Source organism: Microcaecilia unicolor, chromosome 1, assembly GCF_901765095.1.
Source record: "Microcaecilia unicolor chromosome 1, aMicUni1.1, whole genome shotgun sequence".
NCBI lineage: Eukaryota > Metazoa > Chordata > Amphibia > Gymnophiona > Siphonopidae > Microcaecilia > Microcaecilia unicolor.
In genome coordinates, this window is record NC_044031.1 from 449,782,277 (window position 1) to 449,924,360 (window position 142,084).

The 142,084-nt window shown below is 46.3% G+C and overlaps 1 protein-coding gene across 1 annotated transcript; it reads right to left on the reverse strand.

Annotated features, from left to right (window-relative positions):
• Positions 1-24,133: 24,133 nt before the first annotated feature.
• On the reverse strand, positions 24,134-120,377 carry LOC115476426 (cytochrome b5). Its single transcript, XM_030212800.1, has 5 exons — positions 120,137-120,377; positions 67,787-67,915; positions 45,473-45,502; positions 29,342-29,376; positions 24,134-26,222 (listed from the first exon to the last, which is right to left on the reverse strand). The coding sequence occupies exons 1-5, from the start codon at positions 120,260-120,262 to the stop codon at positions 26,144-26,146; spliced, it is 399 nt and encodes a 132-aa protein (XP_030068660.1). The 5' UTR covers positions 120,263-120,377; the 3' UTR covers positions 24,134-26,143.
• Positions 120,378-142,084: the final 21,707 nt, after the last annotated feature.

Genomic DNA, 142,084 nt, shown 5'->3' on the forward strand with positions numbered 1-142,084 from the left:
ACCTCTTTAACATTGCTTTTGACTCGTAACCACTTGTAACCACTCGCCTCCACCTACCCTCCTCTCTTCCTTCCCGTTCACATTAATTGATTTGATTTGCTTATTTTATTTATTTTTTGTCTATTAGATTGTAAGCTCTTTGAGCAGGGACTGTCTTTCTTCTATGTTTGTACAGCGCTGCGTATGCCTTGTAGCGCTATAGAAATGCTAAATAGTAGTAGTAGTAGTAGTAGCACTGTGTAGATGCTACATGGTTAGCGCAAGCAAATTTTTAGTGTGAGCTAAAAACGCTAGTGCACCTTTGTAAACAGGGCCCTTAATGCTGAACAGGTGAGCAACAGTTGTTGCCATTGATTGACTTTTAATGTATCAACTGTAGCCCCAGCCAAACAGTTTGAAAGGTTCTTTATTTAAAAAAATAATAATTTGTTTAGGATTAAAGAATATGAAAAAGTTAAGCAGAATGGGAATGCAGCTGTGTCCTTTACAGTGTAGCTGACCTACTTGTCCTTGTATGCATGCATGCATGAAGATTTGGGAAGAAAATGAGTACTATAGCTTGATTGATTCAATTCTTGTATACCGCTAATATCCCCTTTTCAGGGTTCAGTGCGGTTTACATTCTAGGTGAGACAAAAATAGATGGTGTTAGTGTGAGGTATGAGAAACATTAGAGATCACTGGTGTAATGCATGAGACAAAAAAACATTAAAGAAAAGGATAATGTGCAATAAAATGACCCTGGAGCACCGCCTTCAAACCGTCCCAAAGAATTCCTGGTGAGACCTCCCCATTGTCATTAAAATGAAGATAATCTTTAATATGTTGTTCAATTTGAAATATATGGGACATATCTGTAAGCAGGGACTCATCCAACCGCCACTCTGGGGGGGTTTCTTGGAGGGCCTACCAAGCTAAGTTGCAACCACACCGGGCTATGGTCTGACCACGACCACGTCTCAATCTGGATATTGCAAGTACCATGAGAATGTCCCCTTTCTCCCAATCACAGGTCAATACGTGAGAAAGAGTTATGAACAGGGGAAAAATAAGTATACTCCTTTCGGGTAGGATTAGCCTGTCGCCAGAGGTCTATCATTTGCCATCGCTCTAAGAAGGCCCGAAAACCTCCCGATCCCACCCCACATAATGTACTCCCCGAGTGGAATTATCTAGATTAGGGTCGATCGTCAGATTAAAATCTCCTCCCACCAAAAGAGAGCCATCTTTATGTCGGAGCAGCACCTGGCCTAATTGCTCAAAAAATGCTTTATGGTCAGAGTTAGGCCCATATACATTTAATAGTGTATACCTCTGACCTCCGAGCATTAAAACTATTAAGATATACCGCCCACCTCTGTCCCGGATGACCTTGTCAATTTGCCATGGCTGAGAGTCAGCAAACAGTATCGCCACCCCCCTGGATTTTGTGCCCTCAGAGTTAGATGCAAAATATTGCTGTGGATATTTACGATGACTACATAGTGATTCATGGACTGTCTTCAAGTGAGTCTCCTGAATCATAGCAACATCAATCGTTAAGCGAAGCAACTCCCTAAATAGAAGCTGGTGCTTCATAGAGACATTTAACCCCATACATTCAGGAGCCCCAACCTTATATCATTCATTCAAAAAGAAAAAAGAAATCCATACACCAACTGCCCCATTGACCTTCCCCTCCCTCCCACTCCCAACCCTTGCCAACCAATAAGACCCCTTCCTACTAACAGAAGGGACATGTAGTCGAGAAAGTGAGTCTCCCTCCTCCCGCCCCCAGGCAACACATCAAATATTATAATACAACATCGAAGGTACCCTAAACAGCATAAAGATCTTATAACATTGACATCTAAACAGGGCCCTATTTTTTGGACCCACCAACACGGTTAACTTTAGAAGCCCCACCAAAACTGCAGTTTCAAACCATCATATACCCAAGTAATAAGGTTCCCATCACAAGACCATTCTCAAGATAGTCTCCACTACTCAAGTCAGCTGGCTAGCTGACTTTTAACGCTCCAACCTTTTATTGCCCTTGGCAATCCGCTGCTACTTCAGGTGAGCTGACAGTGAGACAGCGTGGCTTGCTGGGCTGTATGGAAGTTGTATCTCTATCCTCAGCAGGCAAAAGTTGATGTGCTTCCTCCACCGATTTTATTTGGTGCTGACGACCATCTTTATAAAACGCCAGAGCAAAGGGATGTCTCCATCTCTATTGAATGCCTAGCTCACGCAACCGTGCAGTGACCAGCTTCAAATCTGCCCATCTCTTCAAAGTAACTGCAGCCAGATCTTGGAATACTGCAACGTGATAAGAATCCCATTTGAAATTATCAAGCTTGCGACTTGCCTGCATCACCCGCTCTCGCAACTTAAAGTCCTGAAAGCAGGCGATTATATCCTTGGGCAAATTATTGCGCGCCCCACCCAATGCTCTATGGGATCTCACCAAATGTACCTCTTTGGGGTCAATAGGCAAACCAGCTGGTGGTTGGGAGGCGGGGCTAGTGCTGGGCAGACTTATACGGTCTGTGCCGGGGCTGGTGGTTGGGAGGCGGGACTAGTGCTGGGCAGACTTATATGGTCTGTGCCGGGGCTGGTGGTTGGGCAGCGGTGATAGTGCTGGGCAGACTTATACAGTCTGTGCCAGAGCTGGTGGTGGGAGGCAGGGTTGGTGGTTGGGAGGCGGGGATAGGGCTGGACAGACTTATACGGTCTGTGCCCTGAAGAGGACAGTACAAATAAAAAAGTAGCACATATGAATTTATCTTCTTGGGCAGACTGGATGGATCGTGCAGGTCTTTTTCTGCCATCATCTACTATGTTACTATGTTATGATAGCGCCATGGAACCCAGGACATACGCCCAAGCCCGGGAGCATGATCGATTAACAAGAAACAAACCTGCCACTGCAGTTTGAGCTGCCTCTGCTCCAGAAGAAACACTCAGCCACAGGCCGTGTCGAAGAGCACCCCCAAATACTCCAAGGTCTGGGTGAGAATCAGCCGACTTGTCCACATTGATCACCCAGCCCAATGATTGAAGGAAAGACACCATCCAGCTTATTTTCGAAAGAGAAAGACGCCCATAATTCGACCCAAATCGGGAGATGGGCGTCCGTTTCCCATGGGCGCCCAAATCGGTATAATCGAAACCTGATTTTTGGCGTCCTCAACTACAGTCCATCATGGAGACGAACAAAGATCACGGGGGCGTGTCAGAGGCGTGGCAAAGGCTGGACTGGGGCGTGGTTATCGGCCGAGGAGAGATGGGCATCTTTAGCTGATAATCAAAACAAGAAGGGCGTTTTTGACTAGAATTTGGTCCACTTTATTTGGATCCTTTTTTTCAGGTCCAAGTCCCAAAAAAGTGCCCCAACTGCCCAGATGACCACCGGAGGGAATCGGGGATCACCTCCCCTGACTCCCCTAGTGGTCACTAACCCCTCCCACCAAAAAAAAAAACACTTTACAAACATTTTTCCCCAGCCTGTATGCCAGCCTCAAATGCCATACCCACCTCCATGAAAGCAGAATGTGTTCTATCCTCTGACAGGCTTTCCCTGGTTCTGATGTGGGTCTCGGGTGAGTGTGACACCTTTTCTGTTAAGGGCACTGCAGAGTCACATCACCAATGCATCGTGGTGGGTGTAGGGTATTGGGCTCCGTGATTCTACTAGCTTATGTTAAATGCTGACGATTTTGGTAGTTGGTAGGCTCTTCTCCCATGGTGCTTTTCCCTCTGCTTACTGGGTCAGAGTGTGCCCTGTTTTGTTTCCGGTAGTCCATGAGGTAGTGGCCATTTGTGTAAGACACTTTTAGATCCCTTTCATGTGTTAGCCACGTTACAGCACTTAGTTCTTACCTTGAATGTTGCTGAAAGAGGGCATTGTACACCATTCTGCCAGCTCGGACCTACTGCTAATCTCAGTACCAGCGAGACTCATTGCCAGTGGGGCACAACCTCTGATCTGCAGTTAACTGTGAGTAAAGGTGCTGATTCAAATAAAGGACGTTTTCAGCGAGATTAGTCGTCAGGTGTGAACTGATGTGCCAAGGTTATACACCAGCAACAAGTCCTGTCCCTGGAGCACTTTTAGTGGGTACTGCAGTGCACTTCAGGCAGGCAGACCCAGGCTCATCCCCCCCCCCACCCCCACCCGTAACACTTGTGGTGGTAAATTGGAGGCCTCTAAAACCCACTGTACCCATATGTAGTTGCCCCCTTCACCCCTAAGAGCTATGGTAGTGTTGTACATTTGTCCCTCCCATGACCAAATGGCTTGGATTGGGACGTTTCTGAGCTGGGCGTTTTTAGTTTCCATTATCACAAAAAAAAAAAAAAAACCCCGCCCATCTCAGAAGGGACCAAATCCATGGCATTTGGTCCGTCCAAACCGTATTTTCGAAACGAAAGATGGACGTCCATCTTTTTCGATAATACGGTCTGTCCCGCCTCTTCACATACCTGTTTTCGGACATACGACGCCCATGGAGATGGGTGTTCGCGTTCGATTATGCCCTTCCATGCGATCTGTAGCCTGCAAGCTGCCCCAGGCAGAGGCCGCCCGAATCAATCCCTGACTTGAATCCCTTCGCGTCTCAATGCAATGACTTCAGTAACCCCTTAAATTTCTTTAGTGAACACTCTGTACATATGGCACTAGGATAGGGAGATATAAACTACAATATATATGAGGAAGAGTATCTAAAAAGGTTGAACTACAAAGAAAGAAAAAATTCTCTATAAATAAAACTCAGCACAGTGGGCAGATTATAAACAAAAAAAAAATGAAAAATAAGGAGGAAAAAGCCACAAGAAGCTCCCAGTCAAAAGCCACAGGCACAGGCTCATTGACAAAAAACCCCTTAATAAACAATATCAACAAAATAACTTTACCGCTCCAACTTTTCAAAAAATAATAGTATATAACAGCTAGCAATACTTAGCTGTAGAGGCTCTATAGCAGGCAGACTTTTCCTCATTTTTGATTTTTTGTTTATAATTTGCCCACTGCTCTGTTTATAGAAAATTTCAACTAGGGTAGGGAGACCATTCCACAATGTAGACACTAGGCAAAAAAATGCATTTATATGTGGACTCCCAGTGAGCTCCTGACAGCAGAGAAACTTCCACCCTGCAATCTTTAGCAGATCTAAAAGCCCTACGGGGCACATATAACAGCACCAAATCTGCAAGATAAAATGCTTTCCTTTCATACTATGCCCTGTGTGTTAATAACAGCAACTTACAACCCTTTCTTCAAAAGAAAAGAGATTTGACCTCAAAAACCGAGTTGAGTTCTCCCAATTATTTAAAACTATCAACCACTTCAATTGGGATATCCAACAGAATCGGAACAGGGCTGGGTGTTCTTGATGCCCAATAATCCAGCAAGCTCTTTTAGTTAAAATTAAAACCAATGAGCAAATAACCAACCAGAAATGGCAATCATACATGCCTGCAAGGGTCTAAGATTCAAAGTCACAGGCAAGTGTCAGGATTGCGGGAGGTCAAAATTATGGCTGGACATACTTATATTAATATTAAACCAGCTTCTGACCTCTAAGAACTTTCCCCTCCCCTTCAGGAATCAGAGGATGGCAAAATGGAACAAATGGTGTTGAGCTGCCTGCTAGCCCTGTGGTTAATTACTCTTGATCAGCATACCTTTTGTTCCATTTGAGAGCAGGGCTCTCTTTGAGAACAAAGGAGGCCAGACATAGAGGTAGAGAACTGCCCGGGAACGGGGTTAGCGGGAATCCCGCGGAACCCGTGGGATTCCCGCAGGGACGGAAGCAGGTCCTGCGGGGTTCCCGTGGGGACGGAAGCAGTTCTGCAGGGTTCCCGCGGGGACGGAAGCAGGTCCTGCGGGGTTCCCATGGGGATGGAAGGTCTTCCGTTAAGGAGACACAAATGATGATGGAATTCAAAAAGGCTTGGGATGAACACAGAGGATCTCTAATTAGAAAATGGAAGTTATAAAAATCCTAACCTTAAATGGCTGCATGTGTGTGGATGTGTCAAGTGACGCTTAGATGGCAACTCTGGCTGTGATTAACTAGGGCCGATACCAGGCAGACTTGTATGGTCTGTGTCTAATATATGGCAGTCTGGTTTAGGATGGGCTAGAATGGGCTTAGACAGCAACTTCAGTGGCTGGAACATGAGGACAGTGCTGGACAGATTTTTACGGTCTGTATCCCACAAATGAGAAGACGAATAGACTGGAGTGGGCTTCAGCGAGAACTCCAGCAGCTGGAACATAAGTATAGGGCCAGATAGACTTCTATGGTCTATGTTCCAGAAACACGAAAGAAAGTATATAATATTACACTCGTTGATTTAATCATGAATTGATAATGAGTGTGACTATTGGGCAGACTGGATGGACCGTTCAGGTCTTTATTTGCTGTCACTTAATATGTTACAATTAATCCTCTTTGCTCCCGGGCTGATGCGCAGACCTCAGCTCTGACATAGGCAAGAGCATCGGATGTCACCTGACCTACTGGCGCATGCATGTTTTGACCTCTTAGCACACAGTGCCGGAAATCAGAGACAAATCTTACATGTGCACACCAGAGTGTTCTTTTTCAGCTTCCATTCCTTCCTTGCCTACAGTGATGTGGCTCAAATTTAGAGAGAGACTGAGGGAGATGACCAGAATTTTCTTTTATGTACCATTAAATTCTTGCGGAGATGGGTTGGGATGGATTAAATTTTTGCGGGGATGGGTAAGATTCCAGTGGGGACAGGTGGGGATGGGTGAGATTCTAGCAGGGACGGGCGGGGATGGGTAAGATTTCTGTTGCCGTGCAACTCTCTACATAGAGGTTCCATCACTAAGGACTTCAAACAGGAGAACCTGTGAAATTGCTCACCTCTCCTGGCTTCAAAGAAAGTAAACTGGAGTTTGGCTGGGAAGGAAGATAAGTTTTGATCTCTTTCTGTTCTTGAGGTATAAAAGCGGAGCACATGCTCAGGGCACTTCTCTCTCTGTCCAGGGCACTTCTCTGTGTCCAGGGCACTACGTCTCTCTCTTTCTTTCCCTCTGCCCACCACCATCTTGAGCCCCAGAGTACAGGGCTCTGGGGGCTGGCAGCTTCTCTCTTCCTTTCTCTCTGCACACATATACACTTCTTGCAGCACAACCCTGGTGAAGTAGGAAGTACTCCTGTAGCCAGGACCTGCCCACCAGGGGATGTATTATCCTTTCGCACCGAGGATATATCTCCAAATGTTGCCCGGGAGGGAAAGGTTAGGACAGCTGTTGTACTGGGTGATTCGATCATTAGGCATATAGATAGCTGGGTGGCTGGTGGACGTGAGGATCGCCTGGTGACTTGCCTGCCTGGTGCGAAGGTGGCGGACCTCACGCGTCACCTAGATAGGATTTTATATAGTGCTGGGGAGGAGACGGCTGTCTTGGTACATGTGAGTACTAATGACATAGGAAAATGTGGGAGAGAGGTTCTGGAAGCAAAATTTAGGCTCTTAGGTAGAAAGCTGAAATCCAGATCCTCCAGGGTAGCATTTTCTGAAATGCTACCTGTGCCACGCGCAGGGCCCAAGAGACAGGCAGAGCTCCAGAGTTTCAATGCATGGATGAGACGATGGTGCAGGGAGGAGGGCTTTAGATTTGTTAGGAACTGGGCAACATTCTGGGGAAGGGGGAGCCTATTCCGAAAGGATGGGCTCCATCTTAACCAGAGTGGGACCAGGCTGCTGGCATCGGCGTTTAAGAAGGAGATAGAGCAGCTTTTAAACTAGAAATGGGGGGAAGGCCGACAGTCGCTCAAAAGAGCATGGTTCGGGATAAGGTATCTTTCAAAGATATCACCATAACAGGGAAGATAGAGTATCCTGATAGTGAGGTTGCAAAAGAGATTGTAGTAGATCGGGTATCTTTAAATAACAATAAAAATCAGACAAAAGATTGCCAATTAATACTGTCAAGTACTAAGCATGATGTACTTAGGAACAACAAACATAGTTTGAAATGTCTATATGCGAATGCCAGGAGCCTAAGAAATAAGATGGGGGAGTTGGAATATATTGCACTAAATGAAAAATTAGATATAATAGGCATCTCCGAGATCTGGTGGAAGGAGGATAACCAGTGGGACACTGTCATACCGGGGTACAAATTATATCGTAGTGATAGGGTGAATCGGATTGGTGGAGGGGTAGCATTGTATATTAACGAGAGCCTTGAATCAAATAGATTGAAAATTCTGCAGGAAACAAAACACTCCTTGGAATCACTGTGGATTGAAATTCCATGTGCAAAGGGGAAAAGGATAGTGATAGGAGTGTACTACCGTCCGCCTGGCCAGGACGAACAGACGGATGCGGAAATGTTAAAGGAAATCAGGGACGCAAACAAACTGGGCAACACAATAATAATGGGGGATTTCAATTACCCGCATATAGACTGGGTTAATGTAACATCTGTACACGCAAGGGACATAAGATTTCTTGATGAAATCAAGGACAGCTTCATGGAACAGCTAGTTCAGGAGCCGACAAGAGAAGGAAAAATACTAGACTTAGTCCTTAGTGGTGCTCATGATCTAGAGCAGGGGGTAACGATACGAGGGCCGCTTGATAACAGTGATCATAATATGATCGGTTTTGATATTGGCATTGAAGGAAGTGAAACTAGGAAATCAAGTACGCTAGCGTTTAACTATAGAAAAGGTGATTACGACAAAATGAGAAAAATGGTGAAAAAAAGACTGAAAGGAGCAGCTCGCAGAGTAAAAAACTTGCATCAGGCGTGGATGCTGTTTAAAAACACCATCCTGGAGGTTCAGGACAAATATATTCCACGTATTAGAAAAAAGGGAAAAAAGACTAAACGTCAGCCGGCGTGGCTAAACAGTAAGATAAAGGAAATCATTAGAGCCAAAAAACAATCCTTCAGAAAGTGGAGAAGAGAACCAACTGAAAGTAACAGGATAGATCATAAGGAATGCCAAGCCAAATGCAAAGCGGAGATAAGGAGGGCAAAAAAGGACTTTGAGAAGAAATTAGCGTTGGAAGCAAAAATACATAGTAAAATTTTTTTTAGATACATTAAAAGCAGGAAACCAGCCAAAGAGTCGGTTGGGCCGCTGGACGAAAATGGTGTTAAAGGGGCGATCAAGGAGGACAAAGCCGTAGTGGAGAAATTAAATGAATTCTTTGCTTCGGTCTTCACCGAGGAGGATTTGGGGGGGACACCGGTGCCGGAAAGAATATTTGAAGCGGGGGAGTCGGAGAAACTAAACAAATTCTCTGTAACCTTGGAGGATGTAATAGGTCAGTTCAGCAAGCTGAAGAGTAGTAAATCACCGGGACCTGATGGTATTCATCCCAGAGTATTAATAGAACTAAAAAATGAACTTGCGGAGCTACTGTTAGAAATATGCAATCTGTCCCTAAAATCGAGTGTAGTACCGGAAGACTGGAGGGTAGCCAATGTTACTCCGATTTTTAAGAAGGGTTCCAGATGAGATCCGGGAAATTATAGACCGGTGAGTCTGACGTCGGTGCCGGGCAAGATGGTGGAGGCTATTATTAAGAATAAAATTGCAGAGCATATACAAAAACATGGACTGATGAGACAAAGTCAGCACGGATTTAGTGAAGGGAAGTCTTGCCTCACCAATCTAATGCATTTTTTTGAGGGGGTAAGCAAACATGTGGACAATGGGGAGCCGGTTGATATTGTATATCTGGATTTTCAGAAGACGTTTGACAAAGTGCCGCACGAAAGACTCCTGAAGAAATTGCAGAGTCATGGAATCGGAGGTAGGGTATTATTATGGATTAAGAACTGGTTGAAAGATAGGAAGCAGAGAGTAGGATTGCGTGGCCAGTATTCTCAGTGGAGGAGGGTAGTTAGTGGGGTCCCGCAGGGGTCTGTGCTGGGTCCGTTGCTTTTTAATGTATTTATAAATGACCTAGAGATGGGAATAACTAGTGAGGTAATTAAATTCGCCGATGACACAAAATTATTCAGGGTCGTCAAGTCGCAGGAGGAATGTGAACGATTACAGGAGGACCTTGCGAGACTGGGAGAATGGGCGTGCAAGTGGCAGATGAAGTTCAATGTTGACAAGTGCAAAGTGATGCATGTGGGTAAGAGGAACCCGAATTATAGCTACGTCTTGCAAGGTTCCGCGTTAGGAGTTACGGATCAAGAAAGGGATCTGGGTGTCGTCGTCGATGATACGCTGAAACCTTCTGCTCAGTGTGCTGCTGCAGCTAGGAAAGCGAATAGAATGTTGGGTGTTATTAGGAAGGGTATGGAGTCCAGGTGTGCGGATGTTATAATGCCGTTGTATCGCTCCATGGTGCGACCGCACCTGGAGTATTGTGTTCAGTACTGGTCTCCGTATCTCAAAAAAGATATAGTAGAATTGGAAAAGGTACAGCGAAGGGCGACGAAAATGATAGTGGGGATGGGACGACTTTCCTATGAAGAGAGGCTGAGAAGGCTAGGGCTTTTCAGCTTGGAGAAGAGACGGCTGAGGGGAGATATGATAGAAGTGTATAAAATGATGAGTGGAATGGATCGGGTGGATGTGAAGCGACTGTTCACGCTATCCAAAAATACTAGGACTAGAGGGCATGAGTTGAAGCTACAGTGTGGTAAATTTAAAACGAATCGGAGAAAATTTTTCTTCACCCAACGTGTAATTAGACTCTGGAATTCGTTGCCGGAGAACGTGGTACGGGCGGTTAGCTTGACGGAGTTTAAAAAGGGGTTAGATAGAGTCCTAAAGGACAAGTCCATAGACCGCTATTAAATGGACTTGGAAAAATTCCGCATTTTTAGGTATAACTTGTCTGGAATGTTTTTACGTTTGGGGAGCGTGCCAGGTGCCCTTGACCTGGATTGGCCACTGTCGGTGACAGGATGCTGGGCTAGATGGACCTTTGGTCTTTCCCAGTATGGCACTACTTATGTACTTATGTACTTAACCCTAAGGCTTCTCTGTTCCTCTGAACAAACACCCTATCATTTGTATCTCTCTCTAAACACACACCCTTTTACCTGTACTAAGTGCTATGAACCTATACCTATATGCAAACATAATATACTATATATATCCAAACCCGTGTGGATTGTGTATACTTTGAGAACCCACTGCCTCTGCGAACTGGACCCGGGACCAACCCTAGACAACAATTGCTGACAGCAAGATCCTAGCCTCCATCTGTGGTGGCAAATGTGTTAAAAAAAAAGCTGGTTAAACTGGATTTTCAAAAAGAGGAAGGCATCCTTGGCTGAAGATTGGGAATTCAGCTGCCTCTCTCCTTGACGAGGCCTTTGAGGCTTCTGCTGTTGGTGATGTTGGTATCAGCCTCAGATATTGAAATTGATAATGTATCTTTATCAAGGGCTCTAGGGAACGTGAGTGAGGTAACAAGAAAGATAGTAGGAAAAACAGCCAACTGCCTTCCAAAGTAAAAAAAAAAAAAGGTAACGAGAACAACAAAGACTATAGTGACTTGGAATGGGAGCAACTATGCAGGAAGTCTCACACATACTCAGAAAAACTTTTCAAAGTTATTCTGAGCCCTGAGAGAATCAGAACATGTTAGTGCCTTTGGATGACATCACTGCACTTACACAGTTGATTCATCATGCTTCAAGAGGGGAGAAACATCTTGAATGTAGTAAGTTGCAAATCAAAGACAGCATGGTTTTACCAAAGCAATCCTTCCAGGTATCTGTGCCCTGAAGCAAAGGAAGTCAGAGTAGTTGTCAATTAGCTGGGTTTCAATAACAATTATGGCTGTACATCAATTAAAAATTTTAATTACATGATCACATGATCCAGCTTTGAGTGGGGTTGGCGGTTCTGAGTGATGGTGGGAGATGCCCTTGCACAACCTCTGAGTCACTCTTCTTCTGACACAGCTACATGTGCGTTAATTGTGCAGCCCTACTTTTCCTCTTTCTACCACTGTGGTCCCCCTCCCTACATCACTCTCTCTCTTCTTTCCCCGCCCCAGTCCACATATTTCTCTCTTTTTTGTCCAGGGGTTTCTCACTCTCTTTTCCTCTTTTGACCGCTGTAGTTCCCCCTCCATCCCACATCACTCTTTCACTTTCTCGTTTCCTCTTTCCTGCCCCGGCGCCTGTGGTCCACATCTTTTATCATGGGGGTCTCACCCGGAAGTGGCTCCTCACGGCGCAGCACAAGAATAAGCAGCTCCTTCTCCCTGCCTCACCCACCCGAAGCCTCTATAGCAAGCAGATCCACCCCCTCTGACAGAACTTCCTGTTAGAGAGAGAGAGGCTTGCAGCATGCAGAGGAGGGGGCTGCTGGAGCATTGGACAGCTAAGGTCCTGGGGGGGGGGGGGGGGGTAGGAAGGAGAGAAAGACTTGGCCAAGTGCTAAGTTAACTTGTGTTAAAAAATTTTAATACCAGTTCAGACATTTAACTCTGTTTATTAAGCTGCGCGGCAATTCTGACACAGCCCATTCAAAGTGACTGGGCTGTGTCGGGATTAGCGCACGGCTTAGTAAACACGTGGGGGGGGGGGGGGGGGGGAGGGGAGAAGACATACTAATTGCGTTAATGTGTTAAATGTACAGCCCTAATAATTAAAAAAAAAAATACTGGTTACACACTTAGGGTACAGAAATCCAAGGAACAGTTCGCAGTAAGTGGAGGAGTGGCCTAGTGGTTAGGGTGGTGGACTTTGGTCCTGGGGAACTGAGTTCGATTCCCACTTCAGGCTCAGGCAGCTCCTTGTGACTCTGGGCAAGTCACTTAACCCTCCATTGCCCCATGTAAGCCGCATTGAGCCTGCCAAGAGTGGGAAAGCGCGGGGTACAAATGTAACAAAAATAAATAAATAAAAAATAACACCCATACAGCAAGAAAGACATTGGTGTAATTATCTCATAAATTTCAAGGTTGCTGATCACAGCAACGCTAGGGTGCATAAATAATAGAAAGATCAGATTATGCCATTGTGCAGGTCATTGGTGAGCCTTTACCTGGTGTACTGTTCTGCTCTGGAAAAGAGTGCAGGTATTCAGGGACTGGCTACCCAAGTAGTGTGAGGTCTGACTAGGAGTTCTGAGCTGAGATTTAAGAACTAGATACATACACAGTATAAACAAGGAGATGCAGAAAGATATGAAATACCTGAGAGATTTAAGAAAAAGTTAACTTACTCGTAGGATGTGTTCTCAGAGCACAGCACAATATACAAGTCCTCAATGAAGAGCAATGCCATTGGAAAGAGTTTGGCAAAGAAAACGTTTGTAGAGCTTACTAGCAAGACGCTGCATACTGGCCACCTCAGTTCTCTGCAATGCTTTAAAGTTGGTAAAAACCAGCTTCAAGGGGAAGCAGGCAGGTACTGTGAAGACTTATGCCTTGCTGTCCTCCAAGAACACCATCTATACAGTGGGGGAAATAAGTATTTGATCCCTTGCTGATTTTGTAAGTTTGCCCACTGACAAAGACATGAGCAGCCCATAATTGAAGGGTAGGTTATTGGTAACAGTGAGAGATAGCACATCACAAATTAAATCCGGAAAATCACATTGTGGAAAGTATATGAATTTATTTGCATTCTGCAGAGGGAAATAAGTATTTAATCCCTCTGGCAAACAAGACCTAATACTTGGTGGCAAAACCCTTGTTGGCAAGCACAGCGGTCAGACGTCTTCTGTAGTTGATGATGAGGTTTGCACACGTCAGGAGGAATTTTGGTCCACTCCTCTTTGCAGATCATCTCTAAATCATTAAGAGTTCTGGGCTGTCGCTTGGCAACTCGCAGCTTCAGCTCCCTCCATAAGTTTTCAATGGGATTAAGGTCTGGTGACTGGCTAGGCCACTCCATGACCCTAATGTGCTTCTTCCTGAGCTACTCCTTTGTTGCCTTGGCTGTATGTTTTGGGTCATTGTCGTGCTGGAAGACCCAGCCACGACCCATTTTTAAGGCCCTGGCGGAGGGAAGGAGGTTGTCACTCAGAATTGTACGGTACATGGCCCCATCCATTCTCCCATTGATGCGGTGAAGTAGTCCTGTGCCCTTAGCAGAGAAACACCCCCAAAACATAACATTTCCACCTCCATGCTTGACAGTGGGGACGGTGTTCTTTGGGTCATAGGCAGCATTTCTCTTCCTCCAAACACGGCGAGTTGAGTTCATGCCAAAGAGCTCAATTTTTGTCTCATCTGACCACAGCACCTTCTCCCAATCACTCTCGGCATCATCCAGGTGTTCACTGGCAAACTTCAGACGGGCCGTCACATGTGCCTTCCGGAGCAGGGGGACCTTGCGGGCACTGCAGGATTGCAATCCGTTATGTCGTAATGTGTTACCCATGGTTTTCGTGGTGACAGTGGTCCCAGCTGCCTTGAGATCATTGACAAGTTCCCCCCTTGTAGTTGTAGGCTGATTTCTAACCTTCCTCATGATCAAGGATACCCCACGAGGTGAGATTTTGCGTGGAGCCCCAGATCTTTGTCGATTGACAGTCATTTTGTACTTCTTCCATTTTCTTACTATGGCACCAACAGTTGTCTCCTTCTCGCCCAGCGTCTTACTGATGGTTTTGTAGCCCATTCCAGCCTTGTGCAGGTGTATGATCTTGTCCCTGACATCCTTAGACAGCTCCTTGCTCTTGGCCATTTTGTAGAGGTTAGAGTCTGACTGATTCACTGAGTCTGTGGACAGGTGTCTTTCATACAGGTGACCATTGCCGACAGCTGTCTGTCATGCAGGTAACGAGTTGATTTGGAGCATCTACCTGGTCTGTAGGGGCCAGATCTCTTACTGGTTGGTGGGGGATCAAATACTTATTTCCCTCTGCAGAATGCAAATAAATTCATATACTTTCCACAATGTGATTTTCCGGATTTAATTTGTGATGTGCTATCTCTCACTGTTACCAATAACCTACCCTTCAATTATGGGCTGCTCATGTCTTTGTCAGTGGGCAAACTTACAAAATCAGCAAGGGATCAAATACTTATTTCCCCCACTGTAGGTAAGTAACTTTGCTTTCTCTAAGAACACCATTGGGAATTGTTAGCTATACAGAATCCTGGGATAAATGCATGGAAGACTGACACAACAAATGTGAAGTATAAGTGGCTGTATTCTATAGCCACAACAGATTAACCATAGGTGTCCCCCACTCCTGGAATATCTTGTTTCCTATACCTCTTCCAGGAATCAATCGAAAAGCTTAACTAGGTGTAATCTAAGGCAGTGTTTTCCCCAGGCGGCCCTGGAGTATCCACTTGCCAGTCAGGTTTTCAGGATATCCACAATGAAAGATTTGAATATAATGGAGGCAGTGTATGCAAATCAATTTCACGCATATTCATTGTGGTTATCCTGAAAACCTGACTGGCAAGGGGGTACTCCAGGACCAATTGGGAAAAACTGGTTTAAGGGAAAGGGAGCAAAAACTAGAGTGATCCATCACACTTCCCCCCCATAGTCAGGTTATCAGGATTTCCATAATGATTATGCATGAGACAAATCTGAATGCACTGCCTCCACTGTTTGCAAATCTAATGCATGCTCATTCTGGATATCTGAAAAATTGGCTTAGTCTGTCCCAAGAACTGGGTTGAGAACTCCTGCCTTAAGGAAACATTTTACTAATAGAAAAATAATGGAGATGGAGAAACACATCCAATAAGCTCTGTGTAGAATGGGAACAGACCTGGCACAGGAAACCCCACACATCCACAAATACCTTTGCTAGAAAGCTCTAGAAATTTAGAGCTTTAATATACTTTCACTGCACCAGGCTCTGTCAGATATAAGCCATCGGTGAGGCTTTAATACTGGCTTATCCTCTAAGAAATAAGTATTTCATGGAAAAGGGTATTTGATGCAAGGAAAGAGGAATGGGATTCAATATACCGCCTTTCTCTGGTTACAATCAAAGTGGTTTACATATTATATACAGGTACTTATTTTGTATCTGAGGCAATAGAGGATTAAATGACTTGCCCAGTCACAAGGTTTCCCAGGTTCTCAGGCCACTGCACTAACCCCTAGGCTTCTACTGTGCTCTGGAGTGCCCTTCCAGAGCTGGTGGTGGCAGCTGAAATTCTGACACATCAGGACAACCTGAGATAAGCGGTTACAAGAAAAGTAAGCAATTCAGTGAGGGTTGGGATTGCCAAAAATGGGTAATATGTTACTCATCATAGGAGAAACAGGCACTCCTGTACTACCTGGATCATTGTGATAGAGCCAGTGAGGCAGGTTGATGGTGGTGGGGTACCATTTGGAAAGGTCACCCTGACCTAAGAAACCAGACGTTTGGGCACTGTCCATCAGGGCCAACCTTACCATTGAGAGATTTTTTCACAATAACCCTACTTTTCAGCCCCTTCTGACTTTTGTAAATGAGGACCAGTAATGAGTCTCTCTGCACATGCCCTGCATCTTCCACAGTCATTAAAATAGCATGGATATCAGATTGCTGTGGATAAACATGAGCACAGAGTGGTGAAGTACTGAATTTGAGGAGTAGCTTAATGGTTAATGTCATGGACTAAGAACCGAGAGATGCAGGTTCAAATCTCACTTCAGCGCTTTAGAGAGGAGAAGTAGCTTAGTGGTTAGGCCAGTGGGCTGAGACTCTGAGGAACTGGCTTCAATTCCTACTGCAGCTCTTTGCGACTCTGGCCAAGTCACTTAACCTCCATTGCCCCAGGTACAAAACTTAGGTTGTGAGCCCACTAGGGACAGAGGAAGTACCTGCATATTATATATTAACTGAATAATCGATCTACATTTTCATCTATTCATAAGTGTGCAAAAAGGAGAACAAAACCTCTCTTGTAGAAAATATAATTTTTTTTTTAAAGCAGTTATGTACTGTGGCTGGCAGATGGGATATAGTCTTGGCAATATGAACATGGCAGACTGGATGGACCAGCTGGTCTCTCTGCTACTATATCTGTTACGTAGCAGGTTAATTCTCTGCCATTCAACCCCGCTGCAGCAACAAACAGTTGCTGCTGGCCAGGATTAATGTCTAATTACATAGCAAAAATAAATTCATTTTAAGCAGTAAAAGATGGTGACCTTACTGCATCTTTACTTCTTACTGGAAGTTGCCCAGTGAACCATAACCGGAGAATGCAAACTGTATACTTCAGTTTTCTCAAAACCAGATAATTCATGGGTTATAAAAACCAATGCATCTCACTCTTGCTATCCAATAAATCAGACCTTGTGTGGTTTTCAGACTGTCCATTCCAGATTCTCATATATGGGGGCAATTTTTATGCAGTGTTTAAGGCCCACACATGCACAGTACTTGTGGGTCATTTCAAGGCACATTTTCAAAAGAGAAACACTGTACAGTGCTTCCCTTTGAAAATCTAGCCTGCAGAGAATAGTAAGATCATAATGTATCAGCAAGCATTTACAGCTGCCTCGGGGATTCAAAATGAAAGCTGCCTATGGACTTTTCCTTTCCTGACTTCTTTGCCCCTCCCCCCCACTGCATGGGTAGTTCCATCTGCTGACAGGGAAAGGATAATTTAAAGCTCAGAACCAACCATACCATGTAATTTGTTTGAGGATCTTGTACAGTCATTATCATCTACAAGGAGACTTAAGAACTTGAGGAAGCATACTAAGCATTAACACGGATTTTTTTCCAACACTTTAATTGGGGGGGGGGGGGGGGGGGGAGGGAGGTATTTTGGGAGGAAACAGCAGAGAATAGGGGAAAGATAATTTGAAAAAGCGAAGATACTCTGATTGTTCTCACAAGTGGGTCAACGTCCGCATTGGCTCAGGAAACGGCAAATTTTCCCCCAGCAAAAATAAAAGCTTTGCCAGAGTCTTCTGGTGCGTGAGCAGAGCGCAACGTGCATGCGCGGACAACTTCCCACCCGTCGCGCGAGTATGTCCTCTCAGTTAAATCAAAAAGCAAACAAATTAACAACAACTCCAAAGGGGAGGTGGGCGGGTTTGTGAGAACAATCAGCCTGCTGTCCTCGGAGAATACCTGCTACAGGTAAGTATCTTCGCTTTCTCCGAGGACAAGCAGGCTGCTTGTTCTCACATATGGGGTATCCCTAACATCCAGGCTCACTCAAAACAATGAACATTGGTCAATTGGGCCTCGCAACGGCGAGGACATAACATAGATTGACCTGAAACCATAAACAACTAACTGAGAATGCAGCCTGGAACAGAACAAAAATGGGTCCTGGGGGTGGAGTTGGATTCTAAACCTCAAACAAATTCTGCAGCACTGACTACCCAAACCGACTGTCACGTTAGGTATCCTGCTGAAGGCAGTAGTGAGATGTGAATGCGTGGACTGATGACCACGTTGCAGCCTTTCAAATCTCTTCAATAGAGGCTGACTTTAAGTGAGCCACTGACGCAGCCATGGCTCTAACATTATGAGCCGTGACATGGCCCTCTAGAGTCAGTCCAGCTTGGGCATAAGTGAAGGAAATGCAATCTGCAAGCCAACTGGAGATTGTGCGTTTTCCGATGGCGACTCCCCTCCTGTTGGGATCGAAAGAAACAAACAATTAGGCGGACTGTCTGAAGGGCTTCATCCGCTCCACGTAAAATGCTCTCTTGCAGTCCAAGGTATGCAAACTGCTTTCGCCAGGGCGGGTATGAGGACAGGGAAAGAATGTTGGCAAGATAATTGACTGGTTCAGATGGAACTCCTTCACCACCTTCGGCAGGAACTTAGGGTGCGTGCAGAGGACTACTCTGTTGTGATGGAACTTGATATAGGGTGCATGCATTACCACGGTCTGAAGCTCACTGACCCTACGAGCTGAAGTAATAGCCAACAAGAAAACGACCTTCCAGGTCAAGTACTTCAGATGGCAAGAATTCAGTGGCTCAAAAGGAGCTTTCTTCAGCTGGGTGAGAATGACGTTGAGATCCCATGACACTGGAGGAGGTTTTACAGGTGGCTTTGTCAAAAGCAAACCTCTCATGAAGCGAACAACTAAAGGCTGTCCAGAGATAGGTTTACCCTCTACACGGCGATGATAAGCACTAATCGCACTAAGGTGAACTCTTACGGAGTTGGTCTTGAGACCAGACTCTAATAAGTGTAGAAGGTATTCAAGCAGGGTCTGTGTAGGACAAGAAAGAGGATCTAGGGCCTTGCTGTCACACCAGATAGCAAACCTCCTCCATTTGAAAGAGTAACACCTCTTTGTGGAATCTTTCCTAGAAGCAAGCAAAACTCGGGAGACACCCTCTGAAAGACCCAAGGAGGCAAATTCTAAGCTCTCAAACATCCAGGCCGTGAAAGCCAGAGACTGGAGGTTGAGATGCAGAAGCGACCCCTCGTTCTGGGTGATGAGGGTTGGAAAACACTCCAATCTCCACGGTTCCTCGGAGGACAACTCCAGAAGAAGAGGGAACCAAATCTGGTGCAGCCAGAAGGGAGCAATCAGAATCATGGTTCCACAGTCTTGCTTGAGTTTCAGCAAAGTCTTCCCTACTAGAGGTATGGGAGGATACGCATACAGGATGCCTGTTCCCCAAAGCAGGAGAAAGGCAACTGATGCTAGTCTGTCATGGGCCTGAAGCCTAGAACAGAACTGAGGGACCTTGTGATTGATCTGAGTGACAAAAAGATCCACCGAGGGGGTGGCCCACGCTAGGAAGATCTTGCGGGCGACACCCATGTCCAGTGACCACTCGTGAGGTTGCATTATTCTGCTCAGCCTGTCGGTCAGACTGTTGTTTACACCTGCCAGATAAGTGGCTTGCAGAAACATGCCGTGACTGTGCGCCCAAAGCCACATCTGGACGGCTTCCTGACACAGAGGGCGAAATCCGGTGCCCCCCTGCTTGTTGGTGTAATACATGGCAACCTGATTGTCTGTCTGAATCAATATGATTTGGTTGGACAGTAGATCTCTGAAAGCCTTTAGAGCGTTCCAGATCGCTCGCAATTCCAGAAGATTGATCTGAAGACCTTTTTCCTGAAAGGACCAGGCTCCTCGAGTGTGAAGGCCATCTACATGAGCTCCCCACCCCAGGAGGGATGCATCCATCGTCAGCACTTTTTGTGGCTGAGGAATTTGGAATGGACATCTCAAGGTCAAATTGGATCGAATCGTGCACCACTGCAGAGAATTCTGGAAGTCAGTGGACAGTTGGATGACATTCTCTAGACTCCCCGCAGCTTGATACCACTGGGAAGCTAGGGTCCATTGAGCTGATCTCATGTGTAGGCGAGCCATGGGAGTCACATGAACTGTGGAGGCCATGTGCCCCAGAAGTCTCAACATCTGACGAGCCGTGATCTGTTGAGACGTTCGAACTAAGGACACCAGGGACAGGAGGTTGTCTGCCCTTGCCTCGGGAAGGAAGATAAGCTCGAGCTGTCTTTGTGTTCAGAGCTCCAATAAATTCCAACTTTTAAACTGGGGTGAGATGGGACTTGGAGCAACTGATCACAAACCCCAGTAGTTCTAGCACCTGAATAGTCATTTGCATGGACTGTAGAGCGCCTGCCTTTGAGGTGCTTTTCACCAGCCAATCGTCGAGATAAGGGAACACATGCACTTCCAGTCTGCATACCGATGCTGCGACTGCCGCTAGGCACTTTGTGAACACTCTGAGCGCAGACGCCAGACCAAAGGGCAGTACACAGTACTGAAAGTGCTGAGTTCCCAGCCGAAATCGAAGATACTTCCTGTGAGCTGGGAGTATAGAAATGTGTGTGTAAGCATCCTTTAAGTCCAGAGAGCATACCCAATCGTTTTTTTGAACCATGGGAAGAAGGGTGCCCAGGGAAACCATCCTGAACTTTTCTTGAAGAAATTGTTCAGGGCCCTCAGGTCTAGGATGGGACACATCCCTCCTGTCTTTTTCTGCATAAGGAAGTACCTGGAATAGAATCCCAGCCCTTCTTCCCCTGGTGGAACGGGTTCGACCGCTTGGGCCTTCAGAAGGGCGGAGAGTTCCTCTGCAAGTATCTGCTTGTGCTGGGAGCTCTAAGAATGAGCTCCTGGTGGGCAATTTGGAGGTTTGGATTCCAGATTGAGGGTGTATCCTAACCGGACTATTTGAAGGACCCACCGGTCGGAGGTTATGCGAGGCCACCTTTGGTTAAAAAATATCAACCTCCCCCCAACCGGCAAGTCGTCCGGTACTGACACTTTTACAGAGGCTATGCTTAACTGGAGCCAGTCAAAAGCTCGTTCCCTGCTTTTGCTGGGGAGCAGCACGGGCCTTAGATGCATGCTGTTGACGAGAACGAGCACGCTGGGGCTGAGCCTGGGAAGGCTGTCGAGAAGCAGGAGTGTACCTACGCCTAGGATAGGAATAGAGAGCATTCCTCTTACCCCAAAAATACCTCCTAGATGAGGAGGTAGTAGCAGACGCCCGGTGGGAGAGAGAAGGGAGAGAGAATCCATAGCATCATTATGCGTCTTGATCTGATCAACAAGATCCTCTAATTTTTCACCAGAAAGGTTGTCCCCCCGGCAAGGAACATCCGCCATTCGCTGCTGGACCGAATGATCCAGTTCAGAAACACAAAGCCATGAGAGTCTACGCATTACTATACCTTGAGCAGCGATCCTGGATGCTACATCAAAAGTGTCAAACATACCCCTGGCCAGAAATTTTCGACATGCTTTCTGCTGCCTGACCACCTGGCGAAAAAGCTTGCTTGCTCCGGAGGGAGTGGATCAACCAAGCTAGACAGGTGCCTTATTGAGTCCTACAAGTGAACGCTCGTAAAGAGCTGGTATGATTGGATCTTGGCAGTGAGCATAGTGGCCTATGTCTTCCTCCCAAAAGAATCAAGAGTCCTAGCTCCTCTGCCTGGGGGCACCGAAGCATAGTCTCTAGTACTCCTGGCTCTCTTGAGGGCGGAATCTACCACCATAGAATTGTGGGGTAACTGAGACCTCCATCAATCCAGGTTCACCGTGGATCTGATACTGGGATTCAGTTTTCTTCAGGACCACAGGGCCAGGCAGAGGGGGCGACCAGTTTCGCATAAGGACTTCCTTCAGTACCTTATGTAGAGGGACTGTCACCTCTTTAGGTGGTGAAGAATAATCCAGGACCTCGAGCACCTCAGTCCTGGGCTCATCCTCAATCTCCACAGGGAAGGGAATAGCCGTAGCCATTTCCCGGACAAAAGAAGAAAAAGACAGACTCTCCGGTGGAGATAGTCTCCTCTCTGGTAGAGGGTAAGGTTCAGAGGGAATCCCATAGGGTTTTTCAGAAAGTACCTGGGATCTTCCTCTGACTCCCATGAATGCTCCTGCTCAGTATCAGACCTCTGCTAAGGTACTTCGACACTAGACCTGCCTCGACGCCGAGGAACGATGTCCTCGATGGCGATTTTGAGAGGCCGACGCCTGTGTGGACTGCGGCGAAGCTCCCTCCACTGACGTTGAAGGGGAGTCGACCTGGGTGGCAGCCGACACCGATGCTGTAGGCGGCATCGTGGTCGGGGACCTCACCGCAGAAGGGCCAGACACCACTGCTGCAGACGGTACAGAAGGCGCAAGCACCCCTGACACCAAAGCTAACTGACGTAGCAGTCCCTCCAGAAGTTCTGGAAACAAGGACCGGATGCGTTCGTCGAGAGCCGCCATCGGAGAAGGCTGCGGGGTCGGTGGAACAGGCGGTGTCAGAATCTGTGGAGGCTCGGGAGCAGGTACCAGGCTGCTAGGAGACCGGCGCATCGGCACCTCCTGTATCGAGGGGGAGCGATCCTCTCGGCGCTGACGCTTCTCGGGTGCCGACTCTCTTGATGCCCTGGAGCTCCCGGCACTGTGTGTCGAAGGAGAACGATGACTGTGCTTCTTTGCCTTCACTCGACGCCTGTCATCGAGACTCCTTGGTACCGATAAGGAGGACGTGGTAATCCTCATGTCTCCTCAGGGCCGGGTCCGAAGAAGCTCGGTCCCGGGGGGCCTGCATAACAGGATGCCTCGAGGCAGGTGGAGACCCACTCGATGCCTCACTGCTCCCAGCAGGAGTTGGTCTCTGAGCAGCCATTACCTCTCCTTTCGATGTTGATGCCGACGTCGAAGGACCGGACCGAGCCCCAAAATGTTTTTCTCGTTGGGCTTCTCGAGACGCTTGGGCTCGTTTCTTCATACGAAGACACAAAAAGCGGCTGGGCTATGGTCGGGCCCAAGGCACTGGATACACCAGGCGTGGGTATCTGTACCAGAGATGGTCCGGTTGCACCGAGTACAATGTTTGAAGCCGCTGGGTGTCTTCGATGACTTGGAAGGGAAAATGGCTTTGGCAAAATCAAAATACGCAATTGTGCCTGATAAAAGAAAAAGGGCACAAAAAATAAGGGAATAACCCGACCGGCTCCGACGAAAAAACAAAGGAAACTAGAAAGGGAATAAAACTAAAATACACTATGGGTAACTTTTTTTTTTTTTTTTAATGACAATAATAAAATAAAATAAAGAAAAAATTAGGAGAAAAAACTCAAAAGACACTTTCCTGGGCCTGAGAGGCGCGCAGAAAAAAACCACCATACCTCAACGCAGAGAAATGAAAACTGAGACACGCTTGTGTGACGGGTGGGAAGTCGTCCGCGCTCGCGCACCAGAAGACTCTGGCAAAACTTTTATTTTTGCTGGGGTAAAATTTGCTGTTTCCTGGGCCGACCAGGACGTTGACCCACTTGTGAGAACAAGAAGCCTGATTGTCCTTGGAGAAAAAGGAATTCCCTTTTATGTATGTTGCAGAAATTGAAATTACTTCTCCCATACTGATACAGAAGAAGGCATACCTTCAAAAGCTAATAAAAAATGTATTAAAGTTAATCCAATAAAAAGGTATCATCTTATTTTCTATATTTTGTTTTAATTTCTATTTAGTACTTTAAAAGAGGACTACCATGGCTACCACACCCATATAAAATGATCTGCACCATTTTTGCAGGGCTTATTTTCTCTTGACCCCGATCTGATCTGGTTCATTTTCAAATTCAGTGTGTTTTTTTCACCAGTTTCCAACCCTCCATTCTAAATTTGATCTTGTTCAATTTTGGAGAGTGATACTGCCTACAGATATTCTCAACTCTTTATAATTCTTTTCTAATTTTCCCATGGTGTTGGAAAGAAAAACAAATAAAAGGATAAAATATAAAAGTATAACAATTTTTATTTTGAACAAATTTCATTGATTGGTATGTTCTATAAAAGTGTTAAAGAAAAAACCCCCAAAACGTTTGTGTGGGTTATAGACTAAAACATATATGCCAATCATACAGCCAATAAAAAGCTGTCATAAAATCTGACATGATATATCAGGTTCTACCGAAACTATTACTACACCAAGCAAAAAACTGCTGCCTCACGAAGAAGTGGTCCTGGGCACTATTGTAAGGATGTAGTCTATGGCAAACTGTGCTGTGGTTAAGCAACTGTCCATGGGGTTAACAGGTTTTCTAAGGCAACCAACTGCAACAAAAGCAATTTAATCCAGGATGAGAGGGGCACAGCAAGCTTAGGTAGAAACAAATATCAAGATGCTGAGAAATAAAAATGACCTTTTTGAAAGCTCCAGGAAATGGAGGGTTGTTAAATCCTACCATTTTAGTATCAAATTTCAGCATGCTTCTACTGTCAGAGGTGACAAGCTGGATCCTGCAGGTGAAAACCTCATGACAAGCTCACAGTTGGGTTTGAGGAAGACAAAAATCATATGGATTGTACAGAAATCTTGATACTTGTCCATGGTAGCAGAGCTAGTCACAGTAAAACTCAGCTCTAGCAAAGATATTGTATGGAAAGGAAACTTCTGCATAGAATAGGGATGTACAACAATAGTCAAGGGCTTTATACTGGTCTGGTTTTAAGACAACATAAGACAGAAACATACCATTTGGTTTAACCTAATTTGCTTAACAAGTTATTGTGAAAGTCTTGACTGCAGTCCCAGAGGCCCCAAATTGTACTCTCCTACTGAAAAAACTCTTTTTTGGGGGAGGGGGAGGAGGGAAGGGACGAGGGAAAGGCAAGAACCAGAGATCTTAGAAGCATGTTTCAAAATAAACTGAGACTAAATTTCTCTCCTATTGTTGAGGCATGGTAATTATTAGTGCATTCTGTTTTGTCTAACTGGCTGTCTTGATCACGTCACAGGGAATGCATCCAGAAAGCTGGACGGCAGCCAAGTCTATACAAGAGTCTCACTTGCTTTGTCAGAGCAAAGGCACAGGTATTGCAGATGTTTGTAGGATGGGGCTGGGGGGATTTTGCAATCATGGACACGGAACTCATTTCAAGAACTCAGATGACCCAATGCAGGTGAACCCTGTGGTACAGCACTGACACAGCAGTTAAAGCACTGAGTTCATCTAGGAGTCAGGGACTTTGCTACCTTGGCCTGTATTCCACTTTCCATTACTGAGAATGTTGAATAAGTCACGTACCCTCTTTTTGACTATACTCAGAACTGAGGTTGTAAACTCTTTAAAGCAGTGAATCCTCTTGTATAGCACTAACAGGTGCAATATAAGTGGTAAATAACTCTTAATAGGATTATGCCCTTCTCCTATCCCTATCATTAGCATCAAAGGCATTTAGAAAATACAGATTTCAGATAGACTCATACAAATTAAGTGCTCTTAAAAGAAAGAACACACAAGGAGACACATAAGTACTGTACAAACACCCTTTTCACATCAGATTACATGTGCATAAACCAAAAAGAGTGATTCAAATGGCTCAAACAGGAAAGGCAAAAAAGAAAGAAAGAAAAAAAAAAAGAAGAAAACCTGACAAACCACACTGAACATGATCTTTAAAGGCTTAAAAGCAATGATCTCTACAAAAACCTTTTGGTCTAGTGCCTATCCCCTTTCTATGACGAAGATCTACAATCTGGAAAAGGACTAGTTAGTAGGCAGTGCTACTTCCAGCAAGGGAAACACAGTGGACTAAAAGGTTTTACACCTGGCTTACGTACAAATGAAAAAAATGCGTTAAAGATTCACTTTAGCATACATTGTATAAAGTCCAGCTTTTTTCTGTGACCAAAAAGACTGGATATTTGCTTTATCATTGAAAGCACGATGGTGATTCTGTTTCAAAGGAATCCATGCGTCACTGGTAGGCTCGATCAGTCCCTCTTTATGTGGCTTCTTCATACTTATTCTGCCATGTACAATCGATACATTAGGGCCACAATGATGGCTGATATTCCTGGAATTACCCAATTGGTCCACCAGCTGCAAACCAAATCACAGCAAGGAAAAATTATTTCTCAGGGGGAAAGAAGTAGGATACTGCAATTTCATTGCTGTTTCAAAGTAAAATATTTTACAGTCAGGTAGGCTGGAAAGTATTCAAAGGATCTCTCTATGGAAAAACTACCCATCATCCTTTAAGGATCAGCCTAATTGTCAGTCCCTGTAGTTTTGGTTGTTGGTTTCATGGGCAACAATATGAGTAAACCACCTAGATCACCTCTCGCATTCCTCCGCTAACTTCTCCATCCTAACACATTTACTCCAGTAACTCATATATGATCCTCCTTTATGACTGAAAGACGGGTGTTTGGAGGCTGGCAGTCTATCTGCAGTGCCTCCCATACCCCAGCTCTTTCTGGCACAATGACATGGTATTTGTGATCAACTAGACTTCTGAAAGAAGAAAAAAAACCCTTATACTTCACATCTGGCAAGTACTGAAGATGAAATAATGATGGTATACAGTAGTGTATGCATCAGAGAAAAGCAAATATACAAAAAAGCTGTGTGTTTCGTGCCAAAATAGCTGCTGAAAGAGCAAGAACAACAGAAATTGTAAACAAGGATTATGAAATAGGACTAAAATGCGAGCAGACTGGGGATCGGGGACAGTAGAACACCTTTTGAGGGGTTGGGGGCTCAAACAATCAGACCTCAATCACTCGTGCTCCCTAGTTGCTTATGATATAAGGTGCAAACGTTGGTCGGGTTGAGACCCCAGTGGCCACCCTGTTCCACTGCCAATGGAGCATTCAAATCCAATAAGGAATCCGAGGCTTGTGATCCAAAGTATCTGCTTCAACCCCTAGAAAGCCTAAACAGAACAACACTTATACAAATGGTTTATTAAAATTTTCTATACCACTAGGCTTGGATTATGTAGTCAGAAGATAAAGATGGAGGGGGGAGACATTAAATAAACACAGCTTGTATCAAGCACAAGAACTGCTATTTACAAATTTGATACCAGTGACAGACATAATATTTAATTCAAGTCTTGAAAAGTAAAATGCAAGTTAATGGCCTGTCAGACTAACTTCAGATAGTCTCTCCATACTTTTAAAAATCAACTCCAAGAATCATGAGACTACTGCCAATGATAAACCAAGGGTATTCAGCCTATCTAGAGCTGTGCCAGTGAAATACATGAAGCTGATTAGAAGCTTTTCCTTTTAGAAATACTAAAATTGAAAACTCCAGTATAAAGACCCTTGCAGCTGCTTAACAATATGCATTTGTTCCACAACTCACACAGTTTTTAGACTTCTTACTGCACACAGATTTGGCTCACTATCAAGAATTATTAATTTACAACTTCAAGACATGGAGTTTGACTCTAAGATTAAATTTTAACAGCACCATTATCCACCAAAGTCAGAATAATGGTTGGTCACACAGCCCTCCTAAAAAAGGGCTCATTTCACCCAACTTCATACACGATTTCTCCTGTCTGACTGGAGCACCTTTTTAAGAAATCTTCAATCTATTGAGAGTTTCCTACTTACTCGGTGGAAGGACATTGGCCTCTCTAGCATTGTTTTAAAATGGTTTTCCTCTGATCTTTCTGATCATACTTTTGCAATTCACAGTTTGTTTTCATCATCACCTACACAGCCCTTTAAATGTGGGGTCTCCCAGTGCTCCAAATTATCCCCACTTTTGTTTAATATTTTTATAAGTCCTCTAGCCACTTTGATTCAAGATTTTAATTTGTTTTTTCATTTATGCTGACATACTCCTTATTTTTCTCACCTCACCAGTTTCTCTTGACATCAGTCCTCTACAATTTGTCTCCATTCGGTGTCCCATTGGCTTACTACTCACAAATTGGTCCTTAATCCTTCCAAAACAACTGCCTGCTGGTTTACAGGATCTCACTCTAAACCTTCACTTACATCTCTATTGTTCAATTTGCAGACTCATTTCATTATCTGGGAGTGATATTTGATTCTCAGCTCATTTTTGAAAAACAAGATTTCTCAGGTTATCAGGTCAGGCTTTTTTTTTTTTTTTTTAATTACCTTGAGACGCCTTCGGTCTATTCGTAATTTCCCCGATTTCTCCACTTTACATACTCTACTTCACGCATTTCTTCTCTCTCGTACGGACTATTGTAACTCGGTTTACATGGTATACCTAAACACCTTCTCCACCAACCACAGACCCTACAAATTTCTGTAGCCCATTTTCTCTGTAATGCCTGACCAAAGATGTGATTATGTTTCTCTACTTCTTCTTAGAATATATTGGCTGTCAATTTCCACACCTGGTTCAAGGCCCTTTGCTCGACTCACAAAATGCTTCATATGGTAATGCCTTTGTACCTCTCCCTCTATTTTATCATCACTTACACACATAACCACATGCTTCGTGGTTCTCCCCTCAGTAACAAAAAAAGGCACATTATGAATCTACTAGAACTTCTGTTTTTCTCCTTGCCTCAAAACTGTGGAATGATTTGCCCCCCAAAACCTATAGCGTTCATGTCTCAAATTTAGAGGTCCTTTTACAAAGGCACGCTAGCATTTTTAGAGCGCTAAAAAACGCTAGTGTACCTTTGTAAAAGGACCCCTTAAATCTTTATTAAAGACCCATTTTTTACAATTGGCATATGGTAGCGTGGTTTTGGCTAATGGTTAAGATGGAATAGATCAGTGTTTCCCAAGTCCGGTCCTGGAGTACCCCTTGCCACTCAGGTTTTCAGGATATCCACAATGACTATGGATAAACTTGGATTTGCATATACTGCCTCCATTATATGGAGATCTCTTTCATGCATATTCATTGTGCATATCCTTAAAACCTGAATGGCAAGGGGTACTCCAGGACTGGACTTGGGAAACACTGAAACAGATGACTAATAAATGTGTTGGTTCCCCCCCCCCCCCCCCCCCCTCTCCTTTCTTGCTGCTCTTTTTGTTATCTCCAACAAGTAGCATAGCAGGTGTGATTATATTCTGTCCTATCATTACTTGGCATTCCTCTTCCAATTTTACTGTATTTCTTTTTTAATCGATTTCATTGTGAATCGCTTTGGCCTGCTTTTGCAGAAAAAGTAATAAATCAAATTTTTAATAAACAAAAAGAAACAAACATACCTGGAATTATTTTCAACAGAAGAAACATTTGAGTCCTGAAATCACAAAAAAAAAAAAAAAAAGTTTTGAACCATTTTGTTTACATTTTTTTCTCAGCTACATTATTCAATACCTAGTTTGCAATAGCAAGTTTGGTGTTCTGTGATGGTATAACAAAAATCAACAGAAATAAAAAATGCTTACTGAGCTCCACCTTAACCTGAGAATTCCTCCATAAAAACAATGATCATATTAAAAGTGACAGAAAAAACGAAGGTCCACTTATACTCCACAGTGCGAAGTGCATATAGTATTACAGGAATGGCCCAGCAAAATGAGATATTTTTCTTACATTACTGGCAAAAGACGAAGTTGGAAGCGGAAGGAAGCTCAGCAGACAAAAGACAGGACTCGACATGGCACCCTGTTTTGGCACTGAGTGCCTGCCTCAGGAGTCTTATTTGACAGAATCCAAAACGAATGCTGTACCGCTACCAGTAAAACCATCTGGGGGGTCTTCCTCTTCCTGAGCATTCCCTTCAGCCCACATTCTTACTAAACCTCTTTTCACACTGGAGGCCTGTCCATCTATATAAATAAATCCCACCTTGAACGTTCTGAAACTCCCTCCAACTGTGGCAGTGAAGTCCTGAACTGCTGTAGTCCTCCTGGCTATTCGGACTACTCACCACCGCCCTCAGCCACGCCCCTTCTGCGACCTACACCACGCCCCAACTGGACATAAAAAGCACCATGAACGTTCTGAACCACACTTTGAAGCTTCAAAAGTTCGTATGTTCGAAGCTCTGTAACCACTTTTAACCACAGTACATCTGGGCGCCGCCATGATCTGAAACGAGCGTCACAGCTGCAACACACCAATAGGAATACAACAAGGGAGGAGCGTCTGAGGCGAAGGCGTCAGTCGCCGTTGCCACGCAACGGAATGCAATCACGCGTCATGCACCTATCAAAGAAAAGAAGGGGCGGACCTACGGCTCACTCAATACGTGCGCCTCCATCGTTCCCATGCACCTATCAAAAAACTGAAAGAAAAGAAGGGGCGGACCTAACACGCGAACGGCTCACTCTCTACGTGCGCCTCCATCGTTGCCAAGCAACAGAATGCAACGACGGATGATGGACCTATCAAACAAAAGAAGGGGCGGACCTACGGCTCACTCAATACGTGCGCCTCCATCGTTCCCATCCACCTATCAAAGAACTCAAAGAAAAGAAGGGGCGGACCTAACACGCGAACGGCTCACTCTATACGTGCGCCTCCATCGTTGCCAAGCAACGGAATACAACGACGGATGATGGACCTATCACAGCCAACTGCTACACAACAAAGGAGGAGCATTAAAGTAAAAGGGGTCACTCCTTCTCTGGGTAACACGAGCCCAACAACGCTGGAAAAGCAACATTGCTTTCCTTTACTTCGTTGGAATAAAGGCTTTCCTTTACTTTGTTGGAATAAAGGTAACGCAAACTTATTTATTAGAAATATATTACGAACTTCTTCCTGTTTTATGTGTCCGCAATTCCCCCTCTGCTATGCCGGAACATTATTTTCTCTGTCCGCAATTCACCCTCTACTTCTTGCTGCTTTCTGTGTCCGCAATTCTTCCTCTGCCGGGACATTAGTACCCACAATAAAGCGTCCTCCGAACGAAAATACTGCTTTCATCTGCTTCTACTCATCTACACTCATCTACACGGACTTACTTTTCAAAAATTAAAACAAGGTATTACCAACTTCTTGATCTTTTCTCTCACCATAATTCCCCCTCTGCTTCACCCTCTTGCTGCTTTCTGTGTCCGCAATTCAGAATAAAGCGTCTAACAAACAAATATACTGCTTTCCTCTGCTTCTACTCATCTGCACTCATTCCCGGTATTTCACCCGCCATTTTGATTATACGTTTCACCATCTACTAATCATTGCACTGCTAAAATGCCCACCGACAACAACAAACGAACCTTTACTTGCTCATCTGCTTGCACGCCTCTACCCTCATTTATTTCTGTTTCTACACCTTTGCTGCTTCACTGTTATTTCCTGCACCATTACTTTCAACCCTGTTATAGGCAGCCATTTTGACCACCACTACCAGTACTGAAACAAATGAATGTCTGCTAAAGTATACATCTGTTAACAATAATAACGTTACTAAACACAACTACATACATTAAAAGAAACTTTTCTGTCAGCTATATATGTGTAAAAAAAACCCTTTAAAAAACAAAACCATACCATGGGGATATATTACATATTCACCATTTTAATGGACACTATCTTATATGTACAATGCAATTATAATACCATTAAACATGTTCAATATGGGAGTTGATTGGTAATTTTTATGTAACTAATGCACATAGATGGTTTCTTTCATTGTTTCTTTTTAGTTTCTTCTCTACAGCAATGCTACAGCTCAAGAAGCCAAAGCTGTACCTCACACCACAACTCTTCACTATGGCAGTTTTTTTCTGTTTCCAATCACACCTATGCACATGAATGCTTTCTTTAATTATTGAATTTCATTTTTTTCAGTACAGCAATGCTACAGCTCAAGAATGTCACACATGTGCCACCAGCTAATTTCACCAATGAAATGCCATGTGACTCAAACACTATGAGCCACTTCCTGCTGGCTGCTGGTCACACCAGGACTGTTTACTATACCAATTTATTTGATTCCAATGGGAGTTATACAAATTAATGGTTTCTATACTTCAGTTTTACTTTCCCCACTGCAGCAATGGTTGTGCAGCACAAGGTGAAACAAGCGCCAGCAGCAAACTTCAGAAACCAAACAGCATGTGACTGTAACAGTATGAGCCACCTTCTCCAGGCTATGGGTCACGCAACAACTGTTCACAATGCTAATTTCTTTATGTTTTTTATGGGAAGTATGGACATAAATGCTTTCTTTAATTTTGTCAGTTTCTGTTACTTCACTACAGCAATGCTACTGAACTACAAGGCCAAACATGTACCATCACCTATGTTCATTAAGAAAATGGAATCTCACTGAAAAACTATGAATCACCTTCTGCTGGCTGTGGGTAACACCTGGACTGTTCAGTATGCCACTTAATTTATCTTTTTTGTGGCAGCTATGGACATGACTGCTTTCTTTAATTGTTCATTTGTAGTTTTTCCATTGCAGCAATGCCAGAGTAGCAGAAGGCAAAACAAGTAGCACCATAACACTTGAAGAACCTAATGCAATGCCACTCACAGTATAATGCAGATGCCGCTGTGTCTGTCCAGGACTTTGGTGCTGCATGCCACAAGCATTGTGTCATTACCTTTACGTGAAATACTAACTCCCCTCCCCATCCCCCCACCTCACCACAGACGTTTGTCTATGCAGCAGTTTTCAAGGTAGGATACAATTTCTCTACAAAACCTAAGGTGTCTTAACACCTACTTACCTTATAGGGAAAATACTCTCACTTCCTCATGAACAAACATCAAGCCTTTCACACTCTCTCTGTCACACATATACACACTCATGCAGGATTCCAGTCCATCCAAATTCAAATTCTTACTCTGTCTCTTACACACACACAAACAGATCCTCGCTATCTTATAGTCTGTCTCATATAGGTTTCACTCTCTCTGTATCTGACACACACTGTCTCTGTCTCACACATAATCACTATCTCTGTCACTTATAGTGTCTGTAGCACATATACTCATTCTCTATCTCTCACACACTCAATCAGTGTCTCACACAAACTTTATATCACTCACATACATACTGTATTCTAACATGTCACTTTAATACATGATAGTCAATAGAAGATAAATTTTATATTCTGAGACAACACACTCTATGAAACCTACATGTGCCTTTCTCCTAAAGAAAGTCCAAACCTACTCCCCTTCCCCCTTTCTGATCTCTCACACACATAATCCTGTATAATATGGATATGTACACACTATTTATCACACGTTCAATTTCTGTTCCCTGCCTCCTTCAACCCGAAAGCACTGCTGAAGCACCCTCTTCACTTTCTAAAACACTCACTCATTCCACTTCACCTCATCGCTCTAAAACACAAACCACACTAAAGGAACTCCAAATAGCACCCCTATAAACATGTAACACAAGCTCAAACCAACATTGACCACGCTCCAAGCTCTCTGCTACCTCCTCCCTGTAAAAATCCATTCACTCTGTTACATTCTCTCTGTGATACGCACACACAGACACTCATGCACCAATCCACTTTAAAATTCTTCTTCACCACCCTGTCTCACTCACACACTCAATATCTGTTTCACACACATTCACTTTCTACCAGTGATATTTACTCATTCTAAACTTTTTACTTCAATATTAAATTGACAGTACGTGATGATTTCAATTCTACCCCCTCCCATTTTTCTCAGAACTACAGACACAGAAAAGAAGCACACTCTCACCAAATAAGCAACATCACAGGAAACGCGTAACACATCTGACTATACTGATACTCTCAACCAGAATATGGATACCAACTGCCGTTACACAGTCTACTAACAGGTATGGAGCTACATGGTGAAAGGTGCACAGGACAGAAGCAGAGACAAACTTATGCACACACATGCATTGGGGGAAATAAATCAGACTAATTGTGATTACCAAATTGAAAATGATTCTGTCTGTCTCACACATAAACACACACTCTGTGTCTTCCCACCTTACATTCTCAGACACACTTTGTCTCTCACACATATTCTTTATCTGACACATACAGTCAGTCTCTCTGACATATATATTCATTGTGTCACACATACTTTTTCACACTCACATACATACTCTCTGCTAAAATTACACTTTCATACATAATTCCCATCAGATACATTTAACATTTTTGCCAAAACCACTGAACACAATCAAACTCTTTTTATTCACTTTGCCCTAAACAAACATCAAGCCTATCATACTCTGTCTCACACACACACACTGATCTATCATCCCACCACCCCCTTGCCAATCTCACACGCAAACACTGATGCACGGTATGGATCCATGGACAATCTCTCTCTCTATCACAAACTCTGTTTCTCACAACCCTCCGCCGCCCTCTGCAATTCTCTGCAACACTCACTTTCTCACACAAACTCTTTTCACCACACCTTATCCCTCCAAAAACAAACGACACCAAACAAATACAGTACAACTATAAACCATGTCACCCTCTTTCTGACACACATTCATAATCAACCTGAAATCCACTTCACCCCTCCTCACACACTTCCCCCCCCCCCCCCAGGTCTGAAAAACAAACACACTCACTATCTATTTAATCTCACTTTCTGTCACTCATATTTACTGCTCCATAGCTATTCCATTTTACATTTTATTCTAATTACATAATTTCAATACTGTCTGCTTCATTTGTTTCAGAACAGCGGACAGAGAGAACTAGGACGGTGGTACCAAATGTCACAAGTAACAGGATACCAACAAGACACCTCACTACACTGACACTGTGAAGCAGACTACGCACATCAACTACTCTCATACACTCTACTAACAGGTATGGAGGTTGGTGGACAACATGAAGCAAATACAAAGGGAGACAAACTGATGGGCACACATGCATTGGGGGAAATAAAACTATTCACACAAACTGTGACCTTTAAGTTCAACATATTTTTCTCTCACTCACACACGAACACATACTCTGTCTTACTATCTTACACTCTCTCTCTCACAACTACTGTCTCTTACACTCTCTCTCACAACCACTCTTTCTCTGGAGCTCACACATTCTGTGTCTTTCAAGATACTTGCTGTCTCTCTCACATACTGTGTGTGTCACATATACAGACTCTATGTCACACATACTGCTACATACTTACCATCAATCATATACATACTCTGTCATAATATTTCACTTTAATACACAATTGACCTCACATGCTAACTTACATTCCCCCCCCCCCCCCTTCATTTCTTTCAGAACACTGGACATACAGCGAGCAGGATACTCAGAAACACAGAATTCCACTGAGCCTTTCATCTACACTTTGTTGTCATCTGAACCATACATACAGCCGACAGATAGCAGACAGTGATTTATAAAACAGGATATCAGAAAAACCATAACCTGCCTGACAGATTGACAGAGAAACAGTGATTCCTCATTCACTCTCTGAAACACAGCATCTATCTCTCAAAGAAAAACTGTGCATCTCACTGTCAACATTATTTCTCATATACAGTTTCATACAGCACTCTCACTGGATATGGATACTACAGAACCAAAAACCTCACAGACTGCCAGTTGTAGTAAATATGCAGATCACACCTATCAAAAAAAAATAACCCCTCCTGAACAGGATACTAAGAAAAAAATAAGAAAAACACTGCCTACTCACACTCAGAAGAAAAACACATGTGAAACTACAGAACACCATGAAATGAAGCAATCAACTATACGAAATATTATAATAACTGAGGAACACCAGACACAACATCAACAAACATCTCACGCACCACAGAAAAGGCATGTACCTCTAAGTGAGGATGAACAAGTACAAGAATATGAAGAAGATACTAAAAGGAAAAGGCGCACTAAACAACATATCAAACAAATATCTCCTCAACAAGTAGCAGAACGTAAACGCAAAAAAGCTGAAGCACAACAAAAGCGGCGTGCAGCTTTAACTGAGGATGAGAAGATACATCAAGCCACTAGAAGCAAAAGTATCAGGATACTAAATATAACAAAATTAACTGCTGAACAAGTGAAAGAACGTAAAGAACACAAAACTGAAGCTCAAAGAAAATGGCGTACCTCTATGAGCCACGACCAAAAGGCACATCTAAGTCAACAAGCAACTGCAAGGAGAAGGTCAAGATTAGAAAATCTATCAGCACTTAGTACTGAACACTTGACAGAACTTAAACAAAAAACAGCAGAAGCTCAAAAAAAAAGGCGTGCGGCTATGAGCCAGAAGGAAAAGGCACATCTAAGTGAACAACCAACTGCAAGGAAAAGGTCAAGACAACAGAATATAACAACAATAAGTAATCAAGATTTTCTACAACTTAAAGATGGAATAACTACACCCTTAACAAAAACATGTGCTACTGTCACTCAGCAGAAAAATGCAGATTTAACTGAACAAGCTACTACAAGCAAAAGGTCCATGAAAACAAATACTACAACATTAACTGATGAGGAACAGACTAACCGTACGAAAAGTAAAACAGAAGCACAACGAAAAAGGCGTGCAGCTTTAAAAAATAAAAAAAAACCACGTCTACATGAGGAAAACACTACAACAGAAATACACACATGCTTACAAAAACAAAAAAAAAAGAACACCAACAAATAGAACAAGAAAAGCATACAAACACAAAAAGAGACTAACAGCTACAGAAAAACCACAAGATTTAGCACACCCAACAGTCACGACACATTCTACAACTTCAAACAAAGGAATTGCAGTAATGGACTGTGTAAATGAGAACAACACTCCATACTACAGTTGTGGTCTAATGAACGCTATATGTATTTTTTGCAAAGCTAAACATTTCAACAATGAAAGACCTTCTGACAACTTCTTTACAAAGTGCTGTAGTAAGGGAAAAGTATATCTTCCACCTATTAGATCTAATGAACTTATACAGCAGCTTCTGTCTGGGGAACATCAATATTCTAAAAATTTCTTTGAAAATATTCGCTCCATTAATAGTTCCTTAGCCTTTGCATCTATGGGAGCTAACATTTCACCTCCACCTGGATATGGCCCTTACTGCTTTAGAATCAATGGCACTATTTACCATAGAACAGGATCACTGCATCCAGACAATGAGAAACAAAGACAGTTTGCTCAATTATATATTCTAGATCCAGACGAAGCAGCTCTTCAGAGACTACAAATCTTACCAAATGCACACATCCATGAAAAATTAATGACACAATTAAGCAACTTTATGGCATCTGAAAATCCTTTTGCTGACGCCTGTAAAATGCTATATGAAGTAGAGAATGAAAGTATAGCAGAAGCACAACGACTAACAATAGAACCACCTAGAATTTCTATGGCCATTGTCCAAGATCGGAAACATGATCCACGCCGATACAATGCACCCAGAGCCAATGAGGTTGCTTTCATTTTTCAAAACACAGAAGGTGAGCCTCCTTTACATCGAGATCTGATAATACACTGCCGAAACACAGAAAAACAAACAAATCAAACTGAAATAATAAGTGTGTTAGATCCAAACCTTGAACCTATGGTATATCCGTTACTATTCCCATATGGAGATCAGAGCTGGGGGATAAATATTCCTTTGTCTGAACAACCTGAATGTCTCAGGAACATGCGCAACAAAGAAAAAAAAACCAGAATTAGAGTAACACAAATGCAGTACTATGGATACCGTTTTGCTATCAGAGAGGATTTCAATCCTTTCCTTTCAGCTGGAAAACTAACCCAACAGTACTTTGTGGATGCCTATATTAAAACTGAGGCCAACAGACTAAATTATATTAGACAAAACCAAAAACTTTTACGAGTTGAAAAATACAAAGGATTAATGGACCACCTTGCCAGTGAAAATACAGATCCACAATTTACTCCAGGACAGCCATTCATTTTACCATCAACATTTTCAGGAAGCCCAAGAAATATGCATCAAAATTATCAAGATGCAATGGCCATAGTTCGGAAATATGGAAAACCAGATCTATTTATTACTATGACATGCAACCCTAAATGGGAAGAAATTACTGAAAACCTACATAAAGGACAAACGTCAGAATTTCGACCAGACTTAGTGGCAAGAGTCTTTCATTTAAAACTCAAACAATTACTACAAGACATATGCAAAGAACACATACTTGGTATCCCTCTTGCAAAAATACATGTCATAGAATTTCAAAAACGTGGATTACCTCATGCACATATTTTACTCATCTTAGCAGAAGAGCACAAGCCTAAAACAACAGAGTTAATTGATAAAATCGTTTGTGCAGAAATACCTGACATACAAAAATTCCCACGTCTCCATTCTATTGTTGCAAAACATATGATACATGGCCCCTGCAATAACACCACCTTAAATTTACCATGCATGGTTTCTGGGAAGTGCTCAAAAGAATTCCCCAAATCCTTTCAAAATGAAACTATTCAAAATTGTGATGGATACCCTAAATACCGTCGAAGAGATAATGGTGTTGGTACACTTTCACATGGAAAAATCATTAATAACAGTTGGGTAGTCCCCTACAACCCTTTCTTACTACTCAAATACAATTCACATATAAATGTAGAAATCTGTGCATCTATTAAAAGTGTCAAATACCTTTTCAAATATGTGTATAAAGGACATGATTGTGCTAATGTCCTCATCACAGAGCACAAAACTTCACAACACGATGAAATTAAAACCTTCACAGACTCAAGATATGTTACTGCTCCTGAAGCTGCATGGCGACTTAATGCATTTGAAATGCATCACCAAACACACACTATCCAGAGATTAGAAGTACACTTGCCAGATGAACAAAGCATTGTTTTCCATCCAAAAAACATTACCATTGCAGTAGAAACAGCTAAAACAAAGGACACTACTTTAACAGCATGGTTTAAACTTAATGCTGAACATCCTCCTGCAAACAGCATTTTATACATTGATATTCCTATGTACTATACCTTCAACAAAAAACAACGACAGTGGAAACAGAGAAAAACTGAAAACAATAAAACAATTGGCAGGATGTATGCAGTTAATTTACCTTCAGATCCCGAACGTTATTGCCTAAGACTAATTCTACTACACCAACCTGGTGCTAAGTGTTTTCAAGACTTAAAAACTGTTCAAAATATTGTCTACAATACATTCCAAGATGCAGCAAAAAAAATGGGACTCATTCATGATGAAGCTGTGTGGGAAAACACATTAGACGACGCTGTCACATGCAGCATGCCCCAACAAATACGTGAAGTTTTTGCATACATTTGTGTTTTTGCAGCACCATGTAATGCTTTACAAATTTATGAAAAATATAAAACTTTTATGCTAGAAGATTTTACACATATGCATGGATGCACACAAGAATGCACTGTTTGTGAACAATTATGCCTTCTTAAAATACAAAGTATTTTTCAAACACATGGCAAAAACCTACAACACTTCGGCTTACCAAAAATAACACAGAAGATTGAAGATCCTACCCTTGCATTCAAAGCTGCAGAAGAAAAGCATAACGCAGAAATAATGCAACAAAACTTAAACCATGACCAACAAGAAGTTTTAAAAACTATACTTTCTGCATGCAATGACAAACAACAATCCAACAACTGCTTTTTCTTAGATGGCCCAGCAGGAACTGGCAAAACTTATACATATAAAACTATCCTCAGTACCATCCGAGGAGAAGGTAAAATCGCACTTCCCGTTGCATCAACAGGAATTGCAGCAAACTTACTTCCTGGAGGACGAACTTATCATTCACAATTTAAATTACCAGTTCCTCTACTTGAAAACTCAACATCAACTATCAGATTGAACTCCAATAATGCTTCAATCCTTAGAGATGCACACATAATAATTTGGGATGAATCTACTATGGCTCCCACAATGGCACTTTCCGCTGTAGATACACTACTTAAAGACATCATGAAGAATGACAAACCATTTGGGGGAAAAGTTCTTCTACTAGGTGGAGATTTCAGACAAACTCTACCAGTCGTACCACATGCTAATCAACACACATTATTGAATCAAGCATTAAATTTAATAAACTATGGAAACAATTTCACATACTTAAATTACACAACAACGTACGCTGTACAGATCCACAATACAACAACTGGCTCATGGATTTAGCTAATGGCAATCTACCATGTCCAAATGGTTTCCAAGATATGATTGAAATACCTGATCAGCACATTTGTTACACAGATATAGTAGAAGCTGTTTTTGGACACTCAATTGCTGCAGACACAGTTGAAAACTTTGCACAAAAGACTATTCTTTGCCCAAAAAATACACATGCAGACAAAATTAATGACGACGTTCTCAATATCTTACAAGGAAACACAATAACTTACTTAAGTACCGATTCCATAAATGACTCAACAGAAGAACAACAACACTTATATCCTGTGGAATTTCTTCATCAACAAACTCCTACTGGGATGCCACCACATAAACTAGATTTAAAAATTGGTGCAATAATTATACTACTCAGAAATTTAAACACAAAAAAAGGATTATGTAATGGAACTCGCCTAATAGTCAAAGACTTGAAAAACAACCTTATCATTAGTCAAGTACTGAGTGGATCAAGTGCTGGCAGTACTGTCTTCATACCACGTATTGACCTGGCACCATCAAACACAGACCTACCATTTATACTATGTAGAAGACAATTCCCTGTGAAATTGGCATTTGCAATGACCATTAACAAGTCACAAGGACAAACTTTTGACAAAGTTGGGATTTTCCTTCCAGAACCAGTATTTACACATGGACAACTCTATGTTGCCTTTTCAAGAGTAAAGAACTCTTCTGATGCAATTGTCAAAGTCATTGACGGACCTCAACAAGGACACCTTTTTCCTGATTGTAACAAAATTTATACAAAAAATATTGTATACAAGGAAATGTTACAAATCTAAGAACTTATTACAAAAACATTTCACAAACTTCCCATGTTCCTTACAAAACTGATATTTACAGATGGACATATGTATATTATGTTTTCAACACTATATATCTGTTCTCTTGCATTTGTAAAAAAACATTTATGTACCAGAACAAAGACACCTTTTACATGATTGTAACAAACATTATACAAAACATATTGTTTACTATGAAATGTAAAAAATGTTACTAAGAATTACAATACAAATACAACTTTTTACAAAAAAAATGCTGTCTTTTTTAAAAACACTTATATTTTTTCATATCAACAGACTAAAATAACAGAAAAACAAACTACATGCTAGCGCCCGTTTCATTTCTTTTCGAAACGGGCCTTTTCCACTAGTTGTATATAATTTGCGTGTTCCCACCACCTATTCTGATCTCATACTCCCCCAGACTGCTCTTACACAGTCCAGGAATTAACGAACTCCATAATCAGAAGGACTCGCTGGGATATAAGAAGATAGTTTATTTCAATCTTACCAATAGCAATACAGGCAAGTCAGGCAGTCATATGATGGAGCAGCATTACATGACACGTCTGTCACCCGCCTTCTCTTGTAGCCTTCCTTCTGTTGTCTGATCTAATACCCCCCTTCTGACTCCCATTTTTATACTATTTTCACCCTATTCATTTCAATGGACCCTAGCTTTGTCACCAGGGTTCTTGGACCTTATCAGTTGATCAAAATGACTTCACATACTATCAAGCTCTAAGTATAAACAAGATATGCTCAGAGCGCATCTTATAGATGACTTTGCATGTTCCCCAAACTTTCCCTAGCCCCCTCCTTTGGATGTTCTCACCCAGGGTGCAGCTGACCCAGTACTATCTCTACATAACCATGGCAATCTTGCTCATGACGTCTTGCAGGTGCCAGTCTCAGGGAGCAAAGCCCCCCTCCCTTGCCAGCTCAGCACTTGCTACAGTGAAATATAACTGTGTCAAAGGTGATCACTGATTCTTACAAGCTAGCTCTCTTTTGTATCAGAGATGATTTTGATTTTAAGAAGCCTAGCTCTTGTTATGAGCTATTGGCCTGTATTTTACTGAGAGCAAGGGCTAGCATAACTCTTCACCATCAAGTAAGACTCCTCAGGCAGACACTTGGTGCCGAAACATGGTGCCATGTCAAGTTCTATGCAGTTTTTGTGAGAAGAGTATTTTGACCATTAAAGCATTGTTGTACTCCTCACTCCAATTTCTTACTTTCTTTCATTATAATATGTAAGCCACCCAGATGATGAGTTTGATTGGTTGGGTAAGCACCTTGAATAAATTTGTAAACTTGGCATAACCACTTCCAAATCTAACAGTTTGATCTCATTTCAACATGAATTTACAGCTCCACATCTTGCTTTTAAAAAAGAGAAGCATTTTAAAATAAGCTTTGGATTGCTCAGTGACCCTGAGAGTTTGGACCAGCATCAGAAAATCCCTAATCCATATCAACGCAGCTGTAAGAGAATGATTTCTTTATCTTGTACTAAATAAAAAATGGGATCAAGGATTGGAGTTTGCTCTTGGTGACTAGCAGCCCAGGCTTAAGTCTCTGAATAGATTCAGTATGTAACACTGAGTTAGGAACATACTCTTAGAAACACGACAGCATATAAGGGCCTATCCAGTCTGCCCATCCTCAGTAAATCACTAACTCCTCCTTTTCCAAAGAGATCCCACATGCCTGTCCCATGCTTTCTTAAATTCAGAGACATTCCTTGTCTCTATGACCTACACTGGGAGGCCATTCCACATCCACCACCCTTTCCATGGAAGAGTATTTTCTTAAGTTACTCCTGAGCCTATTTCTTCTTAACTTCATCCTATGCCCTCTCATCCCAGAGTTTTCCTTTATTTGAAAAAGGATCAGCTCTTGTACATATTATTGCCATAGAGGTATTTAAACGTCTCTATCATATCCCCCCTTTCTCCTGCCTTTCTTCCAGAGTAATCTAGCTCATGGACTTAGCATACGTTTTCAAATTAATTCAAATGGGTGGAGGCTATACAGCTGCATCTAGTGTTCACAATCATTGCCCAGTGCCACAAAAGTTTTCAAAGTTTCAAAACTTTTCATCGTGTATTATATTCTTCAATGTTCTTTAAATATCTTATTTTCTTACATATTTCTATAATTATCCTCAATGGACCTCAGTAGCACAACGTAAACTATATCAGCGTTTCATTTGTCAGAAGACCCGAATGCCCCCGACTCTAGTACGCTGTTGGCTCCTCATTGGTCCCCTCTCCTTCCTGCCTAAATTCATTAATGTTGTTGATTATTTTCACAATAATGTTTTGTAACAACCATGAACTGCTATTACTATAATAATAACTAAGCTTTAGTAGATACTTGATAGCAGTTCAGTGTTCACATAAAGCCCCACTCTCAGTATGACCAACATGCGGCATGTTTCGCAATTACTGCATTGCTGCATCAGGGTCTGTAAACTATAAGCAAGAATACACATTATACTACATAAAATCTGTGTCACATCACAATAATCCCCCAATAACTGCTTACTCTTGGGCATGCCATCTCATACTATCTTTTAACATGGCTGCCACTGCCTTACAACTTAAATAGTACTGCCCCCAATTCTGTCCAATCACTGCCTCCCCTACTGAATCAATCAAAAGCCCTCTAATAGTTTTGTCAGAGCAGGGAACTCCATTCTAATTGGCTGTTAAGACCCCATGGGGCTATAGTATCTAAATTAAATATCCACCGTTGTTCTTTAAAATTAAGGATCCTAGCTACATCCCGACCTTCCCATCCCCCCCTCGACCACATCAATAATTCTCCATCTCAAATCTTTTATAACATGTGCTTTCTCCAACCAACGTTGAACCAGGGGGGCTGAAACTGTGGATTTGTGTTCCGATAATCTATACTTTATGGGGCATGATGAACGGTCCACATAGATTAGGTCACAAGGACAATAGATGGCATAAACTATGTTTTCAGAATCACATGTAGTGTTCCTTCGGGCCAGTATGGGTTTTTGTCTGTTGGGTACTATCCAATCTGTCCCCGTGACAGCTGAGGTGCACCACTGACAACGGGCGCATGTTGTTTGACCTGTCAGCTGTAATGGATACTCATAGTCCAATCGCTTGTAAGATAATATTTCTCCTATAGTTTTGCCCCTCCGGTATGCCACTATGGGATGCTCTTGAAAGCAGGGAGACACAGACAATAATTCCCAATATTTGTGGGTCCGCCTGCCTGAAGTGCACTGCAGTACCCACTAAAACTGCTCTAGGGACCTGCATACTACTGTCATGAAGCTGGATATGATATTTGAGGTTGGCATAGAGGCTGGAAAAAAAATTAAAAAAAATTTTTTTTTTTTGGGGTGGGGGGGGTGGGAGGGTGTTTTTGACCACTGGGGGAGTAAGGGGAGGTCATCCCCGATTCCCTCCTGTGGCCACTGGTCATTTAGGGCACATTTTTGTGGCTTGGTCGTAAAAAAAAAAAAAATGGACCAAGTAAAGTCGTCCAAGTGTTCGTCAAGAACGCCCTTCTTTTTTCCGTTAATCAGCCGAGGATGCCCATGTGTTAAGCATGCCCCAGTCCCGCCTTCACTATGCTTCCGAAATGCCCCCGTGAACTTTGGTTGTCCCTGCGACGGAAAGCAGTTGAGGATGCCCAAAATCAGCTTTCGATTATGCCGATTTGGGCGACCCTGTGAGAAGGACGCCCATCTTCCGATTTGTGACGCAAGATGGGCGCCCTTCTCTTAAGCCTGTATGCTTCATCATTGGCTGGGGGAGGGGGGTAGCACTTTTCTTGTAACCCATGTGAATTCTATCAATATTGCTTGGCAGGTTCATCATGGTACAACCCCCCTCACTGGGAAACAATATTCATTCAAATCTTGTACTGAATGTCAATCTTCTACTGTTATTTATGTAATTTCCTAGTCAGGTTTATGTGGGCAGGACTTCATGTACGATTAGAACCTGACTGATAGAACACAGAAGTAGACTACAGACGCTCACTGCCACCCCCACCCCAACTCTGTTTCCAAATGAAATCAATTTTGAAATGTTATGGTGGCTCATTCTTGAGCATATTCCAGATTCTCCGATTGAGGGGCAGGGGGACCCACGATAAACATCAGAGATAAGTAGAAAAGGTATTGGATTTTTGAATTATGCTCACTGATACCCAGGGGCTTAAGTGATAATCATTGTTAAATAATGGGATGCCATTCAGTTTGTGATATCATTACGTCTTGCTGAGGACATCTCATTTTCCACATTATTATAAGGATTTATCTTTGTGTTGGGTTCCTAAAACAATTTTTCTTAGACAGTTGTTTCAATTGTTAGCAGTTTCACTGAGGCAACCAATACAATTTATTATGAACGTAAGATTACACTGCACAGCTCAGACCATAGTGATTCCCATGCTAGTTGCTTTTAATTGCTTGCACAAACTGGATGAAAAATTTGTAATACATCAACACTTACTATTGGTTTTTGAAGTTTTGGTACATCATCCTGCAAAAAAAAAAAAGAAAAAGACAAAAAAAAGAGACATTTATATTAAACAAAATATATAAACAGAAACAGCCCAGTGATGGGGACCTGAGCTTGATTCTCTGGCCAGGACTCTGCTCCCTGGGCTTTGCTGGGAATGTGGAAAAGACAGTGTTTACAGACTGGGAGAGGGAGGGAGTCCTAGTCACTGCTTAAAGGAGTCATTAGAAGGCAGACTGAGTCCAGGCAGACTGAGTCCACGTTATGTTCCAGAGGGAGTTAGTCAGTTAATACCGGAGTAAATATGCTGTTGCAATCAGACGATTTACTGTCAGTTAATACTGGACTAGATTTTCTGTTGCAATCACTGGACTAAGTGGAAAGGAGATTATAAAGAAAGGGGGAGGGGGAAACTCTCAACTGGTTGTAAATAAAAGCTTGTAATGCCTTAGACCAACAAAACCTAGCTCCAACTGAGCTGGAAACCCAAAAGTGTGGGAGAAAATTTCTGGTTTAAAACAAAAATGGTATTACCTAGCTCCAACTGAGCTGGAAACCCAAAAGTGTGGGAGAAAATTTCTGGTTTAAAACAAAAATGGTATTAAACTGAACTGTGCATGGTCACGCAGAAACCTTGGCTTCCACTCTTGAACATTCAGTGCTTTGAGAGGCACACAAGCATGACACCGAGTAAACAGTCGGGATGCATGTCTATCATGTTCAAGCAGAAGCTGGTCTTGTGTTCCTGGCTGAGAACTGTTGCTGTGATTGCTAGATGAGGGAGGAAACCCCAATTAGTTGTGAATACATACACGGGAGGCTATGGCCCCATACAGACAGATTCCTAACAACCGACAAAAGAAGCTACTCTCCCCATTCTACCACCCCAAAAGATGTGTCAATTAGGTGTTATGAAAGAATAACCTACAAAACAAAAACACAGTTATGAATAGCATAGAAGGAAAACTTAACACTGGTGCTATGCTTGGTGAAACTAATGACCCATCAAGCTCTGCATCCTATTTCCAACAGTGGCCAATCTGGGACTTCAGAAATCCCATCAAATCCTATTACCTGTTGCTCACCTCTAGAAGTGTCAATTCCCAAGTCACATGGCTAAATAACTTAACAGGCTTGTCTTTTAGAACCTTGTCCAAACCTTTGTTACATCCAGTTTTACCAGTAATTTTAACCATATTCTGTGGCAAAAAAAAGTCTGCTGCTTAACTTAGCATCAAGTGAAACAACACTACTTCTGTTTTCATTAGAAGAGCTGGCCAATCATTTGGTCCTACTCTTTACGGGTTTAAACACTTGTGCTGGCCCCATTGAATGGGACAGCCTTTGCTGTATACATATGTAATGGAGTTCTAGTCTATTTGACTTGTGTAGAATGGACCAGGTTCCTGCATTTCTGTGGTCCTCAGTGTTTAGCTTTTATAAGCACCTGTGCTGTTTTCAGTAATGGCAGCCTGCTAATGACACCTGCCCCTGGGCATGCTGGGAGAAGCAGAATTTGCCCTCCTCCCTCTGAGTGATCTCTGAAGAGAAAAATATAAGGAAATGGCAAATGGCTGTTAGAGCTGTCCCTTAAGTAATAATCCAGTGTGCAGAGGGCTTGAACACCACGCTGAAGCAGCCCACAGCTGCTTTTATTCCTCCCAGACATAGAAAGCCAGAGTGTTTTTTAACCTATTGATTGTTAGCTGTTGACTGATTTACCGACTGTTGTAACTGCTGGGGCTGGATTGTGAGTACCTCATTTATCAGTTATTGACCATTCTCCTCTCTGAGAGAGGTTTAAGCAGTGGTGTGCTGGAGCCGGCTCGCAAGAGCCGCTTGTTAAATTTTGACAGCTCTTGCGAGCCGGTTGTTGTTCGGGGCGAGCCGGCTCCATTGCAGGAGGTAAGCATGGCAGGAGGGTGCCATGCTTACCTCCCCTCCCAAACATGCCCAGTGATTGCCCTTCGCCCCCACCGTCTCCTCACGCTCCCATCCATCTTTTTTAAATACCTCCTCGACGTTGAAGCGCCGCGTTAAAGCCCTGCTGCCCAAGCTTTTCCTCCCTGTTTGCTGCAGTTCGCGTGACCTTCGTGCCCTTAGTCCCGCCTTCTGACGTTTGGGAGCGGGAGGGCAGGGGAGGGAGGAGAATCGCTGGGCATGGATGGATAGAGGTGGGCAGAGGAGAGAAGACAATTGCTGGGCATGGATGGGTAGGGGGGCAGGGGAGAGAAGAGAATTGATGGGTATGGATGGATAGAGGAGGACAGGGGAGAGAGAAGAGTTTCAGAACATGGATGGAGGGGAGGGAAGGGAGAGAGAAGAAATGCTGGACATGGAGGGAAGATAGAGGAAGGAGATTAGATGAGGGAAAAGGAAGTGAGGAGAGAAACTGCACATGGATGGAGAAAATAGGCAAAAGCTGGATCCACTGTACAGTCAAGTCTGCGGAGGACCAGAAATGAAGAAGAAAGGCGGAAAGAAAAGAAATAAATGGAAAGGAAGCCCTGGAAACGAAGTCAAGGGAACAGATATAGAGAGCAGCAGAATCAGACACTGGGCCAGCATGATCAGAGAAACAAAGTCACCAGACAACAAAGGTAGAAAAAAAATAATTTTATGTTCATTATAGTGTTTGGAATATGTCCACTTTGAGAATCAGGTGCTGAACATTAAAAGTTTATATTTACTTATTTATGGCATTTTATCCCATATTAAACATGAATTAGATTGGAACCTGGGATCATTTAATTTTTTTTTCCTGGAGAGAGTAATGCATTGCCCCCCCCCCCCCCTGGCTATAACCAGCTCTGCAATTTTTTTTTTTTTTTTTTTTGGGGGGGGGGGGGGGGGTCGCAGAGTTGGATGGGGGGGGGGGCGCAGAGGTGGACCGGGGAGAGAGCCTGTTGTTAAAAATTTACCAGCACACCATTGGGTTTAAGTTACAGACACATTCTGTACGGATAGAGTCCTAATAAACCTTAATACTATTTACAAAGTGTTTTTAATTGATTTGTCATCAATTTTATTATTTGTGAATTTGGATGAAGGATTTGAAATGTAGGAGCACACTATATGTAGCACTACATGCCACTATATAACAATTATATAGAATTAATACATGGCACCTTCCAGCATTTCCATCCTGATATTAAAATGCAGACTTTGGAGGAAGTGACGTCACCACGAGGATATGGCAGCTTGATTCTGAAGGTCCGTCGGAGCGGAATTAAAAAATATGCTACGCCCGTTTAAACCGCACTAGTACCTGGTCCAGTGAAGTCCCAGACTTGCAGAGAGATGGCAGCAAGGAAGAAACTCGACAAATTTAAATTTTCAGCAGAGAAGCGAGGAAGTGATTCAGCTGTGCAGCAGAGGCAGGCAAGGCTCCATTCCAAGATGGCGGACGAAGAATCAGAATCTGAGCCCAACCACGCGGAGGTGCTGGAGAGCGACGCTGAACTTACTAAAAATGATGTCGCTGGCTGGTTTAAGAATTTAACGGCTGATCTGGGAGCAGTGACAAAGGATATTCAAGCAGCGATTTCAGAATTGTGTGGAGAGGTGAGAGATATTGGTAGCCGTCTAGAGCAACTGAAGAGCGGAAGGATGGGGTTGCTGACGAGATGTAAACAATGCAAGCAGAGCTAAAAATGGAACGCCAGAAGCGGGAAGACCTACAACTTGCTATTGAGGATCTAGAAAATAGATCCCAACGTAATCTTCGTTTCAAGGGACTGCCTGAAGAGGCGCAGTTTAAAGACAGTGTGCAGGTGGTGCAGGAGATTTGCACCATTGTTTTGAACACTGAAGAAAACACCCCTGATGCTTCTGAGGGGGTTAACATTACACTGGACAGAGCACATAGGAGTTTGGGGCCCCAGAGAGATGCTGTGCCTCATGACATTATCGCAAGTTTTCATGACTACTTAGTGAAAGAGGCAGTGTGGAAGAAGGCAAGAACCCTGGGGGAGATTTTGTGGAACAATTGTAAAATTCAGATCTTTCAAGATTTAGCCAGAGCCACTCTTCAAAGCCGTAGGGAGCTCCATGAGGTGACCTCCTATTTACAACGGTCTGGACTAAGATATCACTGTCTCTTTCCATTTGGCTTACAGTTTACAGTGGGGTCCCAGACCCACAGGGCTCAGGCACTGGTGGAGGCTTGGAAATTTCTTGCTGAGTTGAGTTGCTTGGATCTCTTGGCTTATGACTGTCACACAGGCACCAATATCATCTGTGAACCGACAATCCACTTGGCAGAAGGTCCGAGGGGGCAGAGGTTGCACTTCACCCAGAAGTCAGATGATTGAGAATCAGGGAACATGAACGATTCTGAGGTTTGAGTGACTTGGACTATGAAGTGGTGCAGCTTGCCGGAGGACTTACTGTGTTGATTCAGCTGGACTATCTGAAACAATTTCAAATGCATGGTATTATTTGAGAAAATTGCTTGTCTTGGGGATGGCTGGGAGTGTGGTTGAGTGATGGAAGGTGTGGATGATATGGACTTATGGTGGATGCTTGATAGAGGTATAGGAATCGCGAGGGGTGTTTAGTGTGCTGATGTGCATTTGCCCCTGCGATGGCGTCCATCATCAAGGATTTAACTGGCTGGTGGGGGGAGGTCAGTTGGTTGGGGGGGTTAAGGAGGGGGAAGGGGGGTTAGGGCTGAGGGTGGGTTCATGGAATGTTAATGGTATGAATGATCCAGGTAAGAGAAGTATTATTTTTCAGGAGCTTAGACACCTTAAATGGATGTGGTCTTGCTTCAAGAAACCCACATAAGGAAAAAAGATGTAATTTTATACAATAGTAGGGATTACAATGTTTGTTATACACATGCTGATCCCCGGGGGAGGAACAAAACAGGGGGCCTGGCAATTTATATCAAATCTGGATTGCCCTTTGTAGAAGAATCTATATTTCAGGATGCTCAGGGGAGGTGTCTTGCTGTCCTCGGTTGGTTGCACGATCAACAAGTTACATTGATTAATTTATATGCCCCAAATGTAGGGCAGGGGGAATTTTTTGAGTCCATAAGGGAGGATCTTTCATATTTTGTTGCTGGAGAATTAGTTCTTGGTGGGGACTTTAATTTAACACTTGCTGTCTTGGACCATTCCAAAGGGGGAGGGGGGACGGTTCTAGCACACAGAAAGAAATTATTACAATTTAAAGAGCTAGACTTGTTGGATGTGTGGAGATTGCAGCACCCTGGGCAAAGATCCTATTCTTTTTACTCTCATGCACAGCAAACATATATGAGGACTGATGCTATTTGGTGTGGTCGGTCAATGTGGGGTCAAGTACAGGATACCGACATTGGGAGCATACATGTTTCTGATCATGCGCCAGTATCAGTTCAACTTAATGGTTTGCAGGGAGAGAGGCACCTTACTTATTGGAGGAGGATTAATGAATCTGTACTGGGTGATGTTAAGATCTGCCAGGAGATACGGGAGGTTATTAAATCCAACTTGAAACTTAATGACATGGGTGCAGTTTCTGATGGCACTTTTTGGGGTGCTTTGAAGGCAGTGGTACGGGGCACCTGATTAAATGGGGAACGTGGAGAAAGAAAGAACGGGGTGTTAAGGAGTTAGGCCTTCGCTCGCAGTTGGTACGCTTAGAAGCACAGTATCAAGAGGGATGGGATACCAAAATTTTATCTCAATTGCTGATCTGTCAGCGTGAACTACAACAGTTTCAGGTGGAACAGATGGAATTCTATAGGTGTATGATCAAACAGAAATTTTTTGAATTTAGCAATAGGGCAAATGTTGGCTTGTCATCTTCGGAGGCATCGGCTTATGTATACTATTACAAAAATTAAGGGGCCTAAAGATGTTCTTTATTTCTGAGACGTGGATATTCAGCAACAATTTGTCCAATTTTATACCAAATTATATTCTAAGGAGGTACAGGTCCCACATTCTATGATTTCAGAGTATATAGCAGGGGCTAGATTGGAGTTAAAAGACAGTGATCGAGAAGGGTTAGAGGGTCTCATAACTGCTGAGGAGATTCAAAGGGTGATAAAAGATCTTAAAGGAAGCAAGGCACCTGGGGGCGATGGGTAAACTGCGAAATGTTATAAGATTTTTGCAGCTGATTTGGTCTCATTTTTGAGGAGGTTAGGGAATGTTTGTTTTGAAGGTAAATCACTTCCACCTAGTATGCAAGAAGCAGGGATCTCAGTGAGTCTAAACCAGGGAAGGACCCTACAGTTTGTGGCTTGTATAGGCTGATATCATTCCTAAATGTTGATGTAAAAATACTGGCAAAGGTTATGGCTATCTGGCTAAGTAGGGTGCTTCCCCAACTTATTCATACTGATCAATCTGGTTTTGTGCCCCGGTGACAGGTGTCGGATAATATACGGAGGACCTTAAATATTATCTGGGCAGCGCAGACCCAGGGGGAGTCTTTAGCCTTATTGACAACAGATGCCGAGAAGGCATTTGATAGGGTGGAATGGCCCTTTCTCTGGGAGGTCTTGCGCAGGATGGGGTTTGGACCTAAATTCCTGGGTTGGTTGCAATGTCTATATGAGGCCACCGTAGCTCACATTAAAATTAATGGGGGTTATTCTCCACAGTTTCAGGTTCTGAGGGGAACACAGCAGGGTTGCCCACTTTTGCCATTATTATTTGCATTATTTATCGAACCTTTTGCTAGCAGGGTTTGGCTTCAACCTGATATATGGGGGCTTTCTGTTGGGGAAGTGGAACTTAAGATAGCGTTGTTTGCTGACGATGTACTGTTTTATGTACATACACCTTACTTAACCTTGCCCATTATAATCTGAGAACTTGTTAATTTTGGGAACCTATCTGGATTTAAAGTTAATTATGATAAATCAGAATTTATGGGAGTTACTATTTCAGAGGCAGAAGAGAGCAGGTTGCTGCTTTCTTTTGCTTTCTGTAGAGCAAGAGTTAGTTTTTGGTATTTCGGTATTCAGATCCCAAGGGATCTCACTAAATTATCTGATTTGAATTATACCCCCTGTTAACACAGCTACGTAGGGATTTGCATGGGTGGAAGGATAGATGGATTTCATGGTGGGGCAGGATTGAGACACTTAAAATGAATCTACCTCAATTGTTGTTTCTGTTCCAGTCTTTTTGCCTATTTTGGTGCCGAAGTCGGAGCTTTTGAGGCTACAGTCAGAAATTTCTGGTTTTGTCTGGGGGGGGGGGGGGGGGGGGTGTCCATCGTGGTTAGATAAGAAGGTGATATGGGGTTCTATAGAAATGGGTGGTAGGGGTATGCCCAATTTGGTGTGGTACTATTGGGCTGTGCAATTAAAGCTTATTTCTATTTGGAGTCATGGGGCTCAATCTCCCACAGTCATACTGGAGCAACAATTTGTGAAGGAATTCTCTCTGGATGCAGTATTATGGGCTTCCCTTTCTGTTCTAGCCTGTAAATGGCTGTCTCTCAACCCATTTGTGTCTCACCTGCTATCCCTGTGGGGTTCTCTAAAGCCTAGGTCGCGGAGCTCTTGTGACTCCTCATCGTTTGTGCATGTGGCTCAGGAGTCAGCTTTTTTTGGTGGGGGCTAGGAAGCCCCTTTTTCTTGCTTGGGTCCAAAGAGGCTTTTTTTATTTTCGGGATTTTTTTGGATGTGGGGGACGTGTGCTCATTTGAGGAGTTGCGGGAGAGTCATGGGTTGTCCCCTGACGTATTTCCATATCTACAGTTAAAGCATTATATGTGCAGTAATGGGTGGTTAAGACAGGATCCAGACGATACAGAGCACTTTGAAAATTTGTGGGGATCCCTGGGGAAGCTAAAGGGGACCATTACTCTTATTTATAGATTCTTTAGAGAGACTTTGTTAAGCATCCTTACATGAAGGTTTGGGAGGAGGATCGGGGATGTGAATTAAGTGTGAATGAATGGAAGGCAGTGTTTGTGGAGATAAAGAAATCCTCTATCTGTATATTGATAAAAGAAAATGCATTTAAAGTTTTGAGTAGGTGGTATTATACACCGGATAGGATCAAAGTTATGTTTCCTGGAGCCATAGACCTTTGTTGGAGATACGGCAAAGAAGTGGGTTCCTTCTTTCATATTTGGTGGACATGTGATCTGGTGCGGGGGTATTGGCAGGCTATTACACAGTGCATTGCTACAGCTTTAGGCATTCTGTGCCCATGTGATCCAAAGTGGTGTTTGCTTGGTTTGGGCAATCGTAGAGGTTTGAAATGGCAGCGTAGGCTTAAACGCCTCTGTTTTGCTGCAGCAAAGTCTGTAACTGCCACCCATTGGAAGAAGGACAATGGCCCTACACTATCTAGTTGGATCCTGAAGTTAAAGTTGATGGGAGAATTAGAGAAATTAACGGATTGTCGGGGGGGGGGGGGGGGGTCAGTTTGATCCCTTGGCGGATGAGTGGTCTCACGTAGATCGATTACTGCAAGGTTCTTGATGAGGAGGGAGGGGGAGAATGGGTGGGGGTGGAGGGGGATATTATGTTAAAATATGTTGTATGCTATCTCCATTGACTATTTGTTTGGTGTTTTACTGTATTGCATTGAAAATGGACAAATTTTCTTTGTTTGTTCTTTCTCTTATTCATTAATAAACATTTATTGTAAAAAAAAAAAATACAGACTTTGGCTAACTTCATCTTTCAGTGCCAACGCCTGTTGCTTGTTAGGCCTCAGACACTGCAAAACATTTTTAAGACTGCCAGTGGATGAAAAGAACAACTATATTACATCATCATAAGGGGAATTCACAAGAAGTTGTAGGCTTTGAGGCTTGTCTTCACCTAAGAAAAGCACTTCTTTACTTGAACAATGACTTCAGTGTTAAAGTGCCCCTTCAACATGGTACCAGTGGGACAATATTGTGGCCGCTCAAGCCACATCTAAGACAAAGTTGTTGTGCATCACAGCAAGGCCAAGGATACATGTTACCAACCCAGCTGCAGCCTGCAATTTCTGCATAAAGCGAATGCTACATACCTGTAGAAGGTATTCTCCGAGGACAGCAGGCTGATTGTTCTCACTGATGGGTGACGTCCACGGCAGCCCCTCCAATCGGAACTTCACTAGCAAAGGCCTTTGCTAGTCCTCGCGCGCCCATGCGCACCGAGCATGCGCGGCCGTCTTCCCGCCCGAACCGGCTCGTGTTCGTCAGTCTCATATGTAGCAAGACAAAGACAAGGGAAGACACAACTCCAAAGGGGAGGCGGGCGGGTTTGTGAGAACAATCAGCCTGCTGTCCTCGGAGAATACCTTCTACAGGTATGTAGCATTCGCTTTCTCCGAGGACAAGCAGGCTGCTTGTTCTCACTGATGGGGTATCCCTAGCCCCCAGGCTCACTCAAAACAACAAACATGGTCAATTGGGCCTCGCAACGGCGAGGACATAACTGAGATTGACCTAACAATTTATCCAACTAACTGAGAGTGTAGCCTGGAACAGAATAAACATGGGCCTAGGGGGGTGGAGTTGGATTCTAAACCCCGAACAGATTCTGAAGCACTGACTGCCCGAACCGACTGTCGCGTCGGGTATCCTGCTGCAGGCAGTAATGAGATGTGAATGTGTGGACAGATGACCACGTCGCAGCTTTGCAGATCTCTTCAATAGTGGCTGACCAAGTGGGCTACCGACGCTGCCATGGCTCTAACATAATGAGCCGTGACATGACCCTCAAGAGCCAGCCCAGTGAAGGAAATGCAATCTGCTAGGCAATTGGATATAGTGCGTTTCCCCACAGCCACTCCCCTCCTGTTGGGATCATAAGAAACAAACAATTGGGCGGACTGTCTGTTGGACTGTGTCTGCTCCAGATAGAAGGCCAATGCTCTTTTGCAGTCCAATGTGTGCAGCTGACGTTCAGCAGGGCAGGAATGAGGACGGGGAAAGAATGTTGGCAAGACAATTGACTGGTTCAGATGGAACTCCGACACAACCTTTGGCAAGAACTCAGGGTGAGTGCGGAGGACTACTCTGTTATGATGAAATTTGGTGTAAGGGGCCTGGGCTACCAGGGCCTGAAGCTCACTGACTCTACGAGCTGAAGTAACTGCCACCAAGAAAATGACCTTCCAGGTCAAGTACTTCAGATGGCAGGAGTTCAGTGGCTCAAAAGGAGGTTTCATCAGCTGGGTGAGAACGACATTGAGATCCCATGACACTGTAGGAGGCTTGACGGGGGGCTTTGACAAAAGCAAACCTCTCATGAAGCGAACAACTAAAGGCTGTCCTGAGATCGGCTTACCTTCCACACGGTAATGGTATTACTACTACTACTACTATTTAGCATTTCTATAGCGCTACAAGGCATACGCAGCGCTGTACAAACATAGAAGAAAGACAGTCCCTGCTCAAAGAGCTTACAATCTAATAGACAAAAAATAAATAAAGTAAGCAAATCAAATCAATTAATGTGAACGGGAAGGAAGAGAGGAGGGTAGGTGGAGGCGAGTGGTTACAAGTGGTTACGAGTCAAAAGCAATGTTAAAGAGGTGGGTTTTCAGTCTAGATTTAAAGGTGGCCAAGGATGGGGCAAGACGTAGGGGCTCAGGAAGTTTATTCCAGGCGTAGGGTGCAGCGAGACAGAAGGCGCGAAGTCTGGAGTTGGCAGTAGTGGAGAAGGGAACAGATAAGAAGGATTTATCCATGGAGCGGAGTGCACGGGAAGGGGTGTAGGGAAGGACGAGTGTGGAGAGATACTGGGGAGCAGCAGAGTGAGTACATTTATAGGTTAGTAGAAGAAGTTTGAACAGGATGCGAAAACGGATAGGGAGCCAGTGAAGGGTCTTGAGGAGAGGGGTAGTATGAGTAAAGCGACCCTGGCGGAAGATGAGACGGGCAGCAGAGTTTTGAACTGACTGGAGAGGGGAGAGGTGACTAAGTGGGAGGCCAGCAAGAAGCAGATTGCAGTAGTCTAAACGAGAGGTGACAAGGGTGTGGATGAGGGTTTTGGTAGAGTGCTCGGAAAGAATGGTATGCACTAATCGCGCTAAGGTGAACCCTTACAGAGTTGGTCTTGAGACCAGACTCAGACAAGTGCAGAAGGTATTCAAGCAGGGTCTGTGTAGGACAAGAGCGAGGATCTAGGGCCTTGCTGTCACACCAGACGGCAAACCTCCTCCACAGAAAGAAGTAAGTCCTCTTAGTGGAATCTTTCCTGGAAGCAAGCAAGATGCGGGAGACACCCTCTGACAGACCCAAAGAGGCAAAGTCTACGCTCTCAACATCCAGGCCGTGAGAGCCAGAGACTGGAGGTTGGGATGCAGAAGCGCCCCTTCGTCCTGTGTGATGAGGGTCGGAAAACACTCCAATCTCCACGGTTCTTCGGAGGACAACTCCAGAAGAAGAGGGAACCAGATCTGACACGGCCAAAAAGGAGCAATCAGAATCATGGTGCCTCGGTCTTGCTTGAGTTTCAACAAAGTCTTCCCCACCAGAGGTATGGGAGGATAAGCATACAGCAGACCCTCCCCCCAGTCCAGGAGGAAGGCATCCGATGCCAGTCTGCTGTGGGCCTGAAGTCTGGAACAGAACTGAGAAACTTTGTGGTTGGCTCGAGATGCAAAGAGATCTACCAAGGGGGTGCCCCACACCTGGAAGATCTGTTGCACTACTCGGGAATTGAGCGACCACTCGTGAGGTTGCATAATCCTGCTCAACCTGTCGGCCAGACTGTTGTTTACGCCTGCCAGATATGTGGCTTGGAGCACCATGCCGTGACGGCGAGCCCAGAGCCACATGCTGACGGCTTCCTGACACAGGAGGCGAGATCCGGTGCCCCCCTGCTTGTTGATGTAATACATGGCAACCTGGTTGTCTGTCTGAATTTGGATAATTTGGTGGGACAGCCGATCTCTGAAAGCCTTCAGAGCGTTCCAGACCGCTCGTAACTCCAGGAGATTGATCTGCAGATCGCGTTCCTGGAGGGACTAACTTCCCTGGGTGTGAAGCCCATCGACATGAGCTCCCCACCCCAGGAGAGACGCATCCGTAGTCAGCACTTTTTGTGGCTGAGGAATTTGGAAAGGACGTCCCAGAGTCAAACTGGACCAAATCGTCTACCAATACAGGGACTTGAGAAAACTCGTGGACAGGTGGATCACGTCTTCTAGATCCCCAGCAGCCTGAAACCACTGGGAAGCTAGGGTCCATTGAGCAGATCGCATGTGAAGGCGGGCCATGGGAGTCACATGAACTGTGGAGGCCATGTGGCCCAGCAATCTCAACATCTGCCGAGCTGTGATCTGATGGGACGCTCGCACCCGCGAGACGAGGGACAACAAGTTGTTGGCTCTCATCTCCGGGAGATAGGCACGAGCAGTCCGAGAATCCAGCAGAGCTCCTATGAATTCGAGTCTCTGCACTGGGAGAAGATGGGACTTTGGATAATTTATCACAAACCCCAGTAGCTCCACGAGGCTAATAGTCATCTGCATGGACTGTAGAGCTCCTGCCTCAGATGTGTTCTTCACCAGCCAATCGTCGAGATATGGGAACATGTGTACCCCCAGTCTGCAAAGTGCCGCTGCTACTACAGCCAAGCACTTCGTGAACACTCTGGGCGCATAGGCGAGCCCAAAGGGTAGCACACAGTACTGGAAGTGACGTGTGCCCAGCTGAAATCGCAGATACTGTCTGTGAGCTGGCAGTATCGGGATGTGCATGTAGGCGTCCTTCAAGTCCAGAGAGCATAGCCAATCGTTTTCCTGAATCATGGGGAGAAGGGTGCCCAGGGAAAGCATCCTGAACTTTTCCTTGACCAGATATTTGTTCAGGGCCCTTACGTCTAGGATGGGACGCATACCCCCTGTTTTCTTTTCCACAAGGAAGTACCTGGAATAGAATCCCAGCCCTTCTTGCCCGGATGGCACGGGCTCGACCGCATTGGCGCTGAGAAGGGCGGAGAGTTCCTCTGCAAGTACCTGCTTGTGCTGGAAGCTGTAAGTGTGAGCTCCCGGTGGACAATTTGGAGGCCAAATTGAGGGTGTATCCTTGCCGGACTATTTGAAGAACCCACTGATCGGAGGTTATGAGAGGCCACCTTTGGTGAAAAACTTTCAACCTCCCTCCGACCGGCAGATCGCCCGGCACTGACACTTGGATGTCGGCTATGCTCTGCTGGAGCCAGTCAAAAGCTCGTCCCTTGCTTTTGCTGGGGAGCCGCAGGGCCTTGCTGAGGCACACGCTGCTGACGAGAGCGCGCGCGCTGGGGTTTAGCCTGGGCTGCAGGCTGTCGAGAAGGAGGATTGTACCTACGCTTACCAGAAGAGTAGGGAACAGTCTTCCTTCCCCCATAAAAACGTCTACCTGTGGAGGTAGAAGCTGAAGGCTGCCGGCGGGAGAACTTGTCGAAAGCGGTATCCCGCTGGTGGAGCTGCTCTACCACCTGTTCGACCTTCTCTCCAAAAATATTGTCCGCACGGCAAGGCGAGTCCGCAATCCGCTGCTGGATCCTATTCTCCAGGTCGGAGGCATGCAGCCATGAGAGTCTGCGCATCACCACACCTTGAGCAGCGGCCCTGGACGCTACATCAAAGGTGTCATACACCCCTCTGGCCAGGAATTTTCTGCACGCCTTCAGCTGCCTGACCACCTCCTGAAATGGCTTGGCTTGCTCAGGAGGGAGCTTGTCCACCAAGCCCGCCAACTGCCGCACATTGTTCCGCATATGTATGCTCGTGTAGAGCTGGTAAGGTAAAATTATGTATAATCATACCTGATAATTTTCTTTCCATTAATCATAGCTGATCAATCCATAGACTGGTGGGTTGTGTCCATCTACCAGCAGGTGGAGATAGAGAGCAAACTTTTGCCTCCCTATATGTGGTCATGTGCTGCCGGAAACTCCTCAGTATGTCGATATCAAAGCTCCATCCGCAGGACTCAGCACTTAGAGAATTACACCCACAAAGGGACACTCTGCCCAGCTCACCACCGCCGAAACGGGGGAGGGGAATTAACCCAGCTCATCCCCACACAAGTGGGGGAGGGGAATCCGTCCAGCTCATCCCCGCGGAGCGGGGGAGGGACACCACACCCGCCGATGCGGGGGGATCTGGCTTATCCTGCAACCGCAACCGCGGGAGGAGCTGACTGACCCTAACACCGCCGAAGCGGGAGGGGTACAAAGCTGCCCTACAGCCGCACGAAGCGGGAGGGAGTGCCGGCAGAATTTTAAGTCTCAATCCAGCCCCGTAAAACGGAGGGGAGAGGAATGCAGCAGCTCACTGTAACACAAACTCGTCTTAACTCTTGAAGAATCCAAGTGAAAAAACTTGAACACGAAGTCTTTCTGAAGTAACTGAAGACTAAACTTGAACCTGAAATGCAACCAGAATAAAAACAGTACAGATATCAGGGAGGGGCTATGGATTGATCAGCTATGATTAATGGAAAGAAAATTATCAGGTATGATTATACATAATTTTACCTTCCATATCATCAAGCTGATCAATCCATAGACTGGTGGGATGTACCGAAGCAGTACTCACCCAGGGCGGGACATTGAAATCCCTGACCTCAACACTGAAGCTCCAAACCGGGCCTCCGCCCGTGCAGCCACAGTCAAACGGTAATGCTTGGAGAATGTATGAGCCGAAGCCCAAGTTGCCGCCTTGCATATCTCTTCCAAGGAGACGGATCCGGCCTCTGCCATCGAGGCCGCCTGAGCTCTCGTGGAGTGAGCCTTCAGCTGGATAGGCGGCACCTTCCCCGCGGCCACATAAGCCGCTGCAATGGCTTCCTTGACCCATCTTGCCACTGTAGGCTTAGCAGCCTGCAGACCCTTACGAGGACCTGCAAACAGGACAAACAGATGATCCGATTTCCGGAAATCATTGGTCACTTCCAAGTATCTGATGATGACTCGTCTCACATCCAGATATTTAAGAGCAGAGTACTCCTCTGGGTAGTCCTCCCTACGAAAGGAAGGGAGACAGAGCTGCTGATTCACATGGAAGCGAGAAACAATCTTGGGCAGGAAGGAAGGCACTGTGCGAATAGTCACTCCTGCCTCAGTGAACTGCAGAAAAGGCTCTCGACATGAGAGCGCCTGGAGCTCGGAAACTCTTCTGGCTGAAGTGATAGCCACCAAAAAGACTGCTTTCAACGTCAGGTCTTTCAGAGATGCCCTCGACAAGGGTTCAAAAGGCGGCTTCTGCAATGCTCTTAGTACCAGGTTGAGATTCCACACAGGCACCACTGAGTGCAGAGGAGGGCGCAGGTGATTAACTCCCTTGAGAAAGCGCACCACATCTGGCTGCGAAGCCAGGGAAGCACCCTTCAGGCGGCCCCTGAAGCAAGCCAGAGCCGCTACCTGGACTTTAAGGGAACTGAGCGACAGGCCTTTCTCCAGACCTTCTTGCAGGAACGCCAACACTGAAGAAATTGGAGCAGTGAAGGGAGAAAGTGAGCCTGCTTCACACCACGCTGCAAAGATACGCCAAACCCTGGCGTAAGCAGTAGAAGTAGAGCGCTTCCTCGCTCTCAGCATAGTGGCGATGACCTTGTCTGAGAAGCCCTTCTTCCTCAGACGCTGCCGCTCAATAGCCAGGCCGTAAGACCAAAGGGGATCCTCCATCACCACGGGACCCTGATGTAACAGGCCCTGCTCCACTGACAGCCGCAGAGGATCGTCGACTGAGAGCCTGATCAAGTCCGCATACCAGGGACGCCTGGGCCAATCCGGACCCACCAGGATTACCCTGCCGGGATGCTTTGCCACCCGGTCTAGCACCCTGCCCAACATGGGCCAGGGCGGGAACACATAGAGAAGCTCTTGTGTCGGCCACTGTTGGAGAAGAGCATCTACTCCCAGGGATCGAGGGTCCCGTCCTCTGCTGAAAAAGCGCGGCACTTGGCAATTGGCCGATGACGCCATCAGATCTAGGCTCGGCTGGCCCCAGCGCTTCGTGATGTCCAAGAACGCCTGAGCAGATAGCTGCCACTCTCCGGGCTCCAAGGTATGGCGACTGAGAAAGTCCGCCTTGACATTCATGACTCCGGCAATGTGGGCTGCTGAAAGCTGCTCCAGGTTCACTTCCGCCCACTGGCAAAGATTCATAGCCTCCTTGGCTAGAGGGGCGCTCTTGGTACCTCCCTGGCGGTTGACATAGGCCACAGCCGTGGCATTGTCCGACGGGACCCGTACAGGCTTCAACACCAGTACCGGGATGAACTCCAAAAGCGCCAACCGAATGGCTCTGAGTTCCAGGAGGTTGATAGACCACTTTGCCTCTGCAGGAGACCAGAGCCCCTGCGCTGTCCTTCCCAAGCAGTGGGCTCCCCAGCCCGACAACGAGGCGTCCGTCGTGACGACAATCCACTCTGGGGTCACTAGAGGCATTCCCGCAGACAACTTGTCCGTCTGCATCCACCAGCTCAGCGCCTTGCGCACTGCTGGGTCCAAGGGAAGGCGCACAGCATAATCCTCCGACATCGGAGTCCAGCGCTGCAGCAAAGAGAGTTGAAGCGGTCTCATATGAGCCCTGGCCCAGGGCACAACTTCCATCGTGGCCGTCATAGAGCCCAACAGCTGCACATAGTCCCAAGCCCGAAGGGGAGAGGCTACTAGGAACTGGTCCACCTGAGCCTGAAGTTTGACAATCCGATTGTCTGGCAGGAACACTCTGCCCACTTGGGTGTCGAATCGAACTCCCAGGTACTCCAGGGACTGAGTCGGGCGCAGCTGGCTCTTCTCCCAGTTGATGATCCATCCCAGGGAGCTCAAAAGAGCAACTACCCGGTCCACAGCTTTGCCGCACTCTGCATAAGAGGGGGCTCGGATCAACCAGTCGTCCAGATAAGGATGGACTTGTACCCCTTCCTTTCGTAGGAAGGCCGCGATGACCACCATTACTTTGGAAAAGGTCCACGGAGCAGTAGCCAACCCGAAAGGGAGGGCTCTGAACTGGAAGTGTCGTCCCAGGACTGCAAAACGCAGAAAGCGTTGATGAGGAGGCCAGATGGGAATATGCAGGTACGCTTCCTTGATGTCCAAGGATGCCAGGAACTCTCCTGCCTTCACTGCCGCTATAACAGAGCGGAGAGTCTCCATGCGAAAGTGCCGCACTTTCAAGGCCCGATTGACCCCTTTGAGGTCGAGGATAGGCCGGACAGAACCTCCTTTCTTTGGTACCACAAAGTAAATGGAGTAACGTCCCTTGCCAAGCTGACTTTCTGGCACCGGAACGACCGCGCCCAGGCGGATCAGATTGTCCAAGGTCTGCTGCACTGCCACAGCTTTGACCGGAGACTTGCAGGGAGAGAGTACAAACCCGTCTTTTAAGGGTCGGCAGAACTCTAGTTTGTAGCCGTCTCTGATGACTTCCAGCACCCACGCGTCTGAAGTTATTGTGGTCCACTCGCCCAGAAACGAGGACAGCCGTCCTCCAATCTGCACTGGGGCGTGGACCAAGACCCCGTCATTGGGTACGAGACCCTGGGGGAGGACCGGAGGGAGCACCTCCGGGACGGCGGTCTCTGCGAAAGGAATGCTGCTTGGGGGAGAAATTCCTCTTGAAGGAAGAGGGGGCAGAGCCCGACTTGCCCGGGCGGTACCGACGGGCTTCCTGCAACCGTCCTCTGGAGGTACCGGGACGAGTACTAGCCCGAGCCCTGACCTCTGGTAATTTCTTGCCCTTAGACGTGCCGAGATCGGTCACGATTTTGTCCAGCTCGACCCCAAAGAGCAGCTTGCCTTTAAAAAGGCAACCTAGCCAGGCGGGATTTAGAGGCGTGGTCAGCAGACCAATGTTTCAGCCAAAGCCACCGCCGCGCAGAGATTGTCTGAGCCATGCCTTTCGCTGAGGCCCTCAAGACATCATACAGCAAGTCTGCCAAATAGGCTAAGCCCGATTCCAGGGCCGGCCAATCAGCCCTCAAGGAATGATCCGAGGGGGAAGCCCGCTGCACCATAGTCAGGCACGCCCTGGCCACATAGGAGCCGCAAACTGAGGCCTGCAAACTTAAAGCAGCCGCCTCAAAGGACGACCTTAAGGCCGCCTCTAATCTTCTGTCTTGGGCGTCCTTTAGGGCCGTGCCACCTTCCACCGGCAACGCCGTTTTCTTAGTCACCGCAGTGATTAAAGAATCCACGGTAGGCCACAGATAGGCCTCACGTTCACTCACAGCCAAAGGATAGAGGCGGGACATAGCCCTAGCCACTTTAAGGCTCGCTTCTGGGACATCCCATTGAGCCGAAATTAAGGTGTGCATGGCATCATGCACGTGGAAGGTTCTAGGCGGGCGCTTCGTCCCCAGCATAATGGCAGAGCCAACAGGGGCTGAGGGAGAGACGTCCTCCGGAGAGGAAATCTTCAAAGTGTCCATGGCCTGTAACAACAGGTTGGGCAAATCCTCTGGGCTAAAAAGCCGCGCTGCAGAGGGGTCATCCGCTCCATCCGAGCGGGGATCCGTCTCCTCCAAGGAATCCGCAAAGGACCGTTGGGAGACCTCAGACACGCTGCCCTCATCTACATCGGAGGAGACAAATTCCTCCAAGGCCTGGGAATCAACCCGAGGGCGTTTACCTCTGGGAACCTCAACCTCTTTACCAGACGAGGGAGCAGGGGCAGCGTTGTGCATGAGGAAGGCCTGATGCAGCAGCAAAACAAACTCGGGGGAGAAACCCCCCAGACTGTGCACTTCCGCAGTCTGGGCAACAGCCCTAGACGCACCCTCAACCGGCGCTCGCAATAGCGGGGGAGAGACATGCTGCGCATCCAAAATGGCGTCCGGCGCGAAACTCCGCGAAGGAGCCGCGCGGGAAGAACGGCTCTTAACTTTAGCCGCTTCTGTGCCGTCGCCCAAATTAAGGGCGTTCATGGCATTAATGTCTCCAACCTCAAGGGCGGCCCAAGAAGAAGCCGTCCGAGCCGCGTGGCCGGCCAAGATGGCGGAGGCGAGGAGCGGGGGATGGGCGTTTATGGCGGGAAAAACCGCCACGCCGGAGGAAGGACCGGGACATTCATCGGTCACGAAACTGTCACCCAACAAGGGCGAATCAGGCTTGAAGACCCCCGCATCCCCTCTAGAAGCGCTCAAGCGACCCGGGGAGCGACCCTTTGCGCCCTCGCCCTCCGACGCCATATGCCACGAGGAGAAGAATCGGGGAACCCCCTGCCCGCTATAAAAAGGTAAAAATTACCTGCTGTCCGCTCCGAGTTGTAACGACCTGGTGTCCCAGTGAGTAGCTGCAATAGACGCTTAAATAAACGTCGAAATAAACGCCTTTAAGGACGTTCAAAAAAATTTTTTTTTTTTTTTTTTTTCTAACGGAGCCAGCGGGAGGGGGGAGAAAAGGAGGGACCTGGCACCACCAGGTTTGCACTTGCTCAAAAGAGCCCTCAACCCCAGGCACTCAACAAAACCTAAAAATTAGGCTTGGAGGCCTAGCCAGAGCTGCTGCTGTGTGTGACCACCACCTGCTGAGATAGAGAACATACTGAGGAGTTTCCGGCAGCACATGACCACATATAGGGAGGCAAAAGTTTGCTCTCTATCTCCACCTGCTGGTAGATGGACACAACCCACCAGTCTATGGATTGATCAGCTTGATGATATGGAAGACTGAATTTTGGCAACGAGCATAGAGGAATGGTAGGCCTTCCTCCCAAAGGAGTCTAAGGTTCTAGAGTCTTTGCCCAGGGGCGCCGAAGCATGCTCTCTAGAACTCTTAGCCTTCTTTAGGGCCAAATCCACAACTCCAGAGTCGTGAGGCAACTGAGTGCGCATCAGCTCTGGGTCCCCATGGATCCGGTACTGGAACTCGATCTTCTTGGGAATGTGGGGATTACTTAAAGGCTTGGTCCAGTTCGCCAGCAATGTCTTTTTTAGGACATGATGCATGGGTACTGTGGACGCTTCCTTAGGTGGAGAAGGATAGTCCAGGAGCTCAAACATTTCAGCCCTGGGCTCGTCCTCCACAACCACCGGGAAGGGGATGGCCGTAGACATCTCCCGGACAAAGGCCGCAAAAGACAGACTCTCGGGAGTGGGATCATAAGGAAGGCCATCAGACTCCTCGTCAGAGAAATATCTGATGTCCTCCTCCTCCTCCCACGAGGCCTCACCATCGGTATCAGAGACAAGTTCACGAACCTGTGTCTGAAGCCGTGCCCGGCTCGACTCCGTGGAACCGATGTCGTCGGGGAGCCTTTCTGGGAGGTGACCGCAGTCGGTACCGCAAGCGGCACCGATGTCGGAGACCTCACCCCGGGCAAGGGGCCAGCCGGCGCCTCACTCGACGGTACCGGAGGGGAAGGGCGCAACAGTGCTCCCAGGATCTCTGGGAGAACGGACCGGAGACTCTCGTGCAGGGCGGCTGTGGAGAAAGACATGGAAGCCGATGCAGGAGTCGAAGTCAGAGTCTGTTCCGGGCTGTCCAAGGTGGAGCGCATCGACACCTCCTGAACAGAGGGTGAGCGGTCCTCCCGGTGCCGATGCCTGCTGGGTGCCGACTCCCTCGGCGACCCAGAGCTCTCGGTACCGACGCGGGAAGGAGACCGGTGTCGATGCTTCTTTGACTTTTTCAAACGAAGCACGTCACCGGAGCTTCACGGTACCGACGAGGAGGACGTAGAATCCAGCTGTCGCTTCCTCGGGGCCAAGGCCGAAGAAGGTCGGTCTCGGGGGGGGGGGGGGAGGGGGCTGTACCGCAGGAGCCCTCAGGGTAGGGGGAGACCCACCCGAAGGCTCACCGCCACTAGCAGGGGAATGGACAGCCCTCACCTGCACTCTAGACGAAGCACCACCGTCCGACATCAGCACTAGTGGAGGTCCCGGTACCACCGACGCCGACGCAGCCTTCCGATGTCTCGGCCTCGACGATGCAGAGGGTCGATGCCTCGATGCAGTCGATACAGTCGCGGCCGAGGGCGGATGCTGTCGACGTTGACGCACTCGATACTCTCGGTGCCGATGCCGACGAAGAGCCCGAGAACAAAACGTTCCACTAGGCCAATCTTGCTACCTGAGTCCTTTTCTGTAAAAGGGCGCAAAGACTACAGGCCTGCGGGCGGTGCCCAGCTCCCAGACACTGAAGACACGACGCGTGCCTATCAGTGAGCAAGATTACCCGGGCGCACTGGGTGCACTTCTTGAAGCCGCTGGGAGACTTCGATGACATGGGCGGAAAAATCACGCCGGCGAAATCAAAACTCGTAATTGCGGTAAGGCACCAAAAAGAGGGGGAGAAAAAAAAAACTCGATCCGAGGCCTCAAAGGGGCCTACCCTGAAAACGAAAGAAAACTTATAGGGGCCAAAAACTAGAAATACGGGGAAGGGAAAAAGACCGTAAGGTCCTTCTCTGAAATCCCTTTTTTTTTTTTCTTTAGAGCGAAAAAGTCAAAAGACGCGCGAGGGTCAACTTAAGGGGCGCGAACGGCGCCAACACGACCGTACCGAGCGCGGACAAAATAAGACTGACGAACACGAGCCGGTTCGGGCGGGAAGACGGCCGCGCATGCGCGGTGCGCATGGGCGCGCGAGGACTAGCAAAGGCCTTTGCTAGTGAAGTTCCGATTGGAGGGGCTGCCGTGGACGTCACCCATCAGTGAGAACAAGCAGCCTGCTTGTCCTCGGAGAAAGAAAGCTAATCTTGGAGGGGAGGTTGGTTGCCGTTTTTGCTTTCATTGGATCTGAAGTGCTGTCCCGGCTCTGCCTGTTTGACTGATCTGCCCGAGGAACACCCTGACCTGCTGGACGGAGTGCCACAGCCCAGGTTGTATAAATGCTGGTGTTGCTGGTCTGGGGCTGAACTAGAAGCCTATTTTAGAGCTTTGTGTGCGTTTGCTTTAGGCTGAATAAAGATAAGACCTTCTGTATCATTATTCTTGCATCTCTTTCATTGTTTTGCTGCTACATAAAATTATCTATTTTTGTAATACCTTTGGGTGTGGAATTAGTTCTGTTATTATTTGGGCATTATGAATTCGGGTCTATAGATAAAGGGAACGTAATTACTTTCTAGATACTACACTGTAATACTAAAAAAACATGCCTGTGTAAAGTTTTTCTGTAATTTATACCAAGTGTCACATTCCCAATTACCTCAAAAAGAGTGTAATCTATGTACGCCACACAGGAGTCTCCCTTGGTAGAAAACAGCTTCAGTACAGTCACAGGTTTACCTATCTCTATATACAGGCTAAAGTTAACACCTTTTAGAGGCCAGAATAACACTCATTCCCCAAGACAGATAAAAGAAAAACATATTTTACGCATTCAAAGTAACATGAACATACCAATCTTCTTGCCATATTTCATGTATCATTAAACACAGGTGCACATATAAAAGGACTTACTGGATGAACTTCTCCGATGATGAACGATTTGGACATATTTCTGGCATCTGTGGAATGACCAATGTCTTCAAATGTCTCTGTAGCATCTCCTCCAGCTTGTTCCCTCAGAACTTCCTCTCCCCCTGGGTGCTGTAATAAGAGTAACAAACATTTATCATGATGGCAATCATTGTAACATTTCTTAGAAATCAAACCCAGATTATACCTAAAATAAAAGAGCAATATGTACCTTGCATCTCACAAGCTTATACTACTGATGCTTGGGGGGAGGGGGAGGAAAGAGGAAAAAGACACAGGATTCAGATATATTCTAATTTTAGATTAAATTTTTTGCCTACATGTGGAAGTATTCTGACTTCTCAATTCATACAAATCAACCTAATTCAGAAACAGAGTAATTCAGGTTTATGTGCAGAAAATACAGATCAGAAATGCAATAATAAACTTGGCAGGGGGAAGGAGACAGACAAAACTCTGCATACTTCCAAAAACAAGTTCACAAAAATAGTGGTCAAAAGGTCAAAAGCCTCCTTGCACAAAGGAACTTAACCACACAGTGTTGGCCTATACAGATTTGGGGGGTGGTGAAAGGGAAGAACAATTTCTGGCCCAAAACAACTTTCTGCTTCCTCAAATACAGACATAAAATAAGTACCGTATTCTCTTTAATAATCTCCCCCATACACACACTTAAGGGCTGGATAACCCCTTTGAGTCTAGCATCCAAATTTTTATTCCCCAATAATCGCACATCTCCAGCCATAACCTTGAGAAGAGGTAAGAAATGTTTAGTCATTGCGGATGGGTCGAGGAGAGAAATGCCTCAGTGTCCCTTCAGTCCTTTTTGTCCACTGCCATGTCAAGTAGTTCTCCTTACAGTTTCTCTGGGGTTTTTGTTTCCTCTGCTGACTACTTCCTCTTCAGTCCCTCACTCCTCCCCTCAACCCTAGGCACAGGAGACTGCTTGAAACTTTAAAACAAATAGTATTGCCACTTAGCAAGCCACAAATCTTTCCCTTAGTGGTGAAGGGGCTTGAAACGTAAGGCCCACAGAATTGAGACTGTCGCTCCACCCCCACCACCTCCTCTGATCCTGCTGGACTTCTGCCTGGCACAACCACAGGATAGCAGTGATTCTGTGAACACAGTGTGGGTAAACAGAAAGGAAAAAAGAAGCATTGCTCTTCAAAGACTGCTCAGCCAGCTCTAAGTGAACAAACCCACAGTGACCCTGCTGTCAGTAATGCTACTGTGAAGTTAGTTCTAAAGTTTACCTGAAACACAAACCTCCCCCTCCTCTTTCAGGAAGGAATCCCCATCCAACACGGCAGAAATCCGGTCAGGATAACAATACAAACATGCCATTCCTTAGCCCAGCAGGGCAATTTACCTCTGTTACTCCTCAAAAGTGATGCTCATAACATGTTTGGAGGTACATATCTGGATATTTATTTTGTCTATTTTTGTTTCCTTTGTCCCCTTCTTCGTCACAAGCTATAGAGTCTTGCCTTATTTATTATCCTTCCTTTGTGAAAGTTATTTATAAAAAAAAAAAACCTGTATCATCAATGTCATGAAATGCTTAGCACCCACCTGGGGTTAACTCCACGGCCATCTAGAAGGTCTGTCCCCAGCACTGCTCAGGCCCGCCTACACCTGGAAACGTGCTCTATACTAGCCAACCCTCCACCCCACGCACTAGGTTCCACTTGCCTCTGGGCGAGTCTCCCACCCACAAGTTATTCCCTGGTGATTTCTAGGACACTGGGGCCACACTCCCAGGGGTCTCCCAGTTTCTAGAAAGCACTCAGACCCAAAACGCAAACCACCAGGATTCTTAGTCAGTCCAGGACAGCAGAGATAATAAACTACATAAGTTTATTATGTAATGAACTATAGGTTCATTATCACAGAACTTGAACTGTGAACAGAAAATGGTGAAATCAGCAAACAATAACAGGTAACTGAATATGGATCAATTATAAAACTATCTAAACATTTCTTTACTACCTGGGTTGTTTCAGGAATAACTGCTCACAAGTCTTGAACAGGGTCTCAGATAGAGATGTTTCTCCTCTGTACCCCGAAGCTGAGACTAAAGAAGAAGTCCAGTACCTTCTGACTAGATTTGAACTACAGGGCCAATCAAAAGCCCAGAGCACCAACTTTGAAAATATCTGGCCAATGGTATTGCAAATTGCCTTTTTTCAAGCTTAAACTGGAAAGAGAAAGTCTTTTTCTGCAACAGCTTAAAACTGAAAACAAATGCCATCTGCTGGCCAATTAGGAGAAACACATGTCATCAGTAAAATACAGTTCACAGGCTTAGAAACTCACTGTTTTGTCACAATCATCCTTTCCCTATCAAGAAGTTTCAACATGGTACTCTTTATCTGTGAAACTTAGGACAATCTCTTCATATCTGTTTTCTGTAAGCATTTTATTTTTTTGAAATTTTTTTATAATAGGTCATTTTAGGATGAAGTTTTTCTATGATCTTCATTTTGTAATTTTGTAAGACTGTATTTGGATCTTATGCTATCTGCTTTGAATCTATATATGGGAGTTGGTAGAATATAAGAACCATTATCATTAACGTTAATACAACTCCTCAAGTGCTTTGTCCAAGACAGCCCAGCAATTTTATAAGCTTCAGAGACTGCTCCATCTCCACAGTAATAATCTGTTCGCACAGAGCAAACAGAAATACAAATTAATCTATTTGATCTCAGCTTTAATTTCCAGTTACTTAGCTTAAATAATGAAAAAGCATGGTTAGAATATAATAACCAACAAGGTATTGTTTCTCTCATTATGTCAATAATTAAAAATTGTTAACATCAGCAGTTTGTTGGCTGTCTTTGCCGCCTTGTGTCGCCAATATCAGGCTTCCTAAAAAAATTGAAGTGCCTCCAATAATAACCCACCCTAGACTTCAGAAAACCCAGAACCTCTTATAATAGCCCGGGCAATTATTAGAGAGAATACGGTAAATAAAAATAGAAGAATTACGATACTGGGTCAGACCAAGAAGTCCCTCTAGCACATCATCCTGCTTCCAACAGTGGCCAATCCAGGTCACAAGTACCTTTTGTAAACTTAGTTATAATAACCACTTTTACCACATCCTCTGCCAATGAGTGTAAAGCTTAACTACACATTTTTTTTCACTATCTCTAACTTGTTTTAAATGTACTACTTAGTAATTTCATGTGTCCCCAAGACTTAGTATTTGTTAACCTTTTCAAAAATTGACTTGCGTTTACCTGTTTCACTCCATTCAGGATTTTATAGAACTCTATCATATCTCCCATCATCCATCTCTTCACCAAGCTGAAGAGACTGTCCAGATCTCAAGGGAACACAAAGTAGCCCTATTAGCATCTTCATTTACAGACTTCTAAAAAAAGGCAGTGAGATCTAGGCTATTAGCAAAGACTAAGGATTATCATCATCTTAGGGTGGTGGACTTTGGTCCTGGGGAACTGAGTTCGATTCCCACTTCACGCATAGCTCCTTGTGACTCTGGGCAAGTCACTTAACCCTCCATTGCCCCAGGTACAAATAAGTACCTGCATATGTAAGCCGCGTTGAGCCTGCCATGAGTGAGAAAGCGCGGGGTACAAATGTAACTAAAAATAAAAAAAAATAAAAAATCTCCACCATTACTTACTTTAAAGAGCATGATAAAATCTCAGATGAAGATATATCCAATATGTATCCCTGAGGTTAAGTACCATGGAATGTTGCTACTTTTTGGAACTCTACTAGGTACTTGCGACCTGGATTGGCCACTGTTGGAAACAGGATACTGGGCTAGATGGACCCTTGGTCTGACCCAGTATAGCAACTCTCAGGTTTTTTATCATTCCACATTTAGGACCTTATATGTCGATGCCATTTGCCAAGAACCTTCCAATTTAAATACTGTCATAGGCAGCAAACTGAAGAAGCCCCTATTGTGAAGAGTGTAAAAGCCTTGATGGAACATACATATCCAACTCCCACTACTCCCGCCCCCCACCTTGAAAACTCAAACTCTCTAAGGTAATTTCTTTAAAAGTTCTAGAGGTAAGGGAGACATATGTGCACATATATATTTGGATTTTGCTCACACTTTTTCAGTAGTAGCTCAAGATAAGTTACATTCTGGCACACTGGGTATTAGATCTATATCTATCTATCTATCTAATATCTATATCTATACACACACGCAGAATTTTTCCAAATTCCTCCTGACACTGCCACGGGAAGTCTCGGTAGCTATTTTACAGAGCAGAGGCACAGGGCAGGATCGAGTGGGGTTTGTTTTTGTCCCTGAAGAGGCCATCAGGGCTTGCTTTTTAATGTAGGCCTGGGGAGGGCCTGCGGGTGGTGGATACCGAATGGGGCCACTACTGGGCTCGGGAGGGGGGCTTTTTTGGTCAGGTGGGAGGGAGGGAGCGGGGGCTGTTTTGGTTTCTGCTGCAACCAAGTGGCCAATTTCAGTTGCAGATTTAGTTTTGGCAGAGACTGAAGATCCTGGTTTTGGTCAGGTTCTACAAGCTGCCTCCTACAAGATCAGCTTCTGGCCACCTATCTCCCCTCAAGACCATACTCCTGGTTTGTACAACCAACTACCATCTCAGGCATGTTTGGGTTGAGGGATAACTCCGCCATCAGGCCACTTCTAGACCAACAGCGCAACCTTTTGATGCACCAAGAGAAAGCGGGCAGATACCCCAAAAGAAGTTTGAAGAAGACTTGCTTGCCAAGGTTCTGGGGGCATAACTCTTTGTTTCACCATAAAGCAAAAGTTTCTCAGTAAAGAATAAGCTCAGCATATGGTGTTTGGCTCACATACATCTAATCACCAAAATGTAATCTCGATTTCCCTTCAATGCAATATTTTAAAAAGACAAAGAGCTAGGAATAAAATCAGTTCACACTACCCTCTAAATTTTTGGTTAAAACTTTTTATGACCAAGGATGGCTGTTTTGTAGTTCTTGCTCTATGTTTTTAAACAGGAGAGGTGTGCTGAAATGTTTTTTTAATCCATCATTTTGGTTGCTGGACTGGACATACTAGTTGTTTTATTATATCAGGAGCAGTGAAACTGTATGTATGGCTTCCAGAAATTGATTTAGGGCCTTTAGTGTGCTAACCATTAGCATGAGCTACTTTTTAGCACACCTTAGTAAACAGGGCCCTTAGTGTGTATAGCCTAAAAAATATTTGCAAAAACACTGTGAGGGTCATCTGAAGGTCTGTTTTAAACTCTGCAAAAAATACACTTTAGTGGAGCAGATTTTTATTCTGCGTATTGGTAAACCTTATTTTGCTATGATGGTAGACCAGGGTAGAAGCATTTAAATGTTAATCCAAAAGGAGCAGCTACATACAAGGTGGCCAACCTTCAGATTGCACTCTCTGAGATATTTTGTTATACATCCTGAAACCTCACTAAAATGGCCTACCTTTACTCTGTGGCTACAATTTGTAATAGTCTTTGCAGGCCTCTTGCCAGACGCATATGGTAATCCTTACTCACACAGGGAGGTGCCCAATATGACATTAACTGATTAACACTTATCTAGTGAAAAAAAAAATTCTTCATTAAAAAAAAAAAAAAAAAAGTCTCTTGTAGCTGTACACAGCCTGCATGACTCAGCAATAAAAACAGATTGAATACCTCACAAACACAAACACGCCAACACAAATGAAAGAGAAATCTAGCGATTAGATAATGGCTTCCACGGCTTTCTTTATATCTTACTCAGACCTGCCCTTGAAATCTGCTATTTTTCACTGTTTCACTAAGCAAAAGTCAAAAGCAACATATTAGTTGGAGACTTAGGAAAAAAAATTATTGAGGATACACCCTATTTTCAGGCAGAAAATATCTTGGTGGAAGCATGAAGACAAGAAGTTCTGGGTACATTCTTACCCAGAGATAAACAGATTATGCATTTTAAAGTTAGCATGAAGGTACATAAATATGAGCCTCTATGTGCTGGGTGCCACCAACGAGATAGCCCTGGGGTCCAAAATCCACCAGGGCCAATAGGGAATTCTTGCAGTGCAGGAGATTGGTGAGTTTGCCCTTTTAACATCTCCCTTCCTGTCAGCATGTGAGCCAATCCCCACTGGCGTATTGATAGGAAGGGAGGCATTTAGTCTTGATGCAGCAGTAACAGTAATCAGCATGTATTTACAATTTAATGCTGTGGTCATCTGCATGTCATTTAGTTTACTACATTGTGAGTTTTTTTTTTTTTTAGCACATGCATCAGAACACTGTGCACTGAACCTTAATGCGTTTTGATAAATGCTATGTTTATTACATTAAGATCTCATGTAAAAAAAAAGGGTAAATCACTTACTCTCTACTATTCTGCAAGCTGGGGTAAAAGGGAAGCATTTAATCTGAGACTGTGATTCTTAACTGTGGGAAGATTTAAATTGTTCAAGCTGTTGATTTTAGAATTTGTCACTTTTTCAGGGTGGGTCTTATTTGTTCATTTGAAAATTTTTAAGTTGAAATATGTATAAACCATCAATGCAGTACATTTACAGGGGAATAAAATGTATCACATTGTAGGGTAAAATGTCAAACTTTGTACAAGGAATTGAGGACCTGCATCGAAGGGAATCATTTTCAGTCCTAAAATAGTCCTGATAAGCTGAATAAATCTTATGTTTGTCCATTATTTAAAAAAAAAGAAAAAAGAAAAAGATAGATATCCTATATAATAATTCTCACCTCCAACAGGATGTGCTTGGGACCATGCCTGCCGGAAGTGGTCTGCTAGGCAGGCAAGCACTGACCTCAGTGACAGACAATTTGGCAAAGCAAAACAATCTGAGTGCTGGCCATTAGGACACAGGGTTGATAGGAGAGTTTTAAAAGACTGAAGGAACCAAAAGTGTTAAATGGGGGGGAGGGGGAGTTCTGAACAACTGAAAGACATGGACATTTGGGAAAGGAAAAACAATCTGAATGCTGGCCATTAGGACACAGGGTAGATAGGAGAGTTTTAAAAGACTGAAGGAAACGAAAGTGTTAAACTAGAGAAGGGGGGGGGGGGGGGAGTTGTGAATGACTGAAAGACATGCAAATTTGGGACAGGAAAACAATCTCAATGCTGGCCATTAGCACACAGGGTACATAGGACAGTTTTAAAAGACTGAAGGAACCAAAATTGTTCAGGGGGGGCAAGTTCTGAATGAATGAAAGAAATGAAAATTTACGACAGGAACACAATCTGAATGCCGGGCATTTGTACACAGGGTAGATAGGACACTTTAAAAAAAAAAAGAAGGACGTGAAAGTATTACATTGGGGGAGGGGTGAGGAGGAAAGCGGTGGGGTATCCGGATACTGGGCGTTAGGGCTACGGGGGTAAATAGACTTTTGAAAGCCTTAAGGAACCCAAAGTGTGGGAAGGATGAGGAAAAGGAGGGGAGGGAACGGGGTGAGGGGCATTAGGAAAAGGGGAGGGGGCCCTGTCACACACTCTCATTCTCACACACACACTGTCACACAGACAGTCTCACTCTGTCACACACCTGCACATTCACTCTGGCTCTCTCTCTCTCAAACATACACACTCCCAGGAAAACCTTGCTAGCGCCCGTTTCATTCGTTCCAGAAACGGGCCTTTTTTTACTAGTTCACTATAAAACTGATGAGTATCTATTCTACCAGAAGAATTCATCTGTCTAGGTCAGGAAGCAGTCACTTGTGAAGACACAACAGGAAACAGCCTAGGCAAGTGCTGTCTACATATTCGTAATATCCTGATAATTCCTTCAGAGTACAAATGGCCATTCCACAGGTATGGCTAGATTCTTAATCAAAAACAGAATTCTTTTAACAAATCTACATTGTTCTAAAACCGTTCATGTTGATTCACATAACATTTTGCTGCACTGCTTCAGTTAATTTACCCTTACAATCTTAAGTAGAGGAGTCTGAAATTTACTGTTACTGGGGTTATTATATGTTTAATAAGTAGGTGCGATTAGCTGTAATTTCTGTACTAATACAATTTCCCAATCTTCTTGAAAGAAATGAACCTACCACGTGCGGTGGAGGGGGGGGGGGGGGGGGGGGGGAGGGAAACGGCTTTAAATTTTTAGCATCTATTTCTGTGATGGTCCCCAATCTGTCTTCAATGACCAGTTTTTGAATGAACTAGAAGCACATAAAACACCTCAATATTAGTTATGTAGAATAGATAATATGCTTGTTGTTTCTTTCATCATCTGTGAAGTTATAATAACCGTTCTAGATTGATACCTCTGATATTTCACCTGTAAATCTCACTCGCTGGGGCAGTCCATACTTGGCATTTCATTTGTACCAGCAGAAGAGAAAAATGACTTGCCCAGCTTCCCTGGTTGTCAGCCCACAGCAAAGCATTGTGCCACACAGTTACCATGCTCATTTACCGCCAATACACCCAGAACCAGGCCCCACATTTTTCCCATACTACTCCTGGAGAAGCAAAGGGTAGGGGTAAAGTGATGCCCAAACCACCCCTTTCCTTCCCTCTTCCTTGTCAAAGACAACACATTTATACACAAGACATATATATACAAGTGTGTGCATGTGGTATTATTTGAAAGAATTCCATGAGTTATGTGCTGAAAGCTTTTCCCATATGTTCTAATAGGAGGGACACGAAATAACACAATAAACGTAAACATGTCAAGTTGGGAAGTGCACATTTATAGTGTGACACAAAGGTTAATTTCCCCTCCCTGTGTCTGAAGGCTCAGGCTCATGATTACAGGAACACCGTGTCTAAATGGGTTAGTTTTGTGCATACCACAATGGCAATGAACCTCACACTCCTAAGCAAGGGTATTAGAGTATTATTATATTCTCTCAAATGTATTGCTAACTCAAGTCTTAAGACTTACATTATACCAGACAGCTTCCTTCTGGAGTTCCATAAAATGTAACATGTATAATCTGCATAGCCAGGTGTGCTTGAAAATTCCTTAAGCTGTGGTTCCTAATACAATGGGAACTATTTCTGTACCTTTCTGCCACATTTTCTTGGTCTCTGACTTGCAGTTTTTCCCAAGTCCTTGGTTTCTGACTGCATTTAGGTTCATCTTTGAGGGACTCAGTGGTGAGAACTGTGAAGTGCATCTCAACAGGGAAGCAAGAGGTGGTGTGCATGTGTGACTGGCCAAGAATGCCTGTGTCTATGGGGAGGCTGTGCCTCTCAGTGGTGTGTTCATTGAGGGCATGAGTGTGTGGAATAGGCAGTGAAGCACGTGGGGTGGGAAGTGTGGATTGTGCATGGTATTCATACACTAAAGGGAGTATGTAAGGAGCCACACTTCTCCTCCCCCCCCCCTCCAAGACAATGCTGCCATAAGAGATCCAGTCATTGATGTGTTCAGCAGTAGCTACACACCCTCTGGTCCTTACCAACCAAATATAAAATAAGATGAACTGTTTCTACCATCTGCTCTTCCTTTGGGTAGTAGGGTTTGGGCTCCCCACCACATCCTAAACTCCTGGTCTCTGCATCAGTCCACATATGCTCAAACTGAAGCAGCCTTGGGTGCTCTCATTTCATGAAAAGAAAATAGCCCACTTTCACTACCAAATCAAACCTATCAGTGATGTACTGGGTACTTAAACACTGGGAAACTTAGGTGGTTCATCTTTCACCGTGGAACTATGCAAAGTGGGATTTGAATTGGCCTTTTACATTTTTTGGCGGGGAGGGGGGAGTCACACACATGTAGATCCCATATTTTGCTACTTGCCTATTCAGCAATGCATCAATTTATTGATTACATTAATGGGATTTTGTAATGCTCTTAAATATAGCCATTGATGCCACATACAAAACCTTAATAAACAAAACGTGACTGTATCTGGGAAAAGGTGACTAAAATAGCAGATCCAAAATGAGAATGGCCCATTTTTCATGATCATGGGACCATAAGCAGTCTGTAAAAGTTACATGTTTGAACTGTAAAATTATTTTTTTCCACATAAAAGGCTGGAGTTGGGCTGTTGTATTACAAATTATTTGCTTTAACAGAATTCATTAAAACCTCAATTTTTGATTCTGGAGACAAATTAATCATAACCTGATTATCCTAAATAGTAGAACTCTTCTCTACAAATCAAGACTTTCCTTTAATAACTTAAAATTCTTTTGCCTTTCCAATATTATCTAATTCTAGCGGCTATATGTTCTGATGATCGTTTAGACTCCTGAAATCTCAAGGACCATGGCCTTAGACTCTTTAGGGTCTCCTCAGTCTTCAACCAGGCAGTGCCTTCAAATGGATGTGAAAGCTACCCCTGGAATGTGGAGGCAGATAAGCAGGTGAATTTTCTAATTAATAATTTTGTGTTCTATACATGGCTGTTTTTGTTTTTATTACCCATATAGATGTTTAACACATATGTTATGTACTCCTGGGGGAATTCAGTCCAACTGTGCAATGAGGATTTGTGCAGAATTCGTCACTTCCTATGTACAATTCTACGCAGACAGCGGCAATGGCTCGACAACTTTGGGACAGTAATCACGCTGGTCTCCCATTTTTGCTATTTGGGGGTTATTCTCGACTTTACTTTCTCTTCTGCACAACACATCTCGTATTTGTCCAAACTCTTTTTTCACTATCTGCCACCTTTTCAACCATGACAATTTCCATGCACTTATTCTTGCATTCTTGACTACTGTAACATAATTTACTCCGGTTTACCTTGTTCTGTTCTTAAAAAAATTCAAACATTACAGAACACAGCTATCAGATTGCTCTGTCATGCCGGTTGTTACGATCACACCTCTCCCTTATTTAAACATCACTGGCTTCCTGTTAACTTCCAAAATACTTATCGCCCTGCTGACATTCAAAGCTTTTTAGGTTGTTTATGCTAGATTATCTCCCACATCTTACCATTCCGTTCACCAGCAAGAGACCTTCGCTCTTTATACCGTCTCTTTCTGCCAGGTCTCAAACTTGCCCAGCAAGAAACCAACCAGACACTATGCCTTCTTCTTTCTCAGATGAGTAAAAAAGTGGAGTCAAAACAACAAAGATGGGAACTGGGTGATTATTTTCCTTTTAAATCAGAAGTGGTAAGTAAAGAAAGACTCAACACAGCTGTGTTTCGGCATAAATATATGCCTGCGTCAGGGGTAGGAAAATGTCTTGCTTTATAACTGTTAAAACGTGCAAATCAAAAACTGGTTCTATGCACTCTTACTTCTTTTGAAACAACGCCAATGATGCACAGCGAGTCAATGAGAGAAAGGTGAATTACATATTCAGGTACTACTACTGTTGACAGCCAACCACACCTCCCTACCTGGAGCTGAACGCAGAAAACAGGGAGGGAGGCTTCGTTGGCTGTCAACAGTAGTGAGGTAGAAAGCATTTCCACAGTTTCTTCCCTGAATAATATCAGAGGACGAGAAGATCAACTTATTTTGATTTCACTGAAAGAGATACTGATGAACTTGAATATGTAATTTACCTTGCTCTCATTTGACAAAGAATGAGTTGACTCGTTGTGCATCATTGATGTTGTTTCAAAAGAAGAGTGCATAGAACCAGTTTTTGACTCGCACATTTTAACAATTATAAAGCAAGACATTTTGCCACCGCTGACGCAGGCGTATACTTGTGTTGGGTCTTTCTTTACTTACTACTGCTGATTGAAAAGGAAAATAAAGAATCACCTGGTTCCCATCTTTGCTGATTGATTCCACTTTTTTGCTCATCTGTGGTTTATTCTATCCGTGGAGGTTTTTTCCTTCTTTGTTTTTTTACCCTTCTTCTTTCTCCTCATATTTGGAACTCTTTGCCTCTTTCCCTTTGTAACGAATCCTCCCTTAAAAACTTTAATACAAATCTGAAAACATGGCTTTTCAGACAAGCCTTTGGAGATTAAGATTAGTCAGAAGTTGTTGCCAGTTGGCTAGGTGAACCAACCCTTGCTCTTGGCTGTGTGCTTTATGCTTTCTTTTGCGTGATTCTTTTATGCTTTTCTCAGCATGAATGTATTTCTTTCTGATTGTTCGGACTTGCCTCTCTTTTCTCTAGCAACTCTAATAAAGTGTAAGTATAACTTGGCCTTCTTCCCTCCCTCCAGCAAGTCGAGAGGAGGTGATTCACTGCTGTACATCAGGCAGCTGTACGGAGGCCTGTGTGGTTCAAAAGCAGCAGCTAGGCCCAGGACAAAAAGGAGGAAGATGTGCAACTCTGCCACCCTCCCTTTGTTGCACCATCTGGGGGGAGTGGGACCTAAAGAAAGCAAGACAGGATGTGCATGTGTGCACATGGGAGGGATGGGGCTAAAGAAAGCTGCTGGAGGTACATGCTATGATTGGGTGAGGTTTGTGTCACAAGGAGGGGGAAGGAGACCTTGTGGCCAGATCAAACTGGGGTCTTGCTGGGAGCTAGGGAGAAAGAAAGCAGGGATGCAGTGAATGCTTGGGGGAGGGGACGGGGAGAAATGTGAGACAGAGAGTTATTAGAACAGTGGTTCCCAAACCTGGTCCCGGAAGCACCCCAGCCAGTCAAGTTTAGGATATCCAGTGCATGCAAATCTCTCTCATGAATATTAATTGTGGATATCCTGCAAACCTGACTGGCTGGGGAGCCTCCAGGACCAGGTTTGGGAACCACTGTACTAGAAGGTAGAAAACAGAGAAGAGGTAGCATAGGAGAAAAAAATGGGAAAATTAGGTTCTTACCTTGGTAATTTTCTTTCCTTTAGTCACAGCAGATGAATCCATTACGAATGGGTTGTGTCCACCTAGCAGCAGGGGGAGATAGAGAACACTGAAAACCATAGTGCCTCTAGGACAGCTAGCTCCATCTGCCTCTCAGTATTTTGAAGCTTCCAAAGCAGTGTTAAACTGCAAAGTAGCATAACATGAACTTTCCTCACAGCAAATGAACGCCCCAGAACAGGAGCAATAACACAAAGGAGGGACGAACTCAACCTCCTGTAGTAGAACAGAACTCCTGAAGACTGTTTTCCAACTTCTCCCAATGAGGGGACATGCCTGCAGGAAAAACTGAACACAAAACAGAGTCAATCAGGGAGGGATCATGGATTCATCTGCTGTGACTAAAGGAAAGAAAATTACCAAGGTAAGAACCTAATTTTCCCTTCCTTGTCATCAGCAGCAGATGAATCCATTACGAATGGGATGTATCAAAGCAATCCCTAGATAGGGCGGGAACAAGCCACATCAGGCGCAAGCACTTGCGCTCCAAAAAGCGTGTCCCTCCTGGCAGCCACATCCAGCCTGTAATAATGGGCAAAAGAGAGCTTAGAAGCCCAAGTAGCTGCACTACATATCTCTTGAAGAGAGAGTGCTCCCGTCTCAGTCCAAGAGGAAGAAATCGCTCTTGTGGAATGTGCCTTAAAGGTGTCAGGCGGAGGCCTGCCAGATAGCAGATATGCAGAAAAAATGGCTTCCTTAAGCCAATGGGCTATAGTGGCTTTAGACGCTGGAGACCCTCTGCGAGGACCTGACAACAATACAAAAAGGTGATCAGAGGTCCTGAAAGCATTAGACATCTGCAGATACTGCAACAGAGCCCTGCGCACATCCAGAAGGTGCAACTGCCCAAAAGATTCTGGAAACTCCTCCCTAGTAAAGGAGGGCAGATAAATAGGCTGGTTTAGGTGAAATGCTGAAACCACTTTAGGCAGGAAGGAAGGCACTGTACATACCGTTACTCCGGACTCTGAGAATTGCAGAAATGGGTCTGGACAGGACAGCGCCTGGAGCTCAGACACCCGTGTCGCCGATATAATGGCCACCAAAAAGACTGTCTTTAGAGTCACATCCTTCTCCGAAGCTTGCCTCAGCGGCTCGAAGGCCGAACACTGAAGAGCCTTCCATACTAGCCCCAGGTTCCAAGCCGGACAAGGGGCCCGCACGGGAGGTCAGAGCCGAAGCACCCCTCTAAGAAACCGTGCAATGTCTGGGTGCGCAGCCAGGGAGAGGCCAGCGACCTTCCCCCCAAAACATGCCAAAGCTGCCACTTGAACATGCAGGGAATTATAGGCCAAGCCTTTTTGTATACCATCCTGCAAAAAGTCAAGAATCGGCAAGACAGAAGCCCGCATGGGTGTGATCGCTTTAGAAACACATCAAGCCTCAAACTGGCACCAGATCCGAGCATAGGCAACGGAAGTGGAGCGCTTGTGGGCCTACAAAAGAGTGGAGATGACCTTGTTAGAATAGCCCTTGTCTCTCAACTGCACCCTCTCAATAGCCATGCCATAAGACCAAAGCGGCATGGATCCTCCATGGTCACCGGGCCCTGCGTCAACAGGTTCGGTACCAGAGGCAAAGGAAGGAAAGCCTCCACCAGCATCCGCCAGAGGTCCGCATACCACAGCCGCCTGGGCCAATCCAGGGCAATGAGGATCACCACTCCTTGATGCAGCCGAATTCGCAGGAGGAGTCGCCCTATTAAGGGCCAAGGAGGGAACACATACAGGAGGCCCGGGGGCCAGGGTTGAGCCAAGGCATCCAACCCCGCCAAGCGAGAATCTCTCTGTCTGCTGAAAAAGGACGGGACTTTGGCACTTGTGCTTGAGGCCATAAGATCCGAAACGGCCGTTACCCATTTGGCACAGATCTGAAGGAACACTTAGTCTGCCAGTTCCCACTCCGCAGGGTCGATTTGATACCTGCTTAGAAAATTGGCTTGCACGTTGCTCTGACCTGCTATGTGAGCTGCTGACAGAAACTGCAGATGTAGCGGCCCAGTGGCATATCTGAGCGGCATCTGCAGCCAGTGCTTGACACTGAGTGCAATCGGCTTGCACGTTGCTCTGACCTGCTATGTGAGCTGCTGACAGAAGCTGCAGATGTAGCTCGGCCCAGTGGCATATCTGAGCGGCCTCCACTTGACATTGAGTGCCGCCTTGTTGATTTATGTAGGCCACTGCTGTCGTGTTGTCTGACAGAACTCTGACAGCCAGTCCCTCCAGAGTCTTGTGAAAGGCCAGAAGAGCCTGGAATATCGCTCTCAGTTCCAAGCGATTGATGGACCAACCCGTTTCCTCGGGTGTCCACAGACCCTGGGCATAGCTTCCCTGGCAATGTGCTCCCCAGCCCTTCAGGCTGGCATCCGTTACCACCAGGCACCAATCGGGAGCGCTAGAGGCATTCCTCGCCGCAGCATGCTGTCTGAGAGCCACTACTCCATACTGAGTCGGGTCGCAGGGAGCCACGTGAGTCTGCGTTGATAATCCTGGGACATAGGAGACCATCGTTGAAGCAGGGCAATCTGCAGAGGTCTCATGTGCACTCTCGCCCATGGCACCACTTCCAAGGTGGCCGTCATCAACCCCAACAGCTGGACAAAGTCCCAAGCTCGCGGGTGAGGCATCCTCAGGAGCAGACGGACCTGATTCTGAAGCTTGCACCGCCTTTGGTCGGGTTGAAAGACAAACCCCGAGGCCGTGTCGAACCGGACCCTCAAATATTCTAGAGATTGAGAGGGGGTCAGGTGACTTTTGGGTATATTGACGACCCAGCCCAGAGATTGCAGTACTGAGACCACTCTGGCTGTTACATGGCAACTCTCTTCTGCAGAGTCCGCTCTGATGAGCCAGTCGTCGAGGTATGGGTGAACCCGGATACCCTCTCACCTGAGAAAAGAATTTACTACCACCATTACCTTGGAAAAGGTTCGGGGAGCTGTGGCGAGGCCATAAGGCAAGGCCCGAAACGGGAAATGTTTTCCCAACACCGCAAACCAGAGGAACCGTTGGTGCGGGGGCCATATACGAATGTGCAAGTAAGCTTCTTTTAGGTCCAGAGACGTGAGGAATTCTCCTGGCTGTACCGCCGCAATGACGGAGCGCAGGGTTTCCATGTGAAAATGCCGCACACTTAGTGACTCGTTGACTTTCTTTAAGTCGAGAATGGGCCGAAAAGACCCGCCTTTTCGCGGCACCACAAAATAAATGGAGTAACGACCGCAGCTGTGTTCGGCGGAAGTATGGGGATCACCGCTCCAAGGTGCAACAAGACTTGTAAGGTCTCCTCTACCGCCGCCCGTTTGATGGCAGTGCCGCATCGGGACTCCACAAACACATCTCTCACCGGGGCACCGAATTCCAATCGGTAACCTTCTCTGATCAGGTCCAGGACCCACTGATCTGAGGTAATCTTGGTCCACTCCTCGAGAAAGAGGGAAAGGCGTCTTCCTACAGCTGTAAAGGAGGAGTAGTCCCATCATTGTGGAGGACGGCCTCGAACTCCTGGCCCTGAGCCTGTCACTGCGGAGCGTTTGTCCGAGCAAAAGGAATTCCTCTGCTGAAAGCGGGCACGTTGAGTAAACCCAGCAGAGCGCCCCGGGCGATACCTTCTAGCTTCACGGAAGCGAGGTCTGGAGGAGGAGGGAACCACTTGACCCTTGGAAGAAGGCTGCGGCCTATCCTCAGGTATCCACTGGAGTTTAGCATCCCCCAGGTCTTTAAAAATTTTCTCCAACTCCTCTCCAAATAACAGAAGGCCCCAAAAGGGCAACTTCACCAGCATTTGCTTAGAGGCCATGTCAGTCGCCCAATACCGTAGCCATAGAAGGCGGCGGGCGGACACCGCCACAGACATCTGTTTAGCCGAAGCTCTGACCAGATCATAGAGGGAGTCAGCTAAAAATGACAAGGCCGACTCCATTCGCAGTGCAACCTCAGCGAGGGACTCCGCACCATCCACGGGCTGTTCCACTGCCTGTTGTAACCAAGAGAGGCAGGCTCGAGCAGCATAAGAACTGCAAAAAGACGCCCTTAAGGCTAGGACCGAAATCTCAAAAGACCGTTTTAGCGCTGATTCCAGCCACCGGTCCTGAATGTCCTTCAGGACGGCCCCTCCCTCTACTGGGAGGGTGGTCTTTTTTGTCACCGCCGTGACTTAGGCATCCACTATAGGCATCCCAAAACGGGCCAAGTGCTCCTCACCAGAGATAAGTGCTCGTCGCGGTGGAAAATCCGAACCGCAGTGGGATCATCCAGATCCAGTGGCAAACCAGCACCTTCCTCTGGCTCTTCAGATCACGAAGGCCTGCCAGATCCCTCAGAGTCCCCACAGCCCAACCACCGGGGGTGGTGGGGGGGGGTGCACCACTCTCCGACGGGGAATTTACCCGTCTATGCTTAGTGTGCGTCCAACGCTCAGGCGCATCCATGTCTGACATCAGCCCCGGGCCATCATCAGTCGGAGGGGGACCAGGTAGCAACGCAATGTCAGACACCTGCGGCAGAGCTCTTTTCAGCATGAAGGCTTTATGTAAAATAAGCAAAAACTCGGGGGAGAAAAACTCACCCTGACCTCCCGTCTCTGAATTAGGAGCCACGGGGAACGGAGCTCCTCTGGTAGCCTTGGCCCGAGGCGCCCCTCTGCTCTCAGACTCCTCCGCAACTGCGGGGGGTCGAGCCATGCGGCGCTTCGAAGATGGCGCCCGCTGCCAGCTCCATCGAGTGGGAAGAATCATCGCTCGCCATGCTCGTACTGGCTCTACCGTCTAAACAGCAAGTTTTACAGAGCCCTGCTGCGGATCTGCGCTTGCCACAACGGGAACAGCGCTTAACTCCCTCAGCAGCCATCACTGAAAAACGGTGGAATAAAATTCAAAATGGCGGCTTCGCTCCCAAATCACCCCAATCGGAACACCATCCGCGAGCCCTCCCTGGAGGATCTGAGTACCGCTCTTACCGCCAAGGACCGAGTCCACGAGCTCCGGTCACGCTGCACAGTCAGGAAAAGCCTCAGAAATAGCAGCACTGAAAAGCGCGGGGTTTTTTTTGTTTTTTTTTTAACGCTGTGAGGAATGTTGGAGGCAAACAGCTACAGAGGCACTCCGGAGGCGGAAGAGGGTGGGAAAGGCAGGGAAAGGGCAAACCTATATGTCTGAATCCACACAGGGGGGAGGGTAAGGCAGGGAAAGGGCGAACCTATGTGCCTTTAAAGTGGGCTCCACTTTGCTACAACACCCCTGCTACAACTGGCAAAAGCACAGGAGCCACCCCAGGCAGAATCTTGAAGGAGCTGAACAAGCTGTGTCCAACCTTGCTGGGAGATAGAGAAATATTGAGAGGCAGATGGAGCTAGCCGTCCTAGAAGAACCATGGTTTTCAGTGTTCTCTATCTCTCCCTGCTGGTAGGTGGACACAACCCATTCGTAATGGATTCATCTGCTGCTGATGACAAGGAAGGGAGATATTTACCCTAGAGAAGGGGCAGAGAAAGCTGGGGACTGAACTCACTAGGAGAGAGGAAGGGATATAAGCTATGAGAGCTGAAAAAGGTGGGACCTGAGGAGAGAAATGGCTGCAATTGGGGGTGGGGAGGTGTTTCATGCCTGAGGAAGGAGTCATCTTATAATGGGGAAATTCTGTACAAGAAAAATTACAAATAAAGAGTAAGAATTTTGCAAAATTCCCCCAAGAGTAGTTATGTTAGGGTAAGAGTCTGTTTTTAAATTCTGTCATGATTTATGTTTTACTGGCAATCTTCTAAGATTAGTTATTTAAGGTTAGGGCTTGTATGTGTGTGGCAAGACTGCTGAAAGCATTTCTAAACTGTCAGGGGCCGATATAATAAACTGTGGTGATTTAACCCTCTCACCTTATTCCCAATCTAGGAAGACCACCATGCTAAATGGCACTTTTTTTTAATTTTTTTTACATTTCCTTTAGTTTAGAATTTTTAATCCAGCTCAAGTATAAAGGTTGTAGTGTGGGAAAAGGGTCATCTGAAGTGAAGTGCAGCACGTCAACTCAAAGAACCCCGATCAGCAAAAATCCCTGTTAGCCCAAATGGGCTCAGAACTCCCCCCCCCCCCCCCACTTCTCCCCAAAGAAATCCCTGGTGACAAAGACCCATCCCTCCCTCAATGAAGGCCACTGGGCATCCACAAGGAACAGAGCTTCTTTTGCAAGGTCCCTGCTCTTTGGAATGGTTTGCCTAGGGAAATCTGTGGGGAGGCAAATTATAAGAAATTTAAGGTTTTGTTGAAAACTTCTTTCTTAAGGCTAGTTTTTAATATATAATCCAGGGGGGTAGAGTGATTAGAAAGCCTTCTCTGCTACTGTGATCTGTAGGATTGAATGTGATTCTTGTGTGCATGTAGCAAGACTGTCTTATGTTATGGAGTTCCTTTTTTCCTTTTCTGCAATATTTATATTTTGAATTTTATTGTAAACTACTCAGGTCCAGGAAGGGTGAGCAGGTTATCAAGCTTTAAAAAAAAACAAAACACAACATATATAAATCTGGAAGCCCTCCCCTCCCCATCCCTAAAGATATCCCTGGTGGTTCAATAGACCTGGAAGCCCTCCCCAGGCCTATCTCTGAAGATATCCCTTGTGGCCTTATAGCCTCTCCCCTATCTAATCTTCTCCACTCACCTTGGTCAGAAGGTAGGAACACTGCCCACTTATTCCTGCCTTTGGTGCTACCTTCTTGTAAAATGACAATGCCTGACCCTTAATGGTATGTCAGATTCCTAGATTTTTTTTTTTAATGGAAAAGGGCCACATAAGATATTGGAAATACCCAAAAAGCTAACAGGGAAGAATTCCCTTGGGGAACAGTTGAGGGGGGGGGGGGGGGCAGACACTTCTACTTAAACCCCTTACCCTCCCTCCTCCCCTTCACATGTGCAAACCCCTCCTCTATCACCCCTTCCCTACAGCCCAGAAGCAGGATCCTTTTTAACTTGCATTCCTAATCTTGTATTACTGAAATGCAGGGTGCAGCATCACATACACATATACTTCAGGCCTGCAGCCCCAGTAGTCAAAACATACCTACATACACTCCCGGGCCTGAATCCATAATAGGTACAAATACATACACCCAACCATGAAGCACGATCCCTCTGATAGCAATGGTGCCCAACCTGTGACAAGGAGCCAGAGCTAAGCAGTGATCACAAGATCAGAGATGGCTGGTCAAAGTCACTTTTGGCACAATCCTGGATTCCAGATTCAGTGGCTATTTCTGACTCCACTGTAACCTCAACTTATTCCTGGTGTTGTTGCCACTTTCCTGACAGAAGGAATAAGGAAGAGGAGGATGTGAGCACAAGTCGCAGAAGGGAGGGATTGCTAGTATGGAGGCTGGGCTGCTTACAGTATGGAAGGTAATCTTCAAGCAGCTGGAAGGAAGGGAAGGAGATGGCAGGATGGAGAACATGGCCCAAAACAGATGCCAAAAAACCCTCAAGTCCAAGGAATCCCTGTGGACTTTAATTTAAGGAACCCAACCTTTCTTTTTCCGTATCATGCCCTGCCTCCAATACAGTAGAGGGAGCCCAAAGAGAGACTGAGCTGGTGCAGATCATAGCCGAAAGCCCTAAGAAATAATACTTCAGCACCTACACATATACATACCCTAGAGGAGAAAAAGGAAGAAGAGAGACAAGAAAATCTATCAGATTAATAATGCGTAAGCAGCAAACATTCTTTGGAAAAAGGAAGTTTTACAGTGAGGGACTAATATTAGGTTCTAAAGTGATAACACACATAAAAACATTTAACAGATGTGGGTGGTGGGTCCATGGAACTGACTCTAGGAAAAGTGAGTAGTAAAACATCAAAAAAATCATGGGGTAACTAGACAGCATCCTAGTTGCAAGGAAGTGAAAAAGCTGAAGGTGAACAGTAAAAAGGTATGACCCAGACAGAATATGTTGGTAGCCTGTGGGACTTGTGTTTCTAGAATTCTCTCCCCCCCCCCCCCCCCCCACCCCAAACAACCAAAGATAAACATTCTCTGCCTGTCCTGCTGCTCATGGAAATCAAATTTTCCTATTTTGTTTCTAGTCTTTGGTATTGAAAAGAGCCACCTACAGATTCAAAAAAAGGTAAAAGAAAGGGGGGAGGAGGGTTACCGTCAGGGGCGGGGAAGCAACATGACTGCTGTTATTTGTGGGCTACCTGGCAAATTCCCTAGGCCAGTTACTTTCCTTTGCAGGATTCACTGAAGCCGACTGCAGTTAGATGCATCCATCAGAGCTGGTTTTTTATCCTAACCAGAAAAGAAAACTTGTTTGTTATGCAATCTGATTATGACAAATGTAGTATTGTACTCAAACTTTTGACCGTAGTTCTTCTGTACTCTATGTGATAACCTGTTCAGTAGCGATGAACTGCTGCACTTAAAGCACACATGCACATTCAAGTCAAGCTGCCTTCCATTGAACAAAAGCAGTCTCTCACAGCTCTAGTGTTCTTCCATGTCACAGGACAACACCATTGTAAATTAAGAAAAAAAAAGAAAAAAACTTGATGAGTCATTCCTACAAGGAAGTAGATGCTGGAACTGTAATCCTATCTCGGGTTTGGCAATGCTGGATTCACAGAGGTTATTTCAGGCAAATCACTCAGAGCCATCATTTATAAATCCATTTTAACATTACTCGAGGAACACTGTGTGCAGCAGAATTTGGGCAGAACTCTGAACAGGCAGCAGTCGCGCATCGTTTTGATTCTATCTTTGTTCTAATGTAAAACAAAGTGGACTTAATATGCAAACTTTGAGAGAATGGTAAGAGAGAATCAATCTGTTTTGCAAGCAGGTGAGAACTGATCAGACTGAAAACGTTGCCTAATAATAAATCTGATTTTTCTAAACCAGCGATTTCAAACCCTGGGTCCATGAGACTATCGCTGGGTGATGGGGAGGAGGCAACCAAACTTTACCTGCCAAGAAAACAGAGCAGGCTTAGTTCATTTCCATGATGCTACTGCATAATTTCATAGTACCTATATGAGGCTGACCGAATTTTGGTTTTGGTGCCAAAACCAGCCTGAAATTCAAATTTGGCCATTTTATCCGTTTCAGCTGAAAATGCTGGTGCATTTGTGACTGGTACACCCCCCCCCCCCCCCCGACCAAAACCACTACCCACTTTGCTCCCCCCCACCCCCCCAGAAAACCACCGACTCCTTCTCACAAGCCACCTTAGTAGCTCTAATAGTCTAGTGGTCTAACAGGAACAGGAGCAAGCCCCAGTTGCTCTTGCCCCTGCTGTCTTCAACGTCAAAATGGCTGCCGTGACATTCATGGAAATAAATGAGAGTAGCTAATCACCACACAGCTAAAACAGTGTAGCTAATCACCATCACCAGAAGCCTGAATTTGCATGGAGGTCACGCAGAAAAGGTCATGGTCCATTACTGTTACCAGAACCCTGAAGATGCTGCAAGAGCAGGCTCACTGGCAATTTCATTAGCTCCTGCTCATCTGATTGTGATGGAGACAAACTACACTACGGAGCAAATCCACAGTGGCACCCATGAAATATGGGTGCGCAGGAAAATTTACTAGGTCACAAACAGACCAATGCACACAAGGGATCGAATGCAAATGAGATGCACGGATCCCCTTTTGAGAATCGGTCGCTGTTTGTAACCTAGTGGTCTAGTGACCATCCCTCCCTGTACCTTAAAAAGATGGAGGCAGGAGAAATACCTCCTCCCTCTGGGCCCGCCTGGAACAAAATGGCAGGACCTAACCCTCGCCCATTGCATCCTGGGATGCACTGGGAAGGACCAAGCACCATATAAGGAGTTGCTATTCCTTATATGGTGCTCAGCACTGCCCAGTGTGCAGGGGCTGGGTACTGCCATTTTGTTCCAGGTGAGCCGAGAGGCAAGAGGGAGATGGTGATGCTCCTGCCCTCCTGCCTCCAACTTTTAAGGGGAGGGGAGGAGGGTCACTAGACCACCAGGATACATCTTTGCTGGGGGGGGGGGGTCAGGCCCATTGGACCACCAGAGTGATTTTGGTTGGGGGGGGGTGGAGTCCACCAGGGAATTGTTACTTGGGGGTGCAGGTGGGAGGGTTTGGGGTGGCGATCGAGGATCCACTGGACCACTAGGGAGTTATTAAAAAGAATTGGGGGCTCGCACGAGGGGGCAGCAGCATTGGGAGGGGAGAGATAGGAAGCACAAGCAGGCAGCCTTTGCAGCCACCTGTTTGTTTTTCTCTCCTCTCCAACAGCTCCAGAGCAGCCATAAAATTAACTCAGAGCTACGTGCTCTAAAGCTGTGCATCACCTGGAATACTCACCAGAATACTAATGAGCTCATTGTAATACATTTGCATGAGGTTCTTGATGGCTACTAACGGCACACTTCAGAGCCACGAAAAACCCCTTTGTGCATTATTTGCTAAATAATGTTTGCTTTAGACTGGCTACAACCAGTCTAAAAGAAATGTTGACAGCACAGTAAGCTTTGTGATCAGGCCCTAAGTAAGCAGTAAGGCTAATGGCCGGGGGGGGGGGGGGGGGGGGGGGGGGGGGGGGAAGAGAGGAGGTACTTGAGAAAGGGATCATGGTTCAAATGCAATAGAAAGAAATGCTTAAAAGGGAGATAATTTAGGAATGAGCCATAGAGGAAGAGGGCATACACACAAGGAAGGAAATATTGGGGAGGGAGATCATCAGGGCTACGGGAAAGATGGGGGGGGGGGGGGGGGGGCAAAAGTAGCAGGTAAAGCACAGAAGGGAAAATTAGGTTCCTACCTTGGTAATTTTCATATCTTTAGTCACAGCAGATGAATCCATTAACTGATGGGTTGTATCCGCCTACCAGCAGGTGGAGATAGAGAACACGCTATAGAAATGCTAAGTAGTAGTAGTAGTAGAACACTGAAAAACCACAGTGACCCCTGGATGGCTAGCCCCATCTGCCTTCAGTATTTGAAATTTCCAAAGCAGAGTAAATAAGAAAGATAACATAATATAAACTTTCCTCACAGCGAACAAACGCCTCAGAACCGGAGCAATAACCACACAAAGGAGGGACGATCTCAACCTCCTGCAATAGAACAGCATTTAGAAGCTCTGACAGCTGGTCTTCAACTCCTCCCGATGAGATACAATATCTGCATGAAAATTCTGAACAACAAAGTCAGACAGGGAGGGATCATGGATTCATCTGCTGTGACTAAGGGAAAGAAAATTACCAAGGTAAGAACCTAATTTTCCCTTCCTTGTCATCAGCAGCAGATGAATCCATTAACTGATGGATGTACAAAAGCACTCCCTACGTAGGGTGGGAACAGGCCACTCCACGCTCAAGCACTTGCACTCCAAAATGTGCGTCCTGCTTCGCTGCAACATCCAGCCTGTAATGCTGTACAAACGAGAGCAGAGAAGCCCAAGCAGCCGCACGACAGATCTCTTGAAGAGAAAGGACACCCATTTCAGCCCATGAGGAGGAAATCGCTCTCGTGGAATACGCCTTAAACGCTTCAGGCGGAGACCGTCCTGAAAGCAGATACGCAGAAAAATGACTTCCCTGAGCCAACGGGCTTTAGTGGCCTTAGATGCCGGGCACCCGTGTCAAGGACCTGTGAACAATACAAAAAGGTGATCAGAAGTCCTGAAGTCTACAGATCTGAAGTCCTGACATCTGTAGATACTGCAACAGAGCCTTGCGGACATCCAAAAGACACAATTGCCCAATGGAATCCGGAAAGTCCTCCTAGAAAAGGAGGGTAGAAAAATGAGCTGGTTCAGGTGAAACGCTGAAACCACCTTAGGCAGGAAGGAAGGCACTATACGTACCGTTACTCTGGACTCCGAGAAATGTAGAAAAGGATCCCGCCTGAAGCTCAGATAAGCGTCTAGCTGATGTCATGGTCACCAAAAAGACTGTCTTGAGAGTCACATCCTTCTCAGAAGCTTGCCTGAGCAGCTCAAAAGGCGAACGCTGGAGAGCCTTCAACACCAGCCCCAGGTTCCAGGCAGGACAAGGCAACCGCATGGGAGGACTGAGCCGAAGCGCCCCTCTGAGAAATCGGACAATATCCGGATGAGCAGCAAGGGACAAGCCAGGGACTGTCCCTCGGAAGCATGCCAACGCTGCCACTTGCACCCGAAGGGAATTGTAAGCCAGGCCTTTTTGTAGGCCGTCCTGCAAAAAATCCACTACGGGCAAGACCGTAGCCTGCGTGGGTGTGACCGCTTTTGGAACACACCACGCCTCAATCTTACGCCATATCTGAGCATAAGCTATGGAGGTGGAGCGCTTGCTGGCCTGCAAGAGAGTGGAGATGACCTTGTTAGAGTAGCCCTTATCTCTCAATTGCGCCCTCTCAAGAGCCAGGCCGCAAGACCAAACCGGCAGGGATCCTCCATAGTCACCGGACCTTGAACCAACAGGTTCGGCACAAGAGGCAAAGGAAGTGGAGCCTCCACCAGCATCCGACGGAGATCTGCATACCACGGATGCCTTGGCCAATCCGGAGCGATCTGAATCGCCAATCCTCGGTGCAATCGAATCCGCAGGAGGACACGCCCTATCAAGGGCCAAGGAGGGCCGGGGTTGAGCAAGTGCATCCAACCCCGCCGAGCGAGGATCTCTCCTTCTGCTGAAAAAGCGAGGGACTCTGGCGTTTGCACTTGACGCCATAAGATCCAATCCAGAGGTCCCCCATTTGGCACAAATCTGAAGAAAAACGTCTTCTGCCAGTTCCCATTCCACAGGGTCGATTTGATGTCTGCTGAGAAAATCTGCTTGCACGTTGCTCTGACCTGCTATGTGAGCTGCGGACATAAGTACATAAGTACATAAGTAGTGCCATACTGGGAAAGACCAAAGGTCCATCTAGCCCAGCATCCTGTCACCGACAGTGGCCAATCCAGGTCAAGGGCACCTGGCACGCTCCCCAAACGTAAAAACATTCCAGACAAGTTATACCTAAAAATGCGGAATTTTTCCAAGTCCATTTAATAGCGGTCTATGGACTTGTCCTTTAGGAATCTATCTAACCCCTTTTTAAACTCCGTCAAGCTAACCGCCCGTACCACGTTCTCCGGCAACGAATTCCAGAGTCTAATTACACGTTGGGTGAAGAAAAATTTTCTCCGATTCGTTTTAAATTTACCACACTGTAGCTTCAACTCATGCCCTCTAGTCCTAGTATTTTTGGATAGCATGAACAGTCGCTTCACATCCACCCGATCCATTCCACTCATTATTTTATACACTTCTATCATATCTCCCCTCAGCCGTCTCTTCTCCAAGCTGAAAAGCCCTAGCCTTCTCAGCCTCTCTTCATAGGAAAGTCGTCCCATCCCCACTATCATTTTCGTCGCCCTTCGCTGTATCTTTTCCAATTCTACTATATCTTTTTTGAGATACGGAGACCAGTACTGAACACAATACTCCAGGTGCGGTCGCACCATGGAGCGATACAACGGCATTATAACATCCGCACACCTGGACTCCATACCCTTCCTAATAACACCCAACATTCTATTCGCTTTCCTAGCCGCAGCAGCACACTGAGCAGAAGGTTTCAGCGTATCATCGACGACGACACCCAGATCCCTTTCTTGATCCGTAACTCCTAACGCGGAACCTTGCAAGACGTAGCTACAGTGGGGGAAATAAGTATTTGATCCCTTGCTGATTTTGTAAGTTTGCCCACTGACAAAGACATGAGCAGCCCATAATTGAAGGGTAGGTTATTGGTAACAGTGAGAGATAGCACATCACAAATTAAATCCGGAAAATCACATTGTGGAAAGTATATGAATTTATTTGCATTCTGCAGAGGGAAATAAGTATTTGATCCCTCTGGCAAACAAGACCTAATACTTGGTGGCAAAACCCTTGTTGGCAAGCACAGCGGTCAGACGTCTTCTGTAGTTGATGATGAGGTTTGCACACATGTCAGGAGGAATTTTGGTCCACTCCTCTTTGCAGATCATCTCTAAATCATTAAGAGTTCTGGGCTGTCGCTTGGCAACTCGCATCTTCAGCTCCCTCCATAAGTTTTCAATGGGATTAAGGTCTGGTGACTGGCTAGGCCACTCCATGACCCTAATGTGCTTCTTCCTGAGCCACTCCTTTGTTGCCTTGGCTGTATGTTTTGGGTCATTGTCGTGCTGGAAGACCCAGCCACGACCCATTTTTAAGGCCCTGGCGGAGGGAAGGAGGTTGTCACTCAGAATTGTACGGTACATGGCCCCATCCATTCTCCCATTGATGCGGTGAAGTAGTCCTGTGCCCTTAGCAGAGAAACACCCCCAAAACATAACATTTCCACCTCCATGCTTGACAGTGGGGACGGTGTTCTTTGGGTCATAGGCAGCATTTCTCTTCCTCCAAACACGGCGAGTTGAGTTCATGCCAAAGAGCCTCAATTTTTGTCTCATCTGACCACAGCACCTTCTCCCAATCACTCTCGGCATCATCCAGGTGTTCACTGGCAAACTTCAGACGGGCCGTCACATGTGCCTTCCGGAGCAGGGGGACCTTGCGGGCACTGCAGGATTGCAATCCGTTATGTCGTAATGTGTTACCAATGGTTTTCGTGGTGACAGTGGTCCCAGCTGCCTTGAGATCATTGACAAGTTCCCCCCTTGTAGTTGTAGGCTGATTTCTAACCTTCCTCATGATCAAGGATACCCCACGAGGTGAGATTTTGCGTGGAGCCCCAGATCTTTGTCGATTGACAGTCATTTTGTACTTCTTCCATTTTCTTACTATGGCACCAACAGTTGTCTCCTTCTCGCCCAGCGTCTTACTGATGGTTTTGTAGCCCATTCCAGCCTTGTGCAGGTGTATGATCTTGTCCCTGACATCCTTAGACAGCTCCTTGCTCTTGGCCATTTTGTAGAGGTTAGAGTCTGACTGATTCACTGAGTCTGTGGACAGGTGTCTTTCATACAAGTGACCATTGCCGACAGCTGTCTGTCATGCAGGTAACGAGTTGATTTGGAGCATCTACCTGGTCTGTAGGGGCCAGATCTCTTACTGGTTGGTGGGGGATCAAATACTTATTTCCCTCTGCAGAATGCAAATAAATTCATATACTTTCCACAATGTGATTTTCCGGATTTAATTTGTGATGTGCTATCTCTCACTGTTACCAATAACCTACCCTTCAATTATGGGCTGCTCATGTCTTTGTCAGTGGGCAAACTTACAAAATCAGCAAGGGATCAAATACTTATTTCCCCCACTGTATAATTCGGGTTCCTCTTACCCACATGCATCACTTTGCACTTGTCAACATTGAACTTCATCTGCCACTTGCACGCCCATTCTCCCAGTCTCGCAAGGTCCTCCTGTAATCGTTCACATTCCTCCTGCGACTTGACGACCCTGAATAATTTTGTGTCATCGGCGAATTTAATTACCTCACTAGTTATTCCCATCTCTAGGTCATTTATAAATACATTAAAAAGCAACCGACCCAGCACAGACCCCTGCGGGACCCCACTAACTACCCTCCTCCACTGAGAATACTGGCCACGCAATCCTACTCTCTGCTTCCTATCTTTCAACCAGTTCTTAATCCATAATAATACCCTACCTCCGATTCCATGACTCTGCAATTTCTTCAGGAGTCTTTCGTGCGGCACTTTGTCAAACGCCTTCTGAAAATCCAGATGTACAATATCAACCGGCTCCCCATTGTCCACATGTTTGCTTACCCCCTCAAAAAAATGCATTAGATTGGTGAGGCAAGACTTCCCTTCACTAAATCCGTGCTGACTTTGTCTCATCAGTCCATGTTTTTGTATATGCTCTGCAATTTTATTCTTAATAATAGCCTCCACCATCTTGCCCGGCACCAGATGCAAATGGAGTCCTGCCCAGTGGAAAATCTGAGCGGCCTCCGCGGCCAGGGCCCTGCACTGAGTGCCGCCCTGACGATTGATGTAGGCCACCACTGTCGTGTTTGTCTGACAGAACTCGGACAGCAAGCCCCTTGTGGAAGGCCAGAAGAGCCTGGAATATCGTTCTCAGTTCCAAGCGATTGACGGACCACCCCGCTTCCATGGGTGTCCACTGACCCTGAGCATAGCTTCCCTGGCAATGAGCTCCCTAGCCCGAAAGCATCCGTTATCACCAGGTACCAAGAAGGAAGCGCGAGCGGCATTCCCTGTGGCAGCATCCTGTCGGAGAGCCACCAATCCATACTGTATTGGGCCGCAGGGAGCCACATTAGTCTGCGTTGATATTCCTGGGAGATCGGAGACCATTGTTGGAGCAGAGCAATCTGCAGCGGCCTCATATGAGCTCTCGCCCAGGGAACCACCTCCATGGTGGCAGTCATCGACCCCAGAAGCTGGACAAAGTCCCAAGCTTGAGGGCGAGGCATCCGCAGGAGCAGATGGACCGGATTCTCAAGCTTGCATCGCCTGTGGTCGGGGAGAAAAATGAACCCCGAGGCCGTGTCGAACCGGACCCCCAAATACTCGAAAGACAGAGGGGGTCAGGTGACTTTTGGGCAAATTGAGCACCCAGCCCAGAGTCTGGAGAACCGTTATAACTCGTGGCGAGTTGGCTCTCTTCTGCCGAATCCACCCCGATGAGCCAGTCGTCGAGATAAGGGTGAACTCTGATACCCTCTCGCCTGAGAAAGGCAGCTACCACCACCATTACATTGGAAAAGGCATGGGGAGCTGTGGCTACGCCGAAAGGCAAGCCCCAAAACTGTAAATGTTGGCCCAAAACCGCAAACCGGAGAAACCGCTGATGTGGAGGCCAAATAGGAATGTGCAAATATGCTTCCTTGAGGTCCAGAGACGTGAGAAACTCTCCTGGTTGTACCGCCGCAATGACGGAGCGCAGGGTTTCCATGCGAAAGTGGTGCACTATTATGGCCTCGTTGACTCTTCTTAAGTCGAGGATGGGCCAAAAAGACCCACCTTTTCGCGGCACCACAAAGTAAATGGAGTAACGGCCGGAGCCGTGTTCGGCAAGAGGCACCGGGGACACCGCACCTAGGTGAATCAAGCCTTGTAAGGTCTCCTCTACCGCCGCCCGTTTGACGGCAGAACCGCATCGGGACTCCACAAACACGTCTCTCACCGGGGCATTGAATTCTATTCTGTAGCCATCTCTGATCAGGTCCAAAACCCACTGATCTGAGGAAATCTTGACCCACTCCTCGAGAAAGAGGGAAAGCCGTCCTCCTACTGCAGGAATCAAGGAGAGAGCCGGTGCACCATCATTGAGAGGGTCGCCCTTTAACTCCAGACCTTGAGCCGGTCACTGCGTAATGCTTGTCCGAACGAAAGGAGTTCCTCTGCTGAAAGCGGGCACGAGAAGTGAACCCAGCAGAACGCCCCGGGCAGTACCTTCTAGCTTCACGGAAGCGAGGTCTGTAAGAGGAGGGAACCGCCTGACCCTTGGAGAGAGGCCTCGGCCTATCCTCGGGTAAGCACTGGGGTTTAGCATCCCCTAGGACTTTAACAATTTTCTCCAACTCCTCACCAAATAGGAGAAGGCCTTGTAAGGGCAACTTCACCAACCTTTGCTTAGAGGCCATGTCAGCCGCCCAATGCCATAGCTATAGAAAGCTGCGAGCCGCCACCTGTTTAGCCGAAGCTCTGACCAGATCATAAAGGGCGTCAGCCAAGAAAGACAAGGCCGACCATCCGTGGTGCCACCTCAGTAAGGGGCTCCGCTCCATTCTCGGGCTGTTCCACTGCCTGTTGCAACCAAGCGAGGCAGGCTCGGGCAGCATAGCAGCTGCATGCAGACGCCCATAAGGATAGGCCTGAAATTTCAAAGGACAGTTTCATAGCTGATTCCAAGCATCGGTACTCCATGCCCTTCAGGGCGACTCCTCCTTCAACTGGGAGGGTAGTTCTCTTTGTCACAGCCGTGACTAGGGCATCCACTTTAGGCCCTGCTAGGCGCGCCAAATGCTCCTCACTTAGAGGGTATAACTGCCCCATTGCCCTGGCGACTTTCAAAGGCCCCTTGGGGTCAGCCTATTGAACCGAAAAAAGCTCTTGGATGGAGTCATGCAAAGGAAAGGCTCGAGCAGGCTTCTTAGTACTTGCCATCCTCGGACTACCAGCAGAGGCTTCGCCACTCCCAGGATCTTCAATAGAGAGGACCTGCAAGGCATCAGAAATAAGCGCTGGCAGCTCGTCGCGGTGGAAAATCCTCACCGCGGAAGGATCATCTGGATCCGGTGGCAATCCTGCACCTTCCTCTGGCTCTTCAGACCACGAGGGCCTGCCAGACCCCTCAGAATCCTCGCATCCCGACCACAGGGGCGGGGGAGAAGGGGGGTGCGACAATCTCTGAAGGGGAATTAACCCTTCTGCACTTGTCTTGCAGCCAGCTGTCAGGGGAAAACGCGCCTGATGGCAATCCGAGGCCAGGCTCCACTGGAGGGGGAACAGTTAGTAGGGCCGAATGAGACCCCTGCGGGAGAGCTCTTTTTAACATGAATGCTTTATGCAGCAGCAACACAAACTCAGGGGAGAAGGGCTCACCCTGGCCTCCCGGTTCCAGTCCAGGGATAGAAGCTCCCCTGTTAGCCTCCACACGAAGCTCCCCTCCAGTTTCAAACCCCTCCGCTTCTGCGGGGGTCGCACCATGCGGCACATCCAAAATGGCTCCTGCTGCCAGCTCCACTGAGCGGGAAGAAACATTGCTCGCCATGCTCGTGCCGGCCCTGACGTCTGAAGAGCACGATTTACAGGGCCCTGCTGCTGATCTGCGCTTGCCACAATGGGAACAGCGCTTAACAATCTCCGCAGCCATCGCCGAAAAACGTCGGAAAATTCAAAATGGCGGACTCGCGCCAAAAATGTCCCGATTGCGGGCCCTCCCCGGAGGGGCTACAAAACGCTGAAAACCTCTTTTCTGGAATCGCAGCGCCAAAGTGCGACACAACTTTTTTTTTTTTTAAACGCTGTGAGGTAAGTTAGAGGCAACAGCAATAAAGGCAAATTTCCAACTCCGGAGGATCAGTAGAGTGGGAAAGGCAGGGAAAGGACAAACCAATGTGCCTGCATCCACATCGGGTGCCGGGTAAGGCAGGGAAAGGGTGAACCTATGTGCCTTTAAAGTGGGCACCACCAGCCACAACACCCCTGCTACAACTGGCCAAAGCATATGAGCCATCCCAGGCAGATTTCTGAAGGAGCTGAATAAGCTGCGTCCACCCTGCTGGGGAGAATACTGAAGAGGCAGATGGAGCTAGCTGGCCATGAGGAACTATGGTTTTTCAGTGCTCTCTATCTCCCCCTGCTGTTTGATGGACACAACCCATTCGTAATGGATTCATCTGCTTGATGACAAGGAAAAACAATTATCCTGGCCATAGTCTTGATAATGACTCTCTCCACATGCCCAGAAATATTAAGATTTAAAAATACCCTTGTAAAATGATCCTTACAGGTAGAGTCAGCCTGTTAAGCAAGGTCAGAACAGAAAGTTAAAGGAGTTTAAGGCCACCAATTAAAGATGGTGATGTAATGTGTGTTTACTTAGAGGTGTATTTTCAAAGCACTTAGAAAGTTACAGTAACTATGGAAGTCTAAGTGCTTTGAAAATTTGTCCCTTAGTATACCATTCCCATGCATCTTTTTTGAGAGTTTAAGTGTACAAACTGTGAATTAAAATGGAGAATAAAAAAATATTTGGTAAAGCTAGTGCACCTCCACATAAATCAAATTTGAATGAGGGAGAAGGAAATTAGCTACCACTTCCCAGTGGAAGGGGGTGCATTAAAACCTGATGAGATTAAGGAGCAAAGAACCACCATGATTCCACTAATGAAGGCGGCCTAAGAACTTATTTTGGATGTACAATTGGCAATCAAGACAAAAGCTGGGCTCCCCCATATTTGTTGTGCATCATGTGCAGTTAATTAATTGATTATTGTATTTCTCTGTACATGGGGCTACCAGCCTAAGAACATAAGTGTTGCCATACTGGGACAGACCAAAGGTCCATCAAGCCCAGCATCCTGTTTCCAACAGTGGTCAATCCAGGTCACAAGTACCTGGCAAGAGCCTGTAACAGTACAACACATTTTATTCATTTATTTAGATTTTGCTCACATCTTTTTCAGTAGTAGCTCAAGGTGAGTTACATTCAGGTACTCTGGATATTTCTCTGTTCCAGGAGGGCTCACAATCTAAGTTTGTACCTGAGGCAATGGAGGGTTAAGTGACTTGCCCAAGATCACAAAGCAACAGCAGTGGATGCTGCTTATCCTAGAAATACAAAACAAAAAATATATAGTACAGGATTCTCTCGAAGTAACTCTATAACATTCTCATGTTCATTATATGTAGGGTAGAGTCTCGTATGATCACCACGGCTGGTTTCACTTCACTCCCTCGGTGAACCTCTGCCCATGTATGTTTCTAATCATAGACTCTTTCCCCCAACCTACCTATGCTGAAATAATTTGCAATGACTCTATAATACTACTATCTTATTTACTCTTATCATTGCATTGGCAAATAACATTTGTGGCTGCGTGACACTTATCTGTGTGGAGTGGAGGAGTGGCCTAGTGGTTAGGGTGGTGGACACTGGTCCTGGGGAACTGAGTTCAATTCCCACTTCAGGTACAGGCAGCTCCTTGTGACTCTGGGCAAGTCACTTAACCCTCCATTGCCCCAGGTACAAATAAGTACCTGTATATGTAAGCCGCATTGAGCCTGCCATGAGTGGGAAAGCACGGGGTACAAATGTAACAAAAAAAAAAATCTGTGTGTGTACCGGTGTGCTCAAAAGCCCCAACAGGTGCCTGTTTCGCTGTCTGAGCTTTGTCAAGGGGGAGTCACAGCACCGGGTTGTTTAAATGTCCTCTTGCTGCCTTACTCCGAGAGAATCCTCTACTATATATTTTTTGTTTTGTATATAACAAGATTAGTAGAGCAGCGCCAGGTTGATTTGGCAGTTATCCTAGAAATAAGCAGTGGATTTTCCCCCAAGTCCAATGGCTTATGGACGTTACTTTTCCAAAATTATCCAAACCTTTTTTTCAACCCCATTAAGCTAACTGCTTTTACCACATTCTCTGGCAATGAATTCCAGAGTTTAATTACAAGTTGAGTGAAGAATTACATGCCTATGTTCAGGCCCATCTGCAAGGTTGGCATGGCTGCTCTGTGCAATGGCATCCTGCGGTGTTTTTATTTGCAAGGAAGCCGCAGAGCCTTACTCCTAATCGATCGATTTTGGTCCGTTAACGCCTGTCAAGCTGCTCACCTGAATTTGGCTAGGCACTGGAAACATGCGACACTTCCCTCATTGCTGAAGTGGATTTACAAATTGTGGTATGTCTGTGATATGGAACGCTTAACTGCGATTAAGCGACAAACTCAAGCAAAGTGTGAGGATATTTGGACTCCATTCTTGCAAGCTTGTTCCATGTAATTGGAGTTTGGGATGTACAATGTATCTACTTTTTCTTTCTTGGGGGGAGGGGGGTGGGATGTTTGTGTATGCGTTCTTTTAAGGTCTTGTGGATAGTGTTGTGTACTGTTTCTGTTATACATTGACCTTATTTTGAAAAAGATGGAAGAATTGTCATTCTACTTTAGTTTATTGGAGTAACTGGACACTGTACTCCGCTTTTGTTTACTACTGGTTAGTATTACTGGTTGTGTCTGATTTCTCAATAAAATTTGTCTACAGATTAAAAAAAAAAAAAAAAGAATTATATGCCTATGATGTATGTGCACTGCATGTGGCATAGAATACCGCAGAGAGGCTAATATCAGGACACTAAATATAAGCACATTACACCTATCCTGTATGACCTTCACTGGCTCCCCCTTGTCTGGCATCATCAATTTAAAGTTCTATTAATTTCTAAGGCCTTGCATAATGAAGCTACACCAATCATAACCTAATAATCAAGACTGTAGTGTACGAGGCAGGTGATAAATCAATGGGTAAAAATCCACCACTTTACCATCTTTTCAAATGATAAAGCTGTGTGAACTCCAGAGTACTTTTTCAGGTAGTAGGGCCACAGCTGTGGAACCCACTGCCCAGCAAATTACACAAAATCAAGCATACGATGCTAAAATCTTATCTGTAAGATGGTCTTTCCTGACAATTTTAAACAACTAAGTAGAATATCAACTGCCCTGAATTAATGGGTATTGACTACCTGGAAACTGAAGACAGACCAAAGGTTAAACACTGATACTATTACAATTTGTCTTGGACTAAGGTTTTATTTGTATTGTTTTGGTTTACCTTGTATGTTTTATGTTTTTAGATGATTACTTATGTGCAAGAATTTTAGATTTGTACAGAATATGTGTGTTTCTTAAAAATTTTCTATATAATGTTTTTATCCCCGTGTAGACCCCAATTTGGGGGGTAAGGGGATCCTGAAACGTTACAGGAGAAAATACAAAGAAACCAAATTAGAAGAAAAAGCCTAGTTGTATGTACCCATAATATACCCACATATATAAGACAAAGCACTCCTTCTTGCAATAAAACAGGTCAGTAATCACCTGGTAGGAAAAACTTAGGGGGTCTTTTACTAAGGTGTGCTAGAGTTTTTAGCTCAATCTAAAAGCTGAGACGCCCATTATGGGAAAATTAGGTTCTTACCTTGGTAATTTTCATACTTTTGGTCACAGCAGATGAATCCATTAACTGATAGGTTGTATCCGCCTACCAGCAGGTGGAGATAGAGAACACTGAAGAACCACAGTGACCCTTGGATGGCTAGCCCCATTTGCCTTCAGTATTTGAAATTTGCAAAGCAGAGTGAATAAGAAAGGTAACATCACATAAACTTTCCTCACAGCGAACAAATGCCCCAGAACCAGAGCAATAACCACACAAAGGAGGGACGAACTCAACCTCCTGCAATAGAACAGCATGTAGAAGCTCTGAGAGCTGGTCTTAAACTCCTCTTGATGAGATACAATATCTGCATGAAAGAACTGAACAAAACACAAAGTCAGACAGGGAGGGATCATGGATTCATCTGCTGTGACTAAAGGAAAGAAAATTACCAAGGTAAGAACCTAATTTTCCCTTCCTTGTCATCAACAGCAGATAAATCCATTAACTGATGGGATGTACAAAAGCACTCCTTACGTAGGGTGGGAACCGGCAACTCCGCGAGCCAGTACCTGCGCTCCAAAATGCGTGTCCTGCTTCGCTGCAACATCCAGCCTGTAATGCGGTACAAACGAGAGCTGAGAAGCCCAAGCAGCTGCACAACAGATCTCTTGAAGAGAAAGGACACCTGTTTCAGACCACGAGGAGGAAATCACTCTCGTGGAATGCGCTTTAAACGCTTCAGGGGGAGCCCGCCCTGAAAGCAGATACGCAGAAAAGATTACTTCTCTGAGCCAACGGGCTATAGTGGCCTTAGATGCCGGGCACCCACGTCGAGGACCTGTCAACAAGACAAAAAGATGATCAGAAGTCCTGAAGTCATTTGACATCTGTAGATACTGCAACAGAGCCCTGCGGACAACTAAAAGATGTAATTGCCCAAAAGAATCCGGAAAGTCCTCCCTAGAAAAGGAAGGTAGAAAAATGAGCTGGTTCAGGTGAAACGCTACAACCACCTTAGGAAGGAAGGAAGGCACTGTACGTACCGTCACCCCGGATTCTGAGAAAAGGATCCCGACAGGAAAGCGCCTGAAGCTCAGATACGCGTCTAGCCGATGTAATGGCCACCAAAAAGACTGTCTTGAGAGTCACATCCTTCTCCGAAGCTCGAGCGGCTCGAAAGGCGAACGCTGGAGAGCCTTCAACACCAGCCCCAGGTTCCAGGCCGGACAAGACAACCGCACGGGAGGGTGGAGCCGAAGCGCCCCGCTAAGAAATCGGGCAATGTCTGGATGAGCAGCAAGGGACAAGCCAGAAACCTTCCCTCGGCAGCATGCCAACGCTTCCACTTGCACCCAAAGGGAATTGTAAGCCAGGCCTTTTTGTAAGCCATACTGCAAAAAGTCCAGGACCAGCGAGACCGTAGCCCGAGCGGGAGTGACCTTTTTTGGGACGCACCACTCCTCAAACTTACGCCATATCCGAGCATAGGCTGCAGAAGTAGACCACTTGCGGGCCTGCAAGAGAGTGGAGATTACCTTGTAAGAGTAGCCCTTATCTCTCAATTGCGCCCTCTCAAGAGCCAGGCCATAAGACCAAATCGGCAGGGATCCTCCATAGTCACCGGGCCTTGAACCAACAGGTTTGGAGCCCAAGGTAAAGGAAGTGGAGCCTCCACCAGCATCCAGCGAAGATCCGCATACTACGGACACCTTGGCCAATCTGGAGCGATGAGAATCACCAAGCACCGGTGTAGACGAATCTGCAGGAGGACTCGCCCTATCAAGGGCCAAGGAAGGAACACATATAGGAGGCCCAAGGGCCAGGGTTGAGCCAGTGCATCCAACCCCGCCGAGCGAGGATCTCTCCGTCTGCTGAAAAAGCGAGGGACTTTGGCGTTTGCACATGACGCCATAAGATCCATTAAGGGAGTCCCCCATTTGGCACAAATCTGAAGCAACACTTCTTCTGCCAGTTCCCATTTCGCCGGGTCGATTTAATGCCTGCTGAGAAAATCGGCTTGCATGTTGCTCTGACCTGTTATGTGAGCTGCTGACAGAAGCTGCAGGTGGAGCTCGGCCCAGTGGCAAATCTGAGCGGCCTCCGCACTGAGTGTCGCCCTGACGATTGATGTAGGCCACCGCTGTCATGTTGTCTGACAGAACCCGGACAGCAAGCCCCTTCAGAGTCTTGTGGAAGGCCATCAGAGCCTGGAATATCGCTCTTAGTTCCAAGCGATTGATGGACCACCCCGCCTCCATGGGTATCCACTGACCCTGAGCATAGCTTCCCTGGCAATGCGCTCCCCAGCCCAAAAGGCTGGCATCCGTTATCACCAGGCACCAAGAAGGAAGCACGAGTGGCATTCCTTGTCGCAGCATCCTGTCGGAGAGCCACCAATCCATACTGCGCCGGGCCGCAGGGAGCCACGTTAGTCTGCATTGATATTCCTGGGAAATCGGAGATCATTGATGGAGCAGGGCAATCTGCAGTGGCCTCATATGCGCTCTTGCCCAGGGGACCACCTCCAAGGTGGCCGTCGTCGACCCCAGCAGCTGGACAAAGTCCCAAGCTCGAGGGCGAGGCATCTGCAGGAGCAGACGGACCTGATTCTGAAGCTTGCACCTCCTGTGGTCGGGGAGAAAGACCAACCCCAAGGCCGTGTCGAACCTGTTGATTTCATGGAACAGTGTTGCTTTGTTCAGTTAGCTAGCTGTTTCTTTTCTTCTGTCCCTTCTTTGTATGAATGTTGTTGGTCATCCAGTTAAGGTATTGCACTAGACTCCATCTATGGAGAGTAATGTTACAGAAATAGTTATCTGTATATAGCAGTTGGGCTTTAGTACTTCACTGTCCTATTACTGAATCTACACTGCACTCCTGTTAGAAAACAATTCAACATTGTCATTGCTGAAAAATGTATAAAGTGCACTGGTGTGTTTGTTCATATGTTCATAGATCTTAACATAAACACTCCATGGAAACTTCGCATCACCTGTGTGCTGCACAGTTTTTCAGTAGTTGAAAATGTAAGTTGAACAAAATATAGGCGCCACTTAAAAGAAATAAGGGTCTTACTGAAAACGGCAACTGTGATCTGAAACAGATTGTCTAGGTGATATCTAGGCCTCTACAGATTCAGGTTTTGCACTAATAGAAGAGGACAAGTTTGAGGGGAAAACACAGAATCAAGACCTCAACTTGCCAGTATGTATAAATATATATTTTTTTATTTGCCAATTTGTTTTTGGACAATGATACTCAGTTTTCTGATTGTCATTTAGAGCTGAATATTTCCTGTTTTGCACTGTTTGCCCTGACTCTATTTTTGTATTTAAGTTTCCGGATTCAGACAGCACCTGCTGCTGGTTTTAATTCTTAAGCTGTCCATCTAGCCGTAAAGGTTTTACAGAATTGATAATTTTAAATGAGGTTTTATGGTGATATGATTTGGAGACATAACTATAGATTATATGCAGTTTAAACACCTGAAATATCTTTGAGGCTCTCATTATAATTTGAACTGTTCATCTTCTGCCTTGGTTATTGATATATTTTATCTCCGGTTGTTGGAGAAATAAGGGGAGTTCGCCTGCTTTGCTTTTAACACCCTTAAATGTTTAGCATGCCTTAGCTATGAACTCTGTTGCAATTTACTTATCTTTAGGATGCATTGTTTTTTTTGTTTTTGTGTGCTGCTCTGGTAGGGTGTTCGTACTCTATAAATAAACTGTATACAGTGTTGTTTCTGGTCCTATTAGATGCTTCGATGTCTACAGTTTTTACCTTGTTTTATGGCACATTTTCTCTGCATGCATTATGCTATTCATATTTAACTCATTGTGGAGGACGCCTCTGAACTGCTGGCCGCAACCCGGCGGCTGTGGAGCATTTGTCAGAGCGAAAGGAGTTCCTCTGTTGAAAACGGCCACATTGAGAAAACCCAGCAGAGCGCCCCGGGCGATACCTGAGAGCTTCACGGAAGCGAGGTCTGGAAGAAGAGGGAAACACAGGACCCTTGGAAGAAGGCCTCGGCCTATCCTCAGGTAATCGCTGGGGCTTAGAATCCCTTAGATCTTCTCCAAATCCTCTCCAAATAACAGGAGGCCCCGAAAGAGTAACCTCACCAGCCTTTGCTTAAGAGGCCATGTCCGCCGCCCAATGCCGCAGCCAAAGAAGGCAGCGGACAGAATCCGCCACAGACATCTGCTTAGCCGAAACTCTGACCAGATCATAAAGGGCATCAGCCAAAAATGACAGGGCCGACTCCATCCGCAGGGCAACCTCAGAGAGGGACCCCGCACCTTCCACGGGCTGATCCACCGCCTGTTGTAACCAGGAAAGACATGGTTCACCGAAGAGCTGAAAAAACTTAAAACACAAGTCAGGAAATTAGAACGCGCATGGAACAAAAAGAAAGATGAACAAACACTAAATGCCTGGAAACTACTTCGGAGGAAATACAAATATACCATAAAACAGACTAAAAGACTACATTACAAAACAATGATAGGACCCAACTACAAAGACACACACAAACTCTTCTACCTTGTGAATAAATTGCTAGACACCTCACCAGTTACAAACAACAGCAAAGACATACCAGATGTCGACAACCTTGCGAAATACTTTAAGGAGAAAATTATACAACTACGACTCAAAATACCCGCCAGCACTATTGAATACGCCACACTTCTAGACTGTCTAGACCCAGAAGACGGAATTTACCCAGCAGACAGAACCTGGACCGAATTCGAATTATTATCAGAAGACCTCATCTCTGAAACACTTAAACGTTTTGCTAAATCCTACTGCAAACTAGACAAATGCCCAAACAACCTCCTGAAATCAGCTCCTCGACAATTTGTAATAGACCTAACGAACCACGTAAACTTCATGCTACAAAACGGACTCTTCCCAAAGGAAAAGGAAAAATCTTACTCACCCCAATACCCAAAGATACAAAGAAAAGCGCAAGCGAAATAACCAATTACAGACCAGTAGCATCCATACCAATAATAACCAAAATAACCGAAGGGATGATAACAAAACAACTTTCAAACTATTTAAACAAGTTCTCAATACTGCATGATGCCCAATCAGGATTCCGATCGAACCACAGCACAGAAACAATACTAATTACCCTAATGACTAAATTCAAACAAATAATCGCAACCGGCAACAACATACTTCTCCTACAATTCGACATATCAAGTGCCTTTGATATGGTTGACCACGGAATTCTATTGCACATACTTGAATACTTTGGCATCGGAGGAAATGTCCTAAACTGGTTCAAGGGGTTCCTAACCCTGCGTTCATATCAAGTCACATCAAACTCAAATACGTCCACTTCATGGACACCTGAATGTGGAGTACCGCAAGGATCACCCCTCTCACCAACCATTTCCAACATAATGATGATCCCATTGGCAAACCTCCTATCAAATCATAACCTCAACCCATATATATACGCCAACGATGTAACAATATACATCCCTTTCAAACAAGTTATCAAAGAAATATCCAACGAAATCAAAGTCTACACATCATGAACACCTGGGCAGATACATTTTGACTGAAACTAAACGTGGAAAAAACTCAATGCCTAATACTCACCTCCCAATACAACACAAATGAATTTACCACCTTAAACACACCAAAACTAAACCTTCCAATCTCAGAAACTTTAAAAATCCTTGGAGTCACTATCGATCACCATCTAACACTCGAAACCCATGCAAACAACACAACCAAAAAGATGTTCTACTGCATGTGGAAACTGAAAAGAATAAGACCATTCTTCCCAAGATCCGTCTTTCGCATCCTAGTGCAATCCCTCGTACTCAGCCATCTGGATTACTGCAATTCACTATACACAGGTTGTAAAGAGCAAATACTGAGGAGACTTCAAACAGCCCAGAACACAGCAGCCAGACTCATCTTCAAAAAACCAAAATACGAAAGTGCAAAACCCTTATGAGAGAAGCTACACTGGCTCCCACTTAAGGAACGCATTACTTTTAAAGTATGCACATTAGTCCACAAAATTATTCACAGTGAAGCGCCAGCCTACATGTCTGACTTAATAGACCTACCATAATGTGCAAAAAGTGGGAGTACAACCAAGGATACCAGAAACTGGAGGATGTTCTTAAATAAAAAACTTTACTGAAGGTTTGAAGACTTGACACAACGTTGTGTTTCGGCCGTCAGGCCTGCATCAGGAGTCTGCTTTTTCATCTGCATTACCAATAGTGCGTGCAGCGCTTCTGACGGACTTTTTTTAAATAGTCTTTTTTAAAGACTACTACATCATTTTTGAAGAACCAACCTCATTGCTATTTAGTAATTCTCCGTGCAAGAGACTGCTGTAAGATCTTCAGAGGATTTCCATCATCATTGCTCTGCAGCACTCTGCACAGCAGACTCCTGATGCAGGCCTGACGGCCGAAACACGACGTTGTGTCGAGTCTTCAAACCTTCAATAAAGTTTTTTATTTAAGAACATCCTCCAGTTTCTGGTATCCTTGGTCGTACTCCCACTTTTTGCACATTATTGTTTTTACCGTGGGGCGCTTGAGTTCTCCGCTTGCTGGCGGATCTTCTCTCTTAATAGACCTACCACCCAGGAACGCTAAAAGATCATCTCGAACTTTCCTTAACCTCCACTTCCCTAATTGTAAAGGCATAAAATACAAGGCGCTGCACGCATCAACCTTTTCTTACATAAGCACGCAATTCTGGAATATACTACCACGCAACTTGAAAACAATCCACGAACTAACCAACTTCCGCAAATTACTGAAGACTCATCTCTTTGATAAAATTTACTGTAAGGATCAATACACATGAAGTCTACACTCACTGTTCCAGAAATACACCAATACATTCTTTTCTGAACTCTCATCCCCCGTAATTTTATCACACTTAAACCTTCACTCACAAAAAATGTTATACCGAATGTTCATTTGCTAAGGTTCTATTACCCTATTAATTCCCCGTTGTCTCTTTCCATTGTTCTTTTCCTTGTCCTATTTCCTAACGATACCTTGACTCTGCCTTCGCTTAAATTCTCACAATGTAATCCATAACTGAATTGTAACAAATCGTATTTCCATTATTTACAATGTATTGTAAGCCACACTGAGCCCGCAAATAGGTGGGAAAATGTGGGATACAAATGCAATAAAATAAATAAATAAACATGCGGGCTGCATAGGAACTGCGAATAGACGCCCTTAACGCAAGGCCCGATATTTCAAAGGACCACTTCAGCGCTGATTCTAGCCGCCAGTCCTGCATGTCTTTCAAAGCGACCCCTCCCTCTACAAACAGAGTGGTCTTTTTAGTCACCGCCGTGACCAACGCGTCCACTTTAGGCATCCCAAAAAGGGCCAAGTGAAACTCACTCAGAGGGTAAAGCTGACCCATAGCCCTGGCCACTTTCAAAGGCCCATCGGGGTCAGACCATTGAGCAGAAATAAGCTCCTGGATGGAGTCATGCACAGGAAAGGCCCGCATAGGCTTCTTAGTACTTGCCATCCTAAGATTAACAGAGGAGGCATCGCCCACGGCAGGATCATCAATCGAGAGGGCCTGCAAGGCGTCAGTAATGAGAGCTGGCAGCTCGTCGCGGTGGAAAATCCGAACCGCATTGGGATCATCCGAATCCAGTGGCAAAGAGGCACCCTCCTCTGGATCCTCTGTCCATGAGGGCCTGCCAGATCCCTCAGACTCCCCATAGCCAGACCACCCGGGGGGGGGGGGGGGGGGGGGGAGGGAGATGCGCCACTTTCAGACGGGGAATTTACCCGTCTATGTTTAGCGTGTTTCCAACGCTCGGGGGAAGAAATAACATCTGTAGCCATCCCCGGGGCATCAACACCCGGAGGGAAACCAGAATGCAACACAGTGTCAGACACCTGCGGCAGAGCTCTTCTCAGCATGAAGGCCTTATGCATCAGAAGAACAAACTCAGGGGAGAAAAACTCACCCTGGCCCTCCATCCCCGAATTAGGCGAAACGGAGGTTGGAGCTCCTCTGGCAGCCTCGAAACGAGGCGTCCCCCTGCACTCAGACTCCTCCGCCATCGCGGAGGTCGAGGCATGCGGAGCTTCCAAAATGGCGCCCGCTGCCAACTCCATCGAGCGGAAAGAATCATCGCTCACCATGCTCATACTAGCTCGAGCGTCTAAGGAGCACGTACTGCAAACCCCGCTGCTGACCTGCGCTTAACACAGCGGGAGCGGCGCTGAACTCCTTCAGCAGCCATCGCCCGAGTGGACAGAAATATATCAATAAAATGGAGGCTTTGCGCCAAAACTTGCCCCGTTCAGAACGCTGTCCATGGGAGTTATGATTCTGCCGGTTTGGCTGAGGGGGAGGGGGGGGACGTCTCTTCTGATTGGCTGCCAGGGGTTGTGCTGACGTCAGGGGATAGTACTTTAGCCTGCAGCTGAAGAGTTTCTCTGCTTTTGCGTTACTTACGCTTGGTGGTAACAGGAAAGCCTGATAGTTTTCTCTCAGAACGTGCTCTAGGTTCTGACAGGGATCTGTGTTGTGTTAGAGCAGTGATGGCGAACCTATGGCACGTGTGCCAGAGAGGGCACGCAGAGCCCTCTCTGTTGGCACGCGCGCCATTGGCTCAGCCACTTCCAGCCCCCCTCTGAATGAGTCATACCTGCATCAGGCCGGCCTCCTTCCCTTCCACCCAGCGCCAGGCCACCCCGCCCCTCCCTCCTTCGAGCACCAGGGCCTTCCTTCGAGCACCAGGCCCCCCGCTCTGAAATTTAAAGGTCATACCTGCTCAGAGTTAAGGTGTCGGCAGCGGCAGTGAAAAGCGGCCTTCAGCCTTCCCTTCGTTCTGTCTCTCAAGCGCTGGTCCCGCCCTGAGGGCGGGGCCAGCGCTTGAGACACAGAACGAAGGGAAGGCTGAAGGTGCGCCGAGCCAGCGCTTTTCACTGCCGCTGCCAACGCCTTAACCCCGAGCAGGTATGTGTGTTGATTTCCTTTCCCAAATCTAAACACATCCACAGCACTTCCTTTTCTTGTGGCTGAAAATGCACGTGCTCTGGGGGAACACCCGGAACAGTTGTTGTCAGCGTTATTAAGAAACAGAAAGTTCCCAAAAGAGGCCCGGGAAAGTAATGGGAGGGTTCACTGGTTAAAAATTGCAGTTGTTATGAAAGATCTTTCTCTGCTAAAAGATGTGTAGAGCAGCAAAGAGAAGAAACATGGGAGAAATAAATACCCTACAGAAAGAAAGGGTCAGGAAAGAAAAAAAGCGAGAAAATAATTGCTTTTTTTGCCGCTTCTCCTAAAGCTGTTTTTATTTGGAACCTGGGAGATGGGCAGAGCTTGGGGTATAATTTATGGAAGCCATGCTCAGCCCTTTCTTATGCCTGTGCTCCTTGGGTGTCCTGCCCCCAAGAAGGAGCTGAGTAGAGAATAGCAGATGTGCCCATGAGTGTGGAAGGAACCCAGGGCAGCCTTCAGCAATCAGCTCACGCTGCTTGTCAGCAAGTGCCACTGAGAGAAAAAAAAAAAACAACAACAAAAAATACAGTAACAGCAGAACACTGATCTATCAGGGCACACCGTCATCAAAAGATTTGTGAAATTAAAAAGAAAAAAGAATTCTGACAGAAAAACAAAATCACCAGACAACAAAGGTAGAAAAAAATAATTTTATTTTCATTTTAGTGTTTGGAATATGTCCAATTTGAGAACTTATACCTGCTGTTTTATTTTGCACTGGGTATACTGGAGCTGTAACAGCTTACAGAAATGATACATAATGAAAAAAAATCATGTTAATTTTTTCCCCTATACTAGTATAATATTTTCAATGTCTGATTATATGCGCCATGGCTGGTGTAAGGGGTGTGGCTATCATAGGGGTGGAGTCATCTGTGGTGACCCCGCCCATAATGAGTACCGGCACCTGTTGGCACTTTGCGATAAATAATTAGATTTTGGGTTGCTGTTTGGGCACTAGGTCTCTGAAAGGTTCGCCATCACTGTGTTAGAGTATTCTTTTCCTTCCCTCTGGGTTAGCTGCTGCTGTGTGTGTGTGCATAGCTCTGTAATCAGGGTCAGCTGCTCCTTTGTTTAGTGGGGGCTGGGCTTTGCTCAGCCTCTGGGGCTCTGGGCTAAGTGATAGCTTTCTCCTTTGTTTGTTTGTTTTAAGGAATTCTCTTCCCAGTGTCTGGGCCTGCTGGCTCAGTGAGTTTAACCCTTTGTGTACTGTGTGTATGGTGTTCCTGCCTCTGCCAGTGTGTTTATTCTATCGGCCCTGCTCCTTTTCTCAGGGAAGGGAAGCGTTCTCTCTGATTGTTTGTTGATTTATGGAACTCTCTCTCTGCTGGCTCTACAAGCTTAACCCTTTGTGTTCTGGTTGCCTCTGTCTACAGTGGGTTTGAGGCAAAGGCTTTCTGCCTTCCTTTTGTGTCTGGTTCCTCTGGCTTCTGCCTGGGGCTTCCTACCCTGGTGGGGGGGTGGGGGGTTGCTGTGTCAGTTCCCCTGTCCTGCGCTAGTCCCCTGGGTAGGCGTGGCCGCTCTGGTCCTTTGTTCTCCCTCTGCCCTATTGCTGGTGTTCAGCGCGTGTCTGGCATCTTGGGGCCCGCGGGCCCTCTGGGTTCTTTCACCCCTCCCTGTGTGTGATTGGGTTCCAGTTCAGCCGTGAGGCTCGCACGAGTGGCTCTGTGTGCGTGGGTTCCGGTTCGGCCGCGAGGCCCGCCTGTATGCCTATTTCCCTTCTTCCTGAGGGACTGCGGGGAGGGGTAGCTTAGGGGTATTGGATAGCTGGGGTGTGTGGTGGTGGGTCGGTCTCCCCTTGGCCTCGGCCAGGGCCCAAGGGCTCACGACCAACCCAACAGATTACAGGGAACCTCCTCGGAGGAGCTAGGCACCACTCATCACAGAAGACCGAGTCAACGAGCTCTGGTCAAGCTGCACTGAACCAGAATCTCTGGAGAAAGCCTCAGAACAGCCACGCAGTAAAAGCGCGCTTTTTTTTTTTTTAATGCTGAGAGGAAAGTTGGAGGCAGGTAGCAACAGAGGGACTCCGGGAGGAGGGGGGAATGGGTAAGGCAGGGAAAGGGCGAACCTATATGCCTTTAAAGTGGGCACCACCAACCACAACACCCCTGCTCAACTGGCAAAGCACAGGAGCCACCCCAGACAGAAATCCAGGAGCTGATCAAGCTATGTCCACACCTGCTGGGAGATAGAAAAATATTGAAGGCAGATGGGGCTAGACGTCCAAGGGTCACTGTGGTTCTTCAATGTTCTCTATCTCCACCTGCTGGTAGGCGGATACCACCCATCAGTTAATGGATTCATCTGCTGTTGATGACAAGGAAATTCTTATGAGTGTCTCAGCGTTTTGCGCTAGCCGATTTGCATCACAAGCTAAAAACACTAGCGCACCTTAGTAAAAGGCCCCCTGAGGGTTTCTTTTACAAAGCTGCGCTAGCAATTCCTTCACGGCAAATAAGAGGAAGTCCATTCAATTCCAATGGGTTTCCTCTCGTTTGCCATGCGGGAATCGCTAGTGTGGCTTTGTAAAAGAAGCCATTAGTATTAAGAAATATCCTAAGCTTATTAAGGTCATAGAATACTTAACATACATTTTCAATTTTTCCTAAACACTTTGATGGAAAATGTAAAGAAATTTCCATGAATTTGCAAAACAAGCTCTCGTAGTCAAGGAAGGACTTGCATCTTTCCTGTGTATCCCTACACAAGTCAGGAAAACACCAAACTCTATGATCCAAAACCAAATTTAAACATTGCTTGAAATATGATTTAAGGATCAAAATCTTTTATTTTTAAATAAAATAATTCTGCAAGCTATTTGGAGCAAGTAAGCTTGGATGAACTGTCAACCACTTTAAAACACACCACAAGAGGAATGTTTCGAAAGAGGCCTATATAGGATGCGTCAGTGCGTGGATGGATGTGGAGGGAAAGTGAATACAGCATATGTAAAATTTTGGAAACCCTTCTAGTTGATTCATTACTACTAGTTTAAGTTGTTAAGAAAGGCCCAAGTTACTAGATGAAGACAATTCCATAATCAAACAAATACTCTGACCACTGTAACTTTTAGGTTGTGACTATGTTTTCTAACTTTCAACAACCATGGGGGTCATCCAAGCAGCTATGTTGAGAATTGCAAAATGAATATCCACTCTTACAAAAGCAGGTGAAAACCTATTTTAAAAAAAGAGTATGTAAATGCTTCTAGCTACCGGTTTCAACCACCAAAAACACTTAAGTTCCATGAACTACTGAAGGTAAGAGAAGATCTGGAAAACCAAGAAAAATTTCCAACAGACTTGCCTCAAAACTAGTCAGATTTGCAAAACAAAGCCCACAGATCACTGAATGATCAGTTGAAAATTTCAGCCAATACTGGAATTGTTGTCCACAGGTCCCTGGTATAGCACGCTTACACAATGATCTGCATGGAAGAGTTATTAGAGGGAAACTTTTCTCAGCCTCATCACAAAAGTCATTAAGTATGAAAAAAAAATGTTGACAAGCCTGAAGCTTTTTGGAGCAGATTGCCTTGTACTGATGAAACAACAACAACAAAGAAAAGTATTTGACTACAACCATGCAGGACACATTTTGAGAAAAAAAAAAAAAGGGGGTGGGTGTATAATTAAAGACAGAACATTTTCCAATCATTAAGAGGGTAAGGGGGGAGGAGAATCAGTACATTAAGTATTGCCTCACTGGGCAAGACCAAAGGTCCATCAAGCCAAGTATCCTGTTTCCAACAGAGGCCAATCCAGGACACAAATACCTGGCAAGATCCATTATGCTTTGTGTATGGCAGCAAACACCACAACAGTTAGAAGGAAAAGATTAGTCTAAATATCAAAATAACTTAGAAGCTAATGTCCCAGTCACTGAAAGCTAAAGAGGATCCACATACGTGGAGAACTCAATAGATCCCACGGGGCAGCACTTATTGCATCAGTGCTTACTCCAGTGCCTTACGGTTTGACACAACGGTCTTTTTTAAGACCAACTTTATGTTGCTATTTCAAGCCTTCTGTTTTTCAACCTAAATGTAAAATTAGACCATCAGTCTTTCCTTAAGACATAAGACTCCTGATGCAGGCTGCCAGACCGAAACACAACGTTGTGTCGAGTCATTTCTAAGGAAACATTAAACTGTGTTGATTTTATTATTATTATTTGTTTGGTCCCAGTTCTTTGGACAAGCCTGGTTTACTTTTCCCACTTCTTTTATCTCTGCCAGTCAGTGAAAGAACAGAGATTGGATACTTCAGCAACACACAGATCCAAAACCTACTTTCAGCAAAGAACAGCCTTCACAATCCCCACACTTGATTACTGAAAATCTGTGAGGCAATCTCAAACACGCAGAACTCTTCTAACTCAAATAATTCTTAGGTCTCCTTGCTTTCACTACAAGTAAAAGGGGGGGGGGGGGGGGGGGGAATTCCATAAGCAAGAACAGAAGGACACTTAGGGGGTCTTTTACTAAAGTTCAGCTCGAGTTACCCGCAGCAGGGCCCATAGGAATAAAATGGGCCCTGCTGCAGATAACTCGAGCTAAGCTTTAGTAAAAGACCCCCTTGACTGGCTTACAGGAATGTTTGAAAGCATTATTTGTGCCATAAGGAGGAGCTACAAAGCAGTGACTGAAAATGTGCACAACCAAACTGCTGAACCCGCCATATTTACCATTTTATTTATAACAACATTTATACCTCACAATATTCCAACTTACATTGGTTCAATATGGCTCACGTTAGGCCGTATAGAGCATATACAACATTGGGATAGTGAGAGTAACTTACAATGGGACAAGGACGTAACAGATCAAGTGCAACATAAATGATGGAGCAACCGAGGGAACGGCGACTGATCTAGGTTGTCATGGTCCTCGTAGTAGAATTTTCTGAAGAAAAAGGCTTTGAGGTGTTTGCAAAAGTTTAGGTATTGATTTATGCATTTTAAGCTTTTGGGCAGGGTGTTCTACAGGTTTGTGCATTGGTATGAGAAGCATACTGAGCGTACAGTCTTATAAATTAATTTCTGGCGTTTGGGGTATTTTGAATTTCAAAAAATATGCAAATAAATAGTAATCATTGATTAAACCTGCAGAGAGATTATTTAGCTCTGCACCATTTAAAAGCCTCAGATGATGGTAGACTGTGTGTGTGTGTCTGTCTGTCTTAGGGCGTTAAACGCTAACGCACCCTAGAAATGCAAAGGCACATTAGCGCTTAACGCGCCTTAAATATACATGCGAGTTAAAAACGCACCTTAGTAAACATACCCCTAAGACTATTTAACTGACATTTATTTATTCTGTTATATTTACACTGGTGTTTTTCTAAGCCGGACCATTTCTCTACCGCATCTAGAAAAAAGGGGCTTTTTGGGGGGCTGGAAAATTGCCGTGCGGCAAAATGAAAGCCAGTATGCACCTATTTACAGTTTGAGCCCTTTACACTACCCACTGACTTAGTGGTAAGGGCTCACCTGTTACCTGCACAGTAACTATCTAGTGCGTGCCAAATTGCTGATTACTGCCGGGAATGCCCCTTCGGTAGAAAATAGAAAATTATTTTCTACCGTGGGTTTTCAGTGCGCACCAAACTCAGAATTACCACCAGGCACACGAGCTAGCTAGGCAGTAATGTGCCTTTGTAAAAGGGCCCCACAGAACATACAGAGCCAGGTCCTGCTTTCTGCAGAACCTCCTTCAAGTTCTTTCAGCCACAGGTGGAGCTTCAGTGCTTTCCTAGCTTTTCTTTTGGCCATATGAATCTTCTCCCATGTCTACACTGCCAGCTCAGAGGGGGCTACTGCACTGTACAAAATTTTTGAAAACAGAGGTGTGCCTTGGTCTTGAGAAGGTTGGGAACACTGACCTAGGAAGTCAGATGTGTAGTTAACAGTCACACTCCTTTTGCTGATTATTTAAGGTACGAAAAAGCAGGGCCAGCTCAAGGGGTTGTGGTGCTCTGAGCCAGCTTTCGTGAAAGCAAAGCAACACCCTCTTACCACTGTGAGCCAGGCTTCTGGTGCCCTTGTGCTTAGGCATCCTGAGGCAGTGCTTTGCCTGGCTCATGCCTTAAGCAGGCCCTGTTTAAAAGCCTAGTGGCACTGGAAAGTGGCTCCTGGAGAGAACTGAGGATTTTATATGTTCTATCCAAGAGAATACAGATAGCTTATAAGAGGGAAAAAATACACTTCCACATAGAAAGAAATATTTCAAGCAGTAACACCCTGTGGCTGGTAACTGGGGTGTATCCTTACCATTGTAAAACAGATTACTGGGCATAGTCCAGATGGTCCTTCTACTACCATGTTAATAAATGGCTCTTATTTCAGTGGCGGCTGAGGTAGTAAAACTAGGCTTAGTATCATTTATCTAATTAGCTAGAACACAAAAACTTGAGATTTTAAAATTAAAACTATAATTTGAGATTTTTTTTTTGCCAAGGTAACTATAATTATGTTTGTAGTTAAAAACATGGAAAAAAAAGTTGACAGCTGGACGCCCCTCCCATTCTGAACAGCCCTGGCCTCTATAGAATCACAGACTGTATAGCTAGTTGATGGCAAACTGAAATTGTGGCCATTATTTCCAATGTGTTTGATGCAGCTGTTAGCGAAACATGGGCCCGGGTTTGAAGAACACCAGCACCAGATTAAATTTGACAGATCAGCAATCTTCTAAGTTTTGTAATAGTTGAAAATATATTTGTATAGGTTTTGATTGCATTTTGATTGGTGCTGGGCATTTTTTTGTCAGTTGGACTGTTTTTTTTTCCACTAGACTCACCACGCACCATATATTGAGTGGAGTTTTTTTTTCTTTTGTTTTGGTGGTTAGGTAGTCAGTGTTTGTAACTGCTGTAGCCGCTGTGCTTGGACATTAGTCCTGTTTGGGGTGTTTAGTACCGAGGCATTCCTTCCATTTTTGTAGTTATTTATGACTGTTGTAGCTACTAGTTATCTAATAACAGCTAGTAGACGATCTATGGAGTTATTGTATATATACCTGCTTATCTCTATTGTTTTGATATCTGCTTCACAATTTCAGAAAACCATTCATGAATTTTGATTACTATAATCATGTTTTAAGTTCCTGTGGCTACTTTTGAATTACAAACTTCAGGATCTGTGTTAATCATTAAACATTTGCCCTATCAATGAGGTTTAGTTTCAAAAGCATCTGATTAAAATGAAAAGTGAACTATGCTGACCTACCAAGATGACAGTATCCTTGGAATTTTGACGATACGAATCCCACAGGTATCCTGAAACGTCTGGTTATCTGGGGAAACTATGGGCAATTAATGGGTTCACTCTACTCCATAAAACTACATATGCCTTCATGAAAGTGAAGAATTCAAATTTGAGTGCCACCACCCATACTATATATCTGGAGTCAGCACTAAAATGTATACTGGCTAACTACAGCTCATATTCCATAATAAATTAATACATGTAAATTGACATGATTAAAAATTGATCGGTGATTAACACCAGGTCTATGTCTGCGCACTTTTCTAAATATAATGTTGTTTCGTACTGTTTTTGTAATCCAAAAAAATAAAAATCAAAGTTTCCTGAAAACCTTCAATTAAAAAAAATATTACTGCACAGACTTAGCCATCTCCGATGTAACGACGAGCTTGAGGTTCTGATTTTTATTAAATAAAAAGGCTCAGAGCCTATCAGTAGGGTGGGAGGTGATAACCAGGGCCTGAAAAAAAAATAGAAGTAATGACTTAGCCGACCCGCTAAACCGGATCAACAACCCGGGTAAAACCGATATACTCTCGGGTAGACAGCGCATCCTTCAGTTTTAACTGCGCAGCGTGACAAACACTTGCTTTTCTTCCCCCACAGTATGAACCAAGCCATCATCTGTCTCTCGGGTCTAATAATCCTGAACCGAAGCAAGTTATGCAACCCTCCCTCCTCCACCCACAACTGCCCGCGCACTCACCTCCTCCAAGAACTTAGAGACGTCATAGACACTGTTGTGCAGAATGATCCAGGTGCTTTTGCTGTGGTTGTGTTTCTTGATCTCCTCCAAAGTGTAGTACTGCACGCATTCCGACATGTTCGGCATCTGCCCGTTCGCATTCAGCCTCACTAGTCCTCCGCTCTGGTTGCCTCTCTAACTCCTAACCTGACTAGTCAGTCAGTGCAGTAGGCGGATTCGGCGCGACCAAAGAGAAGGCGAGGGGAATCTAGAACAGAGCACGCACACCAGCTAGACGGCGTCCTGATTGGCTGCATGTCTCTTCCGGCCCTTGGAGGAGTGGCCCTGATCGGGTTATGTTGTGTAACCAAACCGAAGTGATTTTGAACTGTGTCCTCGTTCGGAGGTAAACCTAGATAAGAGGAATACCACGAAGGCTGTACATTACATTATCACTGTATGTACAAAATGTTATATCAACGAAGCTGTGGAGAGCAGCACGCTCTTAATATAGATATGAATATAGCGCCTAAATCTTCCCTTCATAAACTTGTTTTGCAAAACAGGCACACGTTTTCTTTCCATTACTTTAGGTTTCTTGCAGCGGTGAGGTCAGGTTGAGGAGTGAATTACAACGGCTGATGCAAAATCGACTTAAGGACAGAAGTAGGAAACACAAATCAGAGTAGTCGCCTTCCCTCTAGGTGCCCGGCCCGCAAGAGACACGAACGATCCAGAGTCACTGAGTTCGGATGAACTTGAGTAGCCCCGCCTCTTGCGCTCGCGCTCTGGTCAGCGGGGGAATGTTCAAAGGTGATGAGGGCGGGGCGAAAACTTTATGCGCGCGTTCACGAGCAGTAGCAGGGAGACTAGAGAGAGAGCGCGGGCTTCTCTTCAATAAGTTTCACTGTGTAAGATGACAATTTTACTGAGGGAGAAGATTTTATAGTTTCAGGGAAATGTGTATTTATCCTTGTGGTAGGCTTCCTTTTGTGTTTTGGTGCAATGTATGTTATTGTCAGTGCGTTTCTAGTGAAAAAGGTGCCGGTACTCAAATGCCAGGCCACCCTCACTGAGGGACCCACCCCACAATAGCCAGGCCCCCCTGAAAACCAGTCTCAGATCTATGACAAGGCAGAATTGGTGTGTAGAGCCTGAACTCTGGGGACCATGGGTCAATTTTAGCAGACAATGGAAAAGATGCTGGTACTCAGTACCCCCTCAAAAAAAGCCCTGGTTATTGTGAGGTTTCTAAACTTGCCTCTAGCGCGCCTTTGTAAACTGGGCCCATAGTTTTCAGGTGTTGGTATAGGTCTCTGTCTGGTCAGAGTTAAAGGACAAACAATCCACATTCATTTTTTAAAATTGTGTGGTAGGTGACCAGCCATTTTCTCTGTACTTAACCTTTAGTTCTTGTTTCTTTCATGTACAGTCTGTCTTCACCATTCCAAGTTTATATAGATGCCTAACCTGGGGTTAATAGGAATGTCCTATGCACTTGCCTAGTGCACACCTTGAACTGATATATTTCTTAGTACATAAACAGATTTTTATTTTTGATGGTTTCAGGGCTGGGACTCCACATGCACCAAAGAACTCGGTGAACTCCAGTTTTATTATTCTGAACCAACTATTTACAGTAGAGTCTCATGCCTAGATGATCAAAAGGCCCGTGCTGATACAAACAACTGTCTAAAAAATAGGGCTGGAACAGTGCAGGGCTTTACTGCCCCCCCCCCCCCCCAATAATCGGAGATAATAGCATGCAAATTTATATGGTGTGAAGCCCCGCCCAGTGCACCCCAGGATGCACTGGGCAGAACTGGGCGCCACCAATTTTAAGGCAGCGCTGCGGAAGAGTAGGGAGTGTACCTCCTCCAACAAAGGTAGGGGGTGGGAAAAAGGGCCGCTAGACCACTAGTTGGGGGGGGGGGGGGTTGATTTGCGGCTCACTGGACCATCGGCTTTTCTGGGGAGGAATGCGAGGGAGGGGTTAGGGAGCTGGAAACCCCCCCCCCCGACCTTGTGTCGGGGGGGGGGGGGGGGGTCAGAGGGACTGGAGGTCCACCAGACCTCCAGCCCCCGTGTCACTGGCTGGGGGTCGGGGTTCTGCTGTAGGGGGGTTTGTATTGGAGGAAATGGGGGGCCTGCTAGCATGCAAATGCATGCTGGATAGGGCTCACCATTCCTCCCCAATGGTCTGTAAACAGCGCCAGCTCCGAGCTGCTGTAGGGTTTTCCGCGGACAGTGCGCCAATGTTTGGCTCGCTGATCATTGGGGAGGAATATGTTTAGCACGCATTTGTATGCTACTTGCGCTAAGATCCCTGTTGAGCATGCATTTGCATGACAGTTGCATTCAGAGCCTATGAGCGCGTTGTTTCACACGCTCGGGGGCTCTGATCATAGGGCAGTAGTAAATGCAGACGAAAGTATAGCACTAATAGCCTCTAATGCCCACGTTTGCTTCTGATCATGTGCCCATCAAGTATCCAACGTAAACAGAACAGGCCCAATGTCGGATAAGTGAAAAGTCAGATTATACGGAAAACAATGGGAACCTCTCAAACAATGTACGGAAAACATACTTTATACATGAACAGCAGGCATAGGGTATCTTTAAAATATTGTTAGCCTAGTGGTTAGTGCAGCGAACTTTGATCCTGGGGAACTGGGTTCGATACCCACTGCAGCTCCTTGTGACTCTGGGCAAGTCCCTTAGCCCTCCATTGCCGCAGGTACAAATTTCCGCGGGAGGTGGTGGAGATGAAAACGGTAGTGGAATTCAAGCATGCGTGGGATAAACATAAAGGAATCCTGTTTAGAAGGAATGGATCCTCAGAATCTTAGCCGAGATTGGGAGGCGGGGCTGGTGTTTGGGAGGTGGGGCTAGTGCTGGGCAAGACTTCTACGGTCTGTGCCATGAAAATGGCAGATACAAATCAAGGTAAGGTATACACAAGAAGTAGCACATATGAGTTTATCTTGTTGGGCAGACTAGATGGACCGTGCAGGTCTTTTTCTGCTGTCATCCACTATGTCACTATCCAGCTTATTTTTGAAAGAGAAAGACGCCCATATTTCAACCCAAATCGGGAGATGGGCGTCTTTCTCCTGTGTGCGACCAAATCGGTATAATCGAAAGCCGATTTTGGTCGTCTTCAACTGCAATCCGTCGCAGGAACGAACAAAGTTGACGAGGGCGTGTCGGAGGTGTGGCAAAGGCGGGACTGTCTCCGTGGTTATCGGCCAAGGAGAGATGGGCGTCTTTAGCTGATAATCGAAACAAGAAGGGCGTTTTGGACGAGAATTTGGTCTGCTTTATTTGGACCCTTTTTTTCAAGGTCCAAGTCCCACAAAAGTGCCCCAACTGACCAGATGACCACCGGAGGGAATCGGGGATCACCTCCCCTGACTCCCCAGTGGTCACTAACCCCCTCCCACCAAACAAAAACCCACTTTAAAAACTTTTTTTCCAGCCTCTATTCCAGCCTCAAATGCTATACCCATCTCCATGACAGCAGAATGTGTTCTATCCTCTGACAGCCTTTCCCTGGTTCTGATGTGACTCTCGGGTGAATGTGACACCTTTTCTGTTAAGGGCACTGCAGAGTCACATCAGCAATGCATTGTGGTGGGTGTAGGGTATTGGGCTTCGTGATTCCACTAGCTTGTGTTAAATGCTCACGATGTTGGTAGTTGGTAGGCTCTACTCCCATGGTGCTTTTCCCCCTGCTTACTGGTTCAGAGTGTGCCCTGTTTTGTTTCAGGTAGTCCATGAAGTAGTGGCCATTTTTGTAACACAGTTTTAGATCCCTTTCATGTGTTAGCCACGTTACAGAACTTTAGTTCTTCCCTTGAATGTTGCTGAAAGAGGGCATTCCATATCATCAAGCTGATCAATCCATAGACTGGTGGGTTGTGTCCATCTACCAGCAGGTGGAGATAGAGAGCAAACTTTTGCCTCCTTATATGTGGTCATGTGCTGCCGGAAACTCCTCAGTATGTTCTCTATCTCAGCAGGTGGTGGTCACACACAGCAGCAGCTCTGGCTAGGCCTCCAAGCCTAATTTTTAGGTTTTGTTGAGTGCCTGGGGTTGAGGGCTCTTTTGAGCAAGTGCAAACCTGGTGGTGCCAGGTCCCTCCTTTTCTCCCCCCTCCCGCTGGCTCCGTTAAAAAAAAAAAAAAAATTTTGAACGTCCTTAAAGGCGTTTATTTCGACGTTTATTTAAACGTTTATTGCAGCTACTCACTGGGACACCAGGTCGTTACAGCTCGGAGCGGACAGCAGGTAATTTTTACCTTTTTATAGCGGGCAGGGGGTTCCCCGATTTATCTCCACGTGGCATATGGCGTCGGAGGGCGAGGGCGTAAAGAGTCGCTCCCCGGATCGCTTGGGCGCTTCTAGAGGGGATGCGGGGGTCTTAAAGCCTGATTCGCCCTTGTTGGGTGACAGTTTCGTGGCCGATGAATGTCCCGGTCCTTCCTCCGGCGTGGCGATTTTTCCCGCCATAAACGCCCATCCCCCGCTCCTCGCCTCCGCCATCTTGGCCGGCCACGCGGCTCGGACGGCTTCTTCTTGGGCCGCCCTTGAGGTTGGAGACATTAATGCCATAAACGCCCTTAATTTGGGCGACGGCACAAAAGGGCTAAAGTTAAGCGCCGTTCTTCCCGCGCGGCTCCTTCGTCTCCTCAGATGTAGATGAGGGCAGCGTATCTGAGGTCTCCCAACGGTCCTTTGCGGATTCCTTGGAGGAGACGGATCCCCGCTCAGATGGAGCGGATGACCCCTCTGCAGCGCGGCTTTTTAGCTCAGAGGATTTGTCCAACCTGTTGGTACAGGCCATGGACACTTTGAAGATTTCCTCTCCGGAGGACGTCTCTCCCTCAGCCCCTGTTGGCTCTGCCATTATGCTGGGGACGAAGCGCCCGCCTAGAACCTTCCACGCGCATGATGCCATGCACACCTTAATTGCGGCTCAATGGGATGTCCCGGAAGCGAGCCTTAAAGTGGCTAGGGCTATGTCCCGCCTCTATCCTTTGACTGAAAGTGAACGTGAGGCCTATCTGTGGCCTACCGTGGATTCTTTAATCACTGCGGTGACTAAGAAAACGGCGTTGCCGGTGGAAGGTGGCACGGCCCTAAAGGACGCCCAAGACAGAAGATTGGAGGCGGCCTTAAGGTCGTCCTTTGAGGCAGCTGCTTTAAGTTTGCAGGCCTCAATTTGCGGCTCCTATGTGGCCAGGGCGTGCCTGACTATGGTGCAGCGGGCTTTCCCCTCGGATCTTTCCTTGAGGGCTGATTGGCCGGCCCTGGAATCGGGCTTAGCCTATTTGGCAGACTTGCTGTATGATGTCTTGAGGGCCTCAGCGAAAGGCATGGCTCAGACAATCTCTGCGCGGCGGTGGCTTTGGCTGAAACATTGGTCTGCTGACCACGCCTCTAAATCCCGCCTGGCTAGATTGCCTTTTAAAGGCAAGCTGCTCTTTGGGGTCGAGCTGGACAAAATCGTGACCGATCTCGGCACGTCTAAGGGCAAGAAGTTACCAGAGGTCAGGGCTCGGGCTAGTACTCGCCCTGGTACCTCCAGAGGACGGTTTCAGGAAACCCGTCGGTACCGCCCGGGCAGGTCGGGCTCCTCTGCCCCCTCTTCCTTCAAGAGGAACTTCTCCCCCAAGCAGCATTCCTTTCGCAGAGACCGCCGTCCCGGAGGTGCTCCCTCCGGTCCTCCCCCAGGGTCTTGTACCCAATGACGGGGCCTGGGTCCACGCCCCAGTGCAGATTGGAGGACGGCTGTCCTCGTTTATGGGCGAGTGGACCACAATAACTTCAGACGCTTGGGCGCTGGAAGTCATCAGAGATGGCTACAAGCTAGAGTTCTGCCGACCCTTAAAAGACGGGTTTGTACTCTCTCCCTGCAAGTCTCCGGTCAAAGCTGTGGTAGTGCAGCAGACCTTGAACAATCTGATCCGCCTGGGGGCGGTCATTCCGGTGCCAGAAAATCAGCTTGGCAAGGGATGTTACTCCTTTTTCTTTGTGATTCCAAAGAAAGGAGGTTCTGTACGGCCTATCCTCGACCTCAAAGGGGTCAATTGGGCCTTGAAAGTTCGGCACTTTCGCATGGAGACCCTCCGCTCTGTTATAGCGGCAGTGAAGGCAGGAGAGTTCCTGGCATCCTTTGACATCAAGGAAGTGTACTTGCATATTCCCATCTGGCCTCCTCATCAACGCTTTCTGCGTTTTGCAGTAATGGGCCGACACTTCCAGTTCAGAGCCCTCCCGTTCGGGTTGGCTACTGCTCCGCGGACCTTCTCCAAAGTAATGGTGGTCTTCGCGGCCTTCCTGAGGAAGGAAGGAGTTCAAGTCCATCCTTATCTGGATGACTGGTTGATCCAAGCCCCCTCTTATGCAGAGTGCGGCAAAGCTGTGAACCGGGTGGTTGCTCTTTTTGAGCTCCCTGGGTTGGATCATCAACTGGGAGTAAAGCCAGCTGCGCCCGACTCAGTCCCTGGAGTATCTGGGAGTTCGATTCGACACCCAAGTGGGCAGAGTGTTCCTGCCAGACAATCGGATTGTCAAGTTTCAGGCTCAGGTGGACTAGTTCCTAGTAGCCTCTCCTATTCGGGCTTGGGACTACGTGCAGCTGTTGGGCTCTGTGCCGGCCACGATGGAAGTAGTGCCCTGGGCAGGGCTCATATGAGACCACTACAACAATCTCTGCTGCTGCGCTGGACTCCGATGTCGGAGGATTATGCTGTGCGCCTTCCCTTGGACCCAGCAGTGCGCAAGGCACTGAGCTGGTGGACGCAGACAGACAAGTTGTCTGCAGGAATGCCTCTGGTGACCCCGGAGTGGATTGTCATCACGACAGACGCCTCTTTGATGGGCTGGGGAGCCCACTGCTTGGGAAGGACAGCGCAGGGGCTCTGGTCTCCTGCAGAGGCAAGTGGTCTATCAACCTCCTGGAACTCAGAGCCATTCGGTTGGTGTTGTTGGAGTTCATCCCGGTACTGGTGTTGAAGCCTGTACGGGTCCTGTCGGACAATGCCACGGCTGTGGCCTATGTCAACCGCCAGGGAGGTACCAAGAGCGCCCCTCTAGCCAAGGAGGCCATGAATTTATGCCAGTGGGCGGAAGCGAACCTGGAACAGCTGTCAGCGGCCCACATTGCCGGAGTCATGAATGTCAAGGTGGACTTTCTCAGTCGCCATACCTTGGAGCCCGGAGAGTGGCAGCTATCTGCTCAGGCGTTCTTGGGCATCACGAAGCGCTGGGGCCAGCCGAGCCTAGATCTGATGGCGTCATCGGCCGATTGCCAAGTGCCGCGCTTTTTCAGCAGAGGACGGGACCCTCGATCCCTGGGAGTAGATGCTCTTCTCCAACGGTGGCCGACACAAGAGCTTCTCTATGTGTTCCCGCCCTGGCCCTTGTTGGGCAGGGTGCTAGACCGGGTGGCAAAGCATCCCGGCAGGGTAATCCTGGTGGGTCCGGATTGGCCCAGACGTCCCTGGTATGCGGACTTGATCAGGCTCTCAGTCGGCGATCCTCTGCGGCTGCCAGTGGAGCAGGGCCTGTTACATCAGGGTCCCGTGGTGATGGAGGATCCCTCCCCCTTTGGTCTTACGGCCTGGCTATTGAGCGGCAGCGTCTGAGACAGAAGGACTTCTCAGACAAGGTCATCGCCACTATGCTGAGAGCGAGGAAGCGCTCTACTTCTACTGCTTACGCCAGGGTTTGGCGTATCTTTGCAGCGTGGTGTGAAGCAGGCTCACTTTCTCCCTTCACTGCTCCAATTTCTTCAGTGTTGGCGTTCCTGCAAGAAGGTCTGGACAAAGGCCTGTCGCTCAGTTCCCTGAAAGTTCAGGTAGCGGCTCTGGCTTGCTTCAGGGGCTTCCCTGGCTTCGCAGCCAGATGTGGTGCGCTTTCTCAAGGGAGTTAATCACCTGCACCCTCCTCTGCACTCAGTGGTGCCTGCGTGGAATCTCAACCTGGTGCTAAGAGCATTGCAGAAGCCGCCTTTTGAACCCTTGTCGAGGGCATCTCTGAAAGACCTGACGTTGAACAGTCTTTTTGGTGGCTACCTCTTCAGCCAGAAGAGTTTCCGAGCTCCAGGCACTCTCATGTCGAGAGCTTTTTCTGCAGTTCACTGAGGCAGGAGTGACTATTCGTACAGTGCCTTCCTTCCTGCCCAAGATTGTTTTTCGCTTCCATGTGATTCAGCAGCTCTGTCTCCCTTCCTTTCGTAGGGAGGTCTACTCAGAGGAATACTCTGCTCTCAATTTCTGGATGTGAGACGAGTCATCATCAGATACTTGGAAGTGACCAATGATTTCCGGAAATCGGATCATCTGTTTGTCCTGTTTACAGGTACTCGTAAGGGTCTGCAGGATTCTAAGCCTACAGTGGCAAGATGGGCAAGGAAGCCATTGCAGCGGCTTGGGTGGCCGCGGGGAAGGCCCATACCTTTGTCCGGCATTACCGCTTGACTGTGGCTGCTCGGGCGGAGGCCCGGTTTGGAGCTTCAGTGTTGCGGTCAGGGATTTCTATGTCCCGCCCTGGGTGAGTACTGCTTCGGTACATCCCACCAGTCTATGGATTGATCAGCTTGATGATATGGAAGGTAAAATTATGTATCATACCTGATAATTTTCTTTCCATTAATCATAGCTGATCAATCCATAGCCCCTCCCAGATATCTGTACTGTTTATGTTCTGGTTGAATTTTAGGTTCAAGTTTAGCCTTCAGTTACTTCAGGAGGACTTCGTGTTCAAGTTCTTCTTTCACTTGGATTCTTCAAGAGTTGAGACGAGTTTGTGTTACAGTGAGCTGCTGCATTCCTCTCCCCTCCGTTTTACGGGGCTGGATTGAGATTTAAATTCTGCCGGCACTCCCTCCCGCTTCGTGCGGCTGTAGGGCAGCTTTGTACCCCTCCCGCTTCGGCGGTGTTAGGGTCAGTCAGCTCCTCCCGCGGTTGCGGTTGCAGGATAAGCCAGATCCCCCCGCATCGGCGGGTGTGGTGTCCCTCCCCTGCTCCGCGGGGATGAGCTGGACGGATTCCCCTCCCCCACTTGTGTGGGGATGAGCTGGGTTAATTCCCCTCCCCCGTTTCGGCGGTGGTGAGCTGGGCAGAGTGTCCCTTCGTGGGTGTAATTCTCTAAGTGCTGAGTCCTGCGGATGGAGCTTTGATATCGACATACTGAGGAGTTTCCGGCAGCACATGACCACATATAGGGAAGCAAAAGTTTGCTCTCTATCTCCACCTGCTGGTAGATGGACACAACCCACCAGTCTATGGATTGATCAGCTATGATTAATGGAAAGAAAATTATCAGGTATGATACATAATTTTACCTTGTATAGCATTCTGCCAGCTCTGACCTACTGCTAATCTCAGTACCAGGAAGACTCTTTGCGAGTGGGGCACAACCTCTGATCTGCAGTTAACTGTGAGTAAATGTGCTTATTCAAATAAAGGACTTTTTCAAAGAGATTAGTCTTCAGGTGTCAACTGGTGTGCCAAGGTTATACAGCAGCAACATGTCCTAGAGGCCTGCATGTATGCAGGTCCCTGGAGCACTTTTAGTGGGTACCGCAGTGCACTTCAGGCAGGCGGACCCAGGCCCATCCCCCCTACATGTAACACTTGTGCTGGTAAATGGGAGGCCTCCAAAACCAACTGTACCCACATGTAGGTGCCCCATTCACCCCTAAGAGCTATGGTAGTGTTGTGCATTTGTGGGTAGTGGGTTTTGGGGGAGGGGGGGTTGGGGGCTCAGCACCCATGGTAAGGGAGCTATGCATGTGGGAGCGTTTTCTGTAGTCCACCGCACTGACCTCTAGGGTGTCCAGTTTGTGTCCTGGCATGTCAGGGGAGCAAGTGTACTATGAATCCTGGCCTCTCCCACGACCAAATGGCTTGGATTAGGACGTTTCTGAGCTGGGCGATTTTATTGTCCATTATCGCTAAAAAAAACGCCCAGCTCACAAACGACTAAATCCATGGCATTTTGGTCCGTACAAACCGTATTTTCGAAACGAAAGATGGACGCCCATTTTTATTTCGAAAATACGGTCTGTCCCACCCATTCACGTACCCGTTCTCGGACATAGACGCCCATGGAGATGGGCGTTCGCGTTCGATTATGCCCCTCTATGTAAACCACTTTGAATGTAGTTGCAAAAAACACAGAAAGGCGGTATATTAAGTCCCATTCCCTTTTCCCCTAATCAGCAATGAAAGAAAATTGTACAACAGGCAATTTGAGCACATGCAGAGCAGTGTACACAGCACAGCAATTGCAGTGTGAACAGAAATACTGTACAGCTAAAGAACAGAGCAAAGGAAACAATATTTATTAACTGCTTAGACAGAAATACAGAACCACAGAACCAGAGCCCCATTTCCCAAGATCACTGCATGTTCAGCTTCACTTGAATTGGCTTCTCCAGTCAATAACTGTACCATATGAAGCAGAAATCAAGGCAGGAGAACCAAGCAGAGGCTCATGTCTCAAGCCAATAGAACTGCATCTGGATACCCTCCGGATCTAAGAATGAGAGTAAGAATAAAGAAAATGCTGTGAATGTACATAAGTATTGCCATACTGGGACAGACCAAAGGCAGCGCTGCGTATGCCTTGTAGCGCTATAGAAATGCTAAATAGTAGTAGTAGTAGTCCATCAAGCCCAGCATCCTGTTTCCAACAGTGGCCAATCCAGATCACAAATCCCCCAAAAGTACTGAACATTTTATACTGCTTTTCTCAGAAAGCAAGGTCTTGGCTCAAAACATCTTTAATGTTCACTTTCTTTAGCACTTCCCTTCTGCAAAAATTTCTGCTCTATAGACAAAACAACTTTTTCCTCTTTCAGTTGGTCAAATATTGATGCCATGCTGTAAAAACAAGACCAGTTCATGATCCAAAAATTCGTGCCTAAAAGCATGGGTTCAAATCACAAACAAAAAGAGAAGCCACACTCTTCTTAAAGCAGATGAGGGGTGCATGAAGGAGTATCTGTTGCACATGGTTTCCTTGCAGAGAAGTACAGTCTCAGCTCAAAGATGGCTTCCTTGCAGCATGTGAAGCCAAAAAACAGGAAGAGAGGCCATGTGCTTCTTAACAGCAACACAATGACGTCACTGAGGGGGGGGGGGGGGGTCTGTTGGATATGTCGGATTCGTGCAGGACAGATAATCGAGATGAGACTGTACTGTACTTAGTTCCTTCACAGTGCAATGGCAGAGGCATCAACAAAATGGCAATAGTACCAGAGAAAATCCCAATCTCCTTTTTTTCCTTCGTTCCACCACAGAGTGTAGAAAAGGATTACACACAGTTCCCTCTATTACTACTTGCCTGCTCTGGTGGGCAGCAGAATGTCACAAGTCTCTTCAGGTTCCACTTACAGTTCAGAAGCTGGTAGCCTTGCGGCTAAGGGACATCCGAGACTCATGCAGTTGTTTACACTTGGGACCCATGGGTGATTTTAATTCTCTGATATTGACTAGATAAATGTAACTGCATTAAAACACATATTTCTTTCATCTGGCGTATCTTTTTTTTAATTTTTTTTCACAGACTTAGTAATAATTCCAATATTCCTCAGCGACCCTCCAGACCGGTCAAGACGCTTGGGTTATGCACGCCTACCAGCAGAGGGAGACTGAGAACACTAAAACTTAAACCACTATAAGCTAGCAGCCAACCCCCAAGCAGCCAGTAAATCTCAGTCTCCAGCAAAGGGTAGACATGCAGCCTGAGCAGTCAGTCTGGTCTGGTAGGATTAGATTTTCTTAACTAATACCAAGTACTTGGAATTATTTTTGGTTGAGTGCTTCAAGAAAAGCGGGTCCAGTGGGATTCACTTTTCTCTGTGGAATTTAGCCGGTGTGTGGCTTATTCCCCGGCTGGCCTTTGGTTAGGCAGCCATGTGCCTCGGCTCCTGTTGTGACAGGAACCTTGAGAGCCATAACTTCTGGCAGTTTGTAGCTTTGAAATCCTCTTTCTGAACTTTCTGCCTGTTGCCTCGGCTCCTGCTATGGCAGGAACCTTGAGTGCTTAGTCCCTGTCAGCTCTTAGCAACTGGGCTTTTGTTGTGAGTGTAAAAAAAGAAAAAGAAAGTGTTTGGCTGCTTGGCAGTGCTTGACTATGTTGTTTGGGAAGCTGACAGAGAGGCCTGGGGATTTTGAGCAACTTTGAGAGAGCTGTGACGTTAGGGTGTACCACTTTAAATTTGCGATGTCGGCGGGAAAGCCGTTGCGCTGCCGTTCTTGTGCGTGAAGGGGGATAGACGCGCCAGGAGCTCAATGCAGGTTCTGTGGGGAGCCTAAACAGCCTGATTCTTCGCCTCCTGTACTAGCTGCGGAGGGTTCAGGTAGCGGTAAAGGTTTGCCCGGCTCTGACTTGTCCTCTGGGCCCCTAGTGGCAGTTCCGATTTTGGCGGGAACCGCCGCCATCTTGGATTCGGGCGCCACGGGGGTGGCTGCTCGCCCGCTGTTGGAAGGTCTGGGACAGAGTGCTTCCAGGCCTCCGGAAGGTGCGGGGGCCATGGGGTTTCCTCCGGATTTTATTTGGGCCATGTTTCAGGCCTGGCAGTCAGGCCCTAATCAGTTAGAGCCTCTGAAGGGAGCAGGGCCTCTGGTTGCTAAGCGACAGCATTTAGATTGGTCTGAAGAGCCAGATTTGTTTTCCTTGCCTCCCTCAGACGACGAGGGTAGTCTGCTGGGGGATGAGTTCCTAGGGGACAAGGTTTCTGAGGAGGAGGGGGCCTTTGCCAGGTGAAGACCCCTCGGTGGTGCGCATTTTCCCTAGGGATGAGCTTCCTGAGCTGTTTGAGCAGGTAGTGTCCACGCTTAGGTTTGATTCGCCTGAGCCAGTGGTAGCGGACGCTAAGCAGCTTGACCCTTTAGTTAAGGGAATTCGGCGGGCAGCGCATACTTTTCCCATGAATTCGGATCTCAGAGATATGATCATCCAGGAGTGATCCTCCCCAGATTCTCCTTGTAGGATGAGCAGAGCTATGGCGAGACTGTACCCTATTCCGCAAGGGGATAAGGACTCCTTTAAGTCGCCGACAGTGGATGCGGTGGTGACCGCGGTTACCAAGGCTACGGCTATTCTGGTTGATGGGGGGGGGCTGCTCTCAGAGATCCGCAGGATAGGAGATTAGAGTCTTTCATTCGGCGCAATTTTGATCTCTCGGCATTGTCACTTCAGGCCGCTCTGTGCGGGGGCCTAGTAGCCAGGGCGTGTTTCCGTTGGGCTGAAAGTCTTTTGGATGGCCAGGCCTTAGATAGAGCTTCCTTGGTGCAAGAGCTAGCCAAGTTAGAGATGGGCTGTTCCTTTTTGGCAGATTCTAGTTATGATGTGCTGAGAGCTTCTGCTAAGAATATGGCATTGGCGGTTGGAGCTCGTGGGGCTCTTTGGCTTTGTGGTTGGACGGCGGATGCGGCGTCTAAGTCCAAGTTATGTTCTCTCCCCTTCAAGGGGACCTTGCTGTTTGGAGAAGAGTTGGATAAGTTGGTTCGATTTTTTCAGCGTACTCAGCTCTTTTGCGGAGGCCGGCGAGGAGGCCGAGACGCACCGGGGGGGAGGTCTGTCCTCCGGGCGTGCTTCACAATGAAGGTGTGCGGGTCCAGCCTCTGGTAAGGGTAGGGGCTCGTTTGAGTCAATTCTATCAGAGGTGGACCCATATCACGTCAGATCAGTGGGTACTCGAGGTGGTGCGAGACGGGTACGCGCTAGAATTCAAGACTTTCCTTCCAGATTTTTTTCTTGCCTCTCCGTGCTGCTCTCGGGTCAAGGCCAGGGCGATTTGGCAGACACTTCGTCGGCTGATAGATCTGGGGGCGGTCGTTCCCGTGCCGGTTTCAGAAAGGGGGACAGGTTGTTATTCGATTTATTTTGTGGTCCCCAAAAAGGAAGGTTCCTCTCGGCCTATTCTAGATCTCAAAAAGGTCAACGAGGCTTTGAAAGTTCCCTCCTTTCGCATGGAAACGTTGCGCTCAGTCATAGTAGCGGTGCAGAAGGGGGAGTTTCTCACATCTTTGGATCTGTCAGAAGCCTATCTTCATATTCCCATTCGGGCGGCGCATCATCGGTTTCTCCGTTTTGCGGTTCTGGGACAGCATTTTCAATTTTGTGCGCTGCCGTTCGGTCTGGCTATGGCGCCTCGTACCTTTTCCAAGGTTATGGTGGTCATGGCAGCGGCTTTGAGGAAACAAGGAGTGTTGGTACACCCGTATCTCGACAATTGGCTCATTCGCGCCAAGTCCCTTCAGGAAAGTGTGAATGCGACGGCGAAGTTGGTAGGTTTTTTGGGAGTCGCTTGGCTGGGTGGTGAGCTTGGTCAAGAGTCACCTGGAACCGACTCAGTCCCTGGAATATCTGGGGGTTCGCTTCAATACGGCGAAGGGCTGGGTGTTTTTACCGGCAGTTCGAATTGCCAAGATGCAGTTATTGATTCGCCAGTTTTGTGCCAAACGGTTCCCGTCTGCTCACTCTTACCTTCAGATTTTGGGACTCATGGCGGCATCGATAGAGGTAGTGCCCTGAGCCAGGGCTCACATGAGGCGGCTGCAGGCGGCACTGTTGGAGCGGTGGTCTCCTCAGACTCAGAGCTTGGAGAAAAGACTGCGCTTGCCGGATCCGGTTCGTCTCAGCCTGCGATGGTGGCTTCACACGCCGAATCTGGAAAAAGGCATGCCCTTGGATCCTCCGGAGTTGATGGTGCTAACGACGGATGCCAGTCTAGCAGGTTGGGGGACGCATTATCTCGGAGAGGTAGCTCAGGGTCGCTGGTCGGAGGAGGAGGCCTTGTGGTCCATAAATCGGTTGGAAACTCGGGCGATAAGGTTGGCATTGCAGTCCCTTCAGTATCTTCTTGAAGGCAAAGCAGTTCGAGTACTGTCCGACAATGCCATGGCGGTGGCGTACGTAAATCATCAGGGGGTACCAAGAGTCGAGAGGTGTCAGAGGAGACGGCGGAGTTAATGCGTTGGGCAGAACTTCATCTTCAGAGTCTCTCGGCAAGTCATGTAGCCGTAGTAGACAACGTCAGCACGGATTTTCTGAGCAGGCACACGTTGGATCCAGGAGAGTGGTCGCTACATCGTCCATTGTTCCGTCGCCTAGTGAAGGAGTGGGGTCTGCCGTTGATAGATCTCATGGCCTCGTCAGACAATGCTCAAGTACCCAGGTTCTTCAGCCAGCGGCAAGATCCGAGGTCCGAGGGGATCGATGCTCTGGTGCTCACGTGGCCCCCTCACCAGCTGTTGTACGTGTTTCCTCCTTGGCCCTTGATAGGACGGATAGCTCAAAGAATAGAGCGGTACGCCGGGACAGTGATTCTTGTGGCTCCAAATTGGCCTCGTCGGCCTTGCTTTGCTGATCTAGTACGTCTGACGATAGGCGGGCCGCTCGCGCTGGCGGAGTCGGTGGTGTTGGTGCAAGGTCCGATCGTGATGCCAGACCCATCTCCGTTCTCGCTTACGGCCTGGCTCTTGAAAGGGACAGGCTGAAGAAGAAAGGTTTTTCAACTAAGGTGATTGATACTATGTTGCAGTCCCGTAAACGTTCCACGTCCTTTGCTTATGTTAGGGTGTGGCGGATCTTTGAAGGTTGGTGTAACGATCATTCTTGTTCACCTTGGACCGCTTCCATTCTGGAGGTGTTAGAGTTTTTACAGGATGGTGTAGACAGACGTCTTGCTCTTTCCTCTTTGAAGGTGCAGATTGCGGCTCTGTCCTGTTTTCGGGGAAGGATACGGGGAGTCTCCTTGGCGTCTTCCCCGGATGTGGTTCGGTTTTTACGTGCTGTAAAGCTGATTCGTCCTCCTCGGCGGCCGGTTGTACCGCCATGGGATTTGAACTTGGTGTTGGAAGTCTTGGTAGGGCCTCCCTTTGAGCCTTTGGGGTCGAGTACTCTTAAAGATCTTACTTTGAAGTCGGTGTTTTTGGTGGCTATTACTTCGGCGCGGTGAGTTTCGGAGTTGCAGGCTTTGTCTTGTCATGTGCCTTTCCTGGCTTTCTCGAAGGAAAAGGTCTCTTTGAAGCCTGTTCCATCGTTTTTTACCAAGGTAGTGTCGTCTTTCCACGTAAGTCAGGACATTTCTTTGCCAGTGCTGGAAGATAAGTTGGGAGATGCGTCTCAGCGCCGTTTAGCCAAGCTGGATGTTCGGCGAGTCTTGAGGGTTTATTTATCCAGGACTCGGGAGTTTCGGTCTTCAGATAGGTTGTTTGTGTTGTACGGCGGTCCAAAGAAGGGAGCTGTAGCTTCTAAGGCAACTATTTCCAGATGGTTGAAGGAGGCGGTTTCCTCGGCATTTTTGATCAAGGGACGTAGAGTGCCTGACCAACTGAAGGCGCATTCAACCAGGGGAGTAGCTTCCTCCTGGGCGGAGAGTGGTCTGGTTCCGCCTCAAGATATTTGCAGGGCGGCGGTCTGGTCCTCGTTGCATTCGTTTGTGAAACATTATAGACTGGATGTTCAGGCTAAGGAGGATGCCAGTTTTGGTGTGGCAGTGTTGACTTCTGGGATGCAAGGTTCCCACCCTTAGGAGTTGTACTGCTTTGGTACTTCCCAAGCGTCTTGACCGGTCTGGAGGGTCACTGTGGAAGGTGAAATTAGGTCTTACCTGTTAATTTTCTTTCCTCTAGACCCTCCAGACCGGTCAAGAACCCTCCTGCTGTGTACATGTTTCTTTGTGGGGAGTATGATTGGCAGAGTTCTGGTGTTCTTATGGTCTATGTTGCTATGGCTGAAAGGTATCTAAATTTCAAGTCTTGCTATACATATATTTCCTCTGCATTTCAGAGAGGGACCGTAGCGCTGTGGCATTCGGTCAGTTGAAGCACGTGTTTCATGTTTTTTGTTTCTGAGTACAGGGTTCTTTGACCTTTCGGGGTTGTAATTGTTTATTGGTTTCATTTGTTTTCTGCTTTGTTAAGGATTTACTGGCTGCTTGGGGGTTGGCTGCTAGCTTATACTGTTTTAAGTTTTAGTGTTCTCAGTCTCCCTCTGCTGGTAGGTGTGCATAACCCAAGCGTCTTGACCGGTCTGGAGGGTCTAGAGGAAAGAAAATTAGCAGGTAAGACCTAATTTCACCATACACACAAAAACTATACTTTTAATAAATACTAAAGAAAAGAATAAACTAAAACAGCAATGGAATAAGTCCTTAGTTGCAAAAAATAAAAATAAAAACAAGCTGTAAAGCTTTAAGGTTCAGTCTCATAAAATTTTTCTGCAATTGTAGACTGGTAATTATGGTAGCAGAGGAGCCCACAACAGTCATTCGGTTCCCTGTGGTAGCCAGTGAAGAGAAGGTCTTCATATTGTAAATTATGCGGATCCATGCTGGGCCTCGGTACTTGATTATGGGCCTTCTGCATAAGGTTTCATTGAAGACTTGTGCTGTGAAACTTTTCATGTAGCCTGGTCTTCTATATGGGGAAGGTCACCCTCCTCTGGAAATACTGTCAATGGAAGACTTAAAGGATTTAAAGGTACCTGGGGGGGGGGGGGGGGGGGGAGTTAAGTGGCCCCCTGATAGCCTGGGAGGAGGGAGAGATCCCAGTTGGGGGTGGGATTGTCATGCCCAGTCACTTTGGGCTGAAGCCTGCCCAAAATTGGGTGTCTGGCTATGCCTCTGGTCAAGTAGCATGACAAGTGACTGTGTGGTTTTTCTATTTTCTACTGTTCATCTTTCTGTTTTGGACTGTGAAAGTTAGAAGATTTTCTCCAAGGATAAGCAGGATATCGAAACCTCACACATGGATGACGTCATCCAGCTGAGCCTTGTGCAGGAATTTTCGCTTTTGAGATTGTTCAACTACACATATGTGCCTCTTCTCACCTGCTGTTGTCACTTGAAACTACGCTAGTCTTTTAGTTTTTTACAGAGCTGATTGGACTTGTTTTCAGTCATAATCGCCTCAGCAATTTTTCATTACTTCATGTAAATGCTGTCACTGTCATGTGATTCTCTTCCTGGTAGCTTCCCTATTTAGATTTTTTTTTTAGTTGTTTTCAAGTTTCCTTTATTTTTTCTGATCAGCTCTGTGTAGTCCTCATTAGGCATCAAGCACCCATCCGTGAATATTTTTTTCACACGAGTTTGATTTCACTGTGCCTATTTTTCCAGTTGATATGGCCCTAAAGACCCCCCCCCCCCCCCCCCCCCCCCAGCAGTTTCAAAAGTTTTTCCTGGTAAAACAGGATTATGGATACCCATAGGTAGTGCATGCTGTGCCTGGGACCTGGCCATCATCCCTTTCATTTTAGTTTGTGTTTGCAGATATCAGCGAGGGGGCTTCATGTTAGAGAAAAGCAGCATGAGAAATTTTTCAGCACTGATAAAACCAATCCTGTGGTGTCAGCATAGTAAACATTGGTTTCCGTGGGTCGTGAGCTGCACCAGACATTGGGGATGCATCAACATTGCATTCCTCGATCACTCTCAACCTCGATCATCAATAGAGGCCATTGGATTGGCCACCATCCGATTCCAGAATGAAGAAAAAGAAGGCTTCGTCTTCATTGTCTTTGGTGCCTAGGAACCATGATGCCAGTCAGCAGGCAGAGGCTGTCAGGCCTTTTCCACGATCAGTGAGCCCCTGTGCCAAACACGTTTGGCAGCCAGACAGTTCTGATCTTACCTGGAGAATCAGGACAGGAACTTCCCCAGGGAGGAAGGACTGGAACCCAGGAGGGACAGCAGACAGATGGCCAGAACCCAGCACCAGGTCAAAACAGAACTTCCAGGCAGACGGCAGGCAACAGCTAAGTCCAGGTCCAATCCAAGGTTCTGGGCAGGCGGTAGGCAAAAGCAAAGTCCAGGTCCAATCCAAGGTTCAGGGCAGGCGGCAGGCAAAAGCAAAGTCCAGGTCCAATCCAAGGTTCAGGACAAGCGGCAGGTAAAAGCAAAGTCCAGGTCCAATCCAAGGTTCAGGGCAGGTGGCAGGCAAAGGCAAAGTCCAGGTCCAATCCAAGGTTCAGGGCAGGCGGCAGGCAAAAGCAAAGTCCAGGTCCAATCCAAGGTTCAGGGCAGGCGGCAGGCAAAAGCAAAGTCCAGGTCCAATCCAAGGTTCAGGGCAGGTGGCAGGCAAAAGCAATGTCCAGGTCCAATCCAAGGTTCAGGGCAGGCGGCAGGCAAAAGCAAAGTCCAGGTCCAATCCAAGGTTCAGGGCAGGCGGCAGGCAAAAGCAAAGTCCAGGTCCAATCCAAGGTTCAGGGCAGGCGGCAGGCAAAAGCAAAGTCCAGGTCAAAACAGGTTCAAAACAGGTAATCCACAAACACAGAACTCAGGAACCACACAAGCAGAAGCCGAAGCAAAGAGCTCTGCCAGCCTCTGTCCTTAAGTAGCCCCCTCCATCAGGAAGACAATCCTCAGCTGTCCGGGGGGTGGAGCCTACAACCTGCTCCAGGGCTCTGGATAGGCTGGTCACCGAGAGAAGGCGGAGTCCCGCCGCGACCAGCCAATCCAGGCCCAGAAGGGGCGTTCTCCCTGCTCCCAGGCCCCGCGCCCGGAAGAGACTCTCCAGCTTGAGAGCGCCGGCCATTATGGCAGCGCCGGCGCTCTCCAGCCGCCACCGCGCAATAGCGGCGAACCGGCGCCGTCCAGGAGGCCAGCACGATTCCCTGCACACGCCGCCCGTAGCCAGCGATACCCCGCTCTCTCCTGCTCGCGGAGCGAGGCATCACTGCGGGCAGGGCGGCACAGGTAAGGGGCGTGACAGTACCCCCCCCCGTAAGCCCCCCTCCTCCGTCTTGGCCCAGGTTTTTTAGGGTAACGAGAGTGGAAATCGTGCAACAAGTCAGGAGCCAGGATGTTACCAACTGGCTCCCAAGAATTATCCTCAGGACCAAAGTTCTTCCATGAGATCAAATAAAATAATCATCCTCTCTGGAATCTAGAATCAAGAATGTCTTTTACCTCAAACTCAGGATCAGGGTCCGCGTCTGGAACCAGAATCTTCTTTGGTGCAGGATGCCAGCGGGAAGTCCGAAAAGGTTTAAGCAGAGATACATGGAATGCATTGTGAATGCGAAGGTTCCCAGGTAAGTGAAGACGATAAACCACCGTCCCCACTCTAGACTTCACAGAAAAAGGCCCGATGAAGCGAGGAGCAAATTTAAGGGAAGGAAGTCGAAGTTTGAGGTACTTGGTGCTGAGCCATACTCGCTGTCCTGGCTGGAATACGGGAGCGGCACCTCGATGTCGGTCAGCAAACCGCTTATACCGTGCGGCCGCCCTCCCCAACTGCTGACGAACCGTCCTCCAAGTGGCATGAATGGTGGTAAGAGTAGACCGGATCAGTGGAGAGGCTTCAGTCAAAGGAATTGGAGGTGGCAGACGAGGGTGACGTCCGAAAACGGTAAAGAAGGGTGATGTCCGAGAAGAAGAATGGAAGCTATTGTTGTAGGCAAATTCAGCCCAGGGCAGGAGATCAGTCCAATTATCTTGACGATCATTTGTAAAGGCCCGGAGAAATGCTTTAAGGGTCTGGTTAGTGCGTTCTGCCATGCCGTTGGTCTGGGGATGGTAAGCTGAAGAGAAATGCGTGGTAACTCCAAGGGCTGAGCATAAGGATTTCCAAAATCTAGAGGTGAATTGAGAACCTCTATCACTGATGATGCGGTGTGGTAGTCCATGTAACCGAAAAATGTGCTGGATAAAATGGGAGGCAAGAGCCGCCGCAGATGGCAGGGACCGCATGGGTACGAAGTGCGCCATGCGGGAAAACCGATCCACCACCACCCAGATGATAGTGTTGCCCTTGGAGCAAGGAAGATCCGTTATAAAGTCCATCGAGACCTCCTGCCAAGGTAACTGGGGTACCGGCAATGGTTGAAGAAGCCCCCAGGGCTTACCTGGCAAAGACTTGGTACGGGCACAAGTAGGACATGTAGAGACAAAGTGCCGAATCTCCTGAGCCATGTGCGGCCACCAAAAATAGCGGGAAATAAGATGGAAAGTCTTACGAAACCCAAAATGTCCCGAAAAAGCAGCAGAATGACCCCACTGGAGAACCTTGCGGCGAGCCCGGACAGGAACAGGAGTCTTAAGGTAGGCGGATGCCCCCACCATAGGGGAAAGGCAAGCAGGATTGAGCATAGGATAGAGCTCCTCAGGTTCCTCTGGTACATCAAAAGCTCGGGAAAGAGCATCCGCCTGTATATTCTTCTCCGCGGGACGGAACACCAAGTGAAAGGTAAAACGCGCAAAAAACAAGGACCATCGGGCCTGCCGGGGATTCAAGCGTTTGGCATCTTGTAAATAAAGCAGGTTTTTATGATCCGTAATGACTGTAATGGGGTGAGCCGCCCCCTCCAGCAGGTATCGCCATTCCTGAAAGGCGAGCTTCAGAGCCAGCAGCTCTCTGTCACCGATGGTATAATTACGCTGTGCTGGAGAAAACTTCTTAGAAAAAAAAAAACAAGGATGTCTCTTACCAGAAGAAGCAGTCTGGGACAGTATGGCCCCCACCCCCAAAGCAGAGGCATCCACTTCCACAACGAAAGGTTTAGTGACATCCGGACTTCGGAGCACAGATGCAGACAAGAAAGCCTCCTTCAAGGTAGAAAAGGCGTCCAGAGCAGCTGGAGACCAGTGCCGAACATCCGCACCCTTTCGAGTAAGGGCTGTCAAAGGAGCTGTGAGGAGAGAATAATGGGGAATGAATTGTCTGTAGTAGTTAGCAAATCCAAGGAACCGCTGCAGCGCCCGGAGACCTTGGGGAAGAGGCCAGTCCCGGATAGCCTGTAGTTTAGCAGGATCCATCTGTAATCCAACAGCAGAGATAATATGTCCCAAAAAAGGAATAGTGGATTGATGGAATGCACATTTTTCCAATTTGGCAAACAGTCGGTGATCCCGGAGCCGTTGAAGTACCGTGCGCACATGCCTGGGATGATCCTGAGGAGAAGTGGAGAAGATCAGAATATCGTCCAAGTAAACAATGACTG

Bases quoted from the DNA above. Each gene is read 5' to 3' on its own strand.
- LOC115476426 (XM_030212800.1), bottom strand. From the start codon at position 120,262: ATGCCGAACATGTCGGAATGCGTGCAGTACTACACTTTGGAGGAGATC. The intron at 45,503-67,786 runs GTAAGTCCTTTT...TTTTTTTTGCAG, and splicing joins TCATCGGAGAAGTTCATCCA to GATGATGTACCAAAACTTCA. The intron at 26,223-29,341 runs GTATGTTTGTTT...TTTGGTTTGCAG, and splicing joins TCTGTTGAAAATAATTCCAG to CTGGTGGACCAATTGGGTAA.